Consider the following 144,179-nt stretch of genomic DNA (forward strand, 5'->3'; position numbering starts at 1 on the left):
CCTGATGGGACCTGATGGGATACCAGTTCAATTTTATACAGAGTACATGAAGGAACATGCTGCCCTTCTTGCAGTGGTGTACAGTAGGTCTCTAGAAGAGAGTAGCGTTCCAAAAGATTGGAAAACGGTACAGGTCATCCCTGTTTTCAAGAAGGGACATCAAACAGATGTGCAGAACTATAGGCCTATATCTCTAACATTGATCAGTTGTAGAAATTTGGAATACGTATTATGTTAGAGTATAATGACTTTTCTGGAGACTAGAAATCTACTCTGTAGGAATCAGTTCCGAAAAAGATGATCATGTGAAACCCAGCTCGCGCTATTCGTCCACGAGACTCAGAGGGCCATAGACACGGGTTCCCAGGTAGATGCCATGTTTCTTGACTTCCGCAAGACATTTGATACAGTTCCCCACAATCGTTTAATGAACAACTTAAGAGCATATGGACTATCAGACCAATTGTGTGATTGGATTGAAGAGTTCCTAGATAACAGAATGCAGCATGTCATTCTCAATGGAGAGGAGTCTTCTGAAGTAAGAGTGATTTCAAGTGTGCCACAGGGGAGTGTCGTAGGACCATTGATATTCACAATATATGTAAATGACCTTGTGGATAACATCAGAAGTTCATTAAGGCTTTTTGCAGATGATGCTGTAGTATATCGAGAGGTTGTAACTATGGAAAATTGTACTGAAGTGCAGGTGGATCTGCAACAAACTGACGCATGGTGCAGGGAATGGTAATTGAATCTCAATGTAGACAAGTGTAATGTGCTGTGAATACATAGAAAGAAAGATCCTTTATCATTTAGCTACAATATAGCAGGTCAGCAGCTGGAAGCAGTTAATTCCATAAATTATAGGGGAGTAGGCATTAGGAGTGATTTAAAATGGAATGACCATATAAAATTAATCATTGGTAAACCAGATGCCAGACACAGATTCATTGGAAGAATCCTAAGGAAATGCAGTCTGAAAACAATGGAAGTAGGTTACAGTACACTCGTTCGCCCACTGCTTGAATACTGCTCAACGGTGTGGGATTCGTACCAGATAGGGTTGATAGAAGAGATAGAGAAGATGCAATGGAGAGCAGTGCACTTTATTACAGGATCATTTAGTATTCACAAAAGTGTTACGGAGATGATAGATAAACTCCAGTGGAAGACTCTGTAAGAGAGGTGCTCAGTAGCTCGGTACGGGCTCTTGTTAAAGTTTCGTGAACATACCTTCACCGAGGAGTCAAGCAGTATATTGCTCCTACATATATCTCATGAAGAGACCATGAGGATAAAATAAGAGAGATTAGAGCCCACATAGAGGCATACCAACAATCTTTCTTTCCACGAACAATACGAGACTGAGATAGAAGGGAGAACCGATTGAGGTGTTCAAGGTACCCTCCGCCACACACCATCAGGTGGCTTGCAGAGTATGGATGTAGATGTAGATGTAGATGTAGATGTAGACCCAGCCAAAGTAACTTCTACATCTGTCAGTTACTCTCCATTCAAGATAACTTTCTGCCTCCCTACTACCAAAAAATCCCCAATCCAGTCACAATTATTGCTTGATACCCCATGCACTTGTACTTTTGATAATAAGCATAAATGTGATACTGAGTCAAACCCTTTTCAGAAATTGAGAAATACTGCATTTACCTTACTGGCTTGAGCCAAGGAATGCGAGAAAAGTGTGTATTGGATTACACATTATTGATGTTTTCAGAATCCATATTTGATGGCATGGAGGAAGTCATTCTGTTTGAGATATCTCTTTATGTTTGAGCTGAGAACATTTTCTAAGATTCTTCAACAAATAGACGTCATAGATATTGAATGGTAGTTTTGTAGATCAGACAGGTGAGACCTGTGCTTTCTTCCAGCTACTAAATGCAGTTGTTTGTTTAAGGAATCTATGATGCATTGTAGTTGAAGGAGGGGCTAGCTCAGCTGCAAATTCAGTGTAGAATCTGATAAGGATTGCATCAAGCCATGGAGCTTTGTTCAGTTTTAACAATTTCAGCTATTTCTCAATGCCATTGACACTAATACCTATTTCACTCACCTTTTCAGTGGTCTGAGAATTAAACTGAGAGCAATATTCCTGAGTTTTCTTTTGTAAAGGAACATTGGAGATTGACGTTAAGCATTTCTTCTTTTGCTTTGCTACACTCAACTTCATTTCATTTCTCATCAACAAGTGACTGGCCACTAAAAGCCTTTACATGTGATCATAATTTCCTTGGGTTTTATGAAAGATCATTTCACAATATTTTGCTACAGTACCCATTGAAGGCTTCACACATAACTCTTTTGACAGTCAAATGTGCTTCATTCAGCACCTCTCTATCCTATGCTTTGTTTTACACCTATTATATAGGAGTCTCTGTTTATTTAGAAGTTTCTTTACACTGACTGTATACCATGTAAGGTACCTCCCATGATGAACTGTACTGCTGTGTGCATATCTATTCAGAGCATGCTCAAGTATTGTTTAAAAGTTGAACAGTAGTTCCTCTACATGTTCCTGTCCTGTGCTAAATGTTTCTTTTGCCTCATTTGACATATGACACTAGTGGATTTTTATCTAATTTACCGAACACAGAAATCTTTCTACTTAGTTTAGTTGTCCTCTGTGCTTCGATAATCATTGTTGTCACAACCACAACATGGTTGCTAATACCACTTTTGATGTGTCTGTCCTCATAGAGGTCAGATATATTTGTTGTGATTGGCTCTAACGTATTTCCATTATTAGTGAGTTTCTGAACTAGCTTTTCTAAGCATGAGGGGTACTCAGAAAAAAAATAAAAATGGAAAAAAAGGCATTGCCATTGGTGGAGCTTGTAAGTATGCATTTCTGACACTAGGCATGCATAGTGCAACTCATTGCCTGTTCAGTACTGTCTCTGTTGTTAACCTTGCTTGTTCTGTCCATCTGCTGTGAATGTTTTCACTAGTGCTGTTTTGTCCTTGTTTCATTTTTTATTATTGCAAGTTTAAGTGAACAATATGCAGCTGTGAAATTTTGTTTTCTATTCAGTAAAAATGCTGCTGAAACTGTTTTATTGTTAAAAGCCATGTACGAAGACGATGCTATGGGAAAACTTCAGGTGTACGAGTGGTTTGCTCAATTTAAAAATGGCAACATGTCAATTGATGACAAACCTCAGTCTTGACATCAATCAACTGCCTGAATTGACAAAAATATTGAAAAAATTCAAGAGCTTGTGCTCACAGACTGTCAACAGACAGCTGTTCAACTGTCAGAGATTATTGGGTTATCTTGGAGCTTGGTCCAGTAAATTTTAATGGAAGATTTGATGAATAGGATTGCTACCAATTTTGTTGCTCAGGTTCTGACTGACAATCACATGGAACATCAAGTTGAAACCAATTGTACTTTAAAACAACAACTTGAAACTGATCCAGATTTTCTGTCAAAGGTCATTACTGGTGATGAGTCATGGTGCTCCAGAAACAATGAAACAGCCAAAGCCAATGGAAGATGTCATCGTAACCCCATCCAAAAAAATGTCATCAAGTCAAATCAAATACTAAAACAATGCTGATTTTCTTTTTTGATGCTGATGGTGTAGTTCATTCAGAGTTTGTTCCCCCCACGTCAGACCTTTTATTTGGAAGTTTTAAGGAGATTGCACAACAGTGCTCATTGAAAAAGACCCAATTTGTGGCCAACCGGAGAATGGTTCTTCCACAACAGCAATGCCCCTGGACACACAGCCAACCCTCTTACACAGTTTTTGACTACAAATGGCATGGTTTCTCTAACCATGCGCCTTACTCATGTGACATGGCTCTGAGCGACTTTTTCTCATTTCCACTGATGAAAAGGGGCACAAAGGGACACCAATTTGACAACACTGAAGCATTCAAGAAAAAAATGATGGAGGAGCTGTCAGCCATTTCTAAAGATGACTAAAACAAATATTTTTAGCAGTGGAAGCACCAGTGGGACAACTGTATTAGTTATAATGGAGAGTATTTTGAAGGGAATGAGGTTGTTTTGTAAACAATTTGAAAATATATAACTTTTAAAAAATAATTCCCTTTTTTTGGGTACCTCCTCATTGTTTTTAGAGAAGGCAGAAAGTAATGAATCTTAGTTTGTCTTCTCATGTCCACCACTAACAAAACTGTAATTTTTTCAGTAATTACACACTAGTAAACTGAGAATTTCTCTAAAGTTTTGGTTGCATCAGGAGGGGAGTCTGATGGTCTATAGAAGGATTGAATTACAACTCTATGCCCACCTAACACTGAGTTTTGCCCAAACAATCTCAAATACAGTTTCAATTTCTTTTTCGGTGGATCTATGTTTCCTTTCTACTTTGATAAATACACCACCTCCAGTTTTCATTAGTCTATTCTTTTGACATACGCTTAATTCTTCCCAAAAATTCTCACTGGTGTCAATTTCATGTTTTAACTAGCGTTCTGTATCTAGTATCATATGACCTTTGCTGCCTTTCAGAATCCCTTCAACTTCTGACACTTCATTGTGAATGCTTTGGTAGTTAACTACTAGTATTTTAATGCTCTCATCTGTTGGGAGGGGGGCATTCCTTCAGATCTTACAGGTATCCTACAGCTGTGATAATCTAATCTAAAAAACCCTGGGATGCATTTGCCTCTTCTTTACATAGGACACAGCAGGTTTCCCAATAGATGAAGTGAGTCCCACTGGCTCACTTTCCGTTTCAGTGAAAGATGGCACCTCAGAGTTGTTGGTTATGGGGATCAGTACAACATCCTGAGTTCTCCTTGACCACTGTCACCTCTATACTGCTTGCCTGGCCCTATCACTGACACAAAACGCATGGTCAAGGTGACAAGTAGTGCCAAATCTGTTACTTCCTGTAGAAAAGACAAGACCCATGTGAGTGGACAGTACTTGAGGTACATTTGGTAACTCTAGTACATGACACTTGGGAGATCTCCAGACACCCGGATTCATGGCAGTTGCCAGTTATTTGACAATAGCCAGGGTGATTTCCAATTGCTCATGAATTACAACCAACTCATCTTAAGTTCAAGAACAACATTCACAGTGGGGGTGCATTATGGCTGGATTATTGTTCTACACGACTGTAAACAAATAACTTCCAACTAAGCCCGATGATTTTCTTTTTAACTGTTTAGATAAAAATATTACTAATTTCCTTTAAGAACTGAAGTAATTAATACCTAAAACAAGATTTCTATTATGGCAACAGTAAAATCTGTTGTAAAATTTACCAGTTTCCTAAAACTTCTTGAGGTTGTAGTTGCTAACAAACTCCGAAATAAATTTACGATGTACATGCCTATTTTAAGGCAGAACTAGAATTAACATGATTCTTTAGTCACAAGATGTGCTACAGTATTTAAATCACAAATTCTGATTTACTACAAAATAGCTTATGCACACAAAAACCATAATTTTCGAAAATTCTCAAAAACGCACGTTTATTCACATTGATAACACACTGGAATTCAGGGTGAAGTATTCTTTGGCAGTACTGGCAATTGTAAATCACAGATGCTGATTTGTTACAAAATACGGTGTGCATGACATTCTTAACTGAGTTAAATTTTCAAAAATATACTTTCATAACCGTCCAAAAAATTTCAAAAATAAAATCTGTTTCTCAGCTAATTATACATGGTCTAAGCATGTTAACATGACTACCACCTATGTTAGACATTAATGTGCAATAACCACTCATAGGCGGCAGGTGACAGCACTAACAGTGTCAGGATCGTTGGCTTTTGAGCCAAGGGTGGAAGCATTTCTGAAGTGGCTAAGTTTGTAAACCGTTTGAATGCTGCCATGGTTAAAGTATACTGTGCATGGGAGAATGGTGCTATTCAAAACTGGTGCCAAGGCAAGGGCATTTCTGTATATGTGCTTGCTCAGCAGGTGCCTGGTTCATGCACCCATGCGGAGTGCTTTTCATTGGTGATGAAGGCTGCAATTTGTATGCCAAAACTGCAACTGGAGTGGTGACAACTGACCTTTTGAGATGAATTACATTTTATGCTCCATTGCACAGATGGCCATTGGTGTACATACTGTGAAATGTCTGAAAGTAAACACCCTGCGTCAATCATCAGAAGGTTTGTGGTATGGGGAAAATTTTTGTGGAATTCTGTGGATGATCTTGTCATTCTGGAAGACACAATGAATCAACACAAGTACGCATTTATCCTTGAAGATCATGTACCAACAGAACAATGCAATGTGTCACATGCCTTGCAATGTACATGTGTGGTTCAAAAGAGCACTAGGATGAGTTTGCTGTACTTCCCTGGCCATCAGACTCACCAGATTTAAAGCCAATCAAGAATCTGTGTGACCACCTTGATTAGGTTATTTGCACCATGGACCCTCAACTGAGAAACCTCATGCAGCTGACCATGGCAGTGGAGCTTGCTTGACTCCACATCCCTGTTGGTATAGTCCAGAACCTCACTGACTCTCTTTCTGGATGTCTCGCAGTGGTCTGCACTGCAAAACATGGGTGTTCAAGTTTTTAACAGGTGGTCAAATTACTGTGACTGGATGGTGTACTATGAAATTAGGATATGATTGCTCTTGAATCAGGACTGTCCTCTTGTTGTCAAAAATATCTAAAAAGCACAATTTAATTTTTGGTCTACAATTTATGATAATCGTACATGTTATTATTATTGTTATTATTTCTAGTAGTAGTAGTAATTATTAAGCATCCATTCATCAATCTTTGATATAGGATGTATCTTATTTTGTGCATTAATACACAGTTTTAAACACATGGTACAGTACAGAAAAATTGATTCAAGACAATGAATAATTTTGTGTGTAGTACAGTATTGTAAAGCACTACAATATAATAGCTTAAAATAATAATACATTCTAATATGTAGTAAAATAGATAATAAAAGCAAGTTTAGATGCATAATAGAATGAAGGAAATAATTAAAATTTATGTAAACAGATAGTCACTGACAGTGTAATAACACCTATACTCTAAATAGTTTTTAGAGCCGCTTTGAATTTTTGGAGTTTTTTTATTGTCTTGATGTGGTGGGGAAGGTTATTGTCAAGTTTTTTGCCATTTGCAGTGATCCATTTTGTCTGAATATTTTGTTTGCATTGTCACTATAGAGGTCCAATTTTTGCCTGGTGTCATACGTGTGGACTGCATGATTTGTACATACAATATTTCTTTAGCCTCCAAAACTTTTTTAACTGCCTCAAAAGTCTATAGATGTGGCAGTGCTTTAAAAAGGGTGCTACAAGAGTTTCTGGGTGGAGTGTTTTCGGTTGCCCTTATGATCCTCATTTGTGCTATGAAAGAGCTTTTGCTTGTTTGTGAGTTGCCTCAAAAAATTATCCATATTGCAGCAGTGATTCCACTTGCACATACACATTTTTAATGTTTCTTTAGTTGTATACCTAGCAGGTATTTTTATACCATGGTGTATCCTGCTTGGCTTCTTGCTGATGTAATTGACACATGTGTCCCACTTTGTACTTTCCTGAATCCATATTCCTAGAATTTTTGTTGAGTTTACAGTTTTGAACTGTTTATTAAATAGATATATAGTTGGGGTTATTAGATGTTCATTTTGTGTGGTATTAAGGTGCATTGTAACAGTTTTCTCCATGTTGGCAACAAGAATGTTCATGGTAAACCATTCTGCACTGTGTGAGGTGTAATCCTGTATGTCATATTGTAGTTTTGCAACAGTTTTGCCTTTTACCTCATCTTTGAATTTTATAAATTTGTTGGAGTTGCTAGGTGACTCTAGGTCATTGATAGATATCAAGAACAACAATGGGGCACACTGTATCTAATTTCTTATCTTTTAGATTGGTAGGTGTACACAATGTTTTCTTCCCAATGTGTGATTTCTACTATCTGCTTTTCAGATATGATTTCGTCCACTCATGTGCCAACACTATATTAATTCCTACATATTCCAATTTTTGAAGCAGTAAATTGTGATGTATTACATCTAAGGCTTTGGTGAGGTCTAGAAATATCGCCAATTCATAGTCCCTTTGGTCTTTTGCAGTCAAGGCTTCATTTTCAAAATCAAAAATGGCTGTATCTGTCATCTTGAGTTCTCTGAATGTATGTTGGGTACTTGATACAAAATTAATTTCTTATATGATTGAAATCAGTCTTCTGCAAAATATTTTTTCCAGTATATAAAAAAAAGAAAGAAAAAAGAAATAAAGAGAAGAAAAGAAAACAGTTGAGATATTGGTCTGTAGTTCTTTTCATTTGTTTTGTCTCCCTTCTTCAACAGAGGCCTTACCTTTGCCATTTTTAGCTTTTCTGGAAAAATGCAACTATACAATGAACAGTTGCAAAGATAAGTTAGAGGCTTAGTCTACACTGTTGCACTTTTTTTTAGTATATAAGCAGGAACATTAGCAATTCCTGAAGAAAATTTGGATTTTAATTCCTTTGTAATATTCGGCATTTCCTTTTCAGCTGATGGATACAAAAAGATTGCTTTTTCATTTAAATAGATTTTTTGCTGATCTCTCTTTTCCAAAGCTATTTTTTGCTGTTTTTCTATCAGATTGTTTGCAGTTTCTCTGAGATATGCATTAAATACATCAGCTAGCTTTCATTTTATTATCTATATGAGTGGTGTCTGTTTTTTTGAAGATGTACAAATGAACAGACACCATTCCTGTGTTTGATCCCATGGGTGGACATAGAATATGTTTAGAAAGGAGAAATTCCAATCTCTACCACATTCAGGTAAAGAAACAATTCACTAATGACAAATGAAAATTTGTATCAAGGACAGAATTCAAACCTGGGACTCTTGCTTACCAGGCAGATGCATTAACCATCTATGCCACCTTGGCACAGTGGTTAGACAAACGTCATAAACTATCCAAGCACACCTCCTCCCTCAATCGAAATCTCCATTTGCCACATGCTAACAAAGTACTGTCCCCTAGCCCTTATTCCTTTGTTTTGTTCTTTGCATTAAACGAAGTCCCACACAAAGTCAGATGAAGAGTGATCATATTAGCCTTCATGGTGCATACTTATCTATATGAATGGTCTCTGTTCTTTTGGACATTTGCTTGGATAGTCTGTGCAGTTGTGTCCAACCACCGTCTTCAGCAGTGGTGAGACAAGCATGCCTTGTTTACATCTCATCTGCTGTGCTACTTATGAGCAAGTGCACATTTGTTTACTTCCACATAGTTGCTTGTCTTAAGAGTCCTCCTTCATTAACCATTATGGCCACAATTAAATTAACTTTTCCTTTGGATTATGAGTGACCAAAGGCATATGAAGTAGAATGGTTTATACGGGATGAAATGCATCTCCCACCACAATTCATTTTTCGATCCTCACTACTACTGCGTACATAAAGCTGGTGAATGGTAAGCTGTGCACTGATGTTGTGCAACACTATGCTAACAGTCTCAGGCTCTGATACTCTACTGGGCATATAGGGTCTGTCATGGTTGATCATGCTGGTTTTGGCCTCTGAACATTGAGGGTCTCCAAACTTCTGTTTGAGATACCATCTGACATCTGCCTATAAACCTTACAGCAATGTTGTCCGTCATGTTGCTGAAACGTGGAAGATGTTCAAAACCTACCGTGTCCTCAGTGGTGTCCATCAGATTAAAACTGATCTACAGAAACATGTGCCTTCCTACTTGGTTATTGCTGGTTGTGGGGCTGGCATCATGTATGATGGCCAACTGCCCACTTGTTCAAGTTGTGGGCAGGAGGGCTATGTCCATTCTCCATGTTTCTAACATAGACTGGTTCAGATGCTGATTGGAGACATAACTCTTCCTATGACACCCACTGTATTAACTGTGCCTTATGCATCTGCAACAGGGCTGCCTGCTGTACCTCCTCTACATTAGCAGGTATTGGTGTTGACTCCTTTTGGTGACGTGATAGACGTTTTACCTGTCCCTTTACAATGCTGCTGGAGGCAGTACAAACAAATGGTGACCATTAGCAGGCACAAGCCATTTGCCCTCACAGCATGGTTGTTGATCATGGAGCTGTACCGGCCTCCACTTTTCTGCTGTCTGGTCATCTGCTGGATGTCAGTCACCCACCATTCAACATGGAACAGCATCTTAGGAAGCAATGGTCACTGAGGAAATGGAAGAGACAATGTCTCACCCCTTTGATGACTTCCTCCATTGAGTGTGTGCACATGATAGTGACCTCCATACTGATGATGTGCTGTCATCTGATGGTCTGGCACTGAATGATGCAATGTCTCTCCCCTCCTCCATTTCCTGTCAGCATTCACCCATGGACAAAGACTTTCATCTGCCTGCATCTGACGTGGCTGCCTTCCTTCTGTGTCCTATGCTACCTGTGGGTGCACTGCTGATAGTGTTCCACTGAACTGGCCTGGTGAGATGTCTGTCTCCTGGGTGGATGATGTTAGTGCTGAGGATGGAAGGTCTGGAGGTATACAGAGTGATGGTATCTCCTTGGTGATATTAGCTTCCTCCACATCACACTGATGTGCCCTTGCATGGGGACTTAAAAGTGTGCCTTCTGTGCTTTCCCTTTGTTTACATCACCCCTTCTCCTGGTGATGGCAGCTTTTCAAACTTATCACATAGCCACAATCAATGTCAATACCATTCATGCACATCACAAACTGGCTTTACTCCATGAAATGCTGTATCCTTCAGACATTGATGCTTCCCCTATTGGTTGAGAAGTGGCATTCCTCCTACATGATGGTATCTTTGCTAACACAGTTGCCTATCTTTCTGATGCCAGAGGTATGGCTGTCATGCTTCGTGGCATCAGGATCATCAACATCTATGCAGCACACGCTTGCCCTCAACTGCTGACACTTACTGTCCCAACTATGAGCTAGGCTCCTAGATCACCATCTGTGAGCACTCGATCTTCTGCAACTGACACAATATGTAAATGTACATTCAACATCACATATCCCCCATGTGGTGCAGACTCTTCCTATTCTGCCGTCCATGGTCCACTACATGCTAGCAGCATTGGATTCATATATTTCCAACGGCTAGCTGTTCAGTATAAGGCACAAGAACCTCACCATCCCATAGTGCAGGATCGGTTTAGGTGTCTATCATGTCCCTGACAGAGTGACAGCCCTTTTCATCAGCTCTCAAATGGTGCCTAGTCACTGTTGTTCTATGTGCCTTACTTGCCTGTTGCTGGAGGCCCTTGCACCACATTCTCTTTCAGACCCTATACAGCTTTTGGACATCCTGCCACCCTTTTACTTCCACCATGTTTTCCTCAAACTGAATTACATCTGTACTGCAATATTGCCAATGTGCTTGACAGCCGCAAAGGTTCTATGGCTTTCTTCACTTGCACAGCTCACTGAATGTGGTTGAGGGGAAGCGTCCCCATGTTGAGTGGTGTGCCGTCTGGTGCTCACTATGTGCTCCTTGTCTTGCTACTGATGTACAGTCTGTATGCCACCTTACGATCAATGGGAAGCATGTATGTTGGTTACATCTCCACTGGATTCACCTTGCAGACACCCTGTTTTGTGTCACCTGTTGTGTTCTGGACATGGATGAACATCACCTGGTGTGCAGATCGGTTATAGACGTCTGGCTCTTGGCGCAAGAGATGATGGCCCTAATTACCTGTACAACACCTCATCAGATACCTCCTCAGCTACTCCTCTTTCTGGACTCAGGATACTTCCCACAAATGAAGATGAACTCTGTGACATACACTCCTGGAAATTGAAATAAGAACACCGTGAATTCATTGTCCCAGGAAGGGGAAACTTTATTGACACATTCCTGTGGTCAGATACATCACATGATCACACTGACAGAACCACAGGCACATAGACACAGGCAACAGAGCATGCACAATGTCGGCACTAGTACAGTGTGTATCCACCTTTCGCAGCAATGCAGGCTGCTATTCTCCCATGGAGACGATCGTAGAGATGCTGGATGTAGTCCTGTGGAACGGCTTGCCATGCCATTTGCACCTGGCGCCTCAGTTGGACCAGCGTTCGTGCTGGACGTGCAGACCGCGTGAGACGACGCTTCATCCAGTCCCAAACATGCTCAATGGGGGACAGATCCGGAGATCTTGCTGGCCAGGGTAGTTGACTTACACCTTCTAGAGCACGTTGGGTGGCACGGGATACATGCGGACGTGCATTGTCCTGTTGGAACAGCAAGTTCCCTTGCCGGTCTAGGAATGGTAGAACGATGGGTCCGATGACGGTTTGGATGTACCGTGCACTATTCAGTGTCCCCTTGACGATCACCAGTGGTGTACGGCCAGTGTAGGAGATCGCTCCCCACACCATGATGCCGGGTGTTGGCCCTGTGTGCCTCGGTCGTATGCAGTCCTGATTGTGGCGCTCACCTGCATGGCGCCAAACACGCATACGACCATCATTGGCACCAAGGCAGAAGCGACTCTCATCGCTGAAGACGACACGTCTCCATTCGTCCCTCCATTCACGCCTGTCGCGACACCACTGGAGGCGGGCTGCACGATGTTGGGGCGTGAGCGGAAGATGGCCTAACGGTGTGCGGGACCGTAGCCCAGCTTCATGGAGACGGTTGTGAATGGTCCTCGCCGATACCCCAGGAGCAACAGTGTCCCTAATTTGCTGGGAAGTGGCGGTGCGGTCCCCTACGGCACTGCGTAGAATGCTACGGTCGTGGCGTGCATCTGTGCGTCGCTGCGGTCCGGTCGCAGGTCGACGGGTACGTGCACCTTCCGCCGACCACTGGCGACAACATCGATGTACTGTGGAGACCTCACGCCCCACGTGTTGAGCAATTCGGCGGTACGTCCACCCGGCCTCCCGCATGCCCACTATACGCCCTCGCTCAAAGTCCGTCAACTGCACATACGGTTCACGTCCACGCTGTCGCGGCATGCTACCAGTGTTAAAGACTGCGATGGAGCTCCGTATGCCACGGCAAACTGGCTGACACTGACGGCGGGGGTGCACAAATGCTGCGCAGCTAGCGCCATTCGACGGCCAACACCGCGGTTCCTGGTGTGTCCGCTGTGCCGTGCGTGTGATCATTGCTTGTACAGCCCTCTCGCAGTGTCCGGAGCAAGTATGGTGGGTCTGACACACCGGTGTCGATGTGTTCTTTTTTCCATTTCCAGGAGTGTAGATTTGTGGACATGCAGTTCTATACTTGTTTGCTGACAGTGAGAAAAATGTCCTTGATTTCTGGCACTTCTTTAATGAATGCTATTTTGCAGTCATCTGCAATCCCAAATACAATTTTCACTTGTCGACAATGAATTGTTTCATTGCCCAAATGTGTCAGAGATTGAAAATTCTCCTTTCTGGACATATTTCATATTATTTGTGGCATTTTCCATGTAGCTATCATTTGTTTGTTTTTTGACCTTTTCATAATTTTATTTAAGATCTGTTTGTATCTTTTAAAATAAGCATAAAATTCTAGAGTTGTTTTTGTTTCCTTGGATGTGTAACACAGAAATCTTTTTTCCTTCAGCTTATTGTGGCACTTGCAAATGTTTGAAATTTCATGTTATATAACATGATACACACAAATCCTGACACTGTCAATGAAAGACGGTGAAGAAGTGATGCAAACAGTAAAATATCAGAATCCAGAATGTTGAACTGTGACACGAATCTGGCACATGTAGAGTCACACAAATGAAAATTCAAAATCAGCTTATATATGCAATTACACTGACAAAGAAACTTGCAACGCCAAGAAGAAGTTGTGAGACAAAAATGAAAGTTGGTAGGCATGTTTCTACATCTGAAAGACAATGTCTACTCAAATTTTATGCCAGTTGCATAACAGTGGCACTAGTGGAGCCACTATAAGGATGCAAAGCAGGTTTGCTTTAAATTCAAGCTGTAATGTTTGTCAGTGTTAGTTACCTTTGAGACTGGACATGGTGAGTTGATGTTAGCCAAGACCACCGTTAAGGCAACAAAAATGCTATTATCAATAGCGTACTGAGTTTGAACGATGTCATGTAATAGGCTTAGGAGAAGCTGGATATTCTTTCTGCGATATCGCAAAAAGACTTTCCAGGAATATAGCCACTGTACATGTCTGCTGGCAGCAGTGTTCATGACAATGTACAGTTGCAGGAACACTGGACTCTGGACGGCCATGTAGCACTACTGAGAGAGAATACCATCTCGTTTCTGTATGGCTCTGGCACGTCATACTGCATCTGCCACAGCAATTTGAACAGCAGTTGGCACCACGGTGACACAACAAACTGTTAAAAATTTTTTACTTCAAGGACAAATCTGAGACAAACATCCTGTAGCGTGCATTCCACTGTCCCCAAACCACTGCCATCTGCAACTTCAGTGGTGTCAAGTGAGAGCTCATTAGAAGGCAGTATGTAGGTCTGTCATGTTTTCTGATGAAAGTTGGTTCTGCCTTGGTGCTAATGATGGCTGTGTGTTGGTTAGGAGGACGACAGATGAGGGCCTGCAACCAAGCTGTCAGCATGCTTGACACACTGGCCCTATACCTGGAGCTACAGCCTGGATTTTGTATGACAGCAGGACCACTCTTGTAGTTATCCATCCACCCCGACTACAAAATTTTGTGACAGTCTGGTGATTTGACCTGTTGTGTTTTCCAACAGGTTAATGCTCTCCTACATACCATTGGTGTAATCCAAAATGCTCTACAGAGTGTAATGTTGCCTTGGCCTGCTTGATCACCAGATCTGCCTCCAATCAAGAATCTACGGGACATCATCAGATGACAACTCCTGCGTCACCCACAAACAGCATTAACTGTCCCTGTACTGACTGACCGAGTGCAACAGACATGGAACTCCATCCCACAAACTGACAACCAAACACAATGCATGCACATTTGCATGCTTACATTCAATATTCTGGCAGCTACACCAGTTATTTATGTACCAACATTTTACATTTGCAGTGGCTTATCTCACACTTATGACAAAGTATTCCTAAAATTTTATTTTACTTAGCTGGATCTGTGAAAACTTCTGAAGTGGGATACTGAAAGTGAAGACTATACTGTCAGTTTATCTCAGTCAAAATTGCGAAAATTGTGGAGCACCAACAAAGCATGTCTTCTGCTTGGAACAGCTAACAATTATTGTCTTTGAATAAAAGAGTTATATCTGTTCATATCATTGCATATTTCTTTCAGTTACCTTCTGAGATATACTGTAGCAGTACTTTCTGTGTATGGTCCAAGTTTCATTGAACTGTGTTCCTTGGTAGCAACATATCATGCAAAAGTTACTTTTGTCCCTAAGTTTTGCATACCAGTGTAAATACACTCCTGGAAATTGAAATAAGAACACTGTGAATTCATAGTTCCAGGAAGGGGAAACTTTATTGACACATTCCTGGGGTCAGATACATCACATGATCACACTGACAGAACCACAGGCACATAGACACAGGCAACAGAGCATGCACAATGTCGGCACTAGTACAGTGTATATCCACCTTTCGCAGCAATGCAGGCTGCTATTCTCCCATGGAGACGATCGTAGAGATGCTGGATGTAGTCCTGTGGAACAGCTTGCCATGCCATTTCCACCTGGCGCCTCAGTTGGACCAGCGTTCGTGCTGGACGTGCATCCCGCGTGAGACGACGCTTCATCCAGTCCCAAACATGCTCAATGGGGGACAGATCCGGAGATCTTGCTGGCCAGGGTAGTTGACTTACACCTTCTAGAGCACGTTGGGTGGCACGGGATACATGCGGACGTGCATTGTCCTGTTGGAACAGCAAGTTCCCTTGCCGGTCTAGGAATGGTAGAACGATGGGTTCGATGACGGTTTGGATGTACCGTGCACTATTCAGTGTCCCCTCGATGATCACCAGTGGTGTACGGCCAGTGTAGGAGATCGCTCCCCACACCATGATGCTGGGTGTTGGCCCTGTGTGCCTCGGTCGTATGCAGTCCTGATTGTGGTGCTCACCTGCATGGCGCCAAACACGCATACGACCATCATTGGCACCAAGGCAGAAGCGACTCTCATCGCTGAAGACGACACGTCTCCATTCGTCCCTCCATTCACGCCTGTCGCGACACCACTGGAGGCGAGCTGCACGATGTTGGGGCGTGAGCGGAAGACGGCCTAACGGTGTGCGGGACCGTAGCCCAGCTTCATGGAAACGGTTGCGAATGGTCCTCGCCGATACCCCAGGAGCAACAGTGTCCCTAATTTGCTGGGAAGTGGCGGTGCGGTCACCTACGGCACTGCATAGGATCCTACGGTCTTGGCGTGCATCCGTGCGTCGCTGCGGTCCGGTCCCAGGTTGACGGGCACGTGCACCTTCCGCCGACCACTGGCAACAACATCGATGTACTGTGGAGACCTCACGCCCCACGTGTTGAGCAATTCGGCGGTACGTCCACCCGGCCTCCTGCATGCCCACTATATGCCCTCGCTCAAAGTCCGTCAACTGCACATACGGTTCACGTCCACGCTGTCGCGGCATGCTACCAGTGTTAAAGACTGCGATGGAGCTCCGTATGCCACGGCAAACTGGCTGACACTGACGGCGGGGGTGCACAAATGCTGCGCAGCTAGCGCCATTCGACGGCCAACACCGCGGTTCCTGGTGTGTCCGCTGTGCCGTGCGTGTGATCATTGCTTGTACAGCCCTCTCGCAGTGTCCGGAGCAAGTATGGTGGGTCTGACACACCGGTGTCAATGTGTTCTTTTTTCCATTTCCAGGAGTGTAGTTCAAAGTACACATACACATGGAATATGTGTTTTTATGAGGATAAAACATGGAGTCATCATGGTATTTGTTTCAAATAAGTAAGGAAAACCACAGAAAACCTGAACTGAAATGGCCAGTCAGAGCAAATTCCACCCACCTGAATATGAGGTCAGTGCCTTAACAGTTGCACTGCCTCATTAGGTTAGTCCTTATTGTACTGTTGTCTTGGATTTACAGCCCTATAGTTTGCATGAGATAACATATAATATGAAACATAGTTTTGCAGTGACTCGCAGCATACTTTTATGACTCCCTCCAGTGTGGTGCTCAGCAAGAATCTTTCGATGTGCTGCGAAAAACTCTGATGACTGACCCTGTACTCGGTCTGTATGATGAGAGAGCCCCTACAGAACTACACACAGATGCCAGTGGGTATGGGATTGGTGCTGTTCTGGTGCAAATTTTGAATGGAAAAGAGAAGGTTGTAGCCTATGCTTCTAGGACACTTACGAAAGCTGAGAGAAACTACTCAACTACGGAAAGAGAATGTCTTGCTGTGATCTGGGGCATGTGCAGATTTTGACAGTATCTCTATGGAAGGCCATTTACAGTTGTTACAGACCATCATTCACTTTTTTGGTTGACAGGTCTTAAGGATTCAGCAGGATGACTCGCCAAGTGGGCATTACACGTGAACTGTAAAATTTTAATTTCTATATTTGGTTAAATTAAAAATATTTAATTTCTATATTTGGTTCAAGTACATTCTAGAAGTATCCACAAATGTCAAGAATCATTGTGCTGGAATGTTCTGTAACAGTATATATACCTTATGTGTTCTGACCGGAGCTTAATATTGGTTTATCTACATGTTAGAATTGTCAAATCATGTTCCAGTTAGTTTCCCCCTTAAACTGCAGTGATTATTTCCTGCATTTGTCAAGCAATCTGTTAATGAGCATAACCTCAGCATAACCTCAGACCGTGCTCTTGTATGTGCAAGTGCTGAATAAATGTTTGTTAAGTGAAGTTAGTGTTCATCATTCATCTAATTACACCTTCTTTTATGTGCATTATTATGGCAAATATTCATTAGTGAATCCATAATCATCCCAAATACTTGGTTCCTCGAAGCTGTCTTTATCGCTACACTCATGGTGAATCACACTGACCACAGTTAAGACAATTAAACAAGTAAAATCACATTACTGGAATAATCAAAAGCTCAAACATCCACAATGAATTGAGAAAACTCAAAATAATAGCAGACAGAGTCATGTAACACCCAACTACACTACTTCAGACATCAGCAGAAACTTGTTTTGCCATCTATATAGTTGCTATGTTAGTTACAAAATTACACGATTTACACAGAATGCCACTTGCTGTACAAGATCCCAACCATATTTTAAAAAATAGGAAAAAGTGGAGTTATACCACTTGGTCTCTATGGGGCTCAAATATTAAGAACAGAAGTGGATCCAATACACTACCCAGAGGTACACCTATGTGTACACGTTTCTTATCTCACACTTGTTTTACTTAAAACTTGTTTTCAGTAGACATGTGAACTATCACTACTTTTTGAAGCTTGTTTCCATGAGGGACTGGAACCACTCATTTGCTGTTCTTTTTAAATCTAGTGTTTCTGGCTTGTTTAGTTGTATTTTATGGACAACAGCATCAATAACTTTTCACAATAACCTTTCATAAGTCTAAGAATATGCCTGTAAAAGTCACGGTTGTCAAGAGCTTCAAGTATCACTTTTGCAAATTCTGTAATGGCAAATATTCTTCTTCTTCTTCTCTTTCTTCTTTATATTGTTGTATTTATTCATCTATTCATGTAACTATTAGTGTGTCTTTCAAAATAGATTCATTTATTTTTGGTAATGCTGACACTGGTGAAATTGGAATGTACTTTTCAGTACTCACAGCATTCTGTTTCTTTAGTAAGGGCGCAACTCGTGCTTGTGTTAGGTACTCGAGAAAAATATCTGACCTGAAGGACTCATTTATTACATTTGTTAATGGGGCTAGCATGCTGTCTGTGCACAGCTTCGGAACAGAGAATGGAACATCATCTATACCTTCTGATGTTGTATTTTATTATTATTATTATTATTATTATTATGCCAAACCATGGAGCGTGATTGAACTTCCTCACTGATTTGCTTGCTTTCTTCTTCTCCCAAAATCTCTTCATCTTCTTACTGTGGTTTTCTTATGTTCTTCTGTCCATGTTCTCTTATATGAAACACTTGGCTTGGGTTTAAACTGATGGTTGTCAGTTAAAGTTTTGAATGCAGCTCTGTTCTGTAGAATTTTATTCTTAATTCCTATTTCCTTAGGATCTTTTTCAATTTCAAAGATCCAATCCTTTTTAACATTCATTGAGAGCACAAGGTAGAGAATCCTTTTGGTCTGTCTATTGTTGTCCATTCTGAGTATGTGCCCATAAAAGGTTAATCTTTTGTTCCTGAAAGTGTCTGAGATTTTCTCCAAATTTTGATATAAATGATTAAGCTGCTGTCTCATCCAGATCCCTCAACACTAACTGGACCAAAAATTTGAGTACAGAATATGGATTGAGAGTAAAAAGAAAGACAAAAGCTATGAGAAGTAGCAGAAATGATAATAACGAGAAGCTAAACGTCACTATTGATGATCACAAAGTAGATGAAGTTAAGGAATTCTGCTACCTTGAAAGCAAAATAACTCATGACGAACAAAGCAAAGAGGACTTAAATAGTGGACTAGCATGGGCAAAGTGGACTTTCCTGGCCAAAACAAGTCTATTTGTATCAGACATAGGTCTTAATTTGAGGAAGACATTTCTGAGAATATATGTTTGTAGCACAGCATTGTATCATAGTGAATCATGGACTGTGGACTCTGCTTCGATAGGTGAGTGGTCAGTGCTGCAGAATGTCATGCAAAGGGGTCCCGGTTTCATTCTCAGCTGGGATGGAGATTGTCTCTGCTCAGGGACTGGGTGTTGTGTTGTCTTCATCATCATCCCATCCCCATTGACAGACAAGTCCCCAAAGTGGCACCATCTAAAAAGACTTGCACCAGACAACCAGTCTACCCGACGGGAGGCCCTCGCCACACGACATTTCATTTCATGGACTGTGGGAAAACTGAAACAGAGGACAATTGAAGCAGTTGAGATGTGGTGCTGCTGGAGAATGCTGAAAATTAGGTGGACTGATAAGGTAGGAAATGAGGAGGTTCTCTGCAGAACTGGCAAAGAAAGAAACGCATGTAAAACACTGATAGGAAGAGGGTGTGTGTTAAGACATCAGGAAACAACTTCTATGGTACTAGAGAGAGCTGTAGAGGATAAAAACTATAGAAGAAGACAGGGACTGTATGTCTGACAACATCAAACTAGCCAGAAGACTGATGACTCAAACAAGAAGGGATTGTGAAGCTGTATGTCTGAGCTTTACTTGGAAAGTACACTGTATGTACCACATTGGAAGATTCTAGTACGTCCCTTAACATTGTTTTCTCTGGAGAAAAAGTCAGAAAAATTATATTGAAATATCCATTCAAAATTAACATTAAGAACCCAAAATAATCGTCATATCTTTCTCGAGGACCAAGCACAGCATCAAGTCTAGAGAGGAAAGCTCTGTAGTATGAACTGTGGTACCTGTAGTGGCCTATAATTAAGTTATTTCATTGAAAATTCAAACTCTCTTTTCATGGTGTTGAATGGTTTAGAAAGGACAATAAACATTGTAGATACCATTGGTTTACCTAATGACTGTACAATATATTCTGTTGAGATCTGCATCTAGATATGTACTCTGAAAACTCATGTTAAGTCTGTGGCAGAGGGCATTTCCCATTGTCCCATGCACAAGAGTTTATTTCTTTTCCTTTTGCATAAGGAGTGCTGGTAGAATGAGTATTTAAACGCATTCTTGGCCACTATGAGGATAATGCAATTTCCTAGATTCCTCATTAACTACAAGTTCTTGAAACTTTGTAGGTAGGCTTTTGTGTGATAGTTGCCATTGATCTCCAAGACTTTGTCAGTTCAGGTTTTCAACATTTCAGTGATGCCCTCCTGCAAGTCACAGAAACCTGTGATCATTCATGCTGCCCTTCTGTGTATCCCTTCAATAACCACTTTTAGTGCTATATGATATGTGTTCCACACCCAAGAGCAATATTCTAGGATAGGTTGCATGTGTGCTATCCTTCTTGTAGATGTGTGTGATGTCTGCTTTCTTCCATCCACTGGACACAAATCTTTGTTTGAGAAATCTACGGTATATTATGATTTACATGGAGGCTAACTTTGCTGCAAATTCTGTGTAGAAACTGACAGGAATTCCTTTGAGTCCTATGGTCTTGTTCTTTAACAACAGTAACACTAAAATCTATATTACGTACCTTAGTAGTGGTGTGAGAATTACATTTGAGCAGTTCTCCTAAATTTTTCTTTTTAAAGAAACATTTGGAAACAAAGTTCAGCAGTACTGATTTTGATTTACTACCTCCAATTTCCAGACCTGTGTGATCCATGAGTGTCTGGGCACTAACATTAGTACCATGAACAGCCTTAAATTAAGATCAGAATGTCTTTGAGTTTTGTGAGAGATGTTTCAAATATGATGACACTCAGGTAGTTAGTTGTTGAAGGCATCATACATTGCTCCTTTGACAGCCAAACACATTTCATTCAGCATTTCTTTATCTGTAGCCCTCTGCTTTATTTCACACATTTTTGCAGTGGTTTGTTTCTTTAGAAGTCTCTTTATAGATATTTTATGGGATGGAGGATCCCTCCCATCATGAACTGTTCCACTAGGTACGTATCTATGCAGTTCTTGGTCAACTGTTCATCTAAACTTGACACACAGTTCCTCTATATGTTCCTACCAAGAATTAAATGTTTTGAATTACTGCTTGAAATATGACACTATAACCTCTTTATCTTGCTTACTGAACATGTATATATCTCTACTTGTTTTAGCTGCTGTTTGCATTTCATTAATCATTGCTATTACAATTGCATCATTATCACTGATACCAGTTTTAGTTTGGATGTCCTCAAAGAGGTAAAGTCTATTTTTTGACATAAAATCTAATATATTTTCATCATGAGTGGGCTTCAGAACTGTTTATTCTGCGTAGTGTTCAGATAAGGTGTTTAGAATAGTTTCACAAATTGTCTTGTCATGGCCATGTCTTACATAACTACTATTGTTATTGATGCATCTTCCAGGCTGTATGGCTATGATTGGAGAAAATGTTTGGCTGTGCATCTTCAGAGGAGCTCCTTCTGAGGCTATGTCTTATTGACTGATGCATTAGATGTCAGAGAGCAGCATAAATACTGTGTAAAATTGGCACGGTCAAAATTACATGTGATGAGAAGAAATAATCTTTCTCAGAGATTATCAATTGTCACCTGTCAGTTCTGCAGGGCCACTGTCCATATATCATTAAGTCTTTGGCAAATGATTTCACATGTAGGTTCAATTTATTTCTTGGAGGATTTGAATTATTTGCCTCCTGTGACAAATACATCACCTCCATTTCCCATAGACAATCTTTTGGGTACGCATGTAAACTCACCCTAAAAAATTCACTGCTATTAATTTTGGGCTTTAGCCTGCTTTCTGTCTCTACTATTATGAGAGCTCCTCTGATATTTATGAGTGCTTCAAACTCTGGTGCTTTGCTGCAGACTCTTCAGCACCTGATCATTAGGATTTTAACACTCCCATCTGGGGAGTCGACATTACTTTGGGTCTCACTACAATACTTCAGGTATTCATTACCTGCACTGGATGGAGAGTCCCCAAATCTAATTTCAGGCATTTTTTCAGGCTACTGTCAACAGCATTGATATACTTGGAGAAATGCATATAAACACTGCACTGTCTTACAAAATATTTATACACAACCAGTTTCGATCATTGATCATCTTCACAGTTTGCAAGTCAGCTATGGCATCTTTTCTGGTTAAATAGCATTCATGACATGTGAAGTTGCCACAGTATTTTTCCACTGTGAAGACGTTCAGTGATTGAAACTGGTTGTGAATAAAAATGTTGTAAAACAACATAGTGTTTACCATACATTTCTCCAAGCAAAGATGTGCTTGGAGAAATGCCTTAATGTACCTCATACACAGGCACCTACCAGTACAGAAGCCTCTGATGTGTAGTGCATTCTTGAGACATTTAGGGGACCCTACAGTTCTCAATCCTGTGGAACCACTGAAGTCTTCAGTTCAGCACTCCACTCAACTCAGAACCAGGGGCCCATGATGGGTTCCGTGAACAGTGCTGTAGATAGTGAGTGTCATTGAAATTCCCTCTAGAAAAGGCAGTTACTGAGTCTTTGTGAAATGATATCACATACATCTTCAGTCTATATCTTGGTGAATTTGAGTTATTGTCTACTGTGACAGATACATCACCTCCATTTCCCATTATCCTATCTTTTTGATACATACTTAAAGTTAAATTATGAGGCTGACAGGCATACAAACTGAAGGGAAAGGTGGTCTTTCTAGTTTCTTGCTACTATTTTACTAATTTCTGTATTCACTGTGTATTTGAACTGCTGATGATTAACAGACCCTTACTCTTGAACGCTTACTTCCTCCTGACAGGACAGGCTCCCTATTAGGTGAAGTGAGTAACACTGGCTGAGTTTCAATTTTAGTGGAAGAGAACACTTCAGACTAGTTGATAAGAGGTGGGTCTTCAGGGGGGAGGGGGGGGAGAGGTGTAATACCCTGAGTTCTCCCTCATTCCTGCCTCCCCTGTGCAAGGCTTTGAGACCTACAGCTAGTCTGTGAGTCGACGTCAAGTCCAAGAGGAATGATAGGTCCTGTGTTTTCTGGAGAGGAGACAGGATTTATGGGAGAGGATACTACTTGAGGTGCTTTTGGTATCTCTGGTAACAAGACTCGCTGTAGTTTCCCAAACAAATCTATTTGCCTCCGCTTCCATCCAATCATCTGCTATCAGAAGGATTTACAGCTACTTATGAACAACAACTAACTCCTCCCAGGCTCAAGAGCAAAACTCATAATAGGGGTGGATTATGCCTGATGGAATGGTTCTGTGAACAGTTAACATTAAATTAATCTTATTGATTCTCCTTTAATTTGAGAACCTGTTATGAAGTTTGTGATTCCCCTTCAAGACCTGAAACTACAAGGAAGTGGTTTGTGTTATAGCAAGAGAAAAACCTGACATAAAATTTACTGAGCCCTTGGAGCTACTCAGAAATTTGTGTCTGAAAGTTTTGGTTTGCTGAGGTTATGCTCACTAACAGATTGCTTAACAAATGCAGGAAATAATCACTGCAGTTTAAGGGGGAAACTAACTGGAACATGATTTGACAATTGTAACATGTAGATAAACCGATATTAAGCTGCTGCTATTGACTTTGTAAGAGCTATGACTACACTGTGATCCTAAACTTTTGAACACTTCCTTTGAATAAATTGGCCACTGAGCTGAAAAGGTGAAAATATTTCGTTAATCATGTAAATATTTACATTACTCTTGAGGGGAAATGATTTTCTGACTCACATATCGCCGCCAAAATTTATAGAATACATAACAGCAGGTCACAGGCATTATTTTACTGCAAAATGTGTTATATACAACTCTTGCAAGCTTCTCAAAAGTCTCAGAAGTATATGAACATAGACATACAATAAAATTTGGGGATATCAATGTCTGGAAGAGGATGCTACTGTCAAATTTTGTAGAAAGCACATAGGTAGGTTACCACTGATCAGTGGTGCACTAAGAGGGGTGCAGAGGGGGTGGCCCACCAACCGAGGTTGAGGTTTGGAGGCCCCTCAGGACCAAACAATTTTTAATCAAATCCCAAACAAGTCCAAAATATGTTCAGCAAATAAGAAGCAGTTTGGAGTTGGAGGTCCCATATGTATGCAAAATAAATGTCAATGGAGACTGCAAAGGATACATCAAAAGATATTCAACAGTATCTGGAAAAAGATGGCCTAGATATTATGTTGTGTAGTGCTCAAGACTATGACACTGCTGCATCAGTGTCAGGTGTAGCTGGAGGCATACAAAAAAAAGTTCAAGAAGTCAAGCCCAAAACTCTGTTGAGTCCCTGAGCTAATCATTGCTCAAACCTCACAATACCAAGAGGGTTACTTAATGCCACAGTCACTTCATATTTTAAAATAAAAAAGTTTATTCTTTTTGAAGAATTCTACCAGGTTCCACAAATGATTTAAGTTTTTAGTACCACTTAACCCAGAAATTTAAGTCTTAGTAAGTTAGAAGATATCACATCCATTATTTTTAGGTTCAGGACCTTACTTATACACTAACATCTCTTTAAAAGGTATATTGTGATTAAAACTCAACAAAAATTCAAGAAATTTAGATTTTTAAATTATTTTTGTGCTGGTCCTAAAGTATCCCGAGAATGATAGTACACGTTACTGAAAATGCGTTGCTGTCGCTAGGAGTGTCCTAAAAGATATTTTCAGGTTATGGACCCTACCTACATATCAGCACCTCTTTAAAAGGTATGTTGTTAATGTAAGTCAATAATAATAACGAATTTTGTTTTTTTAGCTGTTTTTAGGATGGGCATAAAGTACTCCCCTCCCAGTTAGTAATGCACATAATGGAAAATGCATTGTAGTTCTAGGGTTCAAACTTTGTGGAGTTCATGCAGTCTCATGTGTTCCCTCTAGCATCATCTGTTTTGGAACTCTAGAGAAGTTATATTTATTCATTCTTGTCTTCTTTAAACAAATGGGGGTTATTAGTAGGAAAAAAAGTTTGAAATGAATGTCTGATACTCACTGGAATGGTCATTATAATTTAGCTAAAGTAATAGAAGAAAATGTGGAAACAATTGTGACCACTTTGGAAGATATGGAAGATCCATAAGAGGCAAACCTTAATGCTAGATCTACAGCAAAACTTACTCCTTCCAGCTACATGTGATTTTACTTTTTTGGACTACATCAGTTCTTGGCACACAATACTGGAGGAAGTAAATGTAATTCAACAATATCTACAGTCTTCAAAAATGATTTTGGATGTAAAAAACATGCCAAATTTAAGGCCCTGCATGAGATTTTAGCAATGGATCAACCTACAATTACAGACATTGCTGTTACTTTTGACAGTGATTGCACTGACAAATGAGACAGGAGTGAAGTAAATAACACAACACAGGGTGAACTACTTCATGACACTGGATTATCAATTCAAGAAGAAATTTGTCAATCAATGTTTGAATGCCCACACCTATTTATGCAATAATTGTGTCAACAATACATAGCCATGAAAGAAATCACCAAAGTCTTGTAATTGCTAAAACAAAATTTATGCTTGAAGTTTCCCATGACACTCTGGCTGTAGCACTGCTCAATCTTGTAGACATTTATGATGAGTTTGATAAGGAACAGATGTTTCAAGAAATAAAAAGCTATTGTAGGCATCTGTGTGCAACTAATGCTAGGGTGGACATAGTTACTATATGGTAATTTATAATTAAATGGGACTTCAGAGAATCATTACCCTGCACATCACTTATAATCCAATACTTACTGGCCATTGTGTCTCAGTCAAAACATGCAAGAGAAGTTTTTCTAAATTGAAACTAGTAAAAAATTATCTTCCCTCTACAATGAATTCATAACGAGTAGCCATTTTATCAACTGAAAGGAAGATTTCAAATGATATAGTTTTTGATGGCATTATTGAGAATTTCAGTTCATTGAAGGTGCAGAAACATGTCCTACAACAGTATCAGTAATAACTACTATCTCTTACTAAGGTTAAGAAACTGATGACATAATTGTGCAAGCTTTGTTCCCAGACATATAGAATAAGAAGTAATTTTCTTATTCTGTTCCTAATTGTTTCTTTCTTTTCTACATGATAATTGCTGTGCTCAATACTAATTTGTGTTCTAAGACTCTCACCTATATATTTAAGTATTTAAACAGCTAGAATAAAATGGATCACCCCCAAGGACAAGCTCATTTTATTGATAAGTGAGGGGACAGGTTGCCCATCATTGTAGGACCATATGATAAATCCATGTAAAATGAAACACACACCACAGTAAAGGGAGCCCAGATTGTCAGACAGCTGCATCAGTACATAGTGTCCATGCCTTTCCCCCCGTGGCAGCAATGCAGGCATGTGTTCTCACATGCAAACGATCATAAAGATGCCAAATGGCATGATGCAATATGCAGGGTGGTCGGAAATTCCCATTACAAACTTCTAGGACATGTAGAGGGTAGTGAGTACAGAACATTTTGAATAGGAGCCCATGTCCGGAATCATATTGTTTCCATTCGACAACAGTTTCAATTCAGATGTGTACCTCATCAACATCTGCTTAGGGCAACAGAAATGTCTCAGAGTTCCATGTCCTGGTGTGCAACAGGGTAGACATGATGACATGTACTACGTCAAATGGTCCCCATATGTTACTTATTGTCTGCTTTGCTGTAAGACTGAGTCAATACCTGTGCATCACCGATAGAGGAAACATGGTGCAGTACTCGTTTGCGGAATACACAGACATGCTCCATGTGTAAGGCGAAGCTGGAGGTAACAGAAGAGCTGCTGGTCAGCTATATCACAAACGTTTTCCACATCGTCACACTCCATCACACAAACTGTTTGTCCAAGTTACACAATGGCTACGAGAAATGGTACCTTCACTGTGAGGAGGCAGAACTGTGGTGCTCCATGGTTATGCCGCACTCCCAAATTTGAAGAAGGTGTACTGCGTCCCATTGAAGACAGCATGTCAACGAGTTCATGAACAATTGTGCGTGCAATGGCTGTTAGTCACAGTACTGTCTTGGACATCCTGCATGAGCAACAATTACATCCGCACCACTTACAAAGGGTCCAGCAGACTTTCCACAATGCATCGCCTTCTGCACACGGTTCCTGCAACATTGCATCGTTGCACTGTTGCACCTGTTTTCACATCGAGTTCTCTTCACAGATTAATGTAGGTTCACAAGGAACTGTGCTCTGAATGCTCAAAATAGCCATGCCACGAATGTTCAGGGATTTAAAGACAGGTTTGGAATTAAAGTGTGGGCAGGTATTCTCAACGATCATGTGATTGGACCATACCTCCATCCATCCAAGCTCACAGGTCCCGCATACTTAGTCTTCCTATGACATGTAATGGACCTGTTCTTGGAAGCTGTGCCATTGAATGCCCATCAGGAAATGTGGTTTCAGCATGATGGAGCACACCTCACTTTTCACTGGCTGTCCGGAGATGTCTCAACAGACGGTATGGTGAATGATGGATAGACTGTAGTGGTTCAACTGCATGGCCACCACAATTTCTGGATTTAACCCCTATGGACTACTTATTGTGGGGTCATATGAAGAGCCTAATTTATGAGGCACCTGTATAGACAGAGGAAGATCTGCTGGCACAAGTTCTGGCCACTGCACAAGACTTTGAAGAGGCACCAGGTGGGATGGAGAGAGTGTACCAGAACATGATTCAGAGGAGCAATATGTGTAACAACGCTGGTGGTCGACACATCTAGCCACTGTTGTAATGCGTCAGTACATTGTGGCTGGTGCCATACATCCTGGGTTCTTGTTGTTGTCGACTAATGAAAACCATAAGGTGTAAGTTGTAATGCAAATGTGTAAGTAATAATGGAACGAATCAGTATTCTTTTCAAATGGATTGTAACAATTGTACTGGGCATGCCCAAGAACATTCCTCACGTGGGTGTGGATGAAATAATCATCTGCATTGAAACTGTTGTAGAATGCAAACAATACTTTTCCGGACATGGGCTCCTATTCAAAATGTTATATACTCACTGCCCTCTACATGTCCTAGAAGTTTGTAACAGGAATTTCCAACCACCCTCTATTGTCCCCAGAGTCTTGCATCTTTTGTTGCAATTTGGAAATGGTTCTCACAGACCCTTGAGAATGATTAAGTTCCCACTTCATCATGCCTGATACATGTGCAATAAGTGAAAGAACTGTTGATCTTGCTGTTCAGGGCAGTTGTTGTACAACATGAAGAGCAAGTTGCATCACAGCAGCCATGTGTGTATGTGCACTGTCCTGCTGAAAAAGCACATCATCTTCCTGTCACAGAGCTGGTAGGAGCACAAGGATGTCACCCTGTAAAATGTAGTGGGAGTGATTACTTTACCCTGCAGAAACACCTAATATAACCACGTATTATAACTGATGGCCTCCCACACTATGAAGCCAGGGATGTGACATATGTCATTAGTGAATGTACTCTGGCATAGTCAATTCATCAGGCCTATGCCATACATGTGTATGTCCACCACTTGCATACAGACAGAACCTTTTCTCATCACTGAAGACAACACAGTGCCATTCCACTCTTCTGTCAACTATGTTATGGCACCAGAGTAGCCATGATTGGTGATATCACAGTGTTAATGGTAGCCTGGCCAGTGTCACATGTGATATGCCCTGATTTCATGCCTGGATGATGTTTTGTCAGCCAACACTGCTCGCACAACGTGTCAGTCTGTACTATGCAGACATCCAGAACCTGGTCTAGAAGTGTGGGAATATTCCACAGAGTACTATTGAAAGCAGCAGCACACCACCATTAAAGTGTGCCCAACATATGCTGCAATCCATCGATACATCCATGCAGCTTCCCGTAAGCCCACAATGTGACCCTATTCAAATGACTGAAACTGTTCATCTGGAGTACATATTCATCAGTGGGGCATGTTTGTAACCTAGAATGAATGTTGTATACACTGTTCACCTCTAAAGTCGTCACAGTTACTGCCTGAGGAGCAGAACAGGATGCACAGACAGGCCTCCTGCATGCCATGTGATCACTGATGCCTGTGACGAATGAATCACTAACGTTAAAAACCCTCAGTATGCATGTTCCCTTGCACAACTGAACGAAGTCCTTGAGGGTGTCATATTTTTTTGCCAACAGTGTATATCAAAATTACTACAGAGTAGTGTACACACATTATAAATACTTGATCTTTTTGTCAGCCATTACACTCATGTTATTCACTTTTTACAAATTGTAAATACAAATACATTAGTTTCGAAGCAGACTGGGGTCCTCATTTAGTTTTGCAGCCCTGGGCCTCTGGCAGGCTTAGTCCCCCACTGCCACTGAGAGTATGATAGGAATTACCAGTACTTTCGAATGGCACTAATTCAAAAACAATGTGTGATGAGACTAAAATTAAGAAACAGTCAGTGAAAGATTATGAAGAAATATTACAAACAGCATGTGAATGTTGCACTAGAATATGGTAACATGTGTCACCAACTAGCAAGAATTTCAAGAATTAATATGGAAATCTGAGCATGAAAAATCTCCTTTATTGTTATTAGCAAATTTCTTTTTGTGAGTGAATTTTGCCTGAGCTGAAATGCTTATATTTTCTTGTGGATAGCTGCTGCACACTGTAAGTCTGTAAACTGCACAATATGAATACAGTGTGCAATATATATGATTTCAGTGTGCAGTATATAAGGGAAGGATTTGAAACATGGTGCTGGAAAAGAACCATTGAACTGCCCGTGGTTTATTGAAATGGTCATACACCATTTTTCAGTGAACAAGAAGAAACAAGCTGATTTCATCTATAAACAAATGAATTAAGGTACCATAAGCAAAACAAACAGATTAAAACTGTATACTTGACTGTGACTCGAACTGAAGATCTTTGCCTTTCATGGGCAAGTGCTATACCACCCAAGCATGAGTAATAACTCACCCTCAGACCTTCACTTTCACCAGTACCTCATCTCCCACCTTCCAAACTTCACAGAAGATCTCCTGTGAAACTTTCAAGACTAGCACTCCTGGAAGAAAGGGTACTGTAGAAATGTGGCTTAGCCACAGCCTGGAGAATGTTTCTGGAATGAAATATTCACTCCACAGGGGAGTGTGTGATGATATGAAACTTCCTGGCAAATTAAAACTGTGTGGTGAAGTTTTGAATGTAGGGGATAAGGCGCTGGTGGAGGTAAAGTTGTGAGGATGGGCCATGAGTCATGCTTGAGCAGCTCAGTCGGTAGAACAATTGCCTGTGAAAGTTAAAGGTCCTGAGTTTGAGTACTGGTCCAACATACAGTCAGTTTCAATCTGTCAGGTCAAAATAGGTGTACCACAAGGCAGTGTGTTAAGCCCTTTTCTGTTCCTTATTTATGTGAATGACATACTGTAGCTAAGATAATGTTGTTTGCAGTGTAATAATAAGTGATGTTAAGGAATTTCAGTCTACAACAACTGACCAAATCTTCAAGTACTTGATTTTATGGTTGAGTTACAACAGGCTGACTCTTGATGTGAAGAAAAAAATTACATTCAGTTTGGAAAAATGAATCAAAACCAAGATCTCCAACTGGTATGGGATAGAAAGGAGCTAAAAGGGTTAAAAACACAAAATGTTTGAGAATGAGTGTTGATTAAGACTTAAACTGGAAAGACCATGTAACAAAATTCTCTCAAAGACTTAGTTCTGCATGTTTTACTCTGAGAATCATTTCTGAAGTACACTCCTCAGAAGGTGCTAGAGTGTCTTACTTTGGTTATGAACAATCCCTTGTAGATCATGGAAATGAAATTTCTACATTACAGAAAATGGCTATTCAAATCTTGTCATATAGCTCTAAACACTCATGTGACCCACACTAGAATATTGCTCAGTTGTGTTTGAACCATGCCAAATGGGGCTAATGGGGGATATTGAATGGATATAAACAAGGACAGCATGAATTTTCGCAAGTTTGTTTGATCTATGGGAGAATGTCACAAGGATGCTGAAAGAACTGAACTGGTGGGTGCTTGAAGACAGATTAAAACTATCCTGTGAAAACCTTCTTAGAAAGTTTTTAGAGCCAACTTTAAGTGATGAATCTAGGAATATAATACAGCCTCCTCTGTATCACTACCATATTTATCACAAAGACAAGATTAGATTAATTACGGCATGCTACAGGCATTTCAGCAATTATTCTTCCCATGATCCTTATGTGAATGGAGCAGATGAAAGCCATAATAATTAGTACACTGGGGCCAACCCTCTACCATGTATTTCGCAGTAGTTTGCAGAGTATAGCTGTAGGTGTAGATGCAGCAGGGCTCATTGCAAGCCCTTATTTATAAATATTCTTACAGTTTCTTCCCTGTACATATACAAACGTGTGTTGGTGGTAAGAGGTAATCTTGGAAACCTGCATACTCACAGCAATTACCATAGCTATATCACTCTAAAATGTTGGTCCCTCCACATAGAGTGAGTTAAAATAACTTTTGCTCTAAGACATGTGAGCCATTTTGGTGTCATTCTTTATAATACACTACTTTAATACATAAAGAGCTTGAAAAAGGTAACAGCTTTTAGAGAGGAATTAAAACCATTTATTGTTGAGAAGTGTTTTGAAAGTGTAAATGAGTATGAAAGCTAACAAAAATACTTATCCCTCATTTACTGATGACTTCTTTTTAATCTGTTAACAGATGTACCATCTATGCTATGTTTATCTTTGACAAAGAATGTTTCGGCTATGGTTTTCAGTTTTCTCTGTTTCAAATAAGAGATTGGTTGTAAGATTAGTTGTGCTGGCTATAGTGCTTGCAGGTATTTGTGTGTTTTTATTTTTTCAGCAGTGCTAAATAAAGTGTTAATATGTTTCACATTAATTTTATGAAGTGAAATATAACAAAATTTTTATGTTCTAATTAAGTTATTGTTAATACTTCTTGTCCATGTTGTAACCTTATCATACACTATGTATATGTGGTTTTCTTTCCTAACCATACACCAAGTGAGTTGTCTAAGACAGTGTTAATGCAATGGATTTTCACTTGGGAGGTGCAGTGTTCTACCTTGTCTAGTCATTCTGACTTGGGTTTTCCTAAGTTGCTAAGTCAAACAATAGGATGAATCCATTGATAAGGCCATAGCCAACTTCTTGCCCTAACCACACAAAATACTATTCTACTTTGTATGTGTTTTTTTCTGTAAAGTATCTGGGTTGCACTGAGTGCGCTAAGAACAAACAAATAAATAAAATAGTAGTACTAGAAGTACTCTCCACTGCACAGCATCAGGTAGCTTGAGGATTGTAGATGTAGATTTAGATTTAGAATATGCTCATCGAACTACAAAGATGTCCAACAAACAAATTATCAACTGTATAAGACTGGATGGGCCACTGTCGAGCACCAACAAATGTATACAACAAGACCATTCCTCTAGAGAATGCGCCAGTGGAGTCAGCAGTTAATGAAAATAATAGAATACAATAGAGACAGAATGCCTGTGGGGAAACCTGTATCATTTATCATATGAAAATATCAAAACCTTATTAGATTAAATAAAAATTTCGGATATTTTGCTCAGAGATATGTAAGGTGAATGTTCTGAGAGGTTTGGATGGGCCCCTTCTGCCAGGAAATTCTCCAGAAGGAAATTTTGCAGATGATTCTCTTTAACTTTCGTTATTCATGTTTATAATGAGTGATGGATTCCCTTCTCTTTCTATGGCGTGAAATCTTCTGAAAACTGAACTGTTTTTGTTCTCTGCTGTTCCACATGTGTTTTCTGATTATGGTAATGTAATAAACAACAGAAGAGCAGGCATTGTAAAGATACTGAATACATAAATTCATGAACTTATGCCATCGTTTTAGTAATTTATATTCCTTTGCTTGGCTAAGAATACTAATTATGAAATTATTCCTGTACTATGAGAAAACTATGTTATTCAAAGTTTCTCATTATCATCACTAACATCATCAGCTTCCTGAATTAGATCCTCCAATCTGCTGCCACATCCATTTATATCAGCTTTGTAATGCATGCTATGTATCTAAGTTTTGCGTACAGCTTTTTTGCATTTTCTTCTATGTTTGATCTATTTGTTTTAGTATTCCTGTTTATTAATCTGTGGCAACAGACATCTACAGTGGGTGGACAGTAATATGGAAACACCAAAAACACAATACATTATCAAGGCTAATCATCTCAGAATGGATAAATACAGGTCCTGTATAGCTTTTAAGAGAATCTTATAGCATTACTCCTACAAAATAGTGGCAAGTTTGGGTAACGATGATGAAAGTGGATAGCACTCATGCAAGTAGGCCACAAAGGATCAATAATATTGAGATATTGTGACTGAGGTGGTCAGGGGGATGTGACAATTCACTGTTGTGCATAGAAAAGCGCTCCTGGGCTATGCAAGCTGTGTGAATAGGGGTCTTGTCATTTTGAAACACAGTATCACCATTGGGGAACAAATACTGTGTCATGGGATGAGACTGATCAGCAAAAATTGTCGCATAATCCTTGGCAGTAATGCAGCCTTGCAGAGTAACAATGGGACCCATGGAATGCCACAATGTGCCTGCCCAAATCCTCAACAAATCCATGCTATGTTTCACTCTTGGGACATATTCCCAGCTAGAAGTTGGAAACAATGGGAAACAAGACTTATTTGACCAAATGACTTCCTTCCATTGCTCCATTATTGAGGTTTTATGGCTTTGGTACCATATTCTCTTGTTACATGCAGTTGCATCACTGATGAGTGGTTTTGGAGTTCCATCTTACTCTACAGCTCCCTGTTTCTGGATATTCCTTTATGTTGTTTTGGTGCTAACAGATTTTGTCAGGATATGCCACAGTCCTCTTCACTGACAATCCATCACAATCACTCAACACATTTAGATGCATGTTGTGACTTAGCAGATGACACTTATCCATTTTCCCTGTATGCAGAATAAATCTTCAGTAGTTTCTCTTGAAACATGGTACAGTTTGGCTACCTTGGTTACAGAAGCACCCATCATATGAGCAACAATGATCTGTCCACATTTGGGCTCACTTAGCTCTGACATAGTGCACTCACAGTTATACAGAACACTGTTCTGACCGTGACTGGCACTTGGAAAATATTGAGGACATTCAACAGGTGATGCAAGATTCCTGCTTGGCTAACATCTACATTTATGTTCAAGCATACATTTCTCATGGTGTTTCCACTTTTTTTCTATTTCCTATAATTCTTGTTTTATTTAAATAAAACACAGCTAAGATTCTCATGGAACTTAAATGGCAATCTCTGGAAGACTGGCAAAATTGTTCTCATAAAACCCTGTTGGGTAGAGTTAGAGAACCAGTGTTTAAGAAAGACTAAACCAATTCAACTGCCCCATTAAACATCCTGCTTAGTGATCACAAGAATAAGGTAAGAGACAATAGACTGTTTACCAAGATACACAAACAGTCATTTCTGCCTTGCTATTTATGCTAATGAGGTAGGACAGACAACTGCAAACAATAGTGTGAAGTACGCTCTCTCATGCTTGTGGGATCTATATGTAGATGAAGATCTCATGATTTCTTACATGCCCTCTTTTGGAGCAGACGTTTATTGCACGCAGGAACCTCATTTCTGCTGTGTGGGTCAGAGACTCTTCTCTGCATTTAAGTACTTCCATTTTACAACTAAGAAACAAAGCTGGAACATTCATAATTTTGTAAAATTAACTTCATATTTCTGTTTTGTAATCACTTTACAGCACCCTGTATATGTTTCCACCCTTTCATGGGAAAGTAACTGCTTTAACTTCAGTGTCTTGATCATAATTGCAGGTAAGGGTACAGTGAAGATATTTGAAGTGTTTGAACTCATCTAACTGCCAGAAGATACAGTCCCTCCCTTGAAATTCTACAAATTTAGTTATTACTATATGATATCTTCAAACAGCTTTATGTATCATGGTAATAAATTTCTGTAGGCCACATTCTGGAACTGTTAATATTGCCTTACTATCAGTAAATAGGAAGGTAAAAAAACTTCAATAAATTTCTGTAGGCACCCTGCAGAACTGTTAATATTGTCTTACTGTCAGTAAATAGGAAGGTACAATATTTATTGTTCTCCTGACTCAGCTGAATTACAAAAGATTCTTAGATTTTTCATTCTTGGATCATATAATCAATATAAAAGAGAAAAGTATTGGTGGCAGACTGCAACCTTGCTGACATCTTCATTTAGTACTACTGATATAGAGTATTTGAATGCAAATCTTGTGTTATAGAGTGTAATATATATTAGTACTATGGTATTTAAGTGAGCTATAATAGTTCCTGCAATATGTTTACTAGAGGGTGTATTGCATTTCATGATAGACTTTGGTTCCTCATAAAACAAATTATGTATCCTAATATTTAAACATTTCATTGACATTCACAGCTTGCTGACAGTAACACCATCATCACAGACATATACATTATTTTCTTGTAGGCCTGTTTTTTATGTGTGACTAGCAGAAGTTGAGTTAATTTGCCATTTAATTACCATATAATGTGTGTGTATTCATTAGTCTCAGTGAGCTTTACAAACACAGAATACAGATTAGCACTTTTTTTAAGTGATATGCACCTGCTGTAGATTTTTTCCAATAAATATCAGGACTGAAGCCGTAAAATTACATTTACTAATATGCAGAGTGTGTTAAAATTTATCAAAAAACGACTTTATTGCTTCAATACATCACTTTCAGTGCTTTTTCCATTCTTTATGCACCCCTGGGAAGTTTGGAACCAGAGAGCTGTTTACATTTCATGTCAAACCTACTTACATTGTCACAGATAACCCGAAATTTTGTCCTCACAGATTACTTTGCTCCAAGGGTGCAGAAAGAACATAGTTGAAGCTAAATCTGGACTGTAGTCGGCCGCGGTGGCCGTGCGGTTCTAGGCGATGCAGTCCGGAACCGCGTGATTGCTACAGTCGCAGGTTCGAAGCCTGCCTCGGGCATGGATGTGTGTGATGTCCTTAGGTTAGTTAGGTTTAAGTAGTTCTAAGTTCTAGGGGACTGATGACCTAAGATGTTAAGTCCCATAGTGCTCAGAGCCATTTGAACCAAATCTGGACTGTAGGTTAATTGGGTCAGCATAACCACTCACAATTAGTGATACGTTATTGAGCATGTTGCCAAGATAAAGCATCTTAGTAATGGCAATCTAATTTCTGTTAACTCATATGACATCCCCATCACCAAACCCATCCACAGAGACTGTCACACAACCCTTCCCATTATACTGGAAAAATCAGACTCTGTTCTTTTTGAAAACACCATGTAGCTGGAATTATATTCTATGAAGTTAGCTTCCAAAGTGGGCGATTGTTGTTTTTATTTTGTACAACTATAAAAATAGTACAATAAAAAACTCACAAAAGTTTATTTACAGCATAGCCACACAGCAAAGTGCTGCTTCACAATTACAAAGGCAATAAATATAAATAAATGAGTTTCACAAATTCTTTGTGCAATGACAGACTTCTTTCTCCTACTAGCAATTTGTTATTATCGTGTACAAAATTCTTCACAGTTCTGGGCATAGCATAAATACTAAATGCATTACAACAAACAGCAATCTTATATTAACAAGGAAGAGACTTCTTTGAAAATTGTTCTTCCACATTTCCTGTAACACTTTCCAGGAATTAATCACTTTCACCACTATCCATTTCCTCCAAGGAGATTATCACACACAATGGCAATGAAGATATAAATCTGAATACATGTGCTTCTCACACAATGAGCTCATTATATGAGCTAAACAGTTCTCTTCTGTTCACCACTATGGTGATCAAGCCATTCCATCTTCATCTTTCCGGTTATCTAGCCGTTTAAGCTGGAAAAAAGAGAAAAATAGAAATAAGTCTGTGTCATTATAAATATACATATTGAAATCAGAGGCTGAAGCATGTATTGTAGAATGTAGAATTGAAATGTATTGAACTGTGTTGAATTTGGTATGATTCCACTGAAATGTATCTCTATCTGCACATTTCTCCTCCACTTTAACTCTATCTGTGATATATTCTCTACTTATAATATTATTTCAATGAGTATCTAGGATATAGACTAAAAGGCACAAACTGTTGCTGTTATTGTCATAGCATACAGGTCTTTGGAAACTAATGTGACACTTGTTTTGTATAAACATAAGTAACTGATTTAAGTTTGGTACCAACACAATCTTTTAGTCATTATGAAGTTTTGTAGGAACTACTGAATGTTCTGACACATTAGATGTCAGCAGTTATTGAATATTTCATATACAATCCCTCAATGAAATACCTAGTGGGCAGACAGGTCAGTAAATAAATAGTATATGCTCTGAAACTATCAATGTTTGGTGATTCTAATTTGCTTAGTCAGTGTTCAGCATCAGGAATGTGCTGATAAAATGGAATGACTTCAGCCTTTACAATGTGAACATCTGCAAATTTAATGTAGGATACTGAACCTAGTGTTATCACACTACCTTGATGCCAGTGTGCAGCTTTCACTGCAATTTTTTTTTCTTTTTTCTCTCCTCCTAATGTGTATATTGCTATGCTTATATATGGCCTGATGTCAAACTATATAACACTGTCAGTGTTCAGTGAAGTGTCAAAGTAGTTAAGATACTGAGGTTGTATTTGGGAGTAATAGGGCTCGGGGAGCCATCTGACTATCCAAAGAAAACCTATTTCTTTGCTTTTTTCTACATCTTCTAAACATTGTGATGATCCTCTGAATATTTTATGATTAATTTTTTCACATATAATTACAGAAACTGAGCTAAAATGGCATCGATGTCAGTGACCTTTAGCCTCTAACCACTCTCACCCATCTCACCACATTATTCAACTACTGTACCATTAGAAAGTCTGTGATGAGTACAATGTTCCTAGTGGATTCAGTGTTGAAACAATTCAGTGACCTGAAACATACAATACTTGTTCATAGTGTCTGGTGTCACCACTAGGCACATTATGTTTTATGTGCACTATCATGTAAGTATTTATATATGTGTGTGTGTGTGTGTGTGTAAATGAGATGCACGGTATTTTTTAGCATTAGGGATGCTTATAATTTCTTGGCTACATTCATTTTAAACTTCAAAGGTGTTTAACAAGGTGTAAGAACCTCAAATATATATTTTCATAAACTCATCCATGCTGAATTGTTCAGTACAAGATGAGTAACTTGTTATTATGAAAACATCAAAGAAATCTCCAACATTAATTAATACATTTTACTTTACTAACAGGTAGAAGTATCTATGAAGACAGGTATTATAATACCTCTTTATCCTGTACCTGAACTGGACTGTATTCCATGTTGACATCAGCCGATGGTGCAGCAAAAGCATTCTTGTATAACAGAGCAGCAGCAATACCACCTAGGATTGGTCCTAGCCAGTATACCTGTGCAATTAGTGATTCATCATTAGCATGTGTTACATTGTGGGACATATCAGAATATTAACTGTGGGAGCAGGTCATATAACTGAAGTGATACTGCACACAGTAAAACATTATTTCAATGAGTATCTAGGGTATAGACATTCACAGAGATCAGACAGAGGTTAACTTGGTTAAATCAGAAAGACTGGCCTGTCAACAGATGAAGTATGATAATGTAGTGAAGAATGAAGAGAGTATCTATTTATGTTGTTTTTTTAAATATCAACTGAACATATAAATTATAATTCCTTCTTGTCACAGGCTTCTTCTATTGTCTTTTTCTTTTTATTGAATCATCTCACAAGAAAGGAAAAGGCAAGAACATAAAAAGTTAGTAATTCTATTTTGAAGATAGGAGATCATGAAGAAGAGCAACCTGATGTAAACTAACAAGAAACTTTCTCAAAATTGCAGAGAGACTCAGAAGTTGGGAACAAGTAATATATTAAGGATTCTCATGAATGAAATAAAGAATAGATAAGATGATGGTCCATAAGTTATACGTGCAAGTATGTAACAGTCAATATTACAAACAGAACATACTGAGTGCTGTTGTGCGTTATTGCATATTTTAAACTTGAAGTGAAGTGATCTATATTCTCCATTTGTTAGCTTGTTTTGCTAGTTATGCTGATGGTTGACAGATAAATTGCAGCAAACACTATATTAGAAGATAACTAACCCAGTGATTCTCCCATTCATTGGCAATGACAGCCGATCCAAGTGTCCTTGCAGGGTTCATACTTGATCCAGTATAATCAACCTAGAAAAATGAAAATTGTTCAGAACATGCTACACATAGTCTTAAAATAATGAAATTCTTTCTACACAATTTACTTGTATCATACGTGTAAATTTATGTATTGTGCATATCTCAAAAGAATACTTTATAAAAATACAAATGGTATTTTTATTAGCTTGCAACCTTTATGAAGAATTGCAACAAATTCTTTCACAAGTTCAGCAGATGAAATTATAGTAACAGCTTCCATAAATGTGTACATTTTATCTACTGCTATTCAGGTTTTATTGATAATTTTTGATTTAATATGAGCAAATTAAATACAAAAAACATGCTCTGAACACCTGCAAGTCTTTTTGTATTACATCAGTTTCTAAACCATAGAAATGTATGTCCACAGCAGTGAAACATACTCCCGGGAAAATGTTGCCTATAGGCAGTAACATCCAAAACAGTTTTTGCTTTTAATTGAGAACCTGCAGATTTTACAAAAACTTCACTTACCTTCATGTTATATGTTCAGTCTTTGTATTACTGGTACCACTTCAAAAAACTACACAATACAGTAGCCAAAGGTACCATAATTAAATTGTTAAAGAAAAATGTTAATGTTTATTCAAGTATTATTCATAAATTGACATATAAGTGCAGAGGAATACTTACTGCAGCCAGATGTCCCATTGCAATTGTCAATCCAATAACCAGTGGAGCAAAACCCTTACTTTCTGGTTTGTTGACATCACAGACACCAAATACAACCAGGACCAGGACAAAGCCTAAGAAAAATTCAATACCAAAGCCTTGCACAGGTGTCACACTTTCTGCCACATTTGTCAGACCAAGTGAACCAGCCTTTTCTGGAGGAGTAAGAGCCTGAAACAAAAGTTGATTAGGATGGTTAGATTTGTTGAAAGATTTACATACAGTTCTGAAACAATCAAAGAGTACATTAAAATACACGAACCATCTTTCATTCGTGAATGAAACTGAGACACAGCCTATAAACATATTTAAAGTCAAATATGCGTATGTTTCACTCATTTTCCTTACACATGGAATTAAGATTCAAAATGAGGACTGCTATTATAGCTAACTAACAGAAACTTCCTATGTCTCACTGTAGCTCAATTGAAGTCGTTAGTTAAAACTTAATAAGCACAGAAATAAATCCAGGTTAAATCATTATGAAAATGGACTATTTGTAAACTGTAAATACACATGGATTGAAACTCTTTATGGAAAGTGATAAATAAGATGAAAAATGGGATTTTTATTTATAAATCAGTTGAATTGTTATCTAAAGTCTGCAAATGTAGAGTATATAGACTTAATTAAAATTAATAATACTGTAAGAAGGATGAAGTACAAAGTGTTTGTTACTGCTCACTGATATTTGTAACAGATTGAATATGTGAGGGGTGAAAGTTTACTACCACATGTTGAACTCTGCTCTACTTGGTCAATACAGAGTATCACATTTCCCATGTGCTGCCACAACTGCTTGTTTGATTAATTAAAAACCACTCCAGCTGCTGTATAGCCTCTATATTAGGTCATTTTCAAGTGCTTCTTTACAGTAAAGTTTTCATAACCACTTGAAAATTGCCTAATACAAAGCCTGAAACTAGTATTGGACTAAATAATGTTCTACACACTAAACGGAGCACCTTTTCATTAATCATTACAGAGTGCCACATTGATGGAACCATAATTAACCTATGTTACCTAAATATCATGAATCATGGAGAGAAAGGACAGTAAAGTGTTAAATATAAGAGATAGATAAATATTTTGAGATTAAGCATCCTTATGAATAATTTTAAAATTTTTAACTGGCAAGTGAATGAACAGAACTAAGAGGATGCAGTGTGTTTCATAATATATAAACCATAACATCCATAAAATTCAGGAGTAAATTATTTATAACTTGTGGAGTAACATAATAAAAAAATGACACTGGATATTTTAAATGTGTGTTATCAAAACTTACCTTCAAGATTGCACTTCCTGTGATGGATCCTACACACTGAGTTATTATATACAACAGCCCCTTAAGTATTGTGATATTTCCCGTTACAAGCATGCCAGCAGTAACTGCCGGGTTCACGTGTGCTCCACTCACATGCCCCACAATCTGTAAAATAAGGTATTGCAAAACTCAGATTAATTCCAAAAATGTACGTCCTTCGTTCACATTAAGAAAATGTTTCTTGGACAGTATGAAACAAAGAGATGCAAGTTTCTGTCAGTGCTTTAGGATCACATAAAATTTATCAAATAACTAGGTATGAATAACTGATACTGTATTTTATCTTGCTGCATCAAAGTATAATTACGACATACAGTGACGTATGTAATATCTGTAACACATCCATAATATTACCTGCACAATTGCCATGATGACCAGACCAAATGTAAGTGCAATGAGAACCTGGCTGGATGTAGCACCTGGTACATTACCAGCATATACACAACTTCCACATCCAAAGAAGTTCAGCAGCAAGGTACCAATAAATTCTGCTAGCAGACATCTCCAGATTCCATTTTTATCAGTTATGTCAGCAATTCCAAGCCTTTCCTTGAATCCTCCAGCCATTTTGAGCAGTAATCTGAAACAGCATAACTTAAATATTAGCATTAAAGCACTTGGGATCTATAACTTGCATATACAGGCTTTGTATCAAAAAATTTGTAATTTAAAAATGTGCTTTCATGAAAATTGACAACTGTAATTCAGTTATCATTCATTGCAGTTACACTTACACTATTATAAAAACAGGCCTGTCCTATGTAAATATATAAGTTATAATGGAAAATTAGCATGGCTTTCAATTATTAAGAAATTTTAAGTGCAAGGGCAGCAGTGTATGAGTAACATGGAAAGTGTTAATCAGTGTTATTGGCTGCAATACCAAAAATCTTAGATATAATTCTATTTTCAGTATGATTTTTCACCTTCATTCAACATCATACAGGATTACATCGGTAGAAATTTGAACTAGCATTTGGGAAGGACCATAGTCAGACTCCAATTTAGTCATCCTTATTCAGTTTTTTCTTTGTTAGAGTCCCAATGTGACTCCTTCAACAATCCAACTGTAAACACTGCATTTAGCTCCCTTCATTAAAAGCTTTCCTGTTTTACATACAGTATGCTGCCAGTGAAATGCAACCCTCTGTTAATAAGTGCCCAGTAGTCTGAGGTAAGCTTAAACTAGGAAGATCCTCTTCATATTTTTCGGCAGCTAAAAAAGTTTATTTTAGTGGCACAATCGCATACAGTGTCTATACAGGCCTATTGGTAATGCTTATGTTTCGAAGTGGCCACATCGCTATTCGCCTCGCTAAAAAAGAAAAAAAGTCTGTTAAATATTGAAGCCCTTTGAAGTTGCTCTAAGAAATTGCTTAAACTCTTGTCATTTTTGTAAGCTTCATTATTAAACGATTACGTAATGTTTATTGCGATCACAAGATTAAGTTACATTTCGGATAACAATGTAATTATTCATTTTTGGCTGATGGATTTATTGACACTCCAGTCAACTTTAATTATGCCCCTACTCGCTCTCTAGGCGGTTTTGTCATATTAGAGAACAGCGGCCTTATGAAATTTGTTTTGCGGTACAGGTACCCATATTACGATACCATTCGTAACATAACATTTTTCAGAGAAGTGCCAATCTACCGTCGCACACTTGTGTGTATTTACACATCTATAATCGTGTGTGTTGTTTTTAGAAATGATTCGTTTCAAAACTTAATGCAATATAAAGGTCGTTTGCAAAGTGGTTTCTTTTTGAATGTTACTTTCACGGGTGACCGCAGCTGAACACCCGTATGCCACTAGCCCCTATCTTTGTAACGGATATTGTGTGGGGTACGGGCCTCGCTGGTAGCTAGTTTAGCGGAGCATAAACAAGTCAGAAACCGCTGTCAAGCGCAGCTGCACTTTCGTGGCGGTTCCGGTCTCGCACACGCAAAACACCGGACAAAGAGTACATTTTTCCGCTGGGAAGAAGAGGGACTTTCAGGTTCGTGTTCGGCGTGCGAGCCACAATGAAGCAATAATGAGACCAAATATTCCTTCTTGTTTTTGTATGCGGTCGTGACACATCACAGTGAAGAATTTAATTATTCTTTTGTAACTTTTGGAAAAACACAAACAGATTGTAAATGTTTCATACTTTTTTACGACCATTGAGTTCATATGTAACCGCGTTTGACAACAAATGTCCGTAATATGCCAGATAATGACAGAATTACAACCTCAAAATTAATCTGGATTAATCTGGCAGGTGGGCGATATACATATGAGTTCTGCAATAACTGCTCGAAAGTAATGTGCTCCTAAAATAGCGAAAAATCTGTTCTAATTCATTTTATGTACTCACAGGAGCAGGACGTATACGGCATAAAATACCACTAAAGAATCTTCCATAGGTACTTGAAAATGGCCTATGAGCTAAATTGTACAACCTTACATGAAATAAAGAGAATGGCAGCTGAAGGTATCAAGAAATCTTTCAAAAAATAAAAGTGGTAGTTCACATATTAGAAAAAATTCTCTTTTAGGGTACCAACTTCTTCTAACAGCTCAAGTGGAAACTAATAATGTGGAATGTGAATTTTTCCCGAGCTCAAGTGGAAACTGATAATGTGGACTGTGAATTTTTCCCGGCGGATTTACTGTTTGTGCATGAAGGGTGAGGTTTACCTTTCGAAATATCTGCTGTCTTGGTCTATACTAACCGGTTGCACTCCTGTCAACTTTTGAAATAGAAATTACGAAATGAGCAGGTTAGTGGCAGTATAAGAAACCCTGCAAATCGCAGCCGATAAATATTCCATGTTATTACTAAATGAGTATTTTCACTTGCGTAAAGAATAGCATGGCAAATAGAGAATGGGCAGCACGAATGAGATGGCAGAGGATTAAAAACTTTCTGACGACACACATAGATCCGTCACATCTCACATCAATTAACGATTTAAGATATTCGGGGTACTGATATGCGTGTCAGTCATACTTTCGTTTCCGCGAATTTTTTTTTTTCGCACGTAGGGTACTGAATTTTGTGCCCTGCTACTAAGCTGCTTTATGGCCCAATTTACTACCTCTATAATTAAAACCATCGTTTCTTGGCAAGTAGCACACATTTTTATGCATCTTCTTTCACGTTCAAGTTGTTAATGAAAGGTGAATGGAAGGACGAATGAGTGAGGGCTCAGGAAATCCGGCTTTCATTTGCAAGGGAACAATGCCGGAATTTGTCTCTAACGATTTAACTAAACTATAGTGAATGTAAATACGAATGGATGGGTGGGTATGTGAACTCCGTTCATCCCGAACATGTGTACAGTGTTTCAACCGCAGTTCCATCTCAAGCAGTGTGAAAAGTCAGATATCCTATGAAAGTCATAGGGCATACCAGTTTTAATCGTACACGAGTTTGGTCGCACCCTCTGGCCTGGGCACATTAATTGTTGTGATTTGTTCCTTCCTTTGTTTCTCTGTATTATATCAATGTGTGAAACTAACTGAGAAATTTCTCAGGAAAGTGAAAAGGCTTTCATGATCCTGCAAAGCGAACTCAATACTGCACATTAATAGGGAACGTATGAACGTAATCAGTATCAAACTGTACAGCTGCAGTTGCCAGAGTCTTATTGCACTTTCGCATAACGGCGAACCAACAACATCCCATATTTCCGTCTCAACTGTCTACCACTTTGTTATTCTGATCCTGCTATAAATGAGTTAACGGTTTAATTTTGTTTTGGACGCGTTTTTCTCATTTAGTAAGGTACAGGTGTTTCTGAGGAAAGGGCCCGACAGGAAGAGTGGAGTCATTATGAGGCTGAAAGCTTTGAGGTGAAATATATTTGCGAGTGCTGTACTATTTGTGGACCCACAAATCATGTTTTCCTGAAACCGGTGTCCGTGATCATCCCGAAACGCTTAGCGGCGTATCGGTTCTTTGTATGCATAGTGACTGTGATACTTGACTGTGGCTTACGAAACTGCCTGAGGGCATATATGATAAAAGTTTGATGCGCCCTGTGAGATCAGTCTGCTAAGCTGTCGTTTACAAATACCATTAATAATGAATTTACACCGTCTGTTCAAAAAGTTTCGAGAACTGTAAATAACAGATGTGCATTCGACCAGTCAGTTGTGGGCAGGCAAAGTTGTTACCCAATGGACGTGCGGCCGTATACGTTATTGTGTCACAAATGGCAATGGAGCAACGAAATGAACATCTCTAAATCATGAGTTCAAGATATTCTCCAGAATGTTCTGAAGAAGATAAAAGTGTGTGCAGTGTTTGCCCCACACACCTTGACTCCCGAATAAAAGCAACAATGTAACTTGATTGAAACGGAAAATTCGGACATTCCTTTCTGGGAAAAATCGTCGCAATTGACGAGACTAGCTGTTATCAATACGACTCTACAACAAAAGATACTGTAGAATGGGCCTTTGATGATTCGCCAAGACCGGCAAAGCAGTAGATAGGCGTAAAAATTAAATGTCCATAGGTGTAGAAAACATATTGCACCAATAATTTGATGAAGCAGGATTTTTTGTCACTGATAGTGTCTTAAATCTGTTATTCACAGGCCTTTCTATATCCTAGCCAGCAGAAAGCTGACGTTCCTGCTCTAAATGAACTATTTGGAGCAAGTTAGAAGCAAGAATCATCTGTGGAATCTCATAAGCACCAACGCAGTATAGATCTGTTAAGAAACTGTGTAAGCAACTGCAGTTTGAAACAAATAGATCGCTTCTGTGTATACGAAATGCATCACAGAGCTGCCCGTCCTTGTACGGCAAGTTACAGGCACAAGCAAGGAAATCACTCGTCCCGGATACCTCGTTTCTTTTATAGATGTTCAGCTTGAACGCGTCAGTAACAAAAGATAATAGACTTTAGAATGAACATTTCACAGGGAAGTGGAGAGTACGCTACAATGACAAATGGAAATGGCGTGCCGAATCGGAACTCGAGCCTCGAGCTTAGGTTTTTGCAAGCAACGCTCTTCCGAACTAAGCGAACACTACAGCCATATCCAAAGCTGCTGTGGTTAACACAGAACTCGCAGTCGGGAGAACGACAGTTCAAATCTCCGTCCACATTTAGATTTCACATGATTTCCCTAGAGCACTACACGCAAATGCTGGGATGGTTCATTTGGCAGATTTCGTCCCCTATGCTTTCGTAATACGAGCTTATGTTCCGTGTCTAATAACCGCGTTGCCAACGGGACAATAAACTCTAATCTTCCTTCCAAAGCTGATGACTGCCCGTACAAACTACACACGACTCACGCCCGGTCCTCACAGTTGTGCTTCAGTAGCTCAGATGGTAGAGCACTTGCCCGCGAAAGGCAAAGGTCCCGAGTTCGAGTCTCGGTCGGGCACACAGTTTTAATCTCCCAGGAAGTTTCATATCAGCGCACACTCCGCTGCAGAGTGAAAATCTCATTCTGGAAACATCCCCCAGGCTGTGGCTAAGCCATGTCTTTGCAGTATCCTTTCTTCCAGGAGTGCTAGTTCTGCAAAGTTCGCAGGAGAGCTTCTGTAAAGTTTGGAAGGTAGGAGACGAGATACTGGCAGAAGTAAAGCTATGAGAACCGGGCGTGAGTCGTGCTTCGGTAGCTCAGATGGTAGAGCACTTGCCCGCGAAAGGCAAAGGTCCCGAGTTCGAGTCTCGGTCGGGCACACAGTTTTAATCTGCCAGGAAGTTTTACACAGTTGTTCTCTAGCAAGCCTTGCTGGTCTAACAAGAGAACTTCTGTAAGATTGGAAAGAGTAAGAGAAATGCATAATATGGCTAGGTGTCAAAATAGGGTAGCATCAAATTGCAAATCCGAAGATCGGGGGAGGGGGGGGGGGGGGGGAGAGGTTCTGTTTTCAGTCCGTCTTGGGACTTCTTCTACTTCTCATCTTTTTTTAACCTCTGACAATGATTTGTGTACGTGGAAAATGCCAAACTGCACCGTGGTCTGGAGTCTAGGTGAATCTGTATGTCTCCATATGGCACACAGGTTAGAAGTTCAAAGGTCGAAGGAAGGTGAGGGCAAACCACCTCCAATTTGACCATGGCCAGTAAAGCACTACAGCGTTTAAAGAAACCTGCCGACTGAGGACAGCTGTGCTCTGGACGCTATAGATAAAGACGGACAGAAACTTCGAGTTTGTCCCTGTCACTGACTTGAATGCTTCAGTTGCTACGACCTGAGCCCGCGAAAGTTGAAGGACTAGGTTCACGCCTTGTCCAGGTACTCAGCTGTAATCTCTGTGAATACTTCAAGAGCAATATTTGCTGTTTGTTTCTCGACTTTCTTCACGTCTAACGTTACAGGGCAACAGGCGATGACTCCCGTAATTTAGTGAATGAAGCCATAAAAAGGATTTGCAACGTGCTCTGTAACAGCGCAAAAAGTAGAGCTTTGCTTCGCCTACGTTTTCGACACGGAAATAATCCAATGTTGTCAGTTAGGATACAAATAATGAGAAGCTAGGCACTCGAGGAAAGCGAGCTGCTGTGCGGTAACGTTGTCTCCGAAATTGCATACACTGGGTGCGACTGCGGGTGTTTGTTTCCGGAAGCAGGCGCGGTCATGAGCAACCTCCATTCCACTGTTTGAGGTCAGTGGCACGGGCGCCAGACCCTTCAGGCAGCTCGTTTGGCCGTTTCCCTGACTGATCTTTATTGGCGGTCGCTCGCCAAGCTATAAATGAGAAAGCGACCGTTCACCTCAACCGGCTAACCTCATTATACGAATAAGTATGGCCGTGCGGGCGTTGCTTTCACGTTGCATCCATTCTGCAGCGCGCCATCTGGGAGAAGACGTTTCGCTTTGCACACAACCCAACCAGTATGTGTGTCCTACATTTATTAATCCAAATCGCGACTGCTTCAGAGTTCTAAATAATATTGAAAAAACATGTAAATATCTATCAGCGAAAAGGTGACCAAATACGTGTAACGTCCTCTCCACCTCCAGCCAGTCAGTAGAATTAAGTGTCTGGTAATGAAGACAGCGCTGGGAGGAGGGGAAAATGGAGCTCTTCGTTTACTCACTGCAGACGAAGAACTGGATTTTCTGTTTAGCCTTTTAACATCGGTATTGCTATACTTTAGAGGAATGAATAAGAAGAATATGGAAAAACATCGCCTTTGGAATACTGCACGGCTCTAGGTGCTTCAGTCCGGAACCGCGCTGCTGCTACTGTCGCAGGTTCGACTCCTGCCTCGGGCATGGATGTGTGTGATGTCCTTAGGTTAGGTAGGTTTAAGTAGTTCTAAATCTAGGGAACTGATGACCTCAGATGTTAAGTCCCATAGGGCTTAGATCCATTTGAACTAATACTGCACGACAGCACACATCGTGTGTGGTCGATGATTGGCAGAATCTTTTCTTTCCTTTGTATACACACATCAGGAAATTCCACGGTGATACATGTAGCAGATACCGAACATTTGATGAAACATACAGCAAGGTAATGTAAGATGTTCGAAATCCCTCTCAAAAGCAGTACGCTATATGGAATGAGTCAAGGCCTCTGATAATGACTACAGACGCGTTAGATCTATGAAATCTGTTTCTTTGTCCAGAAATCGGACTTTTCGGATGCGCGCTTGGAGCTACACCCCACTATCTGAAATGGTTCCTGCTAGGTTAGATGCGCAGCACATATGTGATATCTAAAAGACTAATGCTTCGGCATTCTATCATGAAGTAGATACCTCTCGCTTCTTGGTGGTGGAAAATACTTCATCAACGGAGTTTTGTCTGCTATGGAAAGGTGGTGGTATGCAGCTCATGAGCAGCAGACTGTGAGCAAACGACTGTTGGAAAAACGAATTTACTTTGCATTATTTCATGTAGTGTTACACTGCTGTTGGCAACGTTTCTAATGGTTAGAAACTCTGAAGTGTGGTAACCGCCTTGGTGCTATTCGAGAAAAATAAACTGTGACGGCACTGGGTGCATCCTATCCTTTAATTTACACTAGTGCACGCCTCCTCCCCCCCCCCCTCAAAAAAAAGAAAAAACCACTACACTGCCCAAGCCCTCATCATGATCATCCACACGATGCCGAAATATATATTTGACTCACAGTGTTGGAGAAGGAAAATTAAAATTTTATATCCCTTCGATGACAAGGTGATTATAAACGTAACGCAATATCGAACAAATGTGGGAAAATCAGTGCGATGCCTCGTTTCAAAGCACCTGGCAGTCTCGGTGAAGCTATTTATGGAAACCACATGGATAGCTGAACGTGCTGTTCCTCCCAATGCTAGACAGTGCCTTAACCACTGCGCCTTCACACTTACGTACAACTCCAATTTAGCACGGAGAGGAACTCTAAGCTATTACTTCAATACGCTCCATCAGTATCCGCGGAAACTGATCACTTTTTTCGGGAACGTAGGCGAATTTAGTACGACTGAGATTTATTTATTTATTTCGAACCAAATATAATCTTTAGCAGGGAAAAGCGTCCCATTGTCCATCGAGCCACAGACAACATCGTAGGAGATGACAACGTTAGGTGATACAATGAAATGAAGTAACTAACGAATTCATTCTCGAAGTACCTATGCGGATAGTTTAGGTAAGCTATTCAGATTAGCTGTCCTGAATGCTGTTATATTAAATATACGCAGGTATTCATACTCACATATCTCCGACGGCTTAAAACCACTGATTTCTACGTTTCAGTAACCACCTTTAAACCACCTATTCTAAAATGTACAGCTTCTTTCATGTCGATGAGGATCAAGTTCACATTTTTATATTATCGTGCTTATACTTGTATTTAATACCAACCCGAAAATAAACTAATCATCGTTTTATGAATCAAGTAAAATCGCGGTGAAGTGTAAACAGAATATAAGAAAGAATTGGTGTGTCATCGTACTCGAATCAAGAATACTTCATCTGACACTTGTGTTTAGCTTCTTCACCAGAACAGAAATACAACTAACACTCGGTTGGCAGTCGTTCGTTGGTAGAGAGAAAGTTCAACTTCTGTAGACAGTTTCAAGCGCAGTTTCCACACTCGAATTTGTAGTTTATCATTGTTGTGTGTGTGGAAATTTTGTATTTACCAGAATTACATCACTCCCAATCTGATGTGACTCAATAGTAGTGGAAACTACTACAAAAATCTTTGACGTTTCAAATGATTGATTCAGTGACATCCTGAGCTTTCGGCTTTGCAATTAATCTGTCTTAACGTATCATTATCTAGTAAGAAATAGTCCCTTAAAATCATGTATGATCCACAAGAATTATATCACAAATACCATGTCGTTTCATTTAGAGCCATACCTCATTTCTATTATTTACGGCTCTGAAGTACCTTACAGAAAATGCAAATGTTTAATGTGTTTATGATACGCATACTGTGTAAATATAAGGCAGTGTGAAACAATAACGGTCCATTACTTGTTTCCGTTTCCATCTCTTTCACTGATTTACTTCAACAAGAACTCTGTTCGCTGTTTGCAGTGTTAAAGTAATGTGAGCTGTTTGGTTGACTGTGCATTGTGCTGGTCTGTATGAATATGTATATGTTATGGAATTGGTCGCTCATCGTGCTATTGAGCTCCATAATTGAAGCAATAAAGTCGAACACAGTAATATTTGTTTAGCTGACTATGGAAAATAGCTGAAAATCCATACCAAATTAGGCGGGTTAGTACGCCATTACGTAGTGTCAAATGACGTCTTGCATCCATCTTCGGTATAAAAAAAATGATATCTTTGGGCAATTCAGTGGTAGCCTTTCTACCTCGCATGTAGTTATCACAGGTTGTGTTTTGACAATTGGGGACCGGAGCTTCCCTTTCAAGTTTTCACCAAGTAATGGAGCCCGAGTTTTATTTTCATGTGCTGTCCGTCCCTTTCAAAACACAGCACACTATTTTTTCCAGTTGCTCAACACTATCATATAATATTCTAAAAAGTATTCACAGTTTATTATTGAAAGAGCGCAAATAAGGAACTGATTGAACCAGAGGTCCATGGTGACGTGAATGTTGTTACCGCGTCGTATTCACGCGTAGAAGCTTGTGTTTTGTAAAAAGAATATTACGTGACTTCCTGATTAGGGTGCTTCAGTGAGTGACAGATGTCTTGACTCTTTTCTCTGGCTTCACCAGCAGAGTCACTCAACAAACAAGGAAAGTGTTCGATACAATATCTATATTTGTGTCACATCGTGCAGCATGTTAGCAGAAGACGGTACTGTAGTTCAATTACAATTTTTAATCTGGTTGTATTTCTTAGTTTCCGTGTTTTGATGGTTACATCCTGACGATGGCTCATCTTTGCTATGTTCCTGTTGCAGTTTCTTCTCAAACGTGAAACGTTAACTAACGGAGCACAATTTGATGCAGCGGTTTTGGCACAATTCAGATACGAAAAGAATTTTTTCATTTCATTTGTTAACATTAGCACATATCGAAAGTGTACGTGTGTGCGATGCTCATAAATTAAATACGCCATTAAATGTTTACATAGGACAACTTTATTTTCCTGCCTCTTTAGCCGTGTTAAACGAGACAATGACATAACATGATGTTCGCATGTTCCTGGCTCATTCTGTATGCTGTTAGCTACGTGACATGCCATGTTGTGTGGTGGCTGCGAACGTGGGTAACGTTGGCCACACAGTTATATCTCTGTGGGAGTGTCGTTTTCAGGTGTGCTTTATAAGCAGTACATCCTGCACAGTTTCAGACAGAACGTGAATAGAAGACTTTAAAAGGCAGTATTTGTGTTCAGATTTATCTGTAAAAGCAAAACGGCCTCGAGATGTTTTCCACTGTTATTACATTACATCAGCGAAGTATGGAGAAGTCAGTGGGAAGAATCGTCAGTGTTCAACGGTCATCTGATTGAAAAGCCTTCCATGCGAGTTCCAGGTTTCACACTCCCCAGACGCCAGTGGACAACTATCAACCGCATCCGAACAGGACAAGGGAACTGCGGATATCTAAAGCACTAATGGGGCTGGGCAACATCTCCAGATTGTGTCTGTGGAGCTCCCCCGCAAATAATAAATCACATTGTTGGTGAATGCCCGAAACGAGCCTTCGGGGGATCAATAAATGACAACCACCGTGCATCACCTGAAGGGCTCAACTGGATTAACAGATTGGACTTGGAAATCTAAGAACTTGTGTCGTGTGTCCATAATTTAGCACAATACTTTGGACATTTGATTCTGTACCTGTATTTTGCTTGTCATTTCTTACACTGTAAACTCTTAAAATTATGTATTTGATACAAGCTCTGTATCATCATGCTATAAATGAATAACTACACAGCTGAATTTCTCGTAGGAGACGCCACACAGCTTCGCAGCGGCCAGTGTGTTGATATGTCGGGTGCCAAGCAGTGGGATTGGCGCTTGGCAACAAGTTCCCCTGTGAGTGTCTTCCCTGGCGCTAGTAGTGCTGCGTATTTGAGAGACCACTAGCGCGGCGGGCAGCAGTGGACGCCAGCTGGCGTGCTTCGCAGAGTGCTGTACGCTAGAGCAGCCGTGCCAATGTACTCCTGTTGACGTGCCCATGCCTGGGGTCGTTATACAAACAGCATCTGCTTTCATCGCAAGCATTTAGTGGCTCGCCACGATATCTTGTTCTAGAAAGATATTCCGTTGGCCGTTCTAAGAATGACATCTGGCCGTTTGTCCGCAATCATCTAGATTAGGGTGTCCATTCGTCCCGTTTTCCCCGGGACAGTTTCGTTTTTTTTTCTAAAAAGTCCTGTTTGGGGACGTTCAAATGTCCCGCATTTTCTTATTTCCCTTCGGTAAAGTATTTTACGCTATGGGACGTTTGGCCGGCCGGAGTGGCCGAGCGGTTCTAGGCGTTACAGTCTGGTACCGCACGACCGCTACGGTCGCAGGTTCGAATCCTGCCTCGGGCATGGATGTGTGTGATGCCCTTAGGTTAGTTAGGTTTAAGTAGTTCTAAGTCCTAGGGGACTGATGACCTCAGATGTTAAGTCCCATAGTGCTCAGAGCCATTTGAACCATGGGACGTTTGATTACTGCACACTGAGCAAGTATATACGCTATGAAAAGCCACTTGTACAACGGCGAGTTTACTTTTATCACTGTAGTGGAGGTACTGTAGTATGTACGTTGTGCAAATAAAACTTTGCGATTGACATAGTGGAAGGTCTAACATTGTGAATCACGTTAAAATGAAGAAACATCGCACGAGTGTTCAAGCGAAAATACGCCTCTTGATGAAATATGTAAAAGCGAGAAGTATGGTGACAATGTGGCACAATAATTGTAAAACCTCATTTGGGATCATGTGAGCCGTGCAGGGTAGCCGCGCGGTCTGAGGCGCCTTGTCATGGTCCGTGCGGCTCCACCCCATCAGAGGTTCGAGTCCTTCTGGAATGTGTGTGTGTGTTGTCCATAGCGAAAGTTAGTTTAAGTTAGGGTACGTAGTGTGTAGGCTTAGGGACCAGTGACCTCAGCAGTTTGGTCCCATAAGACCTTACCACACATTTCCAAATTTGGGATCATCTGAGTCCATGATCCAAAGGTAAACTTCTATGTCCATCAAATTTTGTCAATACATTTTTTTGACCCGTTTCTTTCCTTAATTGTTTCACGTTTTTTATAAAGTTTTTCTAATCTAGATTGATACTACTTTCATTTCCATAGTTCTACTTTTACTTCGTTTCACTCAGAATGTCTATTAAAGAATTTATAGAAACTGAAAATTAATTCATTTCTAGGGTATCTACCATAGACTTATCATGAATGGTAAAATGTTCGTTCCATTCCAGAGCTGAATGGTACGTCTTTGTAGTTCACAAGATAAGGCGTCCCAGATATGTCTTGCTTCCTGTCCAAACATCCTGATTTGAATTTACTGCAGCTTTTGAACGTCACTTAGGATGAATATTAAAATGTTCCTTCAAAAAAGTTACGAACGATACTTCCCCTATCCTCGTCTCATGCAAGCTTGTCGTACGTTTATGATTACCTCGATATCAACGGCAGTTAAACTGAAACCTTCTTTCCCTCTTTTTCCTATAGTCTTCGTCCAAAGAATAAGATTTTTGTGCCTACCATGAAGAACATTTCTCCAGAATCCAGACAATTGGGATCAACGTTTAGGCAGGTATTTCCAGTCCCATGTTTGGGCTGGAGCAAACAGCCTCAATTTCTTGGAACGTGTATCATTTCTGTTGCTATAGGACGTAACATTGTTTGCCAACAAAAACGTTTCCAGCATTAAATCGCACAATTTGACTTCGTGCGAATAGTACTACATCATTTCTTCTGAAAGCATCCCTACCATTCCCACTTCAACCGCGCTGCTGCTACGGTCGCAGGTTCGAATCCTGCCTCGGGCATGGATGTGTGTGATGTCCTTAGGTTAGTTAGGTTTAAGTAGTTGTAAGTCTAGGGGACTGATGGCCTCAGATGTTAAGTCCCATAGTGCTTAGAGCCATTTGAACCATTCCCTTTTCGTGGTCTTGAATGTCACTGCAAGTGATCAGAAACGTGATGTATAAGGTCGCTGCAAGTCATCTGAAACGTGATGTATATCTCACTCCTAGTTATCCGAAACCCATACGTAGGTCATGGAATGAAAGCGACTATGGACAGTTTTGAAATGGAGCGAAAATCTGATAGACATCAGGAGTATTTGAAAATAACTGTATTCTCTCCGAATTCAATGATGTCCACTTTAGACAACTGTAGCAGAATAGTGTCTATCGGTATTGGAAACAAAAAAGAAGCCTATTCAATTCGTCTTGTTTTATGTACCCTGGAGATATGTATTCGATGTTAACTTTCGCTCTGTGTCGTGACTAGCTTACATTTCGCACAAAAACGTAGCGCCATTCCTGCAGTCTGCTGCCTTCACCAACCAATATGGGAAAACTATAGGACCTCTTGATATTCAGAACACAAATTCAGCGTATGTTAACGTGGTATAAGAATGATTTGATTGCATCGCCTTACATCTGGAACGTTTTGATGCTTTCAGCACTAACCTGCCGAGTCCACTGGTGACAAAGGCCTACGAGACGCACCCGCGACTGCCGCGCACAGAACTGAGCCGTGTAGCCGCCCCACGGCTGTCAGATGACGGTGCAGTAGGTCCGAGCTGCTGATCAATGAGAGCGGCGTAGCTGTTAGCGCGTTCCACTTGTCTGAGTCTGGTCACGCGGCTTGCGACAGCCGACAAGGTCTAACTCACACGGAAGGTCGGCCCCGGGGCTGACATCTACACGCACATTAACGCTCCGCTGCATACGTAGACGAGGACGTGCCGAACCGTTATTGATTATTCCTTTTCCGCTCCTCGACATGAAAGGTGAAGACGACACGCTCCGAGGTTCAAAATATTTAGAGCCCGCTTTTATTCTCATTGGGAGCAATTGAAAGTAATAAAATGTTCACAATGTCGTCACCATAGGGGTGTGACTGATACGTACCCTTTGCGGCTTTAGCAATCACATGACGAAAGGCGCATATCATCTCTGCTCTCCCTCGTATCCAGAAAGGCCCAGGCGGAACGGTCAGTAATAATAATAATGTCGTGTGACGAGGGCCTCCCGTCGGGCAGACCGTTCGCCTGGTGCAAGTTTTTCGATTTGACGCCACTTCGGCGACTTGCGCGTCGATGGGAACGAAATGATGATGATTAGGACCACATAACAACCACTTCTTCGTTATCGATACAGTGAAACAAATCTCTTCTGCTACAAGCTCTTTGCTTTCCATATTTGGCGAAGGGATTGTATAGACCAAAAAGATAAAAAATTATGCAGTGAACATGCGCTCTAAAATGATCTTAAGAGCTATGAGCATTTGTTCAGTAGAAGAGATGTGTTTCACAGTAGCGAAGATGAACAAGTATGCTCTTCAGAACCGCGTTTACTGGAATTTTTTTCTTGTTTCGGTCCATACTACCGCCTCTCAAAATATGTTAAGAAAAGAGATTGCAATACAAGGGATTTTGTTTCATATTATCAAAGATGAAGAAGTGGTTATGCTTCTTAAGGTATGCATTTTATATCCGATGTTTATCAGACTTTTTTGCTTGGAATGATAGTTCCTGTCATTCCTTGAATACCGACCATTCCTCCTGGGACAGCCTGTATATACAGGGTGTAACGGGTATAAGTGCAGATATTTTTATGCTAGCTATATATATATATATAATACTAGCTGACGTCCCAAATCGTCCATTTCTATTACGGATATACGAAGATTTTTATGTGTGGTAGACTATCTTAATACGTACTGTGTACATCGTACACACATCTGTGTGTTGGTTGCTTTTTCTCTGCGTCGAACAATCTTCCCACAAGCGCGTCACAAACTGTAACACCTCGTGTTTTCTGCACGGTCATACTGCACCACTAAGTGGACTACACGTGTCAGTATAGACTAACTGTTTTGCATCCACGCGTCCACACTTCAACAACCGACTTTCTAGCCAGGGCAAAATTAGCATTAGCGGCTTACTCTTGCCACATGTACTTGGAGGTACTAACCAACCTAAAAACGTACGACTAGTAATGGCAAGTCTGAGTCTGCAAATGACCTAAACACTGATTTTGTTCACTACACCGTCCTCAGTCGCCAACAGACATATTTGCCCTTATACCTGTTACACCCTTTATATAAAGAGCGGATAAGAACTACAGCGACAAAATTTCTGATGCGTAGCGATGTTTTCTGGATACGTTATTTACGTACAAGGGACCCGCGGACGCTGGTGTCTATATTTCACTGAAAAAGTTTGCAGAAATGTCGAAAGTATACACTGTGTGTCTTGTTCGGAGACAAATTTGTTCCACTCATTCACAATACTGGGCCGGCCGCGGTGACCGAGCGCTTCTAGGCGCTTCAGTCCAGAACCGCGCGACTGCTGCGGTAGCAGTTTCGAATCCTGCCTCGGGCATGGATGTGCGTGGTCTCCTTAGGTTGGTTAGGTTTAAGTAGTTCTAAGTTCTAGGGGACTGATGACCTCAGATGTTAAGTCCCATAGTGCTCAGATCTATCCCCACGATACTGGCTGTTAACAACAGTACGATTAAGTCCCACTCTTCGCCCTCTAGTTTGCATTCAGTACCACTCGCTTCTGTCTCGGTTTTGTTTTCCCATCAATGTTACTTGTACGTTAACAGCGGTACACAGGAGTACGGACAGGTTTACTGATGGAGAGATGGCCGATATGTACTCGTGTGTAGGTTCACTGAATGAAGTTGGAGAGATGCACAACTCTATGCAGAGCTATTCCCGCAAAGCGACGACAACCTCGTTACACTACTATTACATTACTCTTTATTTAATGTTGTACGTTTTGGTGCTTACATATTACAGATTTTTCGCTGTTTTCCCCGACTGATAGCAGCGAGCGTTTAACCACTGCTTCTGCGACGGGGAGGTGCGCCGGTCCCGGATCGAATCCGTCCAGCGGATTAACGACGAGGGTCGACGTGCCGGCCAGCCTGGATGTGGTTTTTAGGTGGTTTTCTACATGCCATGAAGTTAATACTCAGGTCGCGCCTCAGTTACACGATTCGCAAAAATTTAGAAAACTTTCGCTCACTTTCACGAGTGACACTACACGCAGGTAATTGGGGTCTACATATCGCGTCCCGGCGGGTAATGGGTAGCGACAGGAAGGCATCCGACTATTCCTTAAACTAACTTTACTGAATTCGTTAATAACCACGATGATCCTGTGCCGATTCGGGATAAAGGCACAAGAAAATGAAGAAGAAGACGTACGTTTTCACTGTTTTGATTGTATTTTCACGGAAAATAAGGGTAACTGCGGTACAAAAACCTAATGGATTATAATTGCGTTGTTGGTCTGTAACGAGTCATCGAAGACCACAGATCCCTTATAAAAAAGTACTCAGAAAGTATCTCTCAACAACCTCTGAAAACTTGTCGGTAGAGTTTCGGTTCGCCCTGTAGAAGTCGTGAAAGATGCCCAACACCCATTCTGTTTCGTTAACGGATGAATATATCGAAACAGGTTTTCGACGATGATACTACGTAGAGGGGCACGTGATTTCATTGTATGGCTTACAGCGTTAGCTCTTATTTCAACTAGGTATTGAAGCAATACACTTTTAAAATGGAACGACGTATTTTAACGTCATAGTGTAAAGTAATATAATACTTGTTAGTATTGACGTCGAACCGCCGGAATCAGCTACTGCCATGTAAACAGCGTCGAGTGTGGCTCTCATAGCAGGCTCTGTCGTTATATGCAGCAAGAAGGAAAGCCTACGGTATTCAAATGGTTCAACTGGCTCTGAGCACTATGGGACTTAACATCTGAGGTCATCAGTCCCGTAGAACTTAGAACTACTTAAACCTAACTAACCTAAGGACATCACACACATCCATGCCCGAGGCAGGATTCGAACCTGCGACCGTAGCGGTCGCGCGGCTCCGGACTGAGCGCCTAGAACCGCGAGACCACCGCGGCCGGCGGTCCTAACCAATACAACGTAGATACATGGTCAGCTACGATTCTTGTAAATGAAACTGAATGTTAACTTCTAACGCAGCAGAAGGGGACTAGGAGAATTACTTAAAATGCGTGTATGTTCGCATGTTTAAGCGAGCAGTCTTTATCGAAGAAGTAAACAGTCAAAGGCTTCATACAACTCATGCACTTCCGCTGTGTCACATGTTACGGTATGTCACAGGTAGGCGCATCTTGTTTACCCTCTTGTATATAACAGGAAAATTCGAGGCACTGCTCTTTCCCTGAGGAGATGAGCAGAAGCAGATGAGAGAAACACCTGATTTGAAGTTGCACATAGAACTTGAAAGGTACGGTTTCCAGATATGGGTTCCTATTCTTAATATTGTCTACTCAGTACCATTTACATGTCCTGCTAGTTTATACATCTCAGGGAATTCTCGTACGTGAAAGTACGTTTTAGTTATCTGCCACGACCGTACTGAAACGCACTGCAATGGTGAAACGCTGGTCTTAAAAACTGGAGAAATGCAATTACTATCTTCCTGAATTACGTTCCGTGTGCCAGTGTATATAGCACAGGCGAACGTTGCGAAGCTCCTTAAGCAGATTTATGGCTCATTCTGCTGTGATCACGAAAAATGATGAAGCAGAGCGTTCGAAATGAACTCGCCGCTGTGAGGGCAGGAATCTTCAATGTCTCAATGTTGGAGCAGTGAAAATATCATTTGGCTTATAGGCATCATTAATCTTTTAGCTTTTTGTGGGCAAAGCGACTGTTACTTCTCCCGGTGTGTTGTAAGGGGGAAACAGTCAGTTGTTCGTTAAATTATGGAGTTAATTGAGCCGTATTTATTTAACAGTAGACAATATTACTGGGTCTGATAGCTCTCGTGAGTTTAAAATACCACTCGAGAATACCCTGCGCTGTTACTTAGGAAAACAATCGTCTCAGAAATGGCAGCGGTAGTTCCATTGTGAAGGCCTCAGCGAGGATGGGAATATCCGTTTCTAGTTGAAGTGTGGCCATGTACTACAAACGCGTGCGATAAAATGTGCGAATTATCTGTCGTGCTTCCTTCCTGTGCGTGTCTCTCCCAGCACCGTGTTACAGCGTGGCGGCCCGCAGACACGAGCAAGGCGTGAGCGCCTGGGCGTTACCTTCCACTGGCGTAGCTGCTTTTGCTCTCCACACCTTTTCTGCATACTTTAGAAAAATTTCACTAACCCTGCAGTAGATTCTTCATAATTGGAAGACAAATAAAAAAAATTCGTTGGTACTGCTTACAGTAGACTGTAGATCGTTTGTCAAGATATTTATTAGATAAGGATAATCGAGAACGTTAGGTCGATGATGTACGTAAGAGTGCTTCCATATTTTTACTCGGTGCGGAATATATTCATGTGATAACTGAATGCCCAGATCAGCTAGCAAAGGGTTGGTGACATAAATATTCAAAATTTCTAAGTAGCCGCTGCAAATTTTCAATTGCAAAAGAAAAGAACGATTGCGAAATCCAGCGATATGTAAAGTTTTCATCATCAGCAATCCGTGTCGTTTATAGAGTAGTAGCCTACGTCTGCTACAGTTACGCAGCCTTACTGATGCTTCCCACGTGTTAACGTTTACAGCTTTTCATGCCTGTAGTCGGGACGTGCAATGCTCCTGTGTCCCGACATGCAGCTGAGAGTGCGGACAGCCATGTCTGCAACTGTGATACCGATAGTGGTTGTTAAGCAGTGAAAACAGGAAATGATGCCTACGCTTAGAGTAGAGAATTATAGAAAAAAGTAAACACTAAACATAGTAGATTTAGAGGAGTTTATTACGATTCCGGTGGCACGGTTGATATCAGCCTACTTGTGCAGACAACTTTTTACTGATAGGGTTTCAAGGGCTTACAGACAGCAATGTCGCTGTAACAAGAATAGTGCTCAAATTACTCAAGGGAGGGGAAAGAAGTCAGCTTTAGTATTGATCAAGAAAGACACTTAAATACTCTTTTAATGAACAAACTGAACTACTGAAATCCAAATCAAGAGGTCCGGAAGAAACTTTAAGACAAAATGGCTCTGAGCACTATGCGACTTAACTTCTGAGGTCATCAGTCGCCTAGAACTTAGAACTAATTAAACCTAACTAACCTAAGGACATCACACACATCCATGCCCGAGGCAGGATTCGAACCTGCGACCGTAGCGGTAGCTCGGTTCCAGACTGCAGCGCCTAGAACCGCACGGCCACTCCGGCCGGCTAAACTTTAAGAAACATCTCGCAACTACTACTACAGCGTTCCTCCGCTTGAATGAGGAAAGGCAGGAGTTCAAAGCACGATTAGACTGTGATGGGGATGTAGGAAGTAGCCTTGTTTGAGGAACGATCTCAGAATTTTCCTAACTTAATTTGAGGGAAACCACAGATAACTAGAAACGGATGGCCAGCTGGAGGTCCGCAGCTCGTGGTCATGCGGTAGCGTTCTCGCTTCCCACGCTCGGGTTCCCGGGTTCGATTCCCGGCGGGGTCAGGGATTTTCTCTGCCTCGTGATGACTGGGTGTTGTGTGATGTCGTTAGGTTAGTTAGGTTTCAGTAGTTCTAAGTTCTAGGGGACTGATGACCATAGATGTTAAGTCCCATAGTGCTCAGAGCCAATAAAACCATTACTCATCCCTTGCACAGATTTTAGCCGGCCGGAGTGGCCGTGCGGTTAAAGGCGCTGCAGTCTGGAACCGCAAGACCGCTACGGTCGCAGGTTCGAATCCTGCCTCGGGAATGGATGTGTGTGATGTCCTTAGGTTAGTTAGGTTTAATTAGTTCTAAGTTCTAGGCGACTGATGACCTCAGAAGTTAAGTCGCATAGCGCTCAGAGCCAGCCAGCCAGCTGGAAGTATGAACCTCGCTCCTCCCAAATACGAGCCAGGTTTTTACTACCTGACTCAGATTCACTACTTGCAGCCGTTATTCGGAGACAAGAGTACCTCATGACGCTGCGTTACCATACTAAGCAACTAGCTTTGAGGCGCCTATTCTTACATATAGACTGGGCTACACATTTAGGGTTCACCTAATCTGCCCTGTTGACAGGTACGTGCAACGTGACGGGGTGAGCTTATTCTCTCTGTTAAGTAGGCTGAATGTTTCACTGCTCAGGTGAGCGGCGTCAGTGTTGTGTCGGAGTAGGAAATTCCTGGAAGCGCTTCATACTTCGCTGAGCTTGGCTTCCTTGCCTCGACTGTGGCGCAGCCATTAGAATGCCAAGTTACCAGATCCAAGGACAGCACTCAGCCCACAACGAGACATCTGGTTCTCTTTAACTAAAGAATTGGTGCGGCAGCGAACCGCCAAGATCAGCGTCATAAATGACATCCGTCTACACTGAAGTCAAATTCAAATTGCATTACCAGGTACGCCACACTATTGTACAAGAAGCATTTTAGTAGATCACGTTCGAAGGATTTCATCCTATTTCTAGTATTTTCTGGCCTAGTTTTTCCAGTTGGTTTAGCAGTTGCCTAGGAAAAGACAAAACATGCAAGGTTATCCGTATCGCTGACTGCTTTGCCGCACCTTTTGTCGTCTTGCGATAAGAAACCTGCAACAGCAGGGAAGCATTAACAAAACAAACCCACAACAACAGGGAAGTCTTGGGTTCCTGAATTCAAGTCATCGATTATTTCTATTCTAAGGAAGCAGACGGTTGCACAGCTTACACCTGCAAAATCTATTCACACACTCATTAAACTGAGCGATATTTTACTATAATTCGGCGGTTAGAGGATAGTGTTGGCAGACTGCCGTTCCCCCAGAAACCCAAGGGAAGAGGAAGTGGTGGCGTCGGAGGATATACGTCCTTACAAAATGTGGTCCACTATCTCATATCCTGCAAAACGACCATATAAAAAGCTACAATGATATTGTCTCTTTTTGAACGACTTTTCGGTAAACAACGTAGCGTTTTCAAATGTGAAGAATCTAGTATTTTTCTTTTTTCTATGTTTCTTTGTAAACAAGTTTGCGCAAGACCGATATGAGTAAGTGTAACACATTGTACAAAATATATTTAAAAACTTTATTATTAATCAGGTTTATGATCGAATAGCATAATATCACACCTAAAGTAATATCAGCGATGCTTTTGAAATGCACTTTAGTACCTCTTCACCAAAATCTAAAACAGACTGTCACGTAATGAAGTACTAGAACTCTACTTATGGTTTTATGAGAAAAAATGCGATCCCGATGATTTCCAACGCGACAAACACAGCACCCGTCAGTTTAATTGTAACTCTTATTCGTGTCGTGCAGTTTCATTTAGATACTTAGTTTTATCAGTTCGTAAATGCCACTTAAAGGATACGGAAAACATTAATGTGCCCGGCTGTGCTAGCGTAAATTGTAGACGGCTTTTGGATTTTACCAAAATGAATTCTAGGCTATTTCCAGGTCCTGGGCTTACCGACCGCAATAATGTTACTTTTTCCACTGAGATGTAAGCATTTCTGCTGTAGATAACGCCCAACATCATTGAACTCGATTCTGCCAAGTTATTTTCATTTATAGAGAGCTAATCTTCACAAAAAGTTGCCCAATTATTTCATCCAAGCTCGAATATCTTCTTATCTGTGGCCATCATCGTGGAATATTGTGCATGAGATCATGTATACGTATATTACGGATTTTCGGAAGAGCAGCGAGTTTTTACGAGATACTATTTGACGCAAACATTGCTGCAAGTTTATAGCTTTAAAAATAGGTTTATTTACTTCATTGAATACAGTGTAACTCAGACATTTAACATACAGTAACTGACATAAGTAAAATAGTTAAAGTCCAACTGTAAACTGAAATTTATACCACCTATTTCCCAATAAGATCATAATTGCTATAATACATATTTTGTAGTTCATCTTCCGCAAACGAGAAATACCTGAAATGTTCCGTTTCGGATGCAGAGTACAGACGGCTAATTCATCCGCCATGTTTCTTGGAAAAAACAGTAAATATCTAGAATTGCAGCTGTATGAAAATGTGCAACATTCATACAACACTGTGGCGACAAAGATAGGTATTTTGTGCACTGCAATCTTAAGTATCATTCGTGTCTTGAAGAGTGAAAATGGGTGGTATGATAAAGTCGTGGGCCAAGAGAAATACTTATCTTGCTGGCGCGAGCACCAGCTTATTATTACTGAGACAGTGCTATATTTAGCTGTTAACAGTTAGGTTTGGCGATCCCTTTCGCACGTCGTGGCCAGAGGAAGAGTGGTTACGACACTGGCGGTTACGGTAATTCTGTTAGTCGTCATCGCTTCGCACACACATGTCAAACCTGAAAGATGGCCTTGCTCGCTGACGATAATTGCATAACGTTCAGCAGATCTCGGTTCCTATTCATAAACTACAATTCACTCGGAAGCCCATTGCCGTTTCTGAACTAGAAAATAAAATGACGAATACAGAAAACGTACACTCAAACGAATTATCATTAACTGACTAATTTGTTATTGTATAATGTAGAAGACGAAAACACGACGCAATTAGTAAACAGCGTGCAAGAGTTCTCTATGGCTGAGCAGCTTTCTGCTGCCAAGAAAATATCGACATTTTGAAACTAAACTGTCAACCATCTGAAGCACTGCCTTCATAACGTCCACGAAATTACTGAGAAACACTATGTGATGTTTCCGTAGTGAGAAACTAGACAGTATTGTTATATGCCTAACCATCTCACGTAAAACTAAACATATCATGCGTTTTTGAACTTATATAGTGAAATAACTGAATTACTGGAGTAATGAAGTCTGGAGACAGCTGCACCGCGATATAACAACTATCGAGCATGGGGATGAGGCGTTAAACACTGATATGTAGCGCGGAAAGGTGCATGTTAGTACCTGGATACCAAAACACCGTTTATTAAAACATTGTTCAAACAATTTTCAATAAATGCCTTAAGCAGACATCGCCCATTAACAGATCTGCGGCCACAATGATAAGTTTCTTGTATTTCCATAAACAATTATATCATAGCCTCTGATTCAGTATCTTACCGATTTTCAGAAATGGTACCCTTTCGCGTGTGTGTGAACTGTCACATAATACACAATACGGTATTTTCTGAACGGAGCTCTAATGAAACAATATTTTTCGACAATTTTATGGTGAAGGACGTATGGGGAATCTGTATCTGAAGGTACAACCTGTGCTTTGCTAAGAAGAAAAAGAACGAGTTTGTGCAATGATTAACATATAGGACTGGTATTCAGGAAAGAGTGGGGATCACATCCACATCCAGCTGTCCATATTTAAGTGTTCCGCGGTTAGCCTTACGGCAAATGAAGGCTTGACTCCTTAAAATTCGTTTCCTCATCCTTCTCTACTTGAGCTACTGTTCTACGCGTAGATGGCTCTGAGCACTATGGGACTTAACAGCTGTGGTCATCAGTCCCCTAGAACTTAGAACTACTTAAACCTAACTAACCTAAGGACATCACACACATCCATGCCCGAGGCAGGATTCGAACCTGCGACCGTAGCAGTCGCGCGGTTCCGGACTGCGCGCCTAGAACCGCGAGACCACCGCGGCCGGCTACGTGTAAATGAGATGAACGCGAAGGAGATGTTAAGCCCTAACCTTTCTCCCTTCCTTCCCTTCCCCAAAGAGAAACAAGCTACGCGCGTAAATAGGCTTTGAGAATACGGAGATTTCAACTGTCCATCGCGACTAATCCGCCAAATGCTCTACCGATTAGTTGTATCAAATTTTGAGGCTAAGCTAATGTCTTTGAGAGTGTCTACGAGAACACACAACAGAACTGTTATCAAGAAGTGATCACCCGAAATCATAGTAGAGGAATGCAGTACGATACCACTATCAGACATCGCGCGGAGACAAAGAGGGATTATTTTGTCAGAACGATACAGTATCTTACAAGGGGATTAAGATATCGTCAGTACTTATATAGGCTAAAGAATTCTTTGTTCACACATTCACGATAGTAAATCACGTAGTCAGTCTACGACAGATATTGTCTTCTTGTGCTTGTCTAAATCCGTGTTGAATTGAAGCGTCCGAAATTAAAGCGCGATTGAAGACTGTGACAGTCGTCTGAGCATTGTAGCTGCGTACAAAAATGCAAGAGAAGAGGTGCGTGAGGCGTATTTACCGGTTGCAGGAGCGGCGGCTGCTGGCAGAACTTTGTAAGTCCGTCTGGCGAACGACTGGTGCGGCGCGCTGGGCGTCCGCAGTATTTGAGCGACGCACGCCGCCGCGACGTCACAGCCCACGTGACCGCCGCAACAGTCCCATTGGCTGCACCGCGGCCGGCCGCGCGCTGCGTCCATTGTTCCACCACGTGTTTTGGGAATTGACGCAAAACCGCCGACAGATTTTTGTGAAAACCCAGGGAGAGCGCCCTTTATTTCCTGGGGGATACGCCGCCGTCTCGAGGCCGGGATTGCCTCGCACGATGCCAGGAAATCTCGCCGTGAGTCAGCGAAGCTTCAGACTGTCGTTCCGAGAGTGGCCAATGAGAGGTCCGATCTGGTAGCTCGTGTATTGTTGGCGGTGACCTGTTCTCAGATTTTGTGTTCCCTTACGCCGAAAAGTGGTTCTTTTCCACTCGCTTCAGATCGAACCTGACGAAACAGAAGTGTGACCTCTCTTGCGCAGCTACGACGTCATTTGTTGCAAAGTGTTGAGTGCACTGAAGTCAGAGCGACTTTGATGGGAAAGTAAAGAAAAAAAGTTACACCAAATAAGCGTAGTATTTTACCATGCGTCATACTCCTCTTGAAAACTTACGGCATTTTTACTTTGAATGTTTTAATTGGGATAGTTCTACCTCCATTCTTGTTATTTTTGATGCGTTTTCTACTTAAGTAGTAAAAATAGTACTTCTCTACGTATATCGATTCTCTGAGGTACTTAAGAAGAATTCTAGGATGTAATTTTGTCGTATGATGACATGATGGAGACCGTGGCTGTTGTTTGAAGACAAATGTTGATGGTGTTAGGACAGCAACGAGCTACAAATTTACTTTCAGTTCTTTATTCAAAGGGTACCGTTACCGGTTTAGAATCGATGTGATTCATCCTCAGACGATTTGCACGCTTTCTTTATGACATCTGGTGTGTTTTTTTACAGATTAATTGTCCTAAAATATAAATAACGTAACTATAAACACGCCACACACAGATGGTTACGTTATAGATTTTCGTTGCATGGCCGGCCGGAGTGGCCGTGTGGTTCTAGGCGCTACAGTCTGGAGTCGAGCCACCGCTACGGTCGCAGGTTCGAATCCGGCCTAGGGCATGGATGCGTGTGATGTCCTTAGGTTAGTTAGGTTTAATTAGTTCTACATTCTAGGGAACTGATGAACTCAGAAGTTAAGTCGCATAGTGCTCAGAGCCATTTGAACCATTTTTTTTCGTTGCATGTGACTTATGTGAAACGTCGGTTTGGGGTGTTTGTTTTCATTCTAGGATGTTTCGTTTGAAGGGTTCCATACACCTTAAATGATTCCTTGCTGCATCCTTTTAAAAGTGTCTCAGCACATCGTCTCTTACGGCCTCACTGCTGTAAAAATGGAATAGCGGTAGTTCAAATTACCGTCCGCCCATCCAGTTTTAGGTTTCCCGTCGGTTGTTTTAATCATCCAAGGCAAAGTTACTTTGAAAAGGACACGGTCGCTTCTCTTTCCCTATCTTTCCCCAATCCGAGCTTGAAATCCGCCCCTAATAATCTAATCGCCGACTGCACTCTATACCGTAATCTTCCGTCCTTCTTTCGTTCCTTGTAATGACCTCACTGTCGAAAAAAAAAGTGTGTGAAATCTTATGGGCCTTAACAGCTAAGGTTATCAGTCCCTAAGCTTACACACTACTTAACCTAAATTATCCTAAGAACAAACACAGACACCCATGCCCGAGGGAGGACTCGAACCTCCTCCGGGACCAGCCGCACACTGTCGACAATATGGTAATCATTACACACGGTCGTCTCCGGGTACGGCTGTTAGAATGTTTAATTTTTTTTCTGTAGTGCCGTTGCAGTTTCGAGTATTGCTCATCTTCAGATAGAAATCTAAGTGTACAGTTCATAGATACACAGACATAAATACAGTCGCTAATACAAACATTAAGCGAGTAACAACGTGACCAAATCATAGAGTATTCAAATAAACGTAAACCAAGATAATAATCACGAGAGTAACCTATGTTTTCACGTTCGTATGGTCCCACCTGGCAGTTGGAAAAGGTAACAGTTAACGTTCCCTCTTTGCTTCTACTACTTCTGTAATTATTCTCCACGAGCCTCCACCTAACACATGGTTAAAAGCATCTTTTTTCGATATAATTTGTTTTCCTCCGTACTTCAGTCATAGGTAGAACGTGTAGGGGAGAAGTCTTGTATGGTGTTTACTTTGGTGAGACTTACTTATTAAAGATACTTACTAAAGAAGTTGCTAGCATTATTAAGACCAAGATTCGGATACTGATCCCACCACCATGTGCCCCTAAGTACCATCTAGATTGCTGATTCGTTTCAGTTCCTCCTCCAACTGCGTTAGTGTTCTGTTTCTAATGATTTTGCTGTCTAAAACACTTTAACCCTCTTCCCCTCGATGACATCCGAAGAAGTGAAATAAAAACGAAATATGGTAGCTGCGTAGTACATAATTTTCGAGAGATTGCAAGTTCTAAGTCTGCTTGTCGTTTATATACTCCTTAAGTGCTGAGTATACTTTCTACGCAAAGAACGGCAAGTTTTCGTGGAGTGTTTCCCATTACTGTCCAATGGGTATCTAACGGAGAAAGTCCACTGTACTACTAAAGGAAATAAATTTCATACATCAATCAACGTTCATTACGAACTTTCGCGTATAACACTGTCTACATTGCTTACGGTACTTTTTTCTCATCTTAAAAAATATTACAAACTCGTGTTTCGTCTGACTTGGCATCAACTTATTAATAAAGGAATTAAATTTCTCAAGTGAGTGTGTTATCAAAATGAACTTTTGTGAATAATGCTGTCGAGATCGCATTTTGTATTTTTTTAAAGCTTTCTAGACAGTTTTATTCACAGAAGTCCAATGCCTTAACCATCGCCTCAGCTGGCTCAAATAAAACCTCTGACAACTGTACATTCCTTCTGAGGACCTTCTTACTTAGATTCTCTCACCTCGATCCTAAGGAAATTGCACTCATTCTTGTAATAATTATTCAACAATCAGATTTACGCGTAACATTTTCTGCACAATCGTTGGTAACGGCCACTTAACGTTTATTGCTAGATATATCGAGAACGTAATTCAGGGAATAAAACATTCACTGTCAAGCTATGCATTCTAGCTGCGAAGGTTCGACGTTTACGCAACATTTTATGTATAGAATTTGACAAATGGGCGTTATATACTAGGCTTGTAATAGAAGTGGAGTGGATTGCTTGAAATAGTTTGTACAAAACTGCATTGTAGCTAGTTACGTTGGCGGTAACCTGACCGAGTATATCTTTTGACAATTTTGCACACTGGTTACGGCAGATGCCCTTTTACATAACCCCTTGAATCAATTCCGCTGGTTGGTTTATTCAAGGGTATTATAGCCCACAATGTTTCAGTAATTTAGCGGCTACGGGCATATGTGACGAAATGAAATTATTGTGTGGTAAAATTAATAACAATTTTCCTGTTAAAATACACGCTCCTCTTGGCCTGTCATTTTAAGATGCAACTACATCGTGTAACTAAAATAAAAATGCATAATCTCGACAGGTGGAGTGTTTGATAACAGAAGTCAGCCGGCCGCTGTGGAAGAGCGGTTCTAGGCGCTTCGGTCGGGAACCGCGCTGCTGCTACGCTCGTAGGTTCGAATCCTGCCTCGGGCATGGATTTGTGTGATGCCCTTAGGTTAGTTAGGTTTTATTAGTTCTAAGTCTGGGGGACTGATGACATCAGACGTTAAGTCCCATAGTGCTTGAAGCCATTTGAACTATTTTTGAACAGAAGTCAACACTTGTAATTTTACTGTATCTAGGCTACATAGGAACTTATAAGCTAGTACTCTCAAGTGAAATGTTGACGTCTGTCGTCCTAGAAAGTTCACACATGATTTACGAGCCCATACTTTCTGATACATCATAGTAAATCATAGTCCGTGATTCAGTTCAGCATTAAACGGTTAACCTCACTGGTGAATTTTGTGTTTACTGCAATATCAAACTGCCGAATATTAACTATCAGTATGATTTCAGTTCCTGATGATTTGAGAAACGCAAGGGGAATTGAGAGGAGCTTGCAGTGGAATAAATATATGATTTCCAGTGTCGTGATTACTTATTACTTCAATAAATGTAATTAAAAAGGTTTATATCGATCGATGATATGCAGGGCCAGGCATAAATTTACATTTTTTGACTTGAATACAATGTCAGTGCATGGGGAAGAACTGAAGAAATTATGGAGGGCTTTCTTCTGGGACAAAACGTCTCAAAAACGGATTACGTTTCTCTGGATATTCGTAGCATGTGTGCCGTTTCCTAGTATATTTATAACTAGGTGTGTCATAACACAGTTTGGTACTCTTAAGAATAGAATTTGACACAGTACATATAATGTATATTTAAGTATTTTCTTGAGACATGTGTCAGGAGTGTAACCTTGTTCGGCAGTGAAGCGCGGACGATAAGCAGTCCAGATAAGACGAGAATGGAAACGTTTGAACTACAGAACAGTGCTGAAGAATAGATGGGTAGATCCAGTAGCTAATGGGGAGGTACTGAATCCAACATCGAAAAGAAAGAAATTTATGGCACAACTTGACTAAATGGAGGTATCAATTGACAGCACACATCCTGAAACATGGAGGAATCGTCAGTTTGGTAATGGTGGAAAGTGTGTGTATGTGTGTGTGAGAGAGAGAGAGAGAGAGAGAGAGAGAGAGAGAGAGAGAAAGGGGGTGATGGGGCGAGGGGAGATCAAGGGGTGAATACAGTAAGCAGGTTCAAACGGGTGTAAGTTGTAATAGTAATCAGAAGATGAACAGATTTGCACAGGACAGAGTAGCGTGGACAACTGCATGAGACTAGTCTTCAGACTGAAGATCACAGCAACAATAACAGTGGCATATCAACATTGCCTGTAGCAACAAGGGTGTAAAAACTTCTAAAAATATGCTTTTGGGGTAATTCACATTTTAAACGGAGTTACATCAAAAGATCAGCAACATACAAAATCTTTACCAAAAATATGTTGTAGAATAGTGGAAAGGAGGAAAACTGAACAGCAGTTAGAAAAAAATAACAACAAATACATTTAAGCATACAGTATTCATTCCGATGAATAAGACCAGCTGAAATTCATTCAACCCGCTAAACGATGAGTTAAAGGAAAATTGAAGGGTATTGGATCTTTTCATGAAAAAGTGAAATGTAAAGACGTATTTGCGTCAGATTACCGGCATTTTATTTGTCTGTTGGTTGACAAGACAACAAGTAAATCACTATATTCTGTGAGGTACGGGTGCTAATAACTGTTCTGCCGGTCATCACGATCTTATTTTGCCATCTTTAGAGGAAAAGTAACTTAAAATTGCTTATCATTGCTACATGGCTTATAAATAGATTGTTTTAACCCTCTGCGACATACGTCTTACGAAGAGATGCGAGAGGTATCTACGTATTTTAATCACGTTTTGTTTGTCTCCGACCAGCTGCTGACATGCGAGAGTCTGAGATTGGAAACACTGGGGAAGGGTGGGGGATGGATCGATGAGTCACCGTGAACTTGTTCTTCCGACCCGTAAAAAGATCGCCTCCCGGTAGAACAGGTTTCTCAGTCGGAAGCTGGAAGACATTGTAGTTCGCTGCATTTGGCACGTCACGCGGTTAACGGATGGGCTTTTTCCGCGAAATTCGGTTTATAGATAAGCCACTAAGTTGTCCCAAAAAGACTTAGGAGTGTTCACGAATCCCAGGTTGTGACTAGTGGGCGCGCACGTGGCGGAGCGTGTTGTGTGATACGTGTACTCGGAGCCGTGCAGCGCGCCGTGTCACGTTGCTGGCAGGATCGGCCAAACAGGTCTGACAAGCTTCCCCTCCCCCGCGGCCGTACCACATGCAATGCGAATGCGACTCTTCCGGCAACGCGCTGCCTGCTACAGCCCGGCAGGCTGCGAGCGCTGTTGGAGAGGCCATGGACTCAGCTGGCCATGTTGCGAAAGCTCTGGATGTATTTTTGTATCTGCAGGCACAAAAACCATCCTTCCTCTTACACGACTGAAACATCGCATATAAAACTGATGTGAAGCCACCATACAACTGTTATTAAAGCAATATCGAGGACATTCAGCCCCATTGTCAATCGTGTAATTACTGCCACAACATGTACAGGGACAACAGTATACCATTTACAAACGCTAAAACCAAGGAAACAAAATAAAGTAAGGTGATTCTTCAATTTCTCCAGGCGTATTTTATGACGAAATAAATCTCGGGTGAACAGCCTGGTATGAGTGTGCATAGGACACAATATTTCGGCAATCGACCACGTTGCCTTCATCAGGTGCGCTGATGTACTATAAAATAATCCTCCTTATACAGACAGACACACACACATCAAAAAAAGTTTTGCATCACCCCGGTTCCCAGAATTCCTAAAGATAGAAGTTGACTGTGGATATTGTATCACAGACACAGTCCCTTTTGACTGTTCAGAGATGTCACTAAATCCGCCCAAAGATGTAAACAACCATGCTAATAGACGGAGGGGGTCCGACAGCCGATCACTTCCAGTCATTCCACTAGGAAGGAGGTACACGGCTCGTTTTGTCTGTAGTTCAACCATTCCTAGACGGTCAATAAAGCGGTTCGATCGCGTCAGTATTGTTGCTTTGTCGCAGGAAGGGTTCTCATCAAGGGAAGTGTCCAGGCGTTTCGGAGTGAACCAGAGCGATGTTGTTCGGACATGGAGGAGGTACAGAGAGAGACAGGAACTGTCGCTGAAATGCCTGGCTCAGGCCGCCCAAGGGCTACTACACCAGTGGATGACCGCAACCGTCGGATTATGGCTCGGAGGTACCCTGACAGCAACTTCACTATGTTGAATAATGCTTTTCGTGCAGCCACAGGAGGCCGTGTTACGACTCAAACTGTGGGCAATAGGCTGCACGATGCGCAACTTCACTCCCGACGCCCATGGCGAGGTCCGTCTTTGCAACCACGACACCATGCAGCGCGGTACAAATGGGACCAACAACATGCCGAATGGACCGCTCAGGATTGGCATCACGTTCTCTTCACCGATGAATGTCGCATATGCTTTCAAGCAGACAATCATCGGAGACGTGTTTGGAGGCCACCCGGTCAGGCTGAACGCCTTAGACACACTTTCCTGCGAGTGCAGCAAGGTGGAGGTCCCTTGCTGTTTTGCGGTGGCATTATTTTGGGCCGACGTACTCCACTGGTGGTCATAGAAGGCGCCGTAACGGTTGTACGATACCCGAATGCCATCCTCCGACCAATATTGCAACCATATCGGCAACATACTGGCGAGGCATTCATTTTCGTGGACGACAATTCGCGCCCCCATCGTGCACATCTTGTGAATGACTTCCTTCAGAATAACGACATCGCTCTACTAGAGTGGCTAGCATGTTCTCCAGACTTGAACCCTATAGAACATGCTGGGATAGATTGAAAATGGATGTTTATGGACGACGTGACCCACCAACCACTCTGAGGGATCTACGCCGAATAGCCGCTGAGGAGTGGGACAATCTGGACCAACAGTGCCTTGATGCATTTGTGGATAGTATGCCACGACGAATACAGGCATGCATCAATGCAAGAGGACGTGCTACTGGATATTAGAGGTACCAGTGTGTACAGCAATCTGGACCACCACCTCTGAAGGTCTCGCTGTATGGCGGTACAACATGCAATGTGTGGCTTTCATGTGCAATAAAAAGGGCGGAAATGATGTTTATGTTGATCTTTTCCAATTTTCTGTAAAGGTTCCGGAAATCTCGGAACCGAAGTGACGCAAAACTTTTTTTGTGTGTGTATAATGATAGATCGGTTGGATGTAGCAGTTAGGCAAAGTAACTAGCAAAATGATAAAAATCCAGACAAATATAGAATCATGCCGTATTGGCATGTGACAATATCACATAAATTAGCGAGGTTGTTTAAGAAGAAAGGGGCTGGAATTGCTTACGAGATGGACTGCAAATTAGAACACAGGCTGAGGTATAAGGTAGACGCAGATAAGAAATTGGATGCGCATCAAGGAAATCGGAAGTGTATGATTTAAAATGTCAGGATTGTGAAGCGAGATATGTGTGGCAGACGGGACGGAATTTTAAAGAGCAAAGTGATACCAAGGACGGCTCGTCAGCTAGAGCTAAGCATCTCAAGAATAAGCAACATTCGTTGGGGGATATAACGGGGAGCTTGAGGGTGTTTCACGTTAAAGAAAATGGGGGGTTGCTATCAAATTTAGAGGAATGGCTCAAATGGCTCTCAGCACTATGGGACTTAACATCTGTGGTCATCAGTCCCCTAGAACTTAGAACTACTTAAACCTAACTAACCTAAGGACATCACACACATCCATGTTCGAGGCAGGATTCGAACCTGCGACTGTAGCAGTCCCGCGGTTCCGGACTGAGCGCCTGAACCGCTAGACCACCGCGGCCGGCTAAATTTAGAGGAGGTAGAGAATTATTGTGCCTTGAAAGAGGAGTGCGTCGACGTTTCAAATGAGAGGACGGATGTGTCTAAAGGGCATTTCTGGATACTCTTCAGCGATATCCTCCTTAAGAAGCAGCCATAAACATATTTGACCTAGTGACAAAGAATTTACGTACATTATTTCCGTTTAGATTTCAGTGTGGAGGTAGTTTTATGTTAGAATGGGCTAGGACCAGACATGCATTTCTCAAAGAATTTATTTATAACCGACTGAAGTATCGTTGGTGCTGAGCATAACGCTTTAAGTAAACATCATCATTGGTAGGTGACGGCAGCGGCTTTCAATTTGCAACTATACCTCGGGAACGGTGAATGCACCGACTTGTGATGTTTTATGTTATTGTGGTTTGAGTTGGCAGTGCACGTGCACAGCTTTTTTTTAAGTTGCGACGAGGCCTAATAGCATTAAAAAATTTTAAGCTAAGTTTTAACTTTGAACATCTGTAATCAAATGGTTCAAATGGCTCTGAGCACTATGGGACTTAACTTTTCAGGTCATCAGTCCCCTAGAACTTAGGACTACTTAAACCTAACTAACCTAAGGACATCACACACATCCATGCCCGAGGCAGGATTCGAACCTGCGACCGTAGCGGTCGTGTGGTGCCAGACTGTAGCGCCTAGAGCCGCTCGACCACTGCGGCCGGCGTAAAAACTATCTGATACAGTAAACACGCCTGTGGTGTTGCCAGTCTCCTACTGAACGCCTCTCCGTATTGTGGAAAGAGGAATACTTACCAGATATGATGAAAGTATCGCAGAAATTGCTGCCTAATAGGGTATTAATGTATAAGGGAAATGTAATATTTGTTACGAACACTTCCTTTGGTCTCCTTTTAGGAGGAGACCCAAATTCTATTCTTCTTGACATCGGGTCCCACCTACGGTAATTTGCACACCATCAGATAACTCAATATGTCATAAGCTTGTTTCCTTGCCTTCTGTGTCGGCACTGTGCCCTTTCTCCTTTTTATTGTCATTAAATTTTGCATCAAGTAGTCGCATCCTCACACGAATTCATTTCTCACGATCTTTTCCATGATTGCACTAGGCTGAAATAGAACAAGGCTATATTTAGTTACATGACCATACTAGTATTCGTCAAGGCTATGTCACAGATTGCTTTGCCGATTAAAACGCTATCAATTTTTTCGCACAGTGCCCAAGCGAGCTCCTCACTATCGCATCCGAACTGTTTTCATCTATTTCGTCCATCGCTATTGATGCTACCGCAGCTTTGTAGGTTTCACCCAAGGTACCAGAATACGTTTACCTTCTTTAAATTTAATTTTTTGATTCATGGTGTTTTAAGAATTGTAGCAGTTTTCAAGTACTCAGTTTTTAGTGCATTCAATCGGTAACGCAGTAAACTGAGATAATAACACATTGAATGGTCGTTTATTTACCTCAGTTTGATTTTCTCTTCGTTTGTAGCACTACTGCATTGTTTTCGGGCTTTCATCTTGAAGTATGTCACAAGTAGGTAATGTGAAGCTAGGCTATCAGATTGAAATATTTTGTTGTTAGGTAGCACGGGAAAACACGCTTCTACAGACGGATGAAATCTATCTCACTAGTAATTCCATCTCTATTATAAATGATGGGGTGGGTGATAGTTAGATCATTTGCTTCTGAAGAAACAGGGATTCGTATTCCACCCGGAATGGTGGAGAAGATTGCACCAGATCCTCTGTTTCAAATCTCAGGTTGAAGCCAAGGGCTGGCCAGGAAATGTTAAGAAATTCAGTCACTAGTTTTTCAAGCCACTTCCAAGCCGGGCTAACAGTGGGAACTGGGACGTTTTAATATTAAGAACTGGCATTATTTTTACAGAACTTTTATATTATACTGGCCGCAAATCGTTCTTGCAAAACCAATAGCAAGACGATCGGGTTGTATCAAAACTGCACTCCATTCCATCAGAGAGCCAGCTTCATATTTAAAAGTGCGAAGTAGGCATCCTGCGAATTTACTTCTTGGGGAGTCCGAAGCATATAAACTCCATCTGTTGTTGAAAACAAGGTAAAGTATAGCACGTCGTGTGGAATTACTCTCACAGAGTGATCGTTGGCCCATGTTTCATGGTGTCTATAGCATTTGCGACGTTATCTCATGTTCTACGTAGTAATCGGAGGTTTGTGGGAAAGCATCCGCCTATGGATGATCAGCTACGTAGCTCTATACGAACTATTAGTCGTAGAAAAAGATTGTTTAAGATTCGTATTAAGTTTTAAATCCACTTGCACCACTTTAACGGTTCGCTACTTTCTCAGAAACCTCTTACATGTAACCGAAGACTGATTTTCATCCTCTTCTACCCTCAATTAATCAAGTGTTGCCAAGAGACGTCCTTGTGGCCATCGCACTGGATAACATTGTTTTCGGTACATACCTGCTCAAACTAACCGCTCTCCAATAATCCCCTCCTCTTGAGATTCTGACGCGTCTTAAATTATCAACGATCGAGAGGACAAAGGACAAATAGACAACTCGGAGATAAAAATTTATTCACTACCGCAACAAACCACAGTTGCAGAGGAAAACTGATCGGTGTTGTCATATCACTACTATACTGTATTCCTGAACGTAGGTATTACCATTACTTTAATTACTTCTTATGAAAATTATATGCAGTGAGAACAAATTAGATCGTGCAGATGGACTCATAACACCACTCGCAGAATGTAGTCAGTTTCAGTTCAACCTCTTGTCTTTGCTACAGCTAAGATTTCGATATAAGGACTCCGAGATACCAGAATCGATGAGAGCAGCTTCAGATTTTGTTTGCCACATCTTGTTGACGTTAGGTTTAAATTGTTCTATGTTATTTTGTTTTCAGTAGTTTTGTGAAAGGTGTTGCCCCAGACCGGTCTAACGCGTTAATCTGGTCAACGCTGAGTGTTTTTTTTTTTTTTTTTTTTTTTGAGCTTGTGGTGTGGTCTCCATATATTTGCCCTTCATAGATATGTTGCCAAAACTGAACGGTTCGTTACAACAAAGTCATCTTTGTCAGGGCACTCGTGAAAAAGTCTGCACCAAGAGGAACTTTAAGGATAAAAATTTCTTTCCATTGTTACTACTGCACTATTTCTGTTGTCGTAGTGGTAGTAGTAGTGGTGGTAGTAGTAGTTTTTCTTGTTGTTGCTAGTAGTCTTACTGCTGCTGCGGCTGTTTTTGTTAGTAGGCACCTATTTCTCAGATTCAGTCGACCAGACACTAATTTACGAACTTACAACATTCTGCAGGTGAAAAATAGGTTCGCAGCTTCTTTTATAATTGAAATACATGGTTGTAGCTTCGTTATAAATTGCATTGAGAAGTATATTTTTTTTAATTTCTTGATGATGCCGCTCTGATCATCACTGCAGGGGCAGTGTTTGTACATAGGCTATCGCTTGTATTGTCACACTTGCGATACGGATGGTTTGAAAATGGACAGAGGTGTACAAAACTAGTCAGCATCAAAAAATTAAACAAAAGATACTTCTCAGTGCAGCTTATGACGGAGCTACAACAGTTTATTTCGACCAGACAGTAAAGCAGACCAACTTCATGTGCGTCCTTCAGATATGCTTCTTGTAGTCCTCAGGTACATATTAGAGGAGATACGTTTTTTGGTCAAAGAAGATTGAATAAGAGCTCTGTAACGACTAATTAGTTCCACTGAAACGTGCCGGATTATGTAAGTCACGCCACGTGCGCTTTTCTGCAGCGCAGGCTAGAGAGATGATGTTCTCATTCGCTATACACGTTGTCCCAAACATATAGGGACAAGAATGAGATTTTCACTCTGCAGCAGAGTGTGCGCTGATATGAAACTTCCTGGCAGATTAAAACTGTGTGCCCGACCGAGACTCGAACTCGGGCCCTTTGCCTTTCGCGGGCAAGTGCTCTACCATCTGAGCTACCGAAGCACGACTCACGCCCGGTACTCACAGCTTTACACCTGCCAGTATCTCGTCTCCTACCTTCCAAACCTTACAGCAGCTCTCCTGCGAACCTTGCAGAACTAGCACTCCTGAAAGAAAGGATATAGCGGAGACATGGCTTAGCCACAGCCTGGGGGATGTTTCCAGAATGAGATTTTCCACTCTGCAGCGGAGTGTGCGCTGATATGAAACTTCCTGGCAGATTAAAACTGTGTGCCCGACCGAGACTCGAACTCGGGACCTTCGCCTTTCGCGGGCAAGTGCTCTACCATCTGAGCTACCGAAGCACGACTCACACCCGGTACTCACAGCTTTACATCTGCCAGTATCTCGTCTCCTACCTTCCAAACTTTAGAGAAGCTTCGGTAGCTCAGATGGTAGAGCACTTGCCCGCGAAAGGCAAAGGTCCCGAGTTCGAGTCTCGGTCGGGCACACAGTTGTAATCTGCCAGGAAGAGTTATATCAGCGCACACTCCGCTGCAGAGTGAAAATCTCATTCTGGAAACATCCCCCAGGCTGTGGCTGAGCCACGTCTCCGCTATATCCTTTCTTTCAGGAGTGCTAGTTCTGCAAGGTTCGCAGGAGAGCTTCTGTAAAGTTTGGAAGGTAGGAGACGAGATACTGGCAGATGTAAAGCTGTGAGTACCGGGCGTGAGTCGTGCTTCGGTAGCTCAGATGGTAGAGCACTTGCCCGCGAAAAGCAAAGGTCCCGAGTTGGAGTCTCGGTCGGGCACACAGTTTTAATCTGCCAGGAAGTTTCATATAGGGACAACTTTATGCAGATACAGAATATCCTTAGCTGAGTACTCTATGATAAGGAATTAATGCTACGAAATGAATATGTAGTCGCTTATTGACATAAACAAGGTGCAACTTACAGCAACAACATAGAAACTGTTGAGTGGTGACCGTGTCTCATTAAACGCATTACAACAACGCAAAAATTTCTTCCACGTTCTTTCATACATTCTTGTTTTCAATAAGATCTACGTAAGCATCAACATTTATACTCTGAAAACCACTGTGAAGTGAATGGCAGAGGTTACTTTCCATTGTACCACTTATTAGAGATTTGTCCCCTTCCATTTGCATGTGAAGGGCCGGAAGAATGATTACTTAAAGGCCCCTGTGATCGCGTAATTAATCTAACTTCCCTCCGGAAGCTGTACGTAGGGGGCTACACTGTAATAATAGATTCCACACTTAATGGCGGTACTTGAAACTACGCAGCCACGATCCTGCCAACCAGTTTCTCATCAGTGTCTACGGGGGTTTCATTACTCAACGACTGCATTTAACCTCATCGGAAAGAGTCCACCATGGGCTCATCAGACTATAGCGTATTGTTTTTCAAGGTAACATAACCAACGTCAGTGCAGTTCATAAACATGTGCCTCACACAGATTCTTTATTCAAGAACCCCCTTCGCCTGGAATATTCCATTTATCAATCATGGTCCTAATCTCAAAATACTAGTTTAGGACCTTCTACCAGAGATATCAATATGGCTTCTGAGGGTGTCACATCCTGTGTATCTCCTCTCGTGATACCTAAGGGCGAACTCTCCTTGCACAACATCCTTTATCCCAGAGGAGCGGACATCTGTAGGAGTGGCGTGGCGTAATGCAAGCCTGTAGCATAGAAAAATTACCATTTTATCAGCTATACGACAATGATGACAGCTTATCGTCTCTTCTTGTTTCATTCGTATGCTGTAAGTTCATTGTAGCTTTTCTTCCTATAATTATCTTTTGATTAATTCTCTCGCAACATTTTACATATACTTCCATCCTTCTGACAATCAGTTCCACTCCTTCGACAACGAACACCTCTATCTTCTTTCACAGTGGAAAACTATGTCTATGGCTCCATTAGCATACCTCTCGAATTGCTTTTGAATGATGAAATTCCTTTGTGATATTCGACTCATGAGATCTGAGGGTGAGTCAGTGCCTAAAGCATCGGAGTAACGTCGGTGTGGACGTTCCGTAGTGTGTATTAGGTGTTAACGTTTATGCCACATTATGATACCTCACATCAGAAAGCAAACTGGTGAGTGAAATTCATCCATTGTAACACGAAAGCATCCATCGATAAACATTTCGTTTAAGTGATGGAAACAGTTATCGGTCTATCTCAAATTTGTGTATAAGGTTTGAAAATAATGCATCCTCGCTGAACTTCACTTGTTCTATTGCAGGCCTCAGTTACGAAAGTCTACTAGCCACTCTGCATTTTCGAGTATATTCCGAACGACACATCAGTTATGAAAATGTCAAATTTTAAATGATGGTACGTGCCACCCAATTTCGTTCACACATAATCAGACAGAGGTGCGGCAGATTACGATTTTAGAAAACCAATTTGAGCATCTGTAATAGTACTGAAGAATAGATCGTAGAAACGTTTTATGGGTTACTGCAAGACAAGTATGCTATTTTTGTCGAAACTGCAGTGCGAGGGACCAAAATATGTATGCGAATTTATCCCTCAAGACGTGGTCTTCTTATCAACACAACTGTATTTATGCTTATAACATAATAAGTGTTTCCGGTACCAAGATAAGTGCTTGCGTGGAAAATGGTTTTCATGTGTCCTCCGATCTGTTTCTACACGCGAAGGCTTAATTTGTTCCGAGAGTTTGTTGTTTGTACACGCGATCTAGCATATGGTTGATTCCATAACAGTGAAATGTGTACACAATGAACTCTGTTAAACACGCTGACATTATGATGCTGACTGAAAGTCGGAAAATTTCAGAGTTTCCAAGTTTGTGTCGCTGTAACATGCACTTCTGGGCTGAAAAAAAAAATTCGCAAGTGACACTTTCCTTTCTTTAAAAAAAATGTCATTTACCAAGCGAGAAGGTGCCATGATAAAATAATGGATCCGCATTCGGGAGGACGGCGTTTCAAGTTACCATTGCACTGTCCAGCTTGAAGTTTCCCCAAAATCGATTAACGCAAATGTGAAAATTTCGTCTTTATAAAGGCTACGGACGATTTCCTTCGCAATGCTTCCCCCAACCGAGCTTGTGCGCCATCTACAATGATCTCACCGTCAAGGGCTCGTTGAGCATTAATTTTCTTTGTTCTCTTTCTTCATTCGTCTTTTCAAATTTACTATATACTATGTTATTTATTGGTCTACAAAAACATTTTTCTCAAGTTTCTTCAATAACGTAATAAATTTGAACCGTACGTTGGTTCAGATAGTTGTTATAAATGACACATGAAGCACATCTCTTACGTCAGGCATAGAGTATGTTACATTTCTTCTGTTCTTAGGTTGAGATAATTGAATTACATCACTACTGCAAGGAAATTAAACCATAAGCACAGAAACAATAGAAAATTACCACATATGTCAATGTCTTAATATTGCTTACATCCATTATGCCTTCAAAGGTAGTGCTCGCATGTTTAACGAACATACATCGTATTACAGAGTACATTAACGTATTCCAAAGAATTCCCAAATTTAGGCGTCTAACGCTCTGTCAGTACATTTGTCATCGTTCTTAAAGTATACTCACATGTAAATAAAGGTAGTGCTTTCATTGTCTTGTCTGTTCAGTTTCAACGCTCAGTGGGAATGAAACTACCGATGCACGAAACAAGACCTTCTTTATTGAAATGAAGTGTTTTAGCATAAATGGTTTGCGTGTCTTAAATAATGCTCTGTGCAACAACTAATTCGTCATAACTTCCGTAGGTCAGCTGACGTGTAACGAAACTGATGCACTTTCCGATAATAAGATTGAAGAATAGTATATCTAAGGATCCGTCGTAATTATGCACTGCATTTAAAAGTAACCGATTTAAAATTTTCATGGTTTCACTTCTTCCTGAAATCGCTGTTATGTCGAAGCACTGCTATTATATGCCATTCCTTCTACATATTACTCGTCTGTCTCTGTCTACAGAATTGGATCTTCACTATGCATAAATTTTGCAGTTTTCGACTCTGTTCTTAAGCGGTCATGTCAAAATCTCAATACTGTATTGTAATTCGAAAACCACAATTTTTCAGGAAGTTCGTTTTACGATATTTTCTTGCAATTGATTAATAAGAGTTTCTGCCATTTGTCATGATTTGTTTGCAGTTTCAAACAATCCTGTCCCCAGTTCCAAGGATGCACGGGTGAATTTTAAACATACTTTGTCAGAAATACAGTATAAAAATATTAAATCAAGGAAGAAACATCATATTCAGTTCAAATATTTGCGATTAATATTTATTGGTGGAAAAGTGTAGATATGACGCGATGAACAATTAAGAACGGACTGCATTTCACTGGATAGACTCATTGGCTTGAATCTCTCATTTTCTTTGTAATAAAGTCTGACTCTTCATTCTTGGGAGAAAGGGTAAAAGGTTTCTTTCTCAGATTATCGACAATGAAACGTTTTCAAGTTTGTGTGGTTCTCAATGAATGCCTGTAGTGGTGTGAAGCAAAATTTCTGACCACCATTTGTTTTAGGTACATTACTCTGGTCACTGAAAGCAAAAACATAAGAAATACGCTTGCAATTGCAATACGTATGCAAAATTTTAGGCCAATGGAAACGTCATGCTCCTTTTAAATATCTAAGAATATTAATTAGATCACCAATTTGATAATTCAGGGAAGGAGAGGCTGTGGAATCTTCCATAACTGTTGCACTCCGTGTACTCCTTTGTGACAAGAACGTTATCTTTAGGCTGTGTCCTCTCTGGACGCAAATATTTTGTTTGTTAATAGCAAGTTGTCGACCCACTGTCAAGAAAGATTGCTACCACCAAATAATCTGGGAGTTTCTATAAAGGAATGGACCTTCTCTTACAAATAGTCAGTAAAATACAAAGTTTGCCTGCGAGGAGGGAAGTAGTAATACCACGTCACAAGTGGTAGCGTTGGGACATTTTTCCCGGTGTGCTTTGTTGGCGGACACATTGTTAACCTTCACTATGAGTTCCAACTGGTTAGTTTGATTATGGAACATCAAATTTAAAGATAGTGTTTAATGATGAAACGTGGTATAAAAACACGAAAAATGCAGTGAAATATCCGTAAAGTCGAAATAGTTGTTTGGAGGGAACCTGTATTCCAGTACACATGATTTCAAATGCCACATTCTCCTCTAAGACTTTTTCATTTGAAAGAAATGGGAAGTATGACACGAGTGAAAAATATCGCGAGACATCCTGTAGACATATAATAAATGCAATCGTAAGCAATGAGACGAATACCATCAGTAACCCTAAGCCAGTAACTTTGAATGGCGAAAGTTGAATCAAAAACACTTCACCTTAGCGCAAGAAGAGGATCGAAAACCTAAGAACAGGAATTTCTTCGAAAGAGCCACACTATGGCGTATAGTATTCTGCAAATACTCTGGTGTAGTATGTAGACAGAGGCTGAATTTTGTAGAAAACACACACACACACACACACACACACACACACACACAGACACACATACACACATACGCAAATACTAACTCACACAGAACCCAAAGAAAAATGTATAAAAAGAAGTGAGGGCACATGATGGAGCACAACGGCCATAATGTCGAAAGAAGCGACATTTGATATATGAAGGTAATAAACAAAGGGGTGGTGAGCTAGATGCTGATGAGATTTCAAGGACGATTATGATAAGCACTGCTAAAGGAAGATTAGGACGGAAGTGAGCTAGATCCTAATGAGTTTTCGATGAGCACTGTCAGAACAGCAAAGTCTCTCACCCAGTCTCTTTATATTTCTAAATTTGTTCAGGAAAGTGGTTATTACCAATGCTCGCAACCAGCGTCAGCATATAAATGTAGTGTGTTGAAGAATATGTGAAGTGACTGTGTGTGGTCGTATCTTGCGTACACAGGGCATTTAGCTTCGAAAATATTTACGCCGATCGTTGTTTACTCCCACGTAGTGCTGTCCTGGAGCTACACACAGCTGGATATCAGTATCCCGTTGTTGAAAATAACCCTGGTACTCAAAATAGCTCTTACGTCATTTGACATATCGACTGTTCTTCATTAAAAAGTTCCGGTTTAAACACGTATTACCAACACTTACTAACTTTTGTTATCAAAATACTTATCAGCAACGAGTCGCCCAGCGGTAACTCTTATTCAGTTTTAAGAAAAAAGTAAAGATTAAGAATGAAAAAATGCGGGAAGTACCTTCCATTACGATTCGTTTTACTTGAGGGCCTTATTACGATCTACGTTGCCACTTTGATGTAACAACTGTTTTCAACATCATTCATCTGGATGACATCTTTACAAACGATAAAGAAGTGAACGGTGGTACAACAATAGTATTAAAATGTGAAAGCGATTTGACCTCTGAGACCTGTAAACAAGACATTGGAACTGATTGGAATTAAGTCGCAAATTATAAAAATAAAATTACCTTTTTTTGCAAGAGCAGATATTTGAATTAAATCCAAAGCTCTTTACACTGATGTTAATGATAGAAATATATGTGCTATGTTACTTGGCAGTGACTCATCATGCGAAAGTTAATTTCGTCCTTAAGTTTTGCACACCAGTGTACATTTACATCAAACACGTGTAACCTATTCGTTTCCAGTTTGAACCACTTACCACTGCGACCCATTTTCCAAGCGTCGTGTAATGACCAGTCATGTGGTACGGACTTGAAACATTGCCATTATGTTATAGCATTAACTTGCCGTTTTTACTGTGTAATTGTTTAGTAAAATGATTGTAGTATTAGCATATTTTCTCTTGCAGAAGTCACACTTGGGCGTAGCAAAATAATATAACCCAAGTGAGTGTATTTTATTTACGAAAACTTTTAAAAATATATTATTTATGTTGAACGTCCTGTCGACAGATAGTTCACGAACTATGGGGAGTTTAGAAAATCCGCTGTGGCTTTCCAAACGAAACCATTTTGATACTGTACTGTCATTAATTAGGAAAATGTTGATTAACGTAATTACGGATTTGGACGGTGTTTTGAGCCTGTTTTCTTCAGAATATGACTCCATTACAGTAACCACTGCAAATCTTTGCTCGATGTTACATAAAGCGGAACGCAAAATTCAGTATTCGTTGTTTGATCATTGCTCGTATATCGTTAATTTGCGATAAATTTACGAAGTTAAATAATTATTTTTTATTGTCCTTATTTTCAACGTTATCCTCGTTACGCAGTTAATTATTCGAACGAATCGTCCAATTTAAAATTAATTTTTACTTTAAAGTAGTCATATCTTCAGCAGACATGCGCTGATAATCCAGATTCCTTTATCCGCATCAGTTTCATACAATTTACCACTATATTCTGTAGCATAAATTCAGCTCAGCTTATAATTAAGGTGAGCATTATTGTACAAGTCAAGGTACCGGTGTGCTCCAACCTGAAGGTAACAGGTTTCGACGGCTGGTCCCGGCGGAGGTTCGAGTCCTCCCTCGGGCGTGGGTGTGTGTATTTGTCCTTAGGATAATTTAGGTTAAGTCATGTGTAAGGTTCAAATGGTTTTTAGCACTATGGGACTTAAGTTCTGAGGTCATCAGTCCCCTGGAAGTTAGAACTACTTAAACCTAACTAACCTAAGGACATCACACACATCCATGCCCGAGGCAGGATTCGAACCTGCGACCGTATCGGTCGCGCGGTTCCAGACTGTAGCGCCTAGCACCGCTTGGCCACCCCGGCCGGCAAGTAATGTGTAAGCTTAGGGACTGATGACCTTAGCAGTTAAGTCCCATAAGATTTCACACACATTTGAACATAACTGGTTTCGAACCCTAAAATAGAGCGTTAGTGGTATGCTGCTCGATGCACTCACGTCGATTAAATATCTAGGAGTAATGCTGCAAAGCAATATGAAATGGAACGAGCATGTAGGGATTGTATTAGGGAAGCCGAATAATCTACTTCGGCTTATGGGGAGAGACTTAGGAAAGTGTCGTTCATCTGTAAAGGAGACCGCATGTAGGACACTAGTGGGACCAATTGCTGAGTACTGCTTGAGTGGCTGGGATCCGCACCAGGACGGTTTAAAGGAGGACGTCGAAGAAATTTAGAGGCAGGCTGTCAGGTTTGTTACGGATGGGTTCGAACAACACGCAAGTATTTCGGAGATGCTTCAAGAACCCAAATGGGAGTCACTGGAGGGAAGACGACGTTCTGTTCGAGGCGCACCATTGAGCAAATTTGGAGAACCGGAATTTGAGGCGAGTGTAGAACGATTCTACTGATACTAATGTACATTTCGCATAAAGACCACGATAATAACATTAGAGGATTTATGGCTCGTATCGAAGCATATAGATGGTCGTTTTTCCCTTGCTCTATTTGCGAGTGGAACAGGAAAGGCTAGTAGTAGTACAGGGTATCCTCTGCCATGTACCATGCAGTGGCTTGCGGAGTATGAATGTAGATGTAGATGAAGAGGAACTAGGTGGTTTTCCACACAAATTCTACTCTCAAAGGAGTCTCACATTGTTTCTTTTACATGAACGACATACATGTCATTAGTAGTCCTATGACGTATACATAATTTGTGCCTGCGTCACGTGAGCTTTGGCGAGCCTCGAAACTACTTGTGGTGAATTAACGAAGGAGCAGTGCACCTACTGTGGAATCGTGGTGCTATCATTTTTTGAATTGAAACTAGGAAGTACAAGTACAGGACAAATTAACTGCTGATAACACAGCAATATCTGATCAAGCGTTACCGGCCGCCGTGGTCGAGCGGTTTTAGGCGCTTCAGTCCAGAACCGCGCGACTGCTACGGTCGCAGGTTCGTATCCTGCCTCGGTCATGGATGTGTGTGATATCCTTAGGTTAGTTAGATTTCAAGGGGACTGATGACCTCCGATGTTTAGTCCCATAGTGCTCAGTGCCATTTGAACCATTTTGATCAAACATTGTTCGTACGCTCCATCGCCTGAGGAAAGGAAATAAACAACACATACAAATTAACAAAAAACTGCCATTTCAAAATGAAGAAGTAGATCTCCTTGAAGTACCGTGAAGAGTAACATAAAAGTAGCTTATAGTTTTATGTGACACCGCACAAAACATTTTGAATTATATTGTAGCCTGAGTGACTGTAATGTGCGCATTTTACTGCTCTAACATAGTTATTCTGCTTGAAACCTTGGTTCTAAACTATGTTAGTGATTCCTGGACGATTCAGTAACGAATGCTGTTATCAATTCGTCAGAAAACTGATGCATTTAGCTGTGCGTATTGAGTATAATACGTGTCTTGAATAAGAGATGTACAGTATGATAAGAGTCTGTTTGAATCCATACCTTATACGTGAGCTAGTCGAAAGACAGTCTTACTCGTTCTGTCAATTCACGTAGTTCCACGATTTCTTAAATAAGAAGATTACATCCCTGAAGCGCAATTCTGGGATCACTAACATGTACTTGTCTATGTTTATCCCAACATCTTCACTGAATACATTCACGAATCTCTTTACTGTGGAGAACGATGGAAGTCAGAGAGTGCCAAATCTAATGAATACGATGGACACTCCCACATTTTCTATTTCAGGATAAGATGTGACTTACCTTGAAATCCAGATTTTCTCTAACGTAATTTTTAGATTTTCGGGTTAATGATCCAAAAGGGTTCCTTAATAGTTCTTTTACTGTTCTCAAGGTAGTGTCAGGATTTTCTTTGTCTCCTAGAAAATATTGCACATAACTTTTCGGGGAACGAAATCAAGTGCGTCATTTTTATTTCAAATGTCATTCTTTTCAGAAAGAAGTGGTGGAACTACATTTTAATTTGGTTACCCACGTCTTACATGTTAACAATAACGGATAAGACATATCTAAGTCACCACCAATTTTGAACTTATTTCCGGCTGAATCACACACAATAGGACTACTGTATAAGCAGCATAAACAGAACAATTCTGCATATCAAGCTGTCATTTCACTTACAATATTGTGTATCGCGTACTAACATAAACCTTATCGATATCGTCTCGATTTCTGTGTCAGGCAGCCATGTTTCCCTCTTGTCCTCGTAAGCAGCACAGTACGAAATTCTGATCATCATAAACGAATGTTAAAGGGTTCATCGGAATTCTGTTCTATTCGTAAGTTTAGCGCCAGTTGTTAATATCAAAACCTAACGGCCCCACAAAAAAAAAAAAATTCTTCAGGTACACTGACGTTTTATTGTAGTTTCCTTCGCCAAGCAGATCATACCATTGATGGTAAAGATGAAATGTGAAACTGTAGTACCATTGCTGAGCGCTAACAACTTCAAGGATTTCCATCAACGGTGAATATCCTTTAGACGTGGCCAAAGATACCATCTCAGTGCAGTTGCGCGCCTCGATGCATCTGCAAGAAAGGAAAACAATCTATTTAGCATATAATTACTAGTCTCATCATGGAAACTTTGTGATTTTTTAGCCATGGCAGCTAGTTAAATAAACTAAATACACACATAAAAAAAGTTTAGCATCACCTCAGATCCGAGAGTATCGGAACCTGTACAGAAAATTAGAACAGAGTCAACATAAACATCATTTCCGCCCTTTTTATTGCTAATGAAAACCACACATCGCATGTTGTACCACCATACAGTGAGACCTTCAGAGGTGGTGGTCCAGATTGCTGTACACAGCAGTACCTCTAATACCCAGCAGCACGCCCTCTTGCATTGATGCATGCCTGTATTCGCCGTGGCATGCTATCCACAAGTTCATCAAGGCACTGTTGGTCCAGATTGTCGCACTCCTCAACGGCGATTCGGCGTAGATAGCTCAGAGTGGTTGGTGGGTCACATCGTCCATAAACAGCCCTTTTAAATCTTTGCCAGGTATGTTCGGTAAGGTTCATGTCTGGAGAACTTGCTGGCCACTCTAGTCGAGCGATGTCGTTATCCTAAAGGAAGTCATTCACAAGATGTGCACGATGGGGGCGTGAATTGTCGTCCATGAAGACGAATGCCTCGCCAATATGCCGCCGATATGGTTGCACTATCGGTCGGAGGATGGCGTTCACGCATCGTACAGCGGTTACGGCGTCTTCCATGCCCACCAGTGGCGTACGTCGACCCCAAAACAGCAGAGAACCTTCACTCGCTGGACAGTGTGTGTATGTCGTTCAGCCTCACCGGCCATCGGTGAAGAGAACGTGATGTCAATCCTGAGCGGATATTCGGCATGTTGTTGGGCCCATCTGTACCGTGCTGCATTGTGTCATGTTTTTGCAATGATGTCGGGAGTGAAGTTGCGCATCATGGAATCTGCGCACAGTTTGAGCTGAAACACGACGTCCTGTGGCTGCACGAGAAGCATTATTCAACGTGGCGGCGCTGCTGTCAAGATTCCTCCTTGCCATAATCCATAGGTAGCGGTCATCCACTGTAGTAGTAGCCCTTGGGCGGCCTGAGCGAGGCATGTCAGTGACAGTTCCTGTCTCTCTGTATCTCCTCCATGTTCGAATAACATCGGTTTGGTTCACTCCGAGCCGCCTGGACACTTCCCTTATTGAGAGCCCTTTCAGGCACAAAGTAACAATGCTGATGCGATCGAACCGCGGTATTGACCCTCTAGGCATGGTTGAACTACAGACAACACGAGCCGTGTACCTCCTTCCTAGTGGAATGACTGGAACGGAGCGGCTGTTGGACCCTCTCTGTCTAATAGGCGCTGCTCATGTGTGGTTTTTTACATCTTCGGTCGGGTTTAGTGACATCTCTGAACAGTCAAAGGGATTGTGCCTGTAATACAATATCCACAGTCAACGTCTATCTTCAGGAGTTCTGGGAACCGGGGTGATGCAAAACTTTTTTCGATGTTTGTATATGCTCTGAATATTTATAGACAGTCACGTGAGTTCGGTATACGTACTTGCGTTTCCATGTTTGGAAAGGCATCAAGCAAGTTTTACTATTTATTGTGCTGTTATAAAATTTCTATACACTTCATGAGAAGTGCATAGTGCAAGTCACGATCAAATTTGAATGGAGGTGCCAAATTAATAGCCATTGATCTGATACACATATCAATCCAGGGGTCTGATTTTCGGGTCATTTTCCACTCCTAATGATGTGGCTTCCAGAATAATTCAGATTTTCAGATCATACGGTCACAACAGAGACGTAGAAAAGAAAACGCGTTACAGAGTTTCCGTGGTTCGTGTATTCAACGTACACTCACTTCGAAAAAAAGGGAAGGTTAGGTCTAACTTTCCATCGACGACGAGGTCATTTGAGGTGGCGCACAAGTTCGAATCAAGGAAGGATGGGAAGGGAAATCAAACGCGCATTTTCCTTGAACGATTTGAGGAAATAAATGAAAAAACTGAATCTGCATGGCAAGAGGACGGATTTTAACCGAATAACCTCTCTGGAATAGGAATCTAATGTTTACCAGTGATGCACCTCGCTGGTTACTCTCACTGGAGTTCTGATGATGATGTAGCGATCATGGAAGCTTGTAACCTAAGAAAGAAGTGTTTGATTCACGTTGAGTACAGATCCACGACTAGGTAACGCTGTAGCAGAAGCGGGTCAACGCTAGTACGAAAAAGAAGGTAAAGGACAGTATGTCATGCTTTCGTGAAGCTAGTAAGAGAAATTAAAGAAACACATGAACGATTATATCAGGTCTATTATTAAAGATTTCAACGCCTTGTGGACGATGGGGTATTGCGAAGGCGACTCATACGAGATGCATAAAACTGCAACGGAGAGAGAATAACGACCGCTGTGAGTGTCCCACTTGCCTTGTAGAGACTATCTGAATATACTTGGTTTTACAACTTTACTGCTGGCGGGTTAGAGTCACGCAAATGTTTTAATACGGACCATAACAATAATTCCGAGTGACGTTTGAACTGGTGAAAGGATTGTACGGTTGCGGTCGTGGCCCGTTTCGTTTGACTGTTGGCAGCAGCCTTGCCAATCTAGTACATGAATACAGACCGTTCAGGCTACAATGGATTCCGAACTATTATTGTTTCTTTGACAGTACATATATGATGACCGGGGCTGTTGGAGCTTACGTAGTTGGAAACTCCTTTTGTACTGTTGTTGCTATAGCTACGTCATTATGTCAGATGCATCGTATGTATAGGCGACCTCTGTCGATACATAAGCAGATATACACTGAAGGGCCGAAGATACTGGTATAGGCATGTGTATTCAAACACAGAGATATGTAAACAGGCAGAATACGGCGCTGCGGTCGGCAATGCCTACACAAGAGAACAAGTGTCTGGCGCAGTACTGCTGTTTACAATGGCAGGCTATCAAGATTTAAGTGAGTTTGAACGTGGTGCTACAGTCGGCGTACGAGCGATGGGTCACAGCATATTCGAGGTGGCGATGAAGTGGGGATTTTCCCGTGCCACCATTTCATTAGTGTACCGTGGATGTCATAAACCCGGTAAAAGTCAAATCTCCGACATCGCTGCGGCCGGAAAAAGATCCTGCAAGAACCAGACCAACGATGACTGAAGAGAATCGCTCAACGTGACAGAAGTGCAACCCTTCTACAAATTGCTGCAGATATCAGTTCTAGGCCATCAACAAGTGTCAGCGTGCGAACCATTCAACAAAACATCATCCATATGGGCTTCCGGAGCCGAATGCCCACTCGTGTAGCCTTGATGACAGCACGACACGAAGCTTTACGCCTCGCCTGGGCCCGTCAACGCTGAAATTGGACTGCTGATGTCTGGAAACATGGTGCCTGGTCGGACGAGTCTCGTTTCAAATTGTATCTAGCGGATGGACGTGTGCGAGTATGGAGACAACCTCATGAATCCATGGATCCTGCATGTCAGCAGAGGACTGTTCAAGCTGGTGAAGGCTCTGCAATGGTGTGGGGAGTGTGCAATTGGAGTGGTATGGGACCCCTGATAGGTCTAGAGATGACTGTCTGATCACCTGCATCCATACATGTCCATTGTGCATTCCGACGGACTTGGGCAATTCCAGCAGGACAATGCGACACCCCACATGTCCAGAATTGCTATAGAGTGGCTCCAGGAACTCTCTTAACTGAGTTTAAACACTTCCGCTTGAGCATATATGGGATGCCTTTCAACTTGCTGTTCAGAAGAAATCTCCACCCCTCGTACTTTTACGGATTTATGGACAGCCCTGCAGGATTCATGGTGTCAATTCCCTCCAGCACTACTTCAGACACTAAACGAGCCCATGTCACGTCGTTTTGCGGCACTTCTGCGTGCTCGCGGGGCCCTACACGATATTAGGCAGGTGTACCAGTTTCTTTGGCTATGTTTCTAGTATCCACGCCGTGCTTCTACTACAGCAAAATTCGAGACGTCGGGGAAGGCCCAATGCTTTGCCTGGGGTTAAATATGAGTTGGCCTTTAACAGCACTAAAGGAGCTGATAGCAAAAATGTGTATTGCCTATGGGTGCTATGGGAAATACCATAACGCCCGCAGTTTTGGAATAAAAACTAAGGCAAGTGTCTTAAATAGGGGCTACTTATGCTTTGAAAGTGAACACCGGGATGGTTCCCTTTACAATGACGCTACCGATTATCTTTCCCATAGTTTCATATTCCGAATTTGTGTTTCGTATCTAGTGACCTCGTCGTCGGTAGGACCTTAAACCCTTTCTTTTCATTTTATTTTCTTGTTTCCTCGTGTATGGTTCAGAAGTCCGATTTTAATGTTTTCTTTGTATTCGGTTTCGGCACTTTACAAATGGTTCAAATGGCTCTGAGCACTATGCGACTTAACTTCTGAGGTCATTAGTCGCCTAGAACTTAGAACTAATTAAACCTAACTAATCTAAGGATATCACACACATCCATGCCCGAGGCAGGATTCGAACCTGCGACCGTAGCGGTCACTCGGCTCCAGACTGTAGCGCCCAGAACCGCACGGCCACTCGGGCCGGCCGGCACTTTACACACTTTTAAGATATTTAGTACTATTATTTGTCCAGATTTGTGTCTGGATCTACATTTCGGGTTACCAGTTACATACATTTACAATTTTATGTCGATTTCAGTTTGTACATTATGGATGTGCCAAATACGTCTATCAGATTTGGCAATTCCTTTCGGATAGTTTACTTAATTTCTGCGTTTCCTGAACTGAGTATTTAAAAAACACTGCAAAAACTGACAGTTGCTGAGACAGACTATATTATCTTTTACTGAAAAACCGAGAATGAAGTTAACTATAATTTGGACAGTGCAGATTGCATTGTGAGATCATTTTGGAAGTAACAGAAACATGGGTAGATCAATACGTAGGACATTAGTTCTGGATTATCAATACGGTCCGCCAGAAAGAGGATTGTCGCCGGCTGCAAACAGAGTAAGCGGCTTCTCTTTCCTCGTCCAACGACGTGCGGGAATCTCTCTTGAATATTTTTCCTCTACTCGAATCCTGTACAGGATCCTTGCACATCTTATTAACTTGCAATCTAGGCAGATTCTTCAAGGTAGAAACTTTTATCAGTTTGTAGCGGAGTCAGCATAGTGTAACACACAAAAAAGTTAAGATAAAGTTTTCCGGGACTCGATGGACTGAACACGGCAGCTCTTTAGTAGTCGTGGTGCTGCAGGAGAGGGTGTGCCCTTGTCTTCCACAGATATTTGAAGTAACTTAGTAAAGAATTATATGGGAACTCACGGTTAAACTTGGATTCCGAAGCAAGGCGCAAATGGTATATTTAGCATATGCAAATCATTACAGGAGAAGTGACCGAGCAATTCCTAGACCCTACTGATGATTTGAACCCCGGACCTCTTACAATGGTTGCAGACGTTGCTGCCGTTTATGGTGCAGTTAGGTCATAAGAAGATCAAAGCGAATTATAAAATGATTTAGACGAGATATTGACTCTAAATAATGAGACATGTCAGGTGCTTCACATGAGTACTAAAAGTATATCAATAAATTTCGGTTACACGGTAAAACACACAAATTGAAAGGCTAACGATTCAACTAAATACCTGGCGATTGCAACTAAGAAAAACTTAAATTTGAACCATCTCATAGAAAATTTTGTGGGGAAACGAGGGTAAGGACTTCGTTTCATTAGCAGTACCCTTAGAAAATACAACAAGCCTACTAAATAGACTGTTTACACACCACTTGTCCGTCCTCTTCTCGAGTACTGCTACGCGGTATGGGATCCTTACTAGATAGGATTGACGGAAAAAGTTCAAAGAAGGACAGCTAAACATCTGCAAACCTCTAAATAGGGAAGAAAGTGTCAAAGGTATGATAAATGAGTTGGGGTGGCAATAATTAAAACAAAGGCGTTTTTCGTTTCAGCGTGGTCTTTTCACGAAATTACAGTTACCACCTTTCTTCTCCGAATGCAGAAACGTTTTGTTGATTCCCACCTTCGTAGGGGCAAATGATCGTGGTGATGAAATAATAGGAATCAGAACTCACATGGCGCCCGGCTTCCCGGGTTCGATTCCCGGCGGGGTCAGGGATTTTCTCTGCCTCGTGATGACTGGGTGTTGTGTGATGTCCTTAGATTCAAAAATGGTTCAAATGGCTCTGAGCACTATGGGACTTAACATCTATGGTCATCAGTCCGCTAGAACTTAGAACTACTTAAACGTAACTAACCTAAGGACAGCACACAACACCCAGCCATCACGAGGCAGAGAAAATCCCTGACCCCGCCGGGAATCGAACCCGGGAACCCGGGCATGGGAAGCGAGAACGCTACCGCACGACCACGAGATGCGCGCGTGTCCTTAGGTTAGTTAGGTTTAAGTAGTTCTAAGTTCTATGGGACAGATGACCATAGATGGCTCTCAGCACTATGCGACTTAACGTCTGAGGTCATCAGTCGCCTAGAACTTAGAACTAATTCAACCTACCTAACCTAAGGACATCACACACATCCATGCCCGAGGCAGGATTCGAACCTGCGACCGTAGCGGCCGCTCGGCTCCAGACTGCAGCGCCTAGAACCTCACGGCCACTACGGCCGGCTGACCATAGATGTTAAGTCCCATAGTGCTCAGAGCCATTTTAACCATTTTTGAGAACTCACATGCAAAAATTTAGGTATTCATTTTTTCCAAGTGCTATTCGAGAGTAGAATGGTCGATAAACAGTCTCCTCGGGCATAGGTGTGGTTTAAATGGTTCAAATGGCTCTGAGCACTATGGGAATTAACATCTGAGGTCATCAGTCCCCTACAACTTAGAACTACTTAAACCTAACTAACCCAAGGACATCACACACATCCATGCCCGAGGCAGGATTCGAACCTGCGACCGTAGCGGTCGCGCGGTTCCAGACTGGAGCGCCTAGAACCGCTCAGCCACACCAGCCGGCCATAGGTGTGTATGTTGTCCTTAGCGTAAGTTACTGTAAGTTAGATTAAGTAGTGTGTAAGCCTAGGGACCGATGACCTCAGCAGTTTGGTCCCATAGGAACTTACCACAAATTTCCAATTTCCAGACAGTCTCAAGACTGACAAACACTTAAGTGTTTGTGGCAGAATAATCATATACATGTCAATGTAGATGCAAACCTTTGGATTTGTACTCTGATATTCAGTTTCTTAGCCTACGAGCCACGATAAAAAGATGATTAGAGTTAAATCTACTGTTTACTCTTAAAATAGAATATTATGAATCACATAGCATAAATTTGATATGTCATGCAGAGAAGTGGGAAAATCTTTTTTCCCTAATGACGTTGCTAGAAACGGAAATGATAAGTATCGGATATACACCCTAGAAATAAACTCTGCTTTATGACTAAACAGTTTTGAGATTTCATGACGAAAGGTTTCTGTGTTACTTGCTATCAATCAGTACTCACTACATGCTTCGGCTTTCTGCAGACTGTTAGTGAATTAAACCTGTCAGGGGGAGCATCCGGATTCGGCTTACCAAGTTTTTTTTCTCGGAGAGGGGGTGGGGAGGAGGACAGTGACCTTCCCTGTCGGTCGCTCGACATACCCTTGATATCGCTTTGTGTGGGACTCGAAAACTGTACGCCCTCCTCTTGTAACTACACTCATGTTCATAAATTAAGGATAATGCTGATACATGGTGAAACAACGCTCTGGTGGGCGGTTTGCGGGTTTAAATCACCTCGGGATATGACCATGCGGTGCATTTGACCTGCGGTCGTCGCACGGTGGCGCTGGTAGCAGTTCACATACTCAGAGGTGTGTTGGTGCATGTTAGAGTACGGTGCAGCGAGTAAGTGTGCAGACGTTTTCAGAAGTGCTAATGGTGACTGTATGTTGAAAATAGCTCAAAGAACACATATTGATGACGTTATGAGGGGTAGAACACTAGGGCGACTGGAGGCTGGTCAAACACAGCAGGTCGTACCACGGGCCCTCCGTGTGCCACAAAGTGTGATCTCAAGATTATGGCAACGATTCCAGCAGACAGGAAACGTGTCCAGACGCTACAGTACGGGACCTCTACAGTGTACAACACCACAAGAAGGAGTATATATCACCATCAGTGCCAGTTGACGGCCACGTAGTACTGCAGGCAGCCTTGCTCGGGACCTCACCACAGCCACTGGAACAGTTGTCTCCAGACACACAGTCTACAGACGATTGAACAGATATGGTTTATTCACTCGGAGACCTGCAAGGTGCATTCCACTGACCCTTGGTCACAGGAGAGCCCGTAAAGCCCGGTGTCAAGAACACAGTACATGGTCATAGGAACAGTGGTCCCAGGTTATGTTCAGGGAAGGGTCCAGGTATAGTCTGAACAGTGATTCTCTCCGGGTTTTCATCTGGCGTGAACCAGGAACCAGATACCAACCCCTTAATGTCCTTGAAAGGGACCTGTATGGAGGTCGTGGTTTGATGGCGTGGGGTGTGATTATGATTTGTGCACGTACACCCCTGCATGTCTTTGACAGAGGAACTGTAACAGGTCAGGTGCATCGGGGCGTCATTTTGCACCAGTATGTCCGCTTTTTCAGCGGTGCAGTGGGTCCCACCTTCCGCCTGATGGATGATAACGCACGGCCCCACCGAGCTGCCATCGTGGAGGAGTATCTTGAAACAGAAGATATCAGGCGAATGGAGTGGCCTGCCTGTTCTCCAGACCTAAACCCCATCGAGCACGTCTGGGATGCTCTCGGTCGACGTATCGCTGCACGTCTTCAAACCCCTACGACACTTCAGGAGCTTCGACACGCACTGATGCAAGAAAAGGGAGGCTGTACCCCAGCAGCTGCTCGACCACCTGATCCAGAGTATGCCAACATGTTGTGCGGCCTGTGTACGTGTGCATGCTGATCATATCCCATATTGATGTCGGGGTACATGCGCAGGAAACAGTGGCGTTTTGTAGGATATGTATTTCGGGACGGTTTTCTCAACTTATCACCAATACCGTGGACTTACAGATCTGTGTCGTGTGTGTTCCCTATGTGCCTATGCTATTAGCGCAAGTTTTATGTAGTGCCACGTTGTGTGGCACCATATTCTGCAGTTATGCTTAATTTATGAGTATGAGTGTATATTGTGTGAATGACTGGACTGTAATGAATACTTGAGTGCTTCGCTGTTGGATTTATATTGTTGACGACACTGATACTAGGTAGCTAATTAGAAGTTCTGTTAGGAATTAGACGAGTCGAGAATAGCTGACAACTGTAAGAGACGATAAAATATTAAAATGAAGCAATTATACAAGGGTACCAGTATTCATAAAACAAATCAGCTTGTATGTAATGTCGATTGTTTTGCATTAACGATAGTCATATGCAGCGATGAATCGGATAGACTAAGAAGAGAGTCCAGACAGTATGGAAGGTTTATAGAGCATTCACGGCCTATTCCTCACCAAATGTTATGCAAGAAATCAGTAAGAACGTTAGAAATTACTGCTGACGACAGGAGAAGTCAGTGTTATCGGACACTGAGATGCCTGGGAGTATCTAAGTTGGGAAAACAGTTTTTTTAGAGTGAAGAAACCTGTTGAGTCAAAGTTAAGGTGTGTGGCGTTGTTCACTGGGAGACCTCGAAGGGCAGCTTCAGCCGCCTACTTGGGAAGGTTTTCTGTCCCTCGCGCACAGTGGCACCTTCCCTCCGCGAAGCGTGGGAGATGTGTGTTTAAGTGTATCTGATAAGTACAGGCGACTGTGAAGAGTATATGTAATGTGATGTTCACTTTATGTTGGATGATCATGGGAGAAGAGAGAGGGCGAAGCCCAGTGCCGACAGATAGCCTACTCCCCTCAAACAGCACCCAGGGGACTGTCGAGCTTGACGTCCTCATCTGACGGACGGATAACCATCAAGTGTCACGTGCCCTCACTCATGAGACACTGCGGAGAGGTCTGGAATTTAATGCAGGATATTGGGGCAAAGACTGCTGATCAGGAACTCTGCGCCATCACTCCTTTTCCCCTTTGACGTAAATGCACAGAAAAGAAAACTGTAAATGCAAAAGAAAAGCAATCAAAAACACATGGCGCACCTAGGCGGCTACCTATTCAAGTACTGTCCACGCCCAGCTTGTTTAACTTCGGAGGCCTCACTAGAACCGGTGTATTCAGCAAGGCACTAGCAAATCTTTCACCTCGTTGGACTTCAGTAAAATGTCATTAATTCTACATTGTCTGCTTACTAGGTAGCATTCTTTCGTCTGTTTATTAATGTTTAAAACGGTGCACCGATGTACTTGAACAAAGAAATACAGAGGAATTTGGCCACAGCTTTCTTGAAGAAAGAGATGCAAACTTTACCTGAAGCGATGCATGAGATGCACAGGAAAAGAGTTTACAAATCATTTGGTTCAAATGGCTCTGAGCACTAGGAGACTTAACTTCTGAGGTCATCAGTCCCCTAGAACTTAGAACTACTTAAACCTAACTAACCTAAGGACATCGCACACATCCATGCCCGAGGCAGGATTCGAACCTGCGACCGTAGCGGTAGCGCGGTTCCAGACTGTAGCGCCTAGAACCGCTCGGCCACTCCGGTCGGCTACAAATCCTTTCAAAAATAAAAAGAGAGAGGGAGGGAAAGAGAGAGAAGAAAGTTAGTGTTTAACATGCAGTGATGACGAAGAACAAAGGATTGTACGAGCAAAGGGAAGAAAATATGTTGCGTACATTTCATAAGAACCGCCCCTAAGCGATTTAGGGAAAATCGGGTGAAGAAAGTAATCCACGTTATTGAGATTTCTGTCGACCTTACGGTAGTTGGTTCGGAACCTGTTGCTGGAAGGGATCAGCAGCTGGCAACTAGCAAGGGGAAGGGAGACGATATCGTACATATCCTATCACTACAGTGTGCTAAGTATGTTCCGGTGGCCTGGCTTTAATTCTAATGTTACATATAAGTGCCAAGTTATATCATCTCCTTTGTCTGATAAAACTTACCAATTTAACACTTACCACATTTATCTAAGCTGAACATACGAGGATTGGAGCTTTAATAGTGGAAACTACTCATTTACAGCTCGTACAATATAGATATGTGTTTCAAAGTTTTACTGCCCTTCAAAGTAGTCACCAGCATTGTGTATAACTCGTTACCAGCGATGTGGAAGTCGTAGGTTACTCTTAGCAGCGCTAGTTGTGTTGACAGTTCGATCGGCGCGATCTATTGCCCGACGAATGTGTAGCAGTTCTGAAGCGAATGCCGTAAAGTGTTTCCTTCAGTTTAGAAATCGAGTTGAACTCACTAGGGTGTAAGTCAGGGGAGTGCAGTAGGTGTTATAGCACTTAGCAGCCCCATCAGTCAAACAAGTCAGTAACAGCTTGCACTGTACGTGCTAGAGCATTGTCCTGCAAAATGATGGCCAGGTCCTACAGAAAGTGTCATCACTTCTTTCTCTATGCTGTTCATTTTTGGAACACAACCTACGACCAGGTTAGTGACAGAAGTGATGACATTTTCTGACCATCATTGTGCAGGACAATCCTGAAGCACGTACAGTGCAATCTGTTACCGATTTGTTTGGCTGATGGGCTGCTAAGGGCTATACCACCTACTGCACTCCCCTGACTTAAGCCCTCGTGAGTTCAACTCGATTTCGATTTCACGGTATTCGCTTCTGAACTGCTACAAATTCGTCGGGCAATAGACCGCGCCGCTCGAACTGTAAATAAATAGTTGCCACTATTAAAGTTCCAACCCTCCTATAAACTCAGGGTGCAGCACTTAATTGGGGTCCGCAGCTCGTGGTCGTGCGGTAGCGTTCTCGCTTCCTGCGCCCGGGTTTCCGGTTTCGATTCCCGGCGGGGTCAGGAATTTTCTCTGCCTCGTGATGAGTGGGTGTTGTGGGATGTCCTTAGGTTAGTTAGGTTTAAGTAGTTCTAAATCCTAGGGGACTGATGACCATAGATGTTAAGTCCCATAGTGCTCAGAGCGATTTGAACCATTTGAACTTAATTGGGTTGCTGAACAAATCCTTGAGGTCTCCCATCTAATAATGCCAAGATGTGTGTGTTTACTGCTTAGCAAATTTAGAGACACTTAGAAGATTTTAATAATGGTCAGTTTCTATTTTCTTTCGAAAAATCGAACGTGTATTGAAGAGGCTGCTAAAGATGGAGGCCTTGTATACACGTGAAGAAAAACTAGTGCCTTTAGCTGCAGTCTAGCAAAATTTTTGTTGCTCGATTGTCCTTCTGTGAAATAATTGAAATTATTAGTGCTCATTTCCACTCTGGGTTTGCAAACTATCACTACGCCAATCGGTATGTCGAAAACGTCCGTTCTTTCAGTTTCAGCATTTAGCAAAGGCACTGATTGAGATTGTAGCGCTAATAGTCAGTGAAGTCCTTGTCTGTTCCTTACACAGTGTTCAGAAGACAATCAGCAAGCGTGGTATTCGTAGCTTGTGGCCTGAAGCGCCAGATGGGGAAAATGCCTGGAGCTCTGTGGCGGAACAGGAATGCGTGTGCGAACACGATAGCGATGCGACGTTCCCGGAATGCTACCAGACAGCTGGTTCGCCTTCTTGTTGTTGTTGTAGCTGCTGCAGCTGGAAACGGACGAATTGTTCTCTCCTCAGTGTAGGCAGTCACTGGTGTGCGGCGTTTCATCTGATTAAACAGGTTTGTTGCGAGAATAATTTAGCCCAGCCAGAAGAGAGAATAATTTATCTGCTGTAAAGAGGAAACAGAAATAGAAATTTGTAGTACTTAACAGATTAAGTCAGGGAATGCTAACTACACTTATAGCTCTTTCCTGTTGATTTGTTGGAATATTTGCCGGCCGGAGTGGCCGAGCGGTTAAAGGCGCTACAGTCTGGAACCGCACGACCGCTACGGTCGCAGGTTCGAATCCTGCCTCGGGCATGGATGTGTGTGATGTCCTTAGGTTAGTTAGGTTTAAGTAGTTCTAAGTTCTAGGGGACTTATGACCACAGCAGTTGAGTCCCATAGTGCTCAGAGCCATTTGACCCATTTTGTTGGAATATTTGCTTGTTATCATACGGCTGAAGGTGTGGTTACGACTTTCTTTCTATCTCATGGTCGCAGTTCTCGTATGTTTGCCTGTTTCAGGGAGAATGGCAAACAAATAGGTTTTGTTCATGTTTAACGCAATTCTGAGTTTCTGATCTGAAGGACATTTAACACCTGGAAGGGTGCCAAATTTTGATTTTCAAATTTGCTGTTCACGCAATCTGTGATGTTTACTTTTCATAGTACAAGTTTATTTGTCGATCATTTTAAATGCCACTTACCTGAAATCTGCATTAAGTTTTTCACCCTGCCTTTCTGTGCTTTTACACGTTCTTGGAGCGTTACGGTGTAAAACACACTTCTTATTTGAGTGACTGTGATCGCAGAGCGTTCTAACAATTGTCTGCCATCCACTCCTTCCTATCCACAACCGTAGGCAGAAAAACTGGAATGCATGCGCTGTGTTGGAAAAAGGTGTTGAGGCTATTTTCAGAAGGGTCGTCAACAGTGGAAAAGAAAGAATCTATAGGATGTATTTGAAATCACTGGCCACAGAAGACTTCCGCAGTACTGAAACAGTATTTTATGGACAGGGAAATTTGGATCTCACTTTTCCGTAAAATTTCGACAGATGAGGAATCACGTTATGAGATCTGCCTGAAGTCTACTGAAACGTGGTAAAACTTCAACAGATCTCTAGAGACTGAAAACAAGCCTGGAGACATAGCCTTCCTTCTGCTGTTATAAATGTCATCAAGTAATATTACAGAAGACCGTCTTACCCTGATCGGAAAAAGTATTTACACAGCAGAATACATAACTATCAACAAGTCTTCAAACGATACGAACAGGTACTTTTAAATCAGTATTTATTGCCTATGATGCTACACGCACAGGTGTCTGTGCAGTGGCTGTAAATTCGAGTCAAGATTATTTGGGAAGAGCGCAAGTACAGATTCAAATGGCTCTAAGCACTATGGGACTTAACATCTGAGGTCGTCAGTCCCCTAGACTTAGAATTACTTAAACCTAAATAGCCTAAGGACATCACACACATCCATGCCCGAACAGTATTCGAACCTGAGATCGTAGCAGCAGCGAGGTTCCGGACTTTAGCACCTAGAACCGCTCGGCCACAGCGGCCGGCTAGAGTGCAAGTACTTCATCAATTGGGATCCATCATTTTAAAATTAATTAAAGAAATCGACAGAGAATAATTCAATAACTCAGATTATAGGGCCAAAAGATGTTAATAAACAAAGGAAACGTAAGAAAGGACAGACTATTCAGCAAAGCTGAAATTAAAGATGAAAACGAGGAAGCTGAATATATACCTGGGGAATATTAGCTATATCCTTTCTGTAAAAAAAGATGCATGAATATAAAAGGACCATTTTATCAAAGATTTTTCGGAATAACTGAAGTTTAACACACACACACACACACACACACACACACACACACACGTACACAATCTCTATTAAATAAAAAATTTTAATGTTAAACTACCGAAGAAGAAGCATAATAAAATTACTACTTTAACAATGTCTAATAAGTATTAAATCTTCTTTAGTCACTCTAATCAGAAGTCAGAATATGCGCAGATGGTATCTCACGGTTTACCAAATTTAAAAACTGCGCTGTTTATAGCTTAAGAATAAATGCCGTTACACCTGATACTTTTAACAACGTGGAGAAGACGGTACACAGACGTTAGTTTCTCCAATGAATGTTACGCAGAATTCTCGCAAGAAATCACGGCATTATTGTACACTCCTGGAAATGGAAAAAAGAACACATTGACACCGGTGTGTCAGACCCACCATACTTGCTCCGGACACTGCGAGAGGGCTGTACAAGCAATGATCACACGCACGGCACAGCGGACACACCAGGAACCGCGGTGTTGGCCGTCGAATGGCGCTAGCTGCGCAGCATTTGTGCACCGCCGCCGTCAGTGTCAGCCAGTTTGCCGTGGCATACGGAGCTCCATCGCAGTCTTTAACACTGGTAGCATGCCGCGACAGCGTGGACGTGAACCGTATGTGCAGTTGACGGACTTTGAGCGAGGGCGTATAGTGGGCATGCGGGAGGCCGGGTGGACGTACCGCCGAATTGCTCAACACGTGGGGCGTGAGGTCTCCACAGTACATCGATGTTGTCGCCAGTGGTCGGCGGAAGGTGCACGTGCCCGTCGACCTGGGACCGGACCGCAGCGACGCACGGATGCACGCCAAGACCGTGCAGGTGAGCGCCACAATCAGGACTGCATACGACCGAGGCACACAGGGCCAACACCCGGCATCATGGTGTGGGGAGCGATCTCCTACACTGGCCGTACACCACTGATGATCGTCGAGGGGACACTGAATAGTGCACGGTACATCCAAACCGTCATCGAACCCATCGTTCTACCATTCCTAGACCGGCAAGGGAACTTGCTGTTCCAACAGGACAATGCACGTCCGCATGTATTCCGTGTCACCCAACGTGCTCTAGAAGGTGTAAGTCAACTACCCTGGCCAGCAAGATCTCCGGATCTGTCCCCCATTGAGCATGTTTGGGACTGGATGAAGCCTCGTCTCACGCGGTCTGCACGTCCAGCACGAACGCTGGTCCAACTGAGGCGCCAGGTGGAAATGGCATGGCAAGCCGTTCCACAGGACTACATCCAGCATCTCTACGATCGTCTCCATGGGAGAATAGCAGCCTGCATTGCTGCGAAAGGTGGATATACACTGTACTAGTGCCGACATTGTGCATGCTCTGTTGCCTGTGTCTATGTGCCTGTGGTTCTGTCAGTGTGATCATGTGATGTATCTGACCCCAGGAATGTGTCAATAAAGTTTCCCCTTCCTGGGACAATGAATTCACGGTGTTCTTATTTCAATTTCCAGGAGTGTATGTAATGAAATGAGAAGACGGTTTCAAATGGTTCAAATGGCTCTGAGCACTATGGGACTTAACATTTGAGGTCATCAGTCCCCTAGAACTTAGAACTGCTTAAACCTAACTAACCTAAGGACATCACATACATCCATGCCCCAAGCAGGATTCGAACCTGCGACCATAGCAGTCGCGCGGTTCCGAACTGCAGCGCCTAGAGCCGCTCGGCCACCGCGGCCGGCTGCAGACGGTTTCACAGTAGCCTAACGAAGTAGCTTGGAAGTGAAGTAGTTCTGTTTTGTACATTGCTTTCAACAAGGAATGCTGTTTACAAAAAGAAAGTCTATCAATGGCATCATCTACTTGCCGATATATTTCCGAACCACACTGAAAAAAAATATTCGGTGAAATTATACATCCAAAACAATACAATGTTATACAGAGTTGTCAGAAACAGTCTGAAAAGCTTGTAAGAATGTTTCAGGGGAGGTTGTGCTGAGAAATGACTGTTAAGAAAACAATTCGATATGTTGCGCCGTTTCCGAGTTGTTTAGCATTGCAGTTAGCCAGTCAGGTCGTCGCTTGAGTACATTCACGCAACCTGCAGACGCTGCCAACGTGTTCTTCCTCAAACCGAACAAACGCAGACTTTGCTCACCTAGCTTAAATTTATCACTTCAGAAAAAAAGCATATTTTAACTGGTAGTGAGAGCCGGCCGAAGTGGCCGTGCGGTTAAAGGCGCTGTAGTCTGGAACCGCAAGACCGCTACGGTCGCAGGTTCGAATCCTGCCTCGGGCATGGATGTTTGTGATGTCCTTAGGTTAGTTAGGTTTAACTAGTTCTAAGTTCTAGGGGACTAATGACCTCAGCAGTTGAGTCCCATAGTGCTCAGAGCCATTTGAACCATTTACCGAAGTTGGAATCTAAAAAATGGTTCAAATGGCTCTGAGCACTATGGGACTCAACTGCTGAGGTCATTAGTCCCCTAGAACTTAGAACTAGTTAAACCTAACTAACCTAAGGACATCACAAACATCCATGCCCGAGGCAGGATTCGAACCTGCGACCGTAGCGGTCTTGCGGTTCCAGGCTGCAGCGCCTTTAACCGCACGGCCACTTCGGCCGGCGAAGTTGGAATCTATCAGTGAACTTGTACTTTTGTGCCAGTCTGTCTAAATAGGTTAAACAAGCAGGAATTTTAAAACTAGGCATTCTGAGAACCTCAAAGTCTTAAAAACTGACAGTACATACTTCATTTTTGCAGATCTTTTCATAGAGGGAAACCGCCACCGAAATAATATTGAAACCAATCTGAAAACCTTCAGAGAAAACGATATCTCCACTTCAGACTTTCAATATGGGAGAATTACAACGTACAAAAAACAGTGGCACAAGGGAAGAAATGTTTAAATGCATACACAACACTATGCAACAAAACATTACTTCCAACACTTGGTGAATTATACAAAGTCACTTTCTGAAAGAAAACAAAGTACTGTATATCAAACATTGTCGATTATCCAAAAACACCTAGTTTTCAACTCCTAGAACCCCCTCACCCCCTCTCTAGCTTACTCTCTCTGTCTCTCTCTAAATCACGCACGCACGCACACACACACACACACACACACACACACACACACACACACACTATCAAGTAAGTTCTCACCCAAGAGACAAACCAGAAGAAGTTTCAACAACATTCAAAATTAGTGCCACACAGGACAGAAAGGAAAAACTATGAATAGGTGAGCGGCAACAATAACATAATGTCACTCGATGGGAATGGGGACGTAATTCTTTACTCAGATGTTTTTGTTGTGTCAAAATTGTGTCAAAAGAGATGAGAGTGAAGTATAAAAAGGTGTGGAAAACAGCGTGTAGTTGTTTACAAGAAAAACATAAAGCGCACCATAGACGCGCAACAGGATTAAAAATTTAAGTATTGGGCATAAAAGACTACTGCTCTCGGAAAAGTGTTTCAAAATTAATAAATCTTTAAGGAAATTCTTTCGACTACTTTGCAGATGGCATGCTATTAAACAACAGAAAAGCATAAAAACAAACCGACTTTTACAAATGCACTTTCATAAATAATGTAGTCTCATATGAAAAATACAAAGCAAAAAATGCACATGTTATAGTTTTTAGGCGTAAAGTAGAAAAACACCTATCAACTCTGATTTATATTTCTAAAGAAATAAATCGAAACCCACGGAAAATATGGTTCAAATGGCTCTGAGCACTATGCGACTTAACTCCTGAGGTCATCAGTCGCCTAGAACTTAGAACTAAGTAAACCTAACTAACCTAAGGTCATCACACACATCCATGCCCGGGGCAGGATTCGAACCTGCGACCGTAGCGGTCGCTCGGCTCCAGACTATAGCGCCTAGAACCGCACGGCCACTCAGGCCGGCTGAAACCCACGGAAGATGGCACAGAGAGATCTAAAGATGTTTGGGTAAAAAGAAAAACAAACACATTGAGTTTTGCAAAAGGCAGAGATTAAAACCTCAGATGTTTAGTTCAGCTCATCTCTAATAGTTTAGTTCTCAAAGTACCGTTATTTAAAGTCAAGTCTGGTAACAGGACGAAACCCCGATTTTATGCTTTCGACGTGCGACGCGAACACAGAAATCTTGAATTTCAGTCACGTATTCTGATGAATAAAACGTTCTTGGGCTTCCAGCCGCGTTAAGTGGTTAAAGTGCACCTTTTGACCGTCCTTGGACATTGTCAAGTGGCACGACTGATGAAACGCCCTTAAATACTTTAGCTTCTGGCTGTGACGTCGTTAGTAATCACGGCGTCACCATACAGTACACAGCCACTGCACGTTCGGTGCGTAGGCCGCCATCTGTATTAAGAGGGTTGTCAGTGATTTTTATTTCAATGGTTCCTATAATTACACCGTCCCAGAAACCATTAGCGAGATATCTCCAGGTATTCTGGTTTTCCTTTTCATAGTTCCTGTTTCGGAATTCCCAGAAACCACTTTTTAGCACTGTACAATGTATTTATAGTAATGAACAGAATGTCTTCGTTACACGTAGAATGTGAATGAAAGTAGTTTATGATTAACGAAGCATTAGCTTGCATAGTGGAAGGAAACCGCTTTTGGGCTTCGAATCAGATTGAAATCTGCCTGAAGTGATTTAGAGAAGCGATGGAAGATCTACATCAGGGTGGCTGGAATTTGAATCCTCCTCACCCAGAATTTGGGCCCAGACACATAGCCACTGCGCTAAGTCGCAGCGTACCTACCGACGTTGGAGCAAAAGGACCCTTTTAATTGGCTTCTGGAAAGAAATGTGTTCTAAACATTGTCTGCTCTAGTTTCTTACCGTATTTCCTGCACCTAGATGGATTCATATATTGAAAACCAAGATTAGTGTGCAATTATGTATCCTTTCGAATGAAGTACACGCACAATCTGAACATTCTCGTGATCTGAGATCTCCTACGTAGAACAACAAGCGAAACGTCCATTGAAACGCCAAGGCCGATATTACATCCGGCGAAGTTATGACGGAAGTGGGATATAGTTGTTGATGCCCGTACAGCCGGCGGAGCGCCACTGAACGGTTAAAACTCTGGAGCACGCTCTTCTATCAACCACACCTGAGTTTCAGTGAATGACTGAAAATACTAACGATGCGTACCACGCTATTTGCCCTTTATGATTTTCTCTGAAAACGGCAAAACTGATATCTTGCCCCGTCCTTACCTTGTTCAAGTCTTTAATGCCCTTGATGTTGTCCTAAAGTTAAACATGGAGCTTTTTTCTCTCCTTGGCCCTAATGATGCCAGCGACTCATAGAATGAATTTCATGAAGTATGCAAAGCACTAGGGGGTGCTGATGAACCAAAAGTCTTCGGTTATCGTCCACAACTCCGGGGATTGTTTAAATGTGTTAATTTTCGGCATTTTGTTGTAACTTCTATATTGTTCTATACAATGTCTGACTATGTGACATTGACAAGCGTAAGTGATGATATGTTACGACGTAGAAACAGGTTTAAAAATAACAACGTCCTTGTAGTGGTGTGTCCTACTTGATACTAATAAAGTCAAGCAAGACACAGCCCTACAAGCCTTTATTATTTTTATTGTGTTTCTACGCCGTAAAGTGACATCATTGAATGCCTGACAATGGCACATAGGCTAAATTGCAGAAGCACAGTAAAAACAGCTATAGCAAAAAGCAGAAAATTACACAAATTTAAAGAATTTATAGAGGCTGCGGACTTGAATTACTAGAAGTTCTTGGGGATTAACTGAATCAGGAGTCAAACTCCGCATACTCTGATCAGCAGCATTGACAGGATAACGCTCAAGTGACGTTGGGGTCCAGGCAGAACTTTCCGGTCTGTGAGGTGTTCATGAAAACACGTTAGTATAATATGGGAATTACTGTGCGTCGGTGATAGTACTGATAGCATAAGTCTCTAGAAGAGCTCCGTTGGGGAACGAACTGATATTTACGATATGCCAGCAGTCCCTGGCATTTTTGTCTGTGAAAGACAATGACAGAAATATCACAGGTCTCATTTCATCATATGTATACAACCCTAACAGGCATATGTTGTTGACGTCCAGCACAGATTCATTAGTGTGGTGACCTTGTATCCTTTTGTATTCTGCGTTTGCAACGAGGAATTTTACAAGACCGCCTAGTGATAGAAAATACTCTGAAGAGCCAAAGAAATTGGTACACCTGCCTAATGTCGTCTAGAGTCCCCGCAACCACGCAGAAGTGCCGCAACACGACGTGGCATGGACTCGACTAATGTCTCAAGTAGTGCTGGAGGGAATTACACCATGAACCCTGCAGGGCTGTCCATAAGGCCGTAAGAGTACGAGGGGTTGAGATCTCTTCTGAACAGCACGTTGTAAGGCATGCCAGATATATTGAATAATGTTTGTGTCTGATGAGTTTGGTGGCCAGCGGAAGTGTTTAAACTCAGAAGAGTGTTTCTGGAGCCCCTCTATAGAAATTATGGACGTGTGGGGTGTCGCATTGTCCTGCTGGAATTGCCGAAGTCTGTTGGAATGCACAATGGACATAAATGGATACAGGTGATCAGACAGGATGTTCATATACATGTCACCTGTTAGAGTCGTATCTAAACGTATCAGCGGTCCCATATTACTCCAACTGCACACGCACCACACCATTACAGAGCCTCCACCAGCTTGAACAGTCCCCTGGTGATATGCAGGATCCATGGATTCATGAGGTTGTCTACATACCCGTACTCGTCCATCCGCTTGATACAATTTGAAACGAGACTCGTCCATCCAGGCAATACGTTTCCAGTCATCAACAACCCAATGTCGGTGTTGGCGGGCCCAGGCGAGGCGTAAAGCTTTGTGTCGTGCAGCCATCAAGGGTACACGAGAGGGCTTTCGGCTCCGAAAGCCCATATGGATCATGCTTCGTTGAATGGACCGAACCCTGACACTTGTTCATGGTCCAGCAGTGAAAAGTGCAGCAGTTTGCGGAAGGGTTGCGCTTCCCTCACGTTGAACGATTCTCTTCAGTTGTCGTTGGTCCCGTTCTTGCAGGATCTTTTTCCGGCCGCAGTCATGTCGGAGATCTGATGTTTAACCGGATTCCTGATATTCACGGTACGCTCGTGAAATGGGCGTACGGGAAAATCCCCACTTCATCGCTACCTCTGAGATGCTGTGTCCCACTGCTCGTGCGCCGACTATAACACCACGTTCAAACTTATTTGAATCTTGATAACCTGCCATTGTAGCAGCAGTAACCGATCTAACAACTGCGCCAGACACTTGTCTTATATAGGAGTTTCCAACAGCAACGCCGTATTCTGCCTATTTGCGCATCTCTGTATTTGAATACGCGTGCCTATATGAGTTTCTTTGGCGCTTCAGTGTATAATTATGTGAGCTATGATTTGTATCTAAATTCTCGGAAAAGCTGGTAGGGACAATTATGTGCCGCGTCATGGTGACAGCAGTGGCCAAGGTCGGCTATGTGGATGCATCGAAGGCAGAATATCTGCTCAAAGAAGGGAATCAACACGATACAAGAGGCCAGCTCAGAAGATTACTACCTGAAGGGCGGTAATATAAGGGTCAAAAATTTTTGTGCTTTGGGGCTTTTTTTTTACAGAGACCGCTTCATGTCAGACAGTCAACTAGAATCGAAGTCGGGAATTACAACCTGCAAAGAAAGTTGTAATTCCAGATGTATGGGACATTAATCCAGCCAATGGCGCAGTATGGATGTGAGATCTATAGTATTTGGAAACAATGTTTTTATAATTTTTCTGTTTTGAGTGAGTAATATTAATAAAAACCTTCGGACTGCATTATAGTGCATCCGGTACAATTGTGAGTTGGATGAAATGCGCAACAGCTCAAAAATCGTAGACTTAATGCAAGCAATCTACAGTTCCACTCGGGCGGTTGTCGATTGCAGACCTACTTCCTTGTGTGCGCCGCGATAGTCTACGAATATTTAGATAACGACTTCATGTAACATGTTTCTTTCGAGTTTCAGTGCCTAAGTCAATCGGTAAATAGTGCTGATAGGGGGGCTATAAACTGTGGCTGAGCTCAAGCTCAGATACTACACTAACATGGACTTAGAAGGACCACCTTAACAAACTAGTATTGGCGTCGTTGAAGTTAGCTCAGTCTCCATCCAACTTCGGGGATAAATGTTCCAAAGCGCAATGAGAACTAGAGAAAGTGGAATAAATATTCAAAAAATTTTTCAAATGGCTCTGAGCATTATGGGACTTAACATCTGAGATCATCAGTCCCCTAGACTTAAAACTACTTAAACCTAACTAACCTAAGGATATCACACACATCCATGCCCAAGGCAGGATTCGAACCTGCGACCGTAGCAGCATGGCGGTTCCGGACCAAAGCCCCTAGAACCGCTCGGCCACAACGGCCGGCCCATCGAAGATTATCCGTGAAAATGATTGCAGAAGAACTGAACATCAATCAAGAAACGGTACGTCTAATAATAACTGAGGATCTTGGTATGAGATAATGCGCCATCTCATACTGCACTATCAATACAGCAATTTTTAACCTCAAAACAAATTTCAGTACTACCACAGCCACCTTATTCGCTAGATATTGCTCCGTGCGACTTTTTTCTATTTCCAAGAGTCAAAACGGCGGTCAAGGGACACCGCTTTCAAACAACACAATATATCCAAAAAGCTGTGACGAAAGTCTTGGAGGATATTACAGAAGATGAGTTCCAGAAATGTTACCATCACTGACAGAAGCGCTGGAAAAAGTGGGTGCATTTAGAAGGGAACTACTTTGAAGGAGACAACACTAAACTTGACTAAAACGGTAAGCGACATTTTTTTCACATCAGTCTCATTACTTTATTGTCTCACCTCGTATGTCCCTGGCAGAAGCGGTATCAGCGCCGTCGGTTTCTCTGTGAAGTGCAGTTCTATTTCCTGTGCTTCTAAGTGATAAGGAAGGAAGCTATATTACTCGGATAACGTTCAAACGGGATATCACTGTGGTGTATTTATTAACTTAAAACAATAAACTGATAATGTCTACACATTTAATAATGATGAACTGAAAACTAACATTCTGATGAGAGCATGGTCTTACGACAGAAACAAAAAAAGTGGCTCTGAGCACTATGGGACTTAGCAGCTGTGGTCATCAGTCCCCTAGAACTTAGAACTACTTAAACCTAACTAACCTAAGGACATCACACACATCCATGCCCGAGGCAGGATTCGAACCTGCGACCGTAGCAGTCGCGCGGTTCCGGACTGCGCGCTAGACCACCGCGGCCGGCTTGCACAGATTTGTTGCACTCCAATTTTTCTAAATGATGGCTGGCCTACAGTCGTCTCAGCACCAAATCCAAATAGATCAGCTGCTAACAGGCTTTATTTTGTTGATTTCACTTGCTTCGACAAATGGTGAATCAAAACAGACTCGCTAGGTTCCTATCACTTCTCGGTTGAGATAACGATCACAAGTCATCTGAACTGTACTAGAATATTTTTTCCCCTTTAATCCATGGAAAACTGAACAGGCGTCCTGGCCACATTACACGATCATACTAGAAAAATCTATCCAGTGCACCATCTACGTATTACCTCCGCAGACAGCCTATAAGGTGCTACATAAGTCCACTGACGATGCAGCAAGTGCTTTTATTCCTCGGAAGAAAAACTTTCTTGTTGTCAGGAATCCCCTGCCTGTTTGCCAGAAACCTACCTGCTCTCAGGCAGTGGCACGGCACCGTCTTGCGTTAAGTGTTCATCGCAAGCAACGAACGCTCGATAATTTCCTGTACTACATGAGAATAAAAGCACAAGTTAAGAAAGTCCTTAAGGGCGAAATGAAGCTGAGTTGGATAAATTTTTGTCCTTCATTAGCTAAACAAACCAGTGGCACCGAATTATGGCACAAAATCAATGAATTTAGTAAGAAGCGCTTTTGCCACGCCCCCTTTACTCGGGGGAAATGGGGTGGCTCCCCCTAGATCTCAGGGAAAGGAAAAAATGTAGTGTAGTCAGGTTTTTTTCTTTCAAGAAAATGATTTAAAAGTCCTCATTACGTAGATTTTTAACAGGGTAGGAAAAGGAACTTCTTATGGCTACTTACAAGTCAACATTTGTCTTCCAAAATATTAAAAATACTCCATACCCCGAAGTTGTCGTATGGGCGCCCTTGGACCACGCTCCTACGATGGAAACAACTTGCTTAAAGGAACTCGCTAATCGAATCTCTTCTCCTTAATTGTATCCTCGACCAGTCACGGGTCCACCAGGTCAACTCCACGTTGATGACTGCCTGCTTTCTCCGTTTACATGAGCAGAATTGACGAGAGCAATCCACTCGGCCACAGGCAACTCGCCAGGAATCGATAATATACACTACGCTATGATACGTAACAAGCTGTCCAATCCGCTACTACCCTTCTGCGTGTATCTATAGACCGACTGGGGATAGAGAACACACATAACTGACCCACTCGTGAAAAGAGGCAAAGATAGTAGCCAGCCAATTTCGTACTGCTCCATTGCGCTTTCCTTTTTATATAGAAAACACTGGAGTGATTAGTTAAACAACGACTGGATCGGTGATTGGAATAAAGCAGTCTCTTAGCTTCTTCCCAATTTGCCTTTTAGAAGGGGAAAAGGCATGACTGACAATATCACTCTTTCGTCAACAGATATCTTGACAGTTTTTTCGAAGAACGGAATGATCATAACTATATTCCTGGATGTCATAGGAGGATATGACGGTGTAAAGAGCGATCTTTTGCTCCAAAAACTGAGGGTTATCGGAGGGATGTGTGATTTCGGTAAGAAAAGCTTACATCAAGTCCCAGTGTAAAATGATCATATCTCTTCTACTGAACAACTGCCCATAGTTCTTAAAATATACGTTTCAGAGCCCATATATACTGGGCATCTTTTCTTGTTTTGATCAGTACTACTTCCTCTAGCAATATGGAAACCAAAGAGTGTGCAGTAGAAGAGATGTGTTTCTCTGTATCGTAGATGAACAAGTGCTCACAGCTCTTAAAGTGTGCATTTTAGAGGCCATGTTTACTAGCAATTTTTTCTTGTCTTGGCACCTACCGTATAACATTAGCAACAATAATATCGGTACATGTATTCCACTGTCAGAGATATCAGAACCATTTTCGCTTATAAATTTTGACTCGGTCGTTTCCGGACCAGGGTCCTTTCTCAAACTGATGCACACAGTCTTTTCAGTCATCCCTGAAAGTTAGTATCATCACAGAATCACTGTATATACACACTTACTCAGTCCTCATCAATGAAGTGCGCATATGTCTAGACGGCGCATCACTAACGGACAACTCACTCTTCTATCTTGATATAATGTGGGAAGTATACCAAAAATGGTTGGACTTTCAGCGTGTATATAGCGATAGCTCGAAAGACGCGGAAAACGTGAGATGTGCCTCTCTCTGCTACAAATATACGTCTCAAAAATGCTGAAAGAAACCTCAATTTTTCCGCCGAAGCTGTAGCTATATTAGGAGCCTTAAAATCTGCCAGTTCCCACCAGGTTTCCAAGATCCTCATTCTGTCCGAGTCTATGTCGCATCTACAATCTCTAAGGCGTAATAAGTGGAATACAAAAGCAGCGATCTCATCTTGACACTCATTTGGCAGTGTGTCACGTGTGAAATTATAGGCAGACGGTAGAATTTCTTTTGGTTAACTTTCACTGCGGGTTCATTCACAACGAAGAAATCGGCATTCTTACTAAAGAAGCCACAAAATCTGGAACTTTAAACGACCTCAAATTTACACCTTCAGAACTGTACCCTCTGGCCACACAGCGCCTTTCAACAATGGCGACAGGACTGGAAAGCGTCTCAGTTCTTCAGGGGAAGGTATACATCCTGTGTTCAGTCTGTTAGTCCACATAGACTCACATTTCGTGATGTTCGTGCACCTAGATGGCTGATATCCAGTGTCTGCTGCCTGAGAATCAACTACGGAAGTTCTCCGATGCACCTTCTCAGCACTAGAATTACTCCAACTTTGTTCTGCGACTGCACTAACGACACAGAAGGTGACGCCAATCACACTTTCTTTGCAGGTGCAAAATGTAAGAGGCACAGACAATCGTTTTTGCATCAGTTACGTCGTCTGAAAGCAGAGTTTCCTACGATTGTCACCATTTTACTTATTTTGAGTAATGCGCATATAATACAGAACTATTCAAATTTTTCCAAGCTTCCAAGATATCTTTGTAGTAATAACGCAGTAATAACTGTCGTTTCATGTTAACACGTACTTTATATATGTAATTATTTTACTTTAAGCACAGAACATTTTTATCTCTACTTTTACTGTCTTGTTGTTTTCTATCCGAAATCTGTCTTGGCAGAACAAATAACTCTATTAAACTAGTACTGTAAAATTTTACACAGTACGTCAAACACCTTTGTTAAAGGCGCACTTTTATCATTATTTATATTTTTGCCAGAACAGCATCGTTAATCAATATTATTAAATAGTTTTTCCATTTGTTTTCAAGTTCCAAAACCTATCGTTCAATATTACATGTGCATGTGAGTCAATATCAGACTTTTCAGTTCCTTTGATAAACTTGTATCTGTATGTTCTCATATTATACGATGAATTTATGTTTTGTACTGTATATCAATAATTTATTTTCTATTTGTCAAAATGACCATTAGCTACCGAAAACCAAATAAAAAATGGAAGCAGTCGTCCTCTGTGGGCAGGTTACGGTCGTTTGGAAGGACGTCTCCCGATCCCTTGAAAATTCCAGATTTTGTTTCTGGTGGGAAAGAGCTCGAAGTAAGCCAAGAAACAGACAAGGGAATCTACTGGATAACGATCTGCTGCAGATCATCATACAGGACGATGTGTGTCAGAAAGCAAGAAATAAAACATACTGGAGCAGGATCATTGTAACTACATGTGGTTTCCTGGATCCGAAGGCAGTAAAATATGACTTTTTTAGCGATCGCTGATAAGCTTTCTATAGATAAGGTCGTATATTACCATTTTTCAGTCTCCTATTCCCAGTCTAAACAGCTCATAACCGTAAAGCTTGTGAATTCTATAAGAAATGTTGGATGAGTAAAGTATCTGTTAATTAATTGTATCGATAAAAGATTTATTAGCGGCTGAAGGCTGAGATTCGAACTAACAGCATAAGTGGTCGCTCTTGCTTTGTTAAAGAATTATGAATTTGGTGTGACACACATTACAGCTGTCAACAATGATGCGTGAGGAGTTAGTACGACTCGAAGAAGTACATTAATTCAGGAAAAAAATGATAAAGACTGTGTCATCACGCTAAGAGAAATGAAGTGTTTATTGCATCAAGTGGCTCACTATTTCGGTGGTTCAAAGCTGCCACTACCAGTTTCACTGCAGTACCGGACGCATAATGTCTCTCCATGTGACACCTTCTCTTCTGCAGTTAGACTGTCTTGCAGGGTAGTGCACGGTAATTGACGTGAGCACAACCAATATGTATGGTGTGTATGGATGAGAAACTGATGGGAAGCGCATCAGAGAAACGTGTTAAGAAAAGGAGCTGCTTCAGAGTCACTACACAGCATCACCAGCCTGAATCACTCAGTCAGCTTATCTGTTGACCCTTAAAAATTCCTGAAACTACATACGAGTAAACATTTACCCCAAGCAGAGCTTGGCACGTAAGGAGTATAGACGTCGTACCTCAATTTTCTCACGCTAGCTTATGATTCCTGAATCAGTTGTGCTGAATTTTTCTGCCAATGTGCCACCATTAACCCACCTTTCAGCTCACATGAACTTCTGAGCTGTGGCGTTTTTTTGGCATGTGTCGACACACTGCTGTTTGAAGCATCACCGACTCCTAGGTGACGTCACAGGACGCCACGCTTTTGCACCCTTACAAAGGAAAGTCATAGGCACCTTTGAGCCAAATTTCACACGTCGCAGTGGGAGGCGATTGGATTTGGAAAAAACGATCCCTAAATTCTGTTGCAAAGTGTACTACTTGAATCTGTAATAGCCACTGATGATGTCTCCATCATTAGGAAACGAAGTGTTAGGCACAGAAACATACCTTAGATCACGACCGAATTCCCGTGTAACAAAAATCAACAAGAATGAATGTAGCTGTATCTGAAGTTACCATTGATTTTCTTAAGATAAGTGTGTTAACGCCAAAAACGTTTCTATATCATATTTTAAAATACGTAAGAATTACTTTCATTCTTTTCCTTTTAATTTGTCCGTGATACGGCTTCGAGACCAGAAGTACGTTTATGATTCATCGTTAGAGAGACTTTTTTTCCGCAGTAAGCTCCACTGCGGTTACACTTAAGCAGTTTGCGTTGTCAGTAGTTCTAGCCCGAACGTTTTGAGTCTTTTTATCGGGTTATCGTGGAACTTACTGAAATTATTCTCTCCTTCTCTGCGAAGGCAGAGCAATGTTTATGATTACTTACGCTGGTGGTAACGTGGAGAAGGGCGGAACGAAACAGGCGGTTCCGGAGGAAGATGACAACGGAATCCAGGAAGCGAACGGTCTAGAACAAGTCCAGAACTTAGAAAACTCGATGTAAGTGTATATAACAATCCAGAGAGCAATCTACATCACAAAGTAAATCAGGCAAGCTCAAGACTCTGTTATTCAATAGAGCGTAACTAAGGGCTTTAGAGTGGCTGTCCAGAGCCGGACCGCGGTTTTGTGCGATAAACACTCGTCAAAGGGCAGCGTCACCTGGCGTGCTTGCCACGGCTGTTGCGCCTCGAGCGGGCGCAAGCTGTGGCTGTAGTCGATAGCCCGAGTATCTCCGACGTCTCCCTATTAATACTTAGGCTAGGCGGGGAATACGAATCTCCGTCAGATACTAAACAAATGTTGTTGTTAAAGCACGATACTTTATTGTTCAGTCGGAAAGTTTTGGACCCAAACCTCCAGTTGACAATTCTGATTTCGGTTTTATGTCGTTCCCCTAGATTATTTAAGGCGAGTTTTGGATTGGTATCTGAAATGCACCACTACGGATGACATCCCGGGTCATCATCAAACTGAAAATGGCTCTGAGCACTATGCGACTTAACTTCTGAGGTCATTAGTCGCCTAGAACTTAGTACTAATTAAACCTAACTAACCTAAGGACATCACACACACCCATGCCCGAGTGAGAATTCGAACCTGCGACCGTAGCTGTCGCTCGGTTCCAGAGTGTAGCGCCTAGAACCGCTCGGACACACCGGCCGGCCATCAGGCATGACTTCAGGTCAGCCATTATGACAACAAATCAATTGCGACCTAAGGAATAAAATAATGCTAAATCTAGAGAAAGTAACTCCTCATCTCGAAAGCGGAAAGTGATCCTGTAGTTTATGACTAGTAGTACTACAGGAATTGAGAAGCAATGACAAAAAAATGGTTCGAATGGCTCTGAGCACTATGTGACTTAACTTCTGAGGTCATCAGTCCCCTAGAACTTAGCACTACTTAAACCTAACTAACCTAAGGACATCACACACATCCATGCCCGAGACAGGATTCGAACCTGCGACCGTAGCGGTCGCTCGGTTCCAGACTGTAGAGCCTAGAACCGCACGGCCACTCCGGCTGGCCATCAAATTGACCAACCGGTTTGCCTATAATGATTGGACGTCGACCGGATGTCAAAGTCCAGTCTTCCTTCACCCATATAGCAGAGTATTTATAGCATCCTGGTGAACAGCACACTGGCGATTATAAGCAGGTAGCAGAACTCTGTTGACAACGTTGTTTGTTGCTCTATGAGCGAAGGGAATTTTTTGCCAAGCACAAGACGAGGAATCAGCAATGAATAGCTGGGAAACCACGGAGGGCAGCTTCAGCCGCTTAATTGGAAAGGTTTTCGCTACCCTACGCTCCCACTGACTCTTTGTCTTTGCGAAATATTATAGTGGTGCATGTGAGTGTATCTGCTAAGTGTAGATAAATGTAATGCTATGTGCGTAGTGTAGTGTTGCATTATTGTTGAATATGATGAGAGAAGGAAGATGGTGGAACTTGGTGTCAGCACATAGCTTACCCCTCACGAAGAACACCTCCAGGGTCAGCCACCTTAGCGCCCCATCCGATGGAAGGATCACAAACAAGAGTCGCATGGCGTCACTTCATGAGACACTGCGGAGAGATTTGAAATTTAATCCAGGACATTGGCGCAAAGACTTGCAATCAGGGACTTTATGCCGCGACTCCTCCTTTCCCCTCTGCCATAAAGGCAAAGGTAAAATTGTCAACAGGTTGCGGAGTACCTGGACGGTCACTCATCCAAGTACTGGTCACACCTGACAGTGCGTGATCTGACGGGAACCGGTGTAATGACCTCGCCATTCCCGTTAACCGTGTATTATTGAACAGCGTTAATTTATCGTATGTAATTAAAGTTGCAAGCATCCCGGCAGTGCAACCTTTGGTAATCCATGCCAGTCGAAACAGACGGTGATTTACCACAACGTTTAACACGATCGCATAAGAAACTGTAACAACCTACTGAAAAGGGCACATGGAGATCATATTGACATGCCAGAGGACAGAAAAGAGAGGAGGACAGCATGCATACCTCTTAAAAGTGGTGCAGGAGCTGGAACCAAGTAACATGTAAAAATGTATGGTGCACTGTGAATGGTGAAACAGTTCTTTGCTGATTAAGACGCCGTGTTAGGCATGATAAGCACTCTGTCTTCAGGCTAAAGTGGCCCATCGGGGCCATCCGACCGCCATGTCATCCTCAATTGAGGATGCGGATAGGAGGGGTGTGTGGTCAGCACACCGCTCTCCCGGTCGTTGTGATGGTTTTCTGTGACGGGAGCCGCTGGTATTCGGTCGAGTAGCTCCTCAATTGGCATCACGAGGCTGAGTGCACACCGAAAAATATCAACACCGCATGGCCGCCCGGACAGTCACCCATCCAAGTGCTGGCACGCCCAACAGCGCTTGACTTCGGTGATCTGACGGGAACCGGTGTATCCACTGCGGCAAGGTCGTTGCCCAGGCATGACAAGGATCATACGTAAAGCTTACTTTCATCGCTATGACTGTATACGTTTCCCAAACATACGTATACGAGCATCCATATGCCTTTCACGGGAAACTTCCAAACGATCAGTGGTTGGTGACTGGTGCTAACATTTCGATTGAACCTTATAATTATTGTTCCAAAATTTCTCGACGTGACAGCGTCAGAGTACGGATACCAGGTAACTGTCGAAGCATTCATCACCCAGCAGGACGATCACGAACATTCGGAGGGATTTCCCAGTGAAACAGAGCAGCCTTTTTTTTCGACGACACATATTTTTTTGTGGATCTACAGTCGCCTCACTCCCCTGACCTGGCACCATTAGACCTTGTACCATGGGGTATACAGGAAAAATGTGCCTTGAGGGAACGTCGATACTTCGAAACATGGATATCGCAAGTTCGACTCCCTCCTCTGGCCTGGGTAGACAAAAGACAAATGCAAAAAAAAAGTGCATGTGAATGTGTCCCGCACAGTTGAACACCTGAGGCTGAGTACTGAGGAGGAGAAGGCTTTGACACGTGGAAAGATGCTATCAATATATCTCGTAAGATGCGATGTCGATTTGCTTTAGCTCAGGGGCGTCCAAACCGCGTCCCGCATGCGGCCGAAAGCAAGAATCAATGCGACCCAAGAAGTGAGCATCTATCAAAAGAAAAAAGAAAAATAATTCCATAAAATTCCGTTTATTTAAAGTTACCATACATTGAAAATGATTAGATGGGTAGATCACATAACTAATGAGGAGGTATTGAATAGGACTGGGGAGAAGAGAAGTTTGTGGCACAACTTGACTAGAAGAAGGGATCGGTTGGTAGGACATGTTCTGAGGCATCAAGGGATCACCAATTTAGTATTGGAGGGCAGCGTGGAGGGTAAAAATCGCAGAGGGAGACCAAGAGATGAATACACTAAGTAGATTCAGAAGGATGTAGGCTGCAGTACGTACTAGGAGATGAAGCAACTTGCACAGGATAGAGTAGCACGGAGAGCTGCATCAAACCAGTCTCAGGACTGAAGACCACAACAACAACAATTATATTGAAAATATCCTGTCTGAAACTCCAGCCACACGATAATATATTCTCTTTCTCTCTCTCACTCTCTCTCACTTCCTCTCCCTCTCTTTTTACACTACTGTATCTCCTTGTTTTTGTATTCGCAAATGTTTGGGACCTCCAAAGAGAAATCATCCTAAGGAAGGATTCACGTGTGGCTGGGCTGCCCTGGTTAACTAAGGTCAGACCTCCGACAAGAAAGAAAAATGGAAAAGGGAAGCCTGTGAGCGAAAGCTATAAGAGTAGTTAGGAAGCAAGCAGATATGCCGCTGGCGCTTCCGGCTTTCCTACCGTGTTACTATCAGTGAGGATATCTATTGTTGTTTTGAGGTTTACAGCGCAAGACAGCTGGGTCGTTAGCACACGTCCGAGATGAATCAGCTTTCACAACTAAACGACTGCAGCGCCGAGCGCTGTCTCGCCACATCACAGCGCGCCGGCACTGTCGATCTGCCGACGCTGGAAGGGACGCTGACTGTAAAAAAGTGTGTGCTGAATTTGATATTCAATTGATATTTATATGTTCTTCTTTGTACAAGACAGATTAAAAAATATCTGCAATTTTCTTTATTATTCAATGCAGCTGGGAAAGACCCTATAAGGAACCAGAGTGCACATGTTCACATATGGGTGAATTCCTAAGGGACCAAACTGCTGAGGGCATCGGTCCCTAGACACACACTACCTAAACTAACTTATGCTAAGAGCAACACATACAGACCCATGCCCGAGGGTGGACTAGAACCTCCGGTGGGAGGGACCACGCGATCCGTGACATGGCGCCTGAAACCGCGCGGCCACTCCGCGAGGCGAACCAAAGACCAAAGTCGAAGGTATATACAGGAAGTTGTATTTCAAAGCGCTACGAGATAGTCGCTCGTGAGCTCCTGTATGCTGATGATGCTGCAATTGTTGCGAACTCCGCAGAAGAGCTACAAGATCTAGTATCAAGATTTAGTCACGCATGCCACCTATTCTCGATGAGTGTAAACAGCAGTAAGACCGTAATTATGGTTCAGGGTGCTAACACAAAGCCGAATATCACACTAGATGGCACTACTCTGCAAGTCGTAGATAACTTCTGCTATCTTGTATCTACTATAGAATCAAACATGTCTGTTGACAAGGAAATTGATGCACCCACTGGAAGAGCTGCGACAACTTTTGGCAGACTCTCTACACGTGTTTGGAAAAACAACAAACTCTCTTTGACCACCAAAATTCTTGTACATCAAACTTGCGTCCTCAGCATCCTTTTGTATGCATCGGAAACATGGACTACCTATGCCAAACAAGAACGTCGCCTTAACGCTTAATGCCTGAGATCCATCCTCGGAGTAACGTGGAAGGACCGAGTGACCAATGAAGCAGTGCTATCTAAAACTAACTGCAACAGTATTTCAGCTATCTTGAAGCAGAGACGACTCTGCTAGCTGGGACACGTCCACCGTATGGAACCTGACAGATTACCACGTGAGGTTATGCTCGGAGATATCTCTATAGCCAAAAGACCTGTAGGACGTCCTGTATTGAGGTTCAAGGACGCCTGTAAACGAGATATGGAGAGCTTAGGAATCGACACAAACAGATGGTAGGCACGGGCTAGCATGAGACTAGAGTGGCGTGATGACGTATCATCTGGAATGTCGAAGCATGATGAAGGCTTGTTAGACAGATTAAGGCAGAAAAAGCTTCGCAATGCTACCGCTGCTCCTGCCTCAGCAGCCAGATGCACTTGTGACAATTGCGGCAAGAGATGCCGTGCTGCCATTGGCTTGACAAGTCATATGAAAAAATGCAACACATAAACACACAGGCACTGCTACAATCATCTACCAAGATGTCGTGGCCAATATATATATTTCAATTACTTCCGCGGTAGCAAAATAACACTTGACGGAGAAAGCAAGGAGAGCACAAAAAGCAGACTAGCACAGGAAAGAGAGGGTATTCCTGACGAAAAGCTGTCTATTAGTATCAAACATTTGCTTTAATTTGAGGAAAAAAATTCTGAATATATATGTTTGGAACATCGCATTGTATAGAACTGAATCGTGGATTGTGGAAAAATCGAGAAGGAAGAGATTCGAAGCGTTTCAGATGTGATAATGTAGAAGGATGTTGAAAATTATGTGGAACGATAAGATGAGAAACGAGGAGTTTCTCTGCAGAATCGGCAAAGTTGTGGGAAAACATTGAAAGAAGAAGGGACAGGATGATGAGACGCCTGTTAAGACATCAGGTAATAACATCCGTGGTACTACAGGAAGGTGTAGAGGGTAAAAACTGTAGGGGAAGACAGAGACTGGAATATATCCAACAAATAACAGAGAAAGTTGAGTTCAAGTGCTGCTCTGAGATTAAGACGTTGCCACTGGAGAGAAAATTGTGTCATGCTGCATCAAATAACTCAGAAGATATGGCTAAAAAAATACTGTGAATATCCATCTCTCTAGTTTATTTTTAGAGTAGTCTCCGTCACTGTTTAAATATTTACCAAATTTGAAAGTGCAAATACTCAGCATGCCAATAGAGTTGATAAGACTGTCATTCTGTTAATCGACTCAAAAGACCTCAACGTCGACGCGACGTTACAGTCTCTACTTTCTTCTTTCCTTTCTACTTTTGCATTTAATATTGCATGCGGTATGACATTATTTGGTTGTTTCTGCAGACTAAGAACGCCAGTGGGGCGACAAGAGTTCGGCCTGCTACCGTGTAGCTGACACTGAATTTCGTGTGAGTTTATAAAAGGTGGGGAATTGCTGAAACGTCTTTGAGTAAATTGGCTAATTTCTTTGGAGTGTCGCTAGCTACTGTGTCCAAAATCACCACAGAAGTCTGGAATAACACCGCCATTTAAAGGAGAGGGTTATCGAAATACTTCATCTGTCTTCTTCCGTAGTTCTCGAGGTATGAGGACGTCTTAGAGTGGGTCAAGGGCACAAATATTTTTACTGAAAATGCGATGAAATGACAAAAAATTATGCAATACTATTATATTACAGTGCTAATTTCAATCATGAAGTAACCAAAACCATTAACATTAAGACTTGCGTGTGTGTGTGTGTGTGTGTGTGTGTGTGTGTGTGTGTGTGTGTGAGGATACTCTTCTACTGAGTAGAAGGAATTGAGAGGGAAAATTCTTTAATTCAGCCTAATACTTTATCACGTTAGTCATTAGACATTTAATATGCTCTGTCAGGTTGTTCAATAAATGTACACCCTTGTATACCACTTATTACTTTGCTAATATTAAGACATTGAAGTTCTTGTAGACGGTGTTTCTAGTGTTAAAATTTTATTCATGCACTGGACTACTTTTCGAGAAAAGAAAAATATCGTCAACAACAAACAACACTAATGAATAAATATGCTGTGAAACCGTTGTCAAACTATCTAGTTTTTGTAAGAAGTCTCCGCTGGATGTTTTAGATCTAACTCCAGGTATAACACAACACGCTTCAATATTCTGAAAACACTGTTCATATAAAAAAATATCACCACGAAGAAATTATTCAATTCATCACTCCTGCCTGTCGGACTGCATGGCGGCAACAGTCAGGTTAGTATCCTACCGATGACACTGGCGTCTTCAGTGATGTACGTGTACAAACAAACAAATGATTACAGTTTCAGAATAATGGATGATTTATTCAAGAGAAAGAGCTTCACAAATTGTGCAAGTCAATAACGCGTTGGTCCACCTCCGACCCTTACACAGACAGTTACTAGGCTTGGTATTGATTGATAGAGTTGTTGGATGTCCTCCCGAGGGATATCGTGCCAAACTCTGTCCAACTGGCACGTTAGATCGTCAGAATCCCGAGATAATTGGAGGGCCCTGCCCATAACGCTCCAAACATTCTCAACTGGGGAGAGATCTGGTGACCTTGCTGGCCAAGGTAGGGTTTGGCAAGCACGAAGACAAGCATTAGAAATTCTCGTCATGTGCGGACGGGCCTTGTCTTGCTGGAATATAATCCTAGGATGGCTTGCCGTGAAGGGCAAGAAAACGGGGCGTAGAATGTCGTCAACGTACCGCTGTGCTGTAACGGTATTGCGGATGACAACCAAAGGGATCCTGGTCTGAAAAGAAACGGCATCCCAGATCATCACTCCTGCCTGTCGGACTGCATGGCGGCAACAGTCAGGTTAGTATCCTACCGATGACACTGGCGTCTTCAGTGACGTCTTCGGCCTGAAATCTCTTTGAATGGAGTAGAATTGTTTTCAGTGAAGAGTTCAGCTTCGAACTGAGCCTCGATGACCAGCGATAACGTCTCTGGAGACACCCAAGACAAGCCGAATAACTGCATGCGTAAAGGCCAGATGTGGACAAACATTTTAATGATTTTCTCAGTTTGTGAAACACTTCCTCTTGAATAAATCATTCAGTTTTCTGATTGTAATGATTTGTTTATCTATACATGTAAATCACATCTACCATTTTACGTCCCATTTGGATAAATCCTTCTTGGTGCGTTGGCTGTTTGTCTTAGAGTGTATTTCTAGGATGTGGGTTTGGTTTCCAATTAAGATGGTGATCTATCTGTAGTAAGAGTTTTCGACTGTCTACTTCTTGCATTTCATTGTTTGAATAGACTATTTTTAGAGCTTGTGTTGTTTCATGAGTAATTTTGAATTGTATGTACTGATTCGTGTCAAAATTTTATGATAATGTACCTTCAACAATCTGCTGATACTTTCAAATTATTAGTGGCCCTTTCAGCAAGATAACTGGTACTATATGCTTGCATTATCCGCATAAGGATCAAATTTGTGTCGTCTGCCACTGCAAACAGTAGATCACTGATGAGCTGCATACACAACAGTGACCCTATATAGGACCAGGTGACACACCATGTTTTTGCTATATAAAAGCTGATTTCTCTCTTGTAGATAAGATAAAAACCAGAAAACTGCTGTGTCTACTATTCCGTAATGTACTACCTGACAAAAAAAGTGAAACATTCAGAAGGAGAGGAGGAAATAACATAAAACATCACAGGTTTGGAGGGTATGTCAGGTTATTTCAGCGATTACGAAATCGAATCAAATTTACAAAGAACTTGGCAGTGTAAGTCCACTTATCAGCCCCTCTGGTCTGGATGTGTGCAGTGATTCGGTTGGGAAGGGTATCATAAAACCGTTGTATCATCTCCCGAAGCAAAGTGGCCCAGAACTGTTGCAACCGGCCCTTGATATACTGGATACTGTCACGGGGACGGAGTTGACGCCTGAGCTGGTCGCACATGTGGTCTGTAGGGGGAAGAATTGGGGATCTCACTGGCCACGGAAGTACCTCAACATCACACAGACTGTTCATAGAGACAGAGCTACGTGTAGACGAGCGGTATCCTGTTGAAAAATGTCACCGCCATACTGTTGCGAGGACACAGGATGCTCGTGATGTACCGTTGTGCTGTCAGAATTCTCTCAGTAACTACCGGCCATGATCTGAAGTCATGCCTGATGGCTCCACGCACCATGACGCTACGAGTAATACCGGAGTGTCTCCCTAAAATCTTCGATAAAGGGAACCTCTCCTCAGGTCGCTGTCATGTTCGCAGACGACGGTAATTCTGGGTAGTACATAACCGTGATTCATCGCTGAACGCATTTCGACTCCATTCATCAACAGTCCAAGTCTCCCGCTCACAGCATCATTCAGGACGCAGCCGTTTGTGTTGTGGAGTTGACGGCAGCCTACGCATGGGACGGTAATTCATAACTCCTTTTGCTTCTAGTCTCCAACCAATGGTGTGGGATGAGACAAAGTGTTGCAGGGAGTACATTAGTTGTCACTGGATGGCAGATGCCGATGTGAAGGGGTCACGATGTGTTTGGTGCACGATATGGGGATTCTTCGTTGTGGGGGGTCAGACATGGTCGACCGGCACCTTGAAGACGAGTATGCCTGTCTTCACGTTAACATGCAGTCTAACGTCGAGACACTGTCATACCCGAATGCCCCACAAATCTCGATACCGTGCGATTCGATCAGCCGCTCAAATGGAGGGCCACAATGAGGCACCTTCCAACCTCAGTTAGGTGCTCAAAATGTTCAAATGTGTGTGAATTCCTAACGGACCAAACTACTGGGGTCATCGGTCCCTAGACTTACACACTACTTAAACTAACTTATGCTAAGAACGACACACACGCCCATGCCCGACGGAGGACTCGAATCTCCGGCAGGAGGGGCCGCACAATCCGTGACATAGCGCTCTAGACGGCGCGACCACTTCCGTGCGACTTTAGGTTCTGCTAACGTTTTCTCACAGCAGTATGCGGCACCTCCGTATCCTGTACACTTATCGCTCAACATCTGATGCTATTCATGCTCCTTATATATGTTCAAACGTGTGTGAAACCTTATGGGACTTAACTGCTAAGGTCATCAGTCCCTAAGCTTACACACTACGTAACCTAAATTATCCTAAGGACAAACACACACACCCATGTCCGAGGGAGGACTCGAACCTCCGCCGGGACCAGCCGCACAGTCCATGACTGCAGCGCCTTATATATTCTGCCAGGCCTGGCAACAGAATTAAACAAGTACGACACTGATGCATTCTTTTGGCCGTTTTACCTATCACAGAGCATTGCAACACCAATCATTTACATTCACGGCCGTGGTGTGCACAAGCACACAGAAACATTGACGTTCGAGTGTGTCTTCTGGGTGTCTCTCTTCTCTTTTTAGACTCGGGACTGCTGCGGTCGCAGGTTCGAATCCTACCTCGGGCATGGATGAGTGTGATGTCCTTAGGTTACTTAGGTTTAAGTAGTTCTAAGTTCTAGGGGACTGATGACCTAAGATGTTAAGTCCCATAGTGCTCAGAGCCATTTTTTTCTTTTTAGACTGCGTACTTCAATTTTAGCATGAGGGCTCGTGGTTGACGAATTCAAAAGTCTTAATCATGTTACAAAATATTCGCAATAATAATAATTTCTAATTGACTGATTCTCTTAGATGATCTGTAAGAGTAAATATAAGCTGTTCGCCGGCCGTTGTGGCCGAGCGGTTCTAGGCGCTTCAGTCTGGAACCACGAGACGGCTACGGTCACAGGTTCAAATCCTGCCTCGGGCATGGATGTGTGTGGTGTCCTTAGGTTAGTTAGGTTTAAGTAGTTCTAAGTACTATGGGCCTGATGACCTCAGATGTTAAGTCCCATAGTGCTCAGAGCCATTTGAACCAAAACCTGTTCAATTGACAGTATTTTGTGATATCCAACCTGTGTGCAACTGGAAATTTTTTTTCTGTACTAAGTATTTATGAAGTATATTGTTCATCAAAGTGAAAACTGTGTGACACATGTAGGTTATTCAAAAGAAACCTTCCAAGAACTTTTTGAAAAAAGTAATGAACATTACAGGCTGTGCGACGCTACAGAACAGAGAAGACGGAGCTTTAAAGAATATCATACAGGACTTGCATTTATCAAATCAGTGGTCAACTTGTTGAATGCCAAGAGGAAGAAAATATGCAAATCACTGAGTGCTTACCAACGGAATATTGCCTTCCGGTCTGACGGAACGTCCTTTGTTCTAGCTGCGTCAATAGGTTGAGTTTACGTAGGGACATCACTGACTCATAGTTTGTAGCTTTTCAGGTGCGTCACGACATTCCTAATGTCGGGTCGTGGTTAAACGTTATGAGGACTTTTGAGCAAATAGATTAGCCCCATACTTCATATTATGTTCCCTACTAGAGGTGCCTATCTCCAAGAAGATAATGTCCAATTCAAACAGTAGCATGCTCTGCTGAAAATTTACATACATTTAAAAGGAAATAATGTATCTAAGCCTGAGTAATCGTTTAACGTCATTCTGGAGATACTGACGACAGTTTGCAATTGATGGTCATCCCGTGAATGTTTCAACAAGTAATGACGTCACGTTTTCACGAAGCAGGCAAAGCAGTGAAGTAAATACACGTTTTCAGCGCCTATCGACATGTCCTTTACGGGCATATGTTTGGCTTAGCGTATTAGATGTAGAAAAACCAAATTTCCAAGTACTGACCAAATTTCTGTATGCTACGAGTTATCAAAGATTAAAACGTTCTGAAAACTGACATCTGCGGCGTCAGCACAATCAATAACAATGGACAAAAACTGCCTACTGTATTAGATTCTTATTCTGTGTTTAAGTTTGGAGAATTTTTTCTGTAAGTTTTTAACATATTTTTGACGCCTACACCATAGGAACCCGACAATATTTTAAATGTCACTCATGTTCTTGAGGACAATATTATAGAAATGGAAGAGAATGTAGATGAAGATGAAATAGGAGATATGATACTGCGTGAAGAGTTTGACAGAGCACTGAAAGACCTAAGTCGAAACAAGACCCCGGGAGTAGACGACATTCCATTAGAACTACTGACAGCCTTGGGAGAGCCAGCCCTGACAAAACTCTACCATCTGGTGAGTAAGATGTATGAGACAGGCGAAATACCCTCAGACTTCAAGAAGAATATAATAATTCCAATCCCAAAGAAAGCAGGTGTTGACAGATGTGAAACTTACAGAACTATCAGTTTAATAAGTCACGGCTGCAAAATACTAACGCGAATTCTTTACAGACGAATGGAAAAACTGGTAGAAGCCGACCTCGGGGAAGATCAATTTGGATTCCGTAGAAATATTGGAACACGTGAGGCAATACTGACCCTACAACTCATCCTAGAAAGTAGATTAAGGAAAGACAAACCTACGTTTCTAGCATTTGTAGACTTAGAGAAAGCTTTTGACAATGTTGAGTGGAATACTCTCTTTCAAACTCTGAAGGTGGCAGGGGTAAAATACAGGGAGCGAAAGGCTATTTACAATTTGAACAGAAACCAGATGGCAGTTATAAGAGTCGAGGGTGTTGCTATTTGAGGAGCAAAATAACTGATAAAATGTAGACTGGCGATGGCAAGGAAAGCGTTTCTGAAGAAGAGAAATTTGTTAACATCGATTATAGATTTAAGTGTGAGGAAGTCGTTTCTAAAAGTATTTGTATGGAGTGTAGCCATGTATGGAAGTGAAACGTGGACGATAAATAGTTTAGACAAGAAGAGAATAGAAACTTTCGAAATGTGGTGCTACAGAAGAATGTTGAGGATTAGATGGGTAGATCACATAACTACTGAGGAGGTATTGAATAGAATTGGAGGGAAGAGAAATTTGTGGCACAACTTGACTAGAAGAAGGGATCGGTTGGTAGGGCATATTCTGATGCATTAATGGATCACCAATTTAGTATTGAAGGGCAGCGCGAATGGTAAAAATTGTAGAGGGAGACCAAGTGATGAATACACTAAACAGATTCAGAAGGATGTAGGTTGCAGTAGGTACTGGGAGATGAAGAACCTTGCATGGGATAGAGTAGCATGGAGAGCTGCATCAAACCAGTCTCTGGACTGAAGACCACAATAACAACATTTGCTTCAAGAAGTTTTAGAGAATATACTGAGGGAATCATGCTGGCATTTAGTTTCCGTGAATTATACAAACAAGTACCTATGAACAGAAAACATATCTCCTCGTTATAAGCGTAGATGTACACTCATGGATAAAAGTATTCATACACCGTTTCTCAAGTAGAATAATTTTATTTATTTAACTAAAGATCGTATCCAGAGATCTTATTTGGTAAATTAACATTATGACGTTTCCTTCCTAATCTGTACATATAAAAGGATTAACTAAATTAGCCATCTATAGAAAGCTGGCTTCACATGCTATGGAAAAAAGTATTCATACATACAAAGAAAATTACTAGGTACATAAATATGATGACAATGCTAATACTTTGTAGGCATTCATCTTCTATTTATCACTTATGTTAACCTCTTTGGCATTGAATCTCTGGGGTAGCATTTTGCCGTTCTTGTTGTAGACATTGTTTCAGAGCAGTCTTACTTCGTATTTTCATGTTTACCGGTCATTCTTCCAAGCATAGTCCAAAGATGTTCAACTGGATTAAGATCTGCGCTTTGTGCTGGGAACTTGAGAACATGGGGAGTATGGCACAACAACTACAGACGAAAGATTTCAGCTGTATGCTTAGGGTCATTACCTTTTTGAAGGTAGCAATCTGTCCCTAAGCCCAAGCTATCAACACTTTTTTGTAGATTTTCCTTTAGGGTATTTTAGTATTGAAGTCTGTCCATGGTACCTACAACAGAAACAAGTTGCTCAACACCAGAGTAGCCATGCAGCCACACATCCCCATACTATAACTCTTCCTCCACCGTGCTTTACTTCTGTTCGAATACGTTCGGTATCCAGCTCAGTATTTGGTAGTCTCCACATCAAAATTCTGCCAGCATTTACAAATATGTTAAATTTACTTTCATCTGTGAACGGTACCTTGTCCCAAAACTTGGGCTCTTGCCTATATGCTCTCAAACAAATTTAAGTCTCAATTTCTTATTCTTCTAGCTGATGTATGGTTTTCTTCTAGGTACACTAGCTCCCTAACCTGCACTGCTTAAAATGTAGCGAACAGCCCTTGGTGTGATTTCTTCCAGAACTCATCATTAACATGCGCAGACAAGGCAGGAGTTGTCAGTCAAGGATCTTTTTTGACCATCCTTATTAACATATTTTGTCTTCCATGCGGTTCCATAGTGCTCAGAGCCATTTGAACCATTTCTTCCTTGCGTTAGTTTCTGTACTCGACCTCTCCTTTAACTATTAATGAGAGTATTTCTTTCTGGATGTTATGGACTGCACAGTTACTCAGCTTCTTCCAGTAACATCAGCTTTTTCTGAAAATGATTTTCCCTTTTCATACTGGGAGACAACTATTTGCCTTTCCTCTACGGCTGTTTCCTTCGCTTTGCGACACATGTTGATGTTGTACGGCATTTATCGTGTATCATAACCAACATGCACGAGGTGCAGCTTGCCACTGGAGGCATTTCTTGCTGCAAGCGGTTCATTAGTCGTTTTTATGTTTATATGTCTAGTAGTGTATGAACACTTTTTTCCTCACTGTGTGAACCCAGCTGGTACAGGATTTTTATTTACTTTTTGCGAAAGGCTAATTTAGTTAATCCTTTCAAATATACAGTTTAGGAAGGAAACACCATATTGTTTACCGGTTTACCAAATAACGTCTCTGGTCGTGAGCTTTAGTTCTAATAAATAAAGTTATTGTACATAAAAGCAGTGTATGAATACTTTTTTCCATGGCTGTAAGTACTATAGCTAATTGTTTGTTGTGTAAGGGTGCCACCTCACATTACCCTGGTGAAATATGTTACCCCTTTTGTAAGCAGAAAGATGTTCTGTTACAGCGCCATTTTAAAAATGTCTGCACGACACTATATCCGAGGCCAACAGCTTGTGGGAGGCTACAAACGCGGACAGTTCAGATGGGCGTCACGGATTCTAGGTCAAGGGAAGCAGAGAGGAACGACAGCAAAAACACGGAACCCGTTGCGCAGCAGCGTCTGCAAACAATGGCATTCTCTGCTCAGCGGGATTCTGCAGGGCTATTACTTGTGCAGGTCCGTCATTTCTGTCAGAGTCGGGTCACACGTAAATCTGTCATTGAAGTAGGGAATTCACGGAACTGCCATCGTGATTTAACGATAAGAGAAAACCATAACCACTGTGCTTACGATTATGTTATTCCTCGCTATTACCAAAATCACAGACAACAGCTTTAACAACCATTGGAGTTTATGAAAGAAAGGCCTTAGTGTAATGAATCGTCTCATTATGTTGACTAGAGTCAACAGCTGACTTCATCCCTCCACAGCAACATCAAAAATAATTTTTTTGTGTAGCGCCTGAACAAGTGCAGGCAAACGGTGCTTCAGTTACGTACCCGAGCTCTTTATTATTTTACTTGTAAATGTCCACCGGACCGTCGAGGGATCAAGTGGACAGGAGTGTGAGGGACAGTCGACTGTGGCCTAGTTGAAGAAACCATTTGAGAATTCGCCTGAAGTGATTTAGAGACATTGCAGAAAATCTTAATTAAGACGACAGGATGTGAATTTAACACCCGCGTCCCTTACATACGGATCCCTTGTCTCAGATACTTCGATCATAATGCTTAGTCTCTCTGTATCTGTTAATTCCTGTCCTTACCAGATTACCCGCATTAGGGAATGACCCCCGACGTGGAATAACCATAAGGGCCAGGCCCACGAATAATCGTTACTAAATATTAGTGCCTGTGGTTAAAGCATTCTCTCCCAAAACCTTGTAAAATACACTACACTTCAGGAAAAGCACTCATCGTGACATCAGAGAAGTTTAAAAAGTAGGCCTGTGATAAAATATTAAAATCGATTTAGTAGTCACATCCAAACGATACCTCTCATTTCAAAAAGTGACATATTTGACACGAAACACGAAAGTTTCTCGCGAAAAAAAAAGTGCACTCCGAATCGAGTTCAGTCAGCAGCTGCTTTACTTTGGGCCACAGTGTTCCACGTTTCAATACTAAAGCAAACATTACCTTCCTTTCAAAATCGCACGGTGAAATACAAGAGCGGCAGTGGTGACAATATTAAAATGTACTTAGTTTAGCTATGGTATTTATACTTGAGGAAAGGATGTTGGTTTATTTTACAAACTTAGTAAAGAAGATTTGCGTTCGAAGTCCCATTGATGACGAGTTCGTTAGAGGCGTAGTAGAAACTCGGATTGGGAATGAATTGGAATAGAAATCAGCTGTGTTCCTTCACAGAATAACCATCCCTGCATTTGTGTTAAGCGATTTAAGGAAACCACGGAAACATTAATCTGGATGGCCGGTCGAGGATTTGAAAAGGCGCTCCCTAAATTTTTACAAATAAACGAGGAATCATAGTAAAATGTATCCAATTACGCCAAGCGCTTTCGGAGAACATTTTGATCTATGTTAGAAAGAAGCGTCGTTATTACCTTTTTCTTCGGCGGGATCGTAGTAAATGAAGTATTTGAAAACTTCATGAAAAAGTTGTCAACGTGTGCCTTTTGGCCCATCTCAGACACAGGCATCGAAAAAAAAGTTAGAGGGGATGTTTTGAGACACTTATCGGGGGCACTAAAATGAAATTGAGATAGAAAAAAAGAACTCTTGACGAGACGGTCAATGCCCCCATGAAAAAACGTTTACGGTTGTCTACGAAACATTTGTTCTGCCCAGGCGTGCTCCTCTTCGTCGAGGATACATTTCTAGCGGTTTTTCCACAATTTTGTTCAATCAAAACATGACAAATAGTTTGCTGACTACAGTTGTACTACTTAAAACATTACTCCTGTATTTCTGTGCCTATATTATGGCAAATGAAACGTTGTGCCTCAGTAGTAATGGTACATGAAACAAAAATTTTCTTATTGACACCTGGAACCAGTCATTTCCCTGTTATGATTCATAGAACGTTCTTAATAAATTACTTATTTTCTGATTCGTCTCACAATTTTTTCAGTGTTGAGGTGAGCAGCGTAATTCTTTGGTGTCAGATTACTCGTCAGTTTTTGGATACCGATACGCGGATTATTCTGAAAGTAAGGAACGACCGGTGGCGAAATGGAAACCACAGCGAAAATTCGATGAAGTTTTGCATCGGTGTGTTGGGCAGTGTCTCTAGTATGCTCGTCGACTGCGTTACGTCGTTATTTTTAGTTCTGAGCATAAAGGGAGCACATAACGATACCTAGAACAATAGTGTCTCCCCCCAAGTACGAGGGCCTGGTGAGAAATTTCGCCTGAAGCTATGCAGCCAATATTACGTAACTGTCGTGCGCTTTCTTCTTCAAGACAATTCTCAGCGGCATTCTGCAGGGGCAATGAAGATGCTCCTGCATCGTTTTCAATTGGAAATGTTTGATTACCCACAATACAGCCCGTAATTGTCTCCGTCTCAGTTTCATCTCTGCTCACATGAACCGCTGGCTATGAAGACAACATTTTCTCACAGACAACGAGCTGTAGGCCAGCGTAGAGCAATGGCGGAAAGCACGGGTGGCTGCCTTCTACAACGAGAGTATTGGAAAGTTGCTACAACGCTACAACAAACGTCTAAGTCGGATCGTCGACTATGGAGATAAATAGCTGGTAGTTGTAGCTAGCTGTTGCAAATAAAACAGTTTTGATTTTCACTGTTGTTCCCATTTCGCGACCTATCGTTCCTTACTTTCCGAATAGCCCTCGTAAATTGTGTATAAAAAGAGATTGTTTTTTGATTCGCCTGGCAAATGTGAGATTTAGCTCTTAGAAAATTTAACATTTCCACTCGTCATACGTCGTCGAGATAAGAGATCCGCAATCGTATGTAAGTGCCCTTCAGACGATTTGGCTGGAGTATACTGGAATGGTTGTCTACCAACATCAGTTTTGGCGACGTCAATTTATAGTATACTCTCATTGTGATGCATGGATTTTAACGTGTTTGGGGGCTGTAGACGTTTACCTACAACCAAACAAAAAATAATTACTTTATTTCATTTTTAGAGATGATACACTACTGGCCATTATAATTGCTACACCACGAAGATGACGTGCTATAGACGCGAAATTTAACCGACAGGAAGAAGATGCTGTGATAAGCAAATGATTAGTTTTTCAGGGCATTCACACAACGTTGGCACTAGTGGTGACACCTACAACGTGCTGACATAAGGAAAGTTTCCAACTGATTTCTCACACACAAACAGCAGTTGACCAGCGTTGCCTGGTGAAACGTTGTTGTGATGCCTCGTGTAAAAAGGAGAAATGCGTACCATCACGTTTCCGACTTTGATAAAGGTCGGATTGTAGCCTATCGCGATTGCGGTTTATTGTATCGCGACATTGCTGTTCGCGTTGGTCGAGATCCAATGACTGTTAGCAGAATATAGAATCTGTGGGTTCAGGAGGGTAATACGGAACGCCGTGATGGCTCCCAACGGCCTCGTATCACTAGCAGTCGAGATGACAGACATCTTATCCGCATGGCTGTAACGGATCGTGCAGCCACGTCTCGATCCCTGAGGCAACAAATGGGGACGTTTGCAAGACAACAACCATCTGCACGAACAGTTCGACAACGTTTGCAGTAGCATGGACTATCAGCTCGGAGACCATGGCTGCGGTTACCCCTGTTGCTGCGTCACAGACAGGAGCTCCTGCGATTGTGTACTCAACGACGAACCTGGGTGCACGAATGGCACAACGTCATTTTTTCGGATGAATCCAGGTTCTGTTTACAGCATCATGATGGTCGCATCCGTGTTTGGTGACATCGCGGTGAACGCATATTGGAAGCGTATCACCCAGCATGATGGTACGGGGTGCCATTGGTTACACGTCTCGGTCACCTCTCGTTCGCATTGACGGCACGTTGAACAGTGGACGTTACATTTCAGATGTGTTACGATTCGTGGTTCTAGCCTTCATTCGATCCCTGCGAAAGCCTACATTTCAGCAGGATAATGCACGACCGCATGTTGCAAGACCTGTACGGGCCTTTCTGGATACAGAAAATGTTCGACTGCTGCCCTGGCCAGCACATTCTCCAGATCTCTCACCAACTGAAAATGTCTGGTCAATGGTGGCAGAGCAACTGGCTCGTCTCAATACGCCAGTCATTACTCTTAATGAACTGTGGTATCGTGTTGAAGCAGCATGAGCAGCTGTACCTGTACACGCCATCCAAGCTCTGTTTGACTCAATGCCCAGGCGTATCAAGGCCGTTATTACGGCCAGAGGTGGTTGTTCTGGGTAGTGATTTCTCAGGATCTATGCACCCAAATTGCGTGAAAATGTAATCGTATGTCAGTTCTAGTATAATGTATTTGTCCAATGAATACCCGTTTATCATCTGCATTTTTTCTTGGTGTAGCAATTTTAATGGCCAGTAGTGTAATTAAAGTTTAATGACTGTCATTCGCATTCTTCCTGAAACATATACAGTGGCGAATCGTTATTAATTCAGATTTTTTTGTTGAATAAGATTTTCGCAGAAGAATGTTTTAAGAGGAAATTATTGTTAGGAGCAGCAGGACTATTATTAATGTAGCAGAAATTGCTGTGTGTCTTGTAACTGACGTAAAATAATTCAAATAAAAACTGGAATTAGTGAAAGAAGTGCTCTATGTATCGTTCACAGACCTAAATACCATTTTCACATCTCATTATATTTGGAGTTAAACGAAAGTGACAGCGTTTTCGAAAACGTTATTAGCATAAAGATTGTGAAAACGCTCATACAAAGATCGAAATTTCACATTGGATTTACGGGGGTAGTTCAATAAACAAGCCGAACGTAACCCATCTGCGCTTAGAAGGATACCGTGACAGAAAGGTTTCTAACCACGGAAATGCCTTAATTGTAAACGACAGGATTCGAACCTGCGACCGTAGCGGTCGCGCGGTTCCATACCGGCTGGTATTTGAAGACAGTAGTGATGTTCTCATGTATAAACGATTAAATTAAGGTATTCAATGCATGTATACTCTCAGTATCCTAAAAAGGACGACTAACGTAGTTTGTCTCGCTTCAGGACAGAATATCCAATATTTATATCCATAGCCGGCCGAAGTGGCCGTGCGGTTAAAGGCGCTGTAGTCTGGAACCGCAAGACCGCTACGGTCGCAGGTTCGAATCCTGCCTCGGGCATGGATGTGAGTGATGTCCTTAGGTTAGGTAGGTTTAAGTAGTTCTAAGTTCTAGGGGCCTGATGACCACAGAAGTTAAGTCCCATAGTGCTCAGAGCCATTTCACCAGCTTCACCAGCACCACCACTGCCACGTCAACTGGCAATCAGATGCATTTGATACTACGAATATCGTTGAAAAGTGTACTGAAGTCGATGGTTAGGTATTTGTAAATTTAATTTAAATTACTGAAACTGTGATTTCTTCCAAGTACCTGAATGGAGAAAGCTGTGAAACCGTCTCTTATGATACATCTAGTGTAGTTTTTCTGCTACACTGAAATATATTTTCTGTGTAATGAATTTTTTCGGATCTGGAGGCTTGTTTCAGATTCTATGTTGTGCAGTTTTTCTGCGGCTAAACTAGCTTTTTCTTTAATTTCAGTAATGATTTCTAGACCATCAACGAAGACTGAGGACTTCACCATGATTTAACATCCAAATTTTGTACAGTTTGACATTTGATATCTTTTTCTACGTGTACAGCTACATACATATCGCGCAGACCACTGTATAATACAGGTCACATAACTCTTCTTAGGACTATCTTATTCCCTGGCTTACCCTGTTCGAGAATGGAGCGAAAGAAATGTTTATTTGCCTGTCCGCATGCGCATCTTAACTTATTCTTCAATTTTTACGTGAGACATATTGTAATGGCAGATGAACTTTGCATACACTATCGACAATAAACCCAATAGGGTTTTTCGACCAGTTGGTATTTTAATTCCTTGATAATCTCTCTGTTACACCTACGTATGCGCCACACCGATTTGTTAAGATCCTAGCTGCGTGTCTGAGGACTACTTAATAAGCGCCCGGATATAGAAGCTGTAGACGGAAATAAGTCGTACTAGTCTCTTGTGTTAAGGTTCTTTGAGGGAAGTACTAGACTTTTTAACAGTTGTCGCAAAAAGTAACCATTCTAATCACCTTCTGGTTCTCTGATAGCCTTGTGTCTGGTTAATAAGCTTTGTATGATTTATTTCATACGTAACGTTCAAATAGCTGCAGTTATGTTTTTACTGAATGTCGGAAGATGCACATTTGACTCACTGTAGTAGAAATTACTTATACTAGAGTCTGCTGAAATGTTTTGTCTCCTGAAACAAGAGGTATATACGTATATTGCCGAATGCCTACTTTTTTACTGACGAAAAGGAAAAAAGGAAGGTTAGAGCTTAACGTCTCGTCGATGTCGAGGTCATTGGAGCCGAGTCTCTTGTTCGCAATGGCGCAACAAGGGAAATCCAAATTGCAGCTACGCACAAGGTCGCAGTGCACCTGGTCCAATGTTCCCTTTCTTCTTCTTTCATTTGCTATGAATAACGTGTAACTTCGTAGTGGATCTCTCTGTGAAGAGAAAGTGTGCTGTTATTTCAGTATTCCGTCTGAGATTTAAGGCAAGACATAAACTTATTGAGTACGAGGATAAAACACACACACACACACACACACACACACACACACACACACACACACACACACACATGCATTCACACACACGCACGCACAGAGCGTGTACTAAATTTTGGCACTTGAGTCATTACAATAATTTCGCTGAAATTCACGATTCTTTCATTGCTTAAGGATTCAAAATACACAATGTGATCGAAAGTATCCGGACAACTATTAGTCGATATTAATCCACCCTTCGCATTTATGACGACGTGAACTCTGCTGGTGAGGTGTCTGAATGTCCGTGGAGGAATGCCAGCCCATTCTTTCTCAAGAGCTGAACCAGAGAAGGTGGTGATTTATTTGGTTCAAATGGCTCTGAGCACTATGGGACTTAACATCTGTGGTCATCAGTCCCCTAGAACTTAGAACTACTTAAACCTAACTAACCTAATGACATGACACACATCCATGCCCGAGGCAGGATTCGAACTTGCGACCGTAGCAGTCGCGCGGTTCCGTACTGAAGCGCATAGAACCGCTTGGCCACCGCGGCCGGCTGTTGATTTATTTCATTATTTCATTAACAGTACACAGTAACCACCGCCTTGAAATGTAAGGTGGGTCGGATGCTTCTGAATTTAATAGCAAATGTTTCTCAGTGTTAGAATCTTATTGGAATACAGTTGTTAATGCTTTTTTTAATAATATAAAGAACGTAATATACAGGGTGTCCCAGCTAGCTTGTCCACCCAAAATATCTCTCGAACAATAACAGCTATTGCAAAACGACTTTCACCGGTATCAATGTAGGGCTGGAGGCCATGAATGTACGTATTTGGAAACATTCTAAAACGAAAGCATATGTGTTTTTTAACACAAACTTATGTTTTTTTACGTGGACCTCCTATATTTTTTCTTCAGCAATCCATAGCATGACAAAGCACATACACAATGGCGTTGATTGCATCGCAATATTCCCATTACATTCCGAGATATTGAGACGCGAAGTTGACGCTTGAAACACCCGACATGCGCTGCTAGCGCACGTCCTAAGGCTCAGGCGTGAACCCCATGCTGCCCGTAATCGCGATGTGATTGACATGTGTAATCACACCTCCATACTTATCAAGAGGTCCGAAACGAATAATACGGTCTGCTGCCATCAACTCTCATAAGCACATAATGGTTTCCCTCTTGCACGTTTTACGTATCTACGTACACAATATGAACCAGTATCGATCGGTGTACACCCGTCAGGTTGTCTCATTTATCCTGCACACCCAAAATAAGGTTTATCTAATGCGTTATATGACCCATTGTGCCTGTCGCGCAGGGCCTGGCTCCACCTAGTCAAGGGTCCAACGTAGTTCCCACTACTGCCACAGTTACCACTTCGCCTTGTTTATGATTTGCGACCCATGCAAACTCTGTACTCCACCACCATCCGAGCATCCCATTTGTTGTTGCTTTGGCGTGCAGTACACCGCTTGCCAGTGTAGTCGTGCATCAGAGTAATCTAGTGACGGCAGGGAGGTAGTACACATTGTGAATAAACGTTGTGTTGTGGAACTTATACTGTACAGTATAATGTACACACATGAAGATATGGTAGAAATGCTGCTGATCTATGGAGAATGTACGTTGGCGAGAAATACGTTATGAGATTGCTTGTTTGTTGATAGTACTGTTAGCGAATATTATGATTATTAAGTTAATATGTCTGTTTTCTACCCTACTCTACATACCTGTACTGTACCCTATTGTAGGTGGACGAAATGCTGTTCAGGCAGAACGACTGTACAGAAGACGATTCCCTGACAAGCCATCGCCTTCGCGCCGGATGTTTGGTCGTCTCACATCTCGTCTACGTGAAACGGTAAGCTTAAATCCAAGACCTCGACATCGTCCTAGAACACGCACGGATGAACGTGCTGAAGTTGCTGTGCTCGCTACCATAGCTGTGAATCCTCAAATCAGCACACGTCAAATTGAACGTGAAGTTGGTGTGTCGAAATCAAGTGCACAGCGTATTCTTAAACGTCATAAATTTCATCCTTACCATGTTCATTTACACCAGGATCTTCATGGAAATGACTTCCGCAATAGGGTAACATTTTGTCGGTGGGCTCAGCAAAAATTTCTGACCAATCCAAACTTTTTGCAGATGTTCTCTTTACCGACGAGGCATCATTCTCCAACAAAGGAATTGTCGATACGAGGAATATGCATTATTGGTCCGCAGACAATCCAAAATGGCTCCGTCAGGTAGAGCATCAACGTCCGTGGAAAGTTAATGTTTGGTGTGGGATTATTGGAGATACCATTATCGGACCTCTCCTTATAAATGGTATCCAAAATGGCAGACAATACTCCAGATTTATACGACACAATCTTCCTGTTCTGTTGGACACCGTACCTCTGAACCGGAGAATGGTCATGTGGTATCAGCATGACGGATGCCCTGCACAAACGCCTTACGAGCACGACGACTTCTGAACCGTAAGTTCCCTGGTAGGTGGATTGGACGAGGTGGCCCAGTTAGGTGGCCTGCCCGATCTCCGGACCTTACACCGCTGGATTATTTTCTTTGGGGAGCAGTGAAGGATGCTGTTTACCAACATGAACCAACAACACCAGAGGACATGAAGCAACGCATTATTGATGCTTGTACAGCCATCAAAGAGGAAACAGTAGCACGAAGTAAGGCATCCTTCATCCGCAGAGTGACCCTATGTATGCAAGCCAATGGGCAACACGTTGAGCATGAGATGTGAACGCTATGTTTAGTATGTAGTGCTGGTATCACAGTGGAAGTTTCTACAAAGGGCCATTTTACCCAGTGATGTTAAGAAACATTTGTTTGCAACAATTTGTCATTTAACGCATTAGATAAACATAACATTGATAATTATGTGATAATAAAACTAATTGGTTAAACATGTTTACATTCATCTTCTATGTCACACCTGAACTTCCCAAACCAAAACATTTTTACCTAAACAACGGTAAAACTTTTAGTCCACTTGCTCGTTTCACTAAAACCATCAACATGAATTTTACTACTACGAGTGAATGATAGACTGTCACTTGCGCTAGATCTACAGTAAAGTAAAGTTTTAACGTTGAACGGCATTACGTTTTTAGTAACGGATTAACGATAAGCGAAGTTAACTTTGTGACTAACGTTGCGGTACACAGATATGTTACAGAACCGCATCACCCCTAGCCTATGGGATAAATACCTGCTGGAATGTACGACGTTAATGCAGGATGGCAGCAGACCGTATTATTCGTTTCGGACCTCTTGATAAGTATGGAAGTGTGATTACGCATGTCAATCACATCGCGATTACGGGCAGCATGGGGTTCACGCCTGAGCCCCAGGACGTGCGCTAGCAGCGCATGTCGGGTGTTTCAAGCGTCAACTTAGCGTCTTAATATCTCGGGATGTAATGGGAATATTGCGATGCAATCGACGCCATTGTGTATGTGCTTTGTCATGCTATGGATTGCTGAAGAAAAAATATAGGAGGTCGATTTAAAAAAAACATAAGTTTGTGTTAAAAAACACATATGCTTTCGTTTTAGAATGTTTCCAAATATGTACATTCATGGGCCCCAGCCCTACATTGATACCGGTGAAAGTCGTTTTCCAATAGCTGTTATTGTTCCAGAGATATTTTGGGTGGACAAGATAGCTGGGACACCCTGTATAAAGATATCTCTGAGGTTACAACGAATTGAATGCTTAACAAATGTATCACCCCCCCTCCCATGAACCAAGGACCTTGCCGCTGGTGGGTAGGCTGGCGTGCCTCAGCGATACAGATAGCCGTACCGTAGGTGCAACCACAACGGAGGGGTATCTGTTGAGAGGCCAGACAAACGTGTGGTTCCTGAAGAGGGGCAGCAGCCTTTTCAGTAGTTGCAGGGGCAACAATCTGGATGATTGACTGATCTGGCTTTGTAACACTAACCAAAACGGCCTTGCTGTGCTGGTACGGCGAACGGCTGAAAGCAATGGGAAACTACTGCCGTAATTTTTCCCGAGGGCATGCAGTTTTACTGTATGGTTAAATGATGATGGCGTCCTCTTGGGTAAAATATTCCGGAGGTAAAATAGTCCCCCATTCGGATCTAAGGGCCGGGACTACTCAGGAGGGTGTCGTTATCAGGAAAAAGAAAACTGGTGTTCTACGGATCGGAGCGTGGGATGTCAGATCCCCTAATCGGGCAGG

General features: G+C 41.8%; 1 protein-coding gene and 1 pseudogene across 2 annotated transcripts; both read right to left on the reverse strand.

Annotated features, from left to right (window-relative positions):
• Positions 1-36,926: 36,926 nt before the first annotated feature.
• LOC124555069 (aquaporin AQPAe.a) lies at positions 36,927-66,576 on the reverse strand. Of its 2 annotated transcripts, none has more exons than XM_047128854.1 (7): positions 66,491-66,576; positions 42,189-42,414; positions 41,796-41,939; positions 40,469-40,678; positions 39,746-39,826; positions 38,917-39,024; positions 36,927-37,460 (listed from the first exon to the last, which is right to left on the reverse strand). In XM_047128854.1, exons 2-7 carry the CDS (start codon positions 42,399-42,401, stop codon positions 37,416-37,418), a joined length of 801 nt encoding a protein of 266 aa, XP_046984810.1. In that variant the 5' UTR covers positions 42,402-42,414; positions 66,491-66,576; the 3' UTR covers positions 36,927-37,415. The 2 variants fall into 2 exon arrangements, with proteins under 2 accessions (XP_046984810.1, XP_046984809.1); XM_047128853.1 differs by having other exon boundaries at positions 38,902-39,024.
• A 54,118-nt stretch (positions 66,577-120,694) lies between these two features.
• LOC124556912 lies at positions 120,695-120,811 on the reverse strand (annotated as a pseudogene).
• Between the last annotated feature and the right edge of the window lie 23,368 nt (positions 120,812-144,179).

The sequence above is a fragment of the Schistocerca americana genome, chromosome X (genome assembly GCF_021461395.2).
Source record: "Schistocerca americana isolate TAMUIC-IGC-003095 chromosome X, iqSchAmer2.1, whole genome shotgun sequence".
Lineage (NCBI taxonomy): Eukaryota > Metazoa > Arthropoda > Insecta > Orthoptera > Acrididae > Schistocerca > Schistocerca americana.

Coding starts and splice junctions, on each gene's coding strand:
- LOC124555069 (XM_047128853.1), bottom strand. CDS start 42,401: ATGGCTGGAGGATTCAAGGAAAGGCTTGGAATTGCTGACATAACTGAT. Junction 39,827..40,468: donor CAATGGGACATCTGGCTGCA/GTAAGTATTCCT, acceptor TCATTTTTCTAG/GTTGATTATACTGGATCAAG. Junction 39,025..39,745: donor ATGAATGGGAGAATCACTGG/GTTAGTTATCTT, acceptor CTAATTGCACAG/GTATACTGGCTAGGACCAAT.